The sequence below is a fragment of the Canis lupus genome, chromosome 26 (assembly GCF_003254725.2).
Source record: "Canis lupus dingo isolate Sandy chromosome 26, ASM325472v2, whole genome shotgun sequence".
NCBI lineage: Eukaryota > Metazoa > Chordata > Mammalia > Carnivora > Canidae > Canis > Canis lupus.
The window spans coordinates 23,077,141-23,191,733 of NC_064268.1; the positions used below are offsets into that span (position 1 = coordinate 23,077,141).

The window sequence follows — 114,593 nt, forward strand, 5'->3', positions numbered from 1 at the left end:
GTCCTGAAACTGCGTTTTTCTGAGGAGGAGGGATTTACAGGCAGTATTTAGCACATTATCAAAGGAACAAACCCCTAACAATTGAAGGCAGTTGGACAAGGCTCGGGCCACCAGTCCGTTTTCTCTCCATCTCCTTTTCTATCTTCATCCCATCTCTACCTGGGCATCCCGGGGCCTATGCCCTCTCCCCGGCCCTGCCCAGCTCTTTTGCCTGCCTTCCAAACTAACCCCTTCTCAGTCCACAATCCCCCAGATCACAGACGTCAACAAGAGTGGAGAGCCTGCAGACCCCACCAGGGGTCCAGGGGCCCAACGGGACATGGATCCTTGCATGCACACCCCCAGAATGGCCACCCATTGACTGCTAACTGGTGGCTCCCTCCTGGTATGCTTGGCAAGGCGCAATGAAGGGCAGGCATTAGTTTTGTTAATCCTTCAGCAAATATTCAGTCAGCCTGGCTATTGCTTGTGCTAAATTCTGAAACACTAAAGGCAGACAGGACAACAAGCCCCCAGCCCTCTTGGAACTTGAGGTCTGGTAGGGGAGACAAAATCAGATCAACACTGACTTTGAGCCCCTTTAGGACAGATACCTTAGGCTGCTTTCCCCTCACTTCTCTTGCCTGGTACATTAAATATTTACTGGATAAATGAAAAATATACACAAAAGTATTTTGCCAATTATAGTGCAGACTGTAAAGAAATATAGTGAGCTGTGAGGACTTACAATGGATAGGGAAGAGAAAAAGGGAGATCTATGTATACTTGTGGGTCAGTAATGACTTCTGTATGGAAGTGAGGCTTGTGCTATGATTTTTTTGCCTTGTGTTTTCTAAAGGAGCATGAATTATATGTGTGATTTATTTAAAACGGAAACTATAGGGTGCCTGGGTGGCTCAGTTGGGTTAAGCATCTGCCTTTGGCTCAGGTCATGATCCCAGGGTCCTGGGGTGGAGCCTGCTTCTCCTCTCTCTCTGTCCCCTCTCCCCCTGTTTGTGTTCTGTCTCATTCTGCTCTCTCTCTCTCAAATACATAATTAGAAATCTTTTAAAAAATAAAAAGGAAACAGTATCCTCATGATAAATAGAAAACCTGGATCAACTGTCATAAACAGGCAGAACTATCTAAATAAATGTGCAGTGGACACCACACTACAGCCACTGCCATGTAGGTAAGGCAGAAGGCTATGAGCCTGAGGCCTGCTCTTTGTGTTAAGAAGAGCACAGTGAGGTGTTGGAGACACAGCTGGGCCCAGTTGGCTTATCTGAGGGACCAAAAGGGAATATGCTCCCCCTTCTGGAAGTTGGTGTGATCGAAGGCTACCCAGTCCCAGCCACTCAGGAAAAGCCCAGATGAATAGATGGAGGTGAAACAAATGAAATGTCACTGGTGTCATGTCGTAGAGCTGCCCTTCCCTTAGGCTCTGAGTGTGGTAGACTTGAGGCAGAAATGACAGGCTCCACTGGGCCTCCCAGGAAGCCTGGCTTTGGACCTAATCTTAAAAGGGTAAATAGAGAGTTTGCCAGAAGGGAGCATAGCAAGGGGAACCTTAGGCAGGAAAGCATTTGTGCATAATATGTGAAAAGGCCTCCAGGAAGGAACAGGTTAGAAATGTTTAGCACAATCAAATATAATCAAAGGGTGGAGGTTATGTGGAGGCAGCTTCCCACTCAGTACAAGGAATACCTCTTGAACAATGGAGGAGGCAGCCTTGGTGACCTATGATTGAATTATTCCAACAGAGGCTTCAGAGTTATTCATTGGCCATGTGGTAGAAGGCATTTGGTAACAAAAACACAGGAAGCCAGAACTCGTGGACAGAAAGGGGCTGGCTCTCCAGGTCTAGGCTTCCACCTAGAGACCAAGTGATCCAAGACAGAGTAAATGGAAACTTCAAGGACTCTTGTGCCCTTATAAATCACACTTTGTCATCTCTGCATGTCCCATTGGTGACATATGTCAGCCCTGCTAAATGTGGGAAGAGGCCTTACAAGGGTGTGAATACCACGATGTGAGTCATGGGGGCTACCTGAGAGAATGGCTACCATGATTAGGTTTTGTACTAGGCCCAACTTAATTATTGGGATTGGATTTAGCATTCCAAACCATCTTCTGTGAGCAGGCCTCCCCAGCATCATTTTCTTCTGTCCTAGAATCTCTCCCTCTCCTTCCTCTCTGAGCTCCCTTCCTGCCCACTACTGAGTCTGTGACATCTCTTTCTCCCAGACCTGTCCATCCCTCCCCTCTCTGCAGAGAACTGACCTATCTCTTTTCCTCTCTCCCTTCCCAAAGTTGCTCTCAAAGAATCTACCTTCATAACTCATGGCCAAGGCCTGCTGCCCAATCTGTGAAGTGAAATGAGAGGAGCCAGGGACAAAGACAGATGGGCAGAGCTGGGTGGAGAGGAACAGGTAGGTTCATAAGTGTAAAATATGAACAAACCTGCCATCATCTATTCTCTGGGACAAATACATCATCACTAAATGGGCTGCAGAAGAGAAAAGAGACAAATTACCCAGCTGTGGCAGTGTCACCTGTTCCTTATTGATGGGCTTTTATTCTCAGGCCCAACTGCTCTCTGAAAATTGCATCCCTTAGCTCCTATGGGACCCCAAACAGGAGTAAGAGGGACAAGAATGCTTTTATGTTTCAGCTAGGGCACAAGCCACGCTGCCAAGTTCTAGCCTTTCTGTAGTATGCATTGTATGCAGATATGAATTATGTGACTCTGACACAGTGCCACAAAAGTGTTAACAAAATGCCACTCCATGTGTAAGTTGGAAATCGCACAAATGCCAGAAAAAGAAAACATTTTTACTCCCTAGGTATTGAACAACTTCAAAGCCAAGGGGGGTAGATAGAATGGATGAAAACCTGTTACACTACTGCCACAAGGCGGTGCCTCTTTAGAGGGGGTTGGGGGACAAATGACCACCTGTGTCATTATGGAGCACATCACACTGTTAACATGCTTTGGACTCTAGCAACTGCTGTTTGTGACCATTTAGCTGTTATTTTGCCATTAGCTGTCATTACAAATCATTTTAAAAAGCTTTAACAACATCATTCAAGCATTTACAAAGTACAGATACTAGTGCTGAAAACCACACCCCAAATCAATATCTTTGGAGTAGATACTAGATGTTATAAAACACTATGAAGAAGACTGAATCACCTCCTCCACAGATAGTGCTGTTAATTTAGAAGAGTACCCTCAGGTAGAGATAATGCTGCAAAGATACAAAGCAGCATCATAAACAAAAATATGGTAAGAATGGTTGTAGATTTATGAGCTGTGCGAACTCATTCCATCACCTACTTTATATTCATTTCCTGGGGGAAAACAGGTCTTAGAATACAAAGTTTTGAATCATTCAAAATATACAGAAGGCATCCTTCCTGGAAAATGTAACTTTCCTGGACTTTCCCAGCTATCCTGGTATGAATGCAATTTCTTGAGCCTGCTCCTGGAAGGGGAGTCTTATGGGTTGAATTGTGTCCTGTGAAATTATAGAAAATATATATTTCATCTGTGCTCTCAGTTCCTGGCACAAAGCTCTTAGAACCCTTGTCATTTCCTAAGTGATAAGAGTGCTGCTAGCACTTTTTGTTCAAATATTTGATCTTTGACCCTGGTTCCTGATGCAGAGCTCCTGAATCCCTTGGTATTTCCTGGGTGATAGGAACATCTTTTGTTCTAATAGGCAATGCCTTGTGGGATCCTGGATGAGGGTGGGTCATCAGAAAAATGAAGCCATCATTAGAAACTTGGAACTTTGAGCTCTAAGCCCTTCCTCCTGGAAGGGAAGAGGGACTGGAGGTTGAGTTAATGACCAATCATGCCTACCTACAAGATGAAACTGCCATAAAACTCCCTAAAATAGGGGTTTCAGAGAGCTTCCAGGTTGGTGAATACATTCATATGTTTGGAAAGGGGTGTATCCCCAACTCTATGGAGACAGAAATTCTTGCTCCCTGGATCCTTCCTGACCTTGCCCTATATATTGCTGTTCATCTATATTCTTTTTTAAAAAAAGGTTTTATTTATTTATTCATGAGAGACACAGAGAGAGAGAGAGGCAGAGACATAGGCAGAGGGAGAAGCAGGCTCCATGCAGGGAGCCTGACGTGGGACTCAATCCTGAGACTCCAGGATCAAGCCCTGAGCCAAAGGCAGGAGCTGAACTGCTGAGCCACCCAGGCGTCCCTCATCTGTATTCTTTATTGTATAATAAACCAGTAAGCCCAAGTGTTCCCCTGAATTCTGCAAGCCATTCTAGCAAATTGTCAAGTCCAAGGAGGTTGTGGGAACCCCAATTTGTAGCCAGTCGGTCAGAAGTACAGATGACAACCAGGACTTAGGATGGTGTCTGAAGGAGTAGTCTCATGGAACTGTGTCCTTAACTGGAGGGTCTGCACTGACTCTAGTTAGTGTCAGAATTGAATTGAATTGTAGGACATCCAGCTGGTGTCCCAGAGAATGTTTAGTATGAAAAAGCCACAAATATAGTGTGAGAAGCATAGGGAGTGTTTCAGTAAAGGAGAAACATAGAAGTGTTTGCCCATTCATGTTTCCTAAATAAGAGATGTTGAAGTCCCAATCCCAGTCCCTCAGAATGTGACCTTATTTGGAAATAAGGTCCTTACAGAAGTAACCAGGTTAAAATGAGGTCATTAGGGTGGGTCCCAATCCAACATGACTGGTGTCCTCATGGACCAGGGAAATCTAGACACAGGGCAGGCAGGCATAGAGGGAAGATGATGTGCAGACATGGGGAGATGCTGTGAACAGACTGGAGTGATGTCACCACCAGCCAGTGAACATCTGGGGACACCAGGAGCTAGAAGAGGCAAAGAGGGAGCCTCCCCTCCAAGTTTCTGGGGGAGGGTGGCCCTACTGATTTCTGGATTTGGACTTCTATCCTCCAGAGCTGAGAGATAATATATTTCTACTATTCCAAGCCACCTGGTTCATGTTACTTTGTTACAGCAGCTCTAGGAAGCTAATACATACTGTTAGCTTAAGATTCAAAAGCATCTAGAGACACCTGTGTGGCTCAGCAGTTAAGTGTCTGCCTTCAGCTCAGGTGGTGATCCTGGAGTTTTGGGATCGAGTCCCACATTGGGCTCCCTGCATGGAGCCTGCTTCTCTCTCTTCCTGTGTCTCTGTATCTCTCTCTGTCTCTCATGAATAAATAAATAAAATATATATTTTTTTGTTAAAGGTTTTATTTATTAATTCATGAGAGACACACAGAGAGAGAGGCAGAGACATAAGCAGAGAGAGAAGCAGGCTCCTAACTTCAGGAGCCCCATGTGGGACTCAATCCCAGGACCCCAGGATCACACCCTGAGCCCAAGGCAGATGAGTGACTCAACCACTGAGCCACCCAGGCAAAGATTTTATTTATAAATAAAATCTTCATAAAAAAAATATCTACTGCAGTAAAGAACACAGAAACAGCATCAAAATGCTAATTAGGCAAGATTATAAATTTTAGACAGTCATTTTTCAGTACCTGCTATAGACAAAAGCATGCTTGCTACTGGCAAACCATCATGAGCCCAGAGCCAGACACCTGGGTTTAGGATCCAACCTCTATTTCTGCTAGGCTGTGTGGTCTTTGGCCAGTAGGTTAGCTTTAGACACTTCAGTTGTCTTAACTGTCTCATGGACATAATAATCTATTTAACCATGAGAATTCAATGAGAATGCGTGGATATGAAAATGATCACACAGTAAAAGCAATAAATGTGTGCTTTGAGGTTTTGCTATTTGCAATCCCATTTCAAGTGATGATAAAATGGAGGCCCAGAGATGATATAAAAAATTTTGCAAGGTCACACAGCACATTAGACATAGAGGGTGCTCAATCAATATCAATTATTATTTTTAAAAGGGCTCTTAAACACGTCATATCATTTATTATTTAATGCTTGTTTTTACAGATAAGCTAACTGAAGCTCAGAGAAACTAAGTGGCCCAAGGTCACAGAAAAGTAGAAATTCCAACTTAGGTCTTCCTGCCTCTCTAACACTGCAAGGGACATCTTGGGAAAATCCAAAGATCTTCAACTCCAGGCCCAAAGGGAATGGGATGAATACTAGTGATTTCCTAAGCTGTTCTAGGTTCCTTTCCTGCTTTTATTTCATATAGGCATTGTTCCCTGCAGGCTGCCTGCCTTCAGACTCAGTACCTCAGGATGGCCTCTTGGAACACTGGTTCCTGGCTGTGGCCTCAGAAGTCTTGGATCCTTGACCACCTGGACCAGGTGATCTTAATGAATCAAATCACTTCCCTGAGCCCCAGTCTGCAGACAGGCCAGAGTCTCTTAGTTTGCTCGGTATTTTTTTTAATTTAAATAAATTTTTAATTTTTATTTATCTGAGAGGAAGAAATAGCACAAGTGGTTCGAGGGACAGAGGGAAAAGAAGAATCAGACTTCTGCTGAGCAGGGAGCCCAACGTGGGGCTTGATCCCAGGACTCCAGGATCATGACCTGAGCCACCCAGGCACTCAGTTTTCCTCCTTCCTTTCTTTTCTTTTCTTTTCTTTTCTTTTCTTTTCTTTTCTTTTCTTTTCTTTTCTTTTCTTTTCTTTTCTTTTCTTTTCTTTCCTTTCCTTTCCTTTCCTTTCCTTTCCTTTCCTTTCCTTTCCTTTCCTTTCTTTTCTTTCTTTCTTTCTTTCTTTCTTTCTTTCTTTCTTTCTTTCTTTCTTCTTTCTTTCTTTCTTTCTTTCTTTCTTTCTTTCTTTCTTTCTTTCTTTCTTTCTTCTTTCTTTCTTTCCTTCTTATTAAGATTTCATTTATTTAGGGATCCCTGGGTGGCTCAGTGGTTGAGTGCCTGCCTTTGGCCCAGGGCATGATCCTGGAATCCCAGGATTGAGTTCCACATCGGGCTCCCTGCATGGAGCCTGCTTTTCTCTCTGCTTCTCTCTCTCTCTCTGTCTCTCATGAATAAACAAATAAAATAAAAATATTTTTAAAAAGATTTTATTTGACAGAAAGAGAGAGAAATAGAGTGCATGAGCAGGGAGAGGAATAAGGGCAGGGAGAGGGGGAGAATCTCAAGCAGACTCCTCACTGAGCAAGGCTCAATCTCATGACCCTGAGATCATGACCTGAGCTGAAATCAAGAGTTGGACATGTAACCAACTGAGCCACCCAGGCACTCCAGTTTGTTTGGTTTTCAGTCTCCACCTCGCTCCAAAAATAATGTGGTGCAGCTTACAAAAATACATCTGGAACATTGGTCCAATAATGAGAAAACTTGAGACATACCTGAATTGGGAAACATTTGACAGATATTTGGCCATTACTCTTTAAAAGAGTCAAGGTCATGAAAAACAAGGAAAGGCTGAGGAACTATTCCAGGTTGCAGGAGAATAAGAGAACCAAATGTTACCAGGAATCCTGGCTAGGGTCTTGGAACAGAAAAAAGTCAGTAGCAGGAAAATGGTGAAATTTGAATATAGTCTGTAGTTAATAATGGTATATCAGTGTTAATTTCTTGATTCTGATCATTGTACTATGATTAAGTAACATGTTAACATTAGGGAAACTGAGAGATACATAAATTGCTATTTTTGCAAACTTTTAAGTCCAATATTAGTTTTCAAGAGGTTAAGGAACACTTGGCTGGCTCAGACAGTACAGCATGCGACTCTTGATCTTGAGGTTATAAGTTCGATCCCTAGATTGGGTATAGAGATAAATTTAAAATAAAGTTAAAAATATTTTTAAATAATAAAAGTTTAAAAACTAGATACATCCTGGGATACCTGGTAGGCTTGGTCTGTGGAGCACATGACTCTTGATCTCAGGGTTGTGAGTTCAAGTCCCATGTTGGGCATGGAGCCTACTTTAAAAAATTAGATACATGTGGGACACCTGGGTGGCTCAGTGGTTTAGTGTCTACCTTTGGCTCAGGGCGTGATCCCAGAGTCCTGGGATCGAGACCCATATCAGTCTCCCTGCATGGAGCCTACTTCTCCCTCTGCCTATGTCTCTTCCTCTTTCTCTCTGTGTCTCTCATGAATAAATAATTAAATCTTTAAAAAAATTAAATACATGTAAGCAATACTTTATGTATATAATATATAATATATGTATATATATACATTAACCTAAGAAAAATAACCAAAAAAACCCTTTAGGTCATGGATCTGTAACCGAGTAAAGATACAATAAATAGTGCAACAAATAAACAGTAAGTGGATGAGGAAAAAGTTACTGGAAAGGTAGGAATAAGGGCAGGAAAGATAAGATGAAGCCACAGAATAGGCAAGGCTTAGCACAACCACCAGAGACCTACTGCAAATTTGGCTCTGAGCTTCCTAACAGCAAACTCCAAGAAGGAAACATGATTGGTACATGACTCACAATGTATATAAGAGAGAAAAACAAAATTATATCCATACATAGGATCCTATGCAGCCCCTAATGATTTTATTATAGAATATTTAATAACACGGGTAAATATTCATAACATAAATAAATAACAATGAGCAAATCAGAAAATGATAGAGACCGTATGAAAGCAGTGAGCCAATGGATTACACAAGTTAAAATTTGTTTCTTGGGCTCTTGAGTGGCTCAGTCAGCTAAGCGCCTGCCTTCAGCTCAGGTCATGATCTCAGTGTCCTGGTATTGAGTCCTACAACAGGGTCCCTGCTCAGCAGGGAGTCTGCTTCTCCCTCTCCCTCTGGCCCTCCACCTGCCCTGCTTGTGAGTGTGCTCTCTCTCTCAAATAAATAAGTAAATAAATAAAATATTTTTAAAAATTGTTTCTTTCTGTGTTTGCCTCCTCTCAGTACCAGCCCAGGACCCCAGAGAGTGCTGTGTCAACCACACACAGAGGGCTATGTGGACACTGGCTGTGTTTTATTGTTTTTTCTTTATTATTGGGGGGAAGGGCAGAGGGAAAGGGAGAGAAAGAATCTGGAGCAGGCATCATGCCCAGCATGGAGCTTGACTCAGGGCTAAATCCCACAACCCTGAGATTAGGGCCCTAGCCAAAATCAAAAGTCAAGTGCTTAACTGACTGAGCCACCCCAGGTAATCCAGACTTGGCTGTGTTTTATTTTATTTTTTTTTAAGATTTTATTTATTTATTTATTCATGAGAGACAGAGATAGAGAGAGAGAGAAAGGCAGAGGGAGAAGCAGGCTCCATGCAGGGAGCCCCACGCGGGACTTGATCCGGGGTCTCCAGGATCACACCCTGGGCTGATGGCAGGCACCAAACCACTGAGCCACCAGGGCTGCCCCTTGGCTGTGTTTTAAAAGCAGCTATGTAGCTTATCAAAACATCAGCTTCCTGAGTTGTGGATGTGTACATTTTCTGAAATTATTTTATTTTTAAAAAGATTTTATTTATTTGAGAGAGAGATAGAATGAGCAGGGGGGAGGGGCAGAGGGAGAAGGAGAAGCAGACCCATGGCTGAGCAGGGAGCCTAATCCCAGGACCCTGAGATCGTGACCTGAGCCAAAGGCAGATGCTTAACCAACTGAGCCACCCAGTCAGCTCTGAAATTTTTTTTAATTTTATTTATTTATTTTTAAAGATTTTATTTATTTATTCATCAGAGAGAGAGAGCGCGCGCACACGCGAGAGAGAGATAAGGAGAGAGGCAGAGACACAGGCAGAAGGAGAAGCAGGCTCCATGCAGGGAGCCCGACGCGGGACTCGATCCCGAGTCTCCAGGATCATGCCCTGGACCGGAGGCAGGCGCTAAACTGCTGAGCCACCCAGGAATTCCCCCAGTTATTTTAGTTTTAATCAAGATATTGCAAACAAAATGAATGGGTGGAGTTGTCCCATTCATGCAGTAACAAAGGAGCAACTATCACTCACATGTTAGTTTAGCCAAATATTTTTGGGGTGGTGAGAGGGAGTTTGGGGAAATTAGCCTTTAAGGGATTTAATGGTTTGTACTGGCATATTTTATATAATTAACTGTAACTTAAACCTGCTGTGTGTTGGGATGCCTGGGTGGCTCAGTGGTTGGGGATCTGCCTTCGGCTCAGGGCGTGACCCTTGAGTCCCGGGATCAAGTCCCACATCAGGTTCCCTGCATGGGGCCTGCTTCTCCCTCTACCTGTGTCTCTCTGTCTCTCTCATGAATAAATAAATAAAATTTTTAAAGATTTTGTTTATTTATTCATGAGAATACACAGAGAGGAGAGAGAGAGGCAGAGGGAGAAGCAGGTTCCATGCAGGGAGCCTGATGTGGGACTCGACCCAGGGTCTCTAGGATCACGCCCTGGGCCCAAGGCAGGCACTAAACTGTTGAGCTACAGGGGCTGCCCTAAATAAAATCTTTAAAAACCAAAACAAAACCCTGCTGCGTGTTGCCATGGTTTTCTGATCATTGAAAAGGCCCTTGATCCTGGTTGCAGCTTTGGTTCTAGTTCTAGCTTCCTTGGTTGTGTTGCCACCAAGGAAACTGGGTAGAGGGCATGGGGGGTGGGGAGGGTTCTGATTATTTAAAAATAAAACATCTAATTAAAAATTTTTTTGTTTCTCTCTGCTAGTATCAATTTTCTATTGCTGTGTTTATAAATTACCACACATTTAGTGGTAATTACATTTATTATCTGACTGTGTTCATGGGTCTGGAATCCAGGCGTGGCATGGTATGATCTCTTGCATAGGGTTTCACAAGGCTGCAAATTGTCAGCCATTCCATGGTTCTCCCCTGGAGCTCAGGATCCTCCTCCTAGCTTACTCAGGTTGTTGGCAGAACTTAGCTCCTTGTGGTTGGGGGATGAAGTTCCTGTTTTCTTGCTAGCTATCAGATGGGAACCACTCTCCACAACCAGAGGCCATCCAGATTTCCTCGCTATGAGGCCCTATAAGCAGCTCACAGCATGGATGTTTGCTTTCTTTCAGGTCAGGAGGAGCTCATCTCTCTGACTTCCTTTATTTTTGAACCCTAAATCTCCTTTAAAGAGTTCACCTGAGGGCCCACTGGGTGGCTCAGTTGGTTAAGTGTCTGACTCTTAATTTTGGCTCAAGGTCAATGGGCTGGAGCCTCTCGTCCAGCCTCACATTGGGCTCTATGCTTAGAACACAGTCTGCTTGTGCCTCTCCCTCTACTTCTCTCCCCACTCTGTGCATTCTCTTTCTCAAATAAATAAACAAAATCTTAAAAAGTCTACCTGACACTATATTTTACACCTGAAGCTAATATAACACTGTATTTTTTTTTAAAGATTTATTTATTTATTCATTCAGAGAGAGCAAAGAGAGAGGCAGAGACAGGCAGAGGGAGAAGCAGGCTCCATGCAGGAAGCCTGATGTGGGACTCGATCCTGGGTCTCTAGGATCACACCCCAGGCTGCAGGCAGCGCTAAACCGCTGTGCCACCGGGGCTGCCCACACTGTATGTTAACTATACTGGAATTAAAAAAAAAAAAAGAAGAGGAGTGCCTGGCTGGCTCAGTTCGTTAAGTATCTGCCTTCGGCTCAGGTCATGATCTCTGGGCCTTGGGATCAAGCCCCACATTGGGCTCTTTGCTCAGCAGGGAGCCTGCTTCTCCCAATCCCTCTGCCCTTCCCCTGCTTGGCTGTTTCTCTCTTTCTCTCAAATAAATAAATAAAATCTTTAAAAATAAAAAAAAAAAAGAGCTCACCTTATTAGGTCAGTATCCCTCTGGGATAATTTCCTTTTTTGATGAACACAACTGATTGGGGCATTATATCTGCAAAAATCCCCTTTGCCATATAAAACAACATAATCACAGGAATAATATCCCATCATAACTACTGGTCTTACCTATGGCCAATGGGTAGGATTGCATAAGATCAACGCGGAACATTTTACTTTTTGCCTTTTTTTTTCTTTAGATTTTATTTGAGAGTGATTGAGCACAAGCAGGGGGAGGGGCAGGAGAGGGAGAAGCAGACTCCCCGCTGAGCAGGGAGCCTGATGTGGGACTCAATTCCAGAATCCCAAGATCCATGACCTGAGCTGAAGGCAGACCTTTAACCGACTGAGCCATGTAGGTTCCCCAATGGGGGACATTTTAGAATTATGCTTACCACACTGCTTATCTGGTTTCTATTTCTTTTTTGTAACACATATGGATGACCTATGAGATAAGGAAAACACAATGAACCTTATTAAAAAAATAAAAGTAAAGCAGTCTCCCATGAGAAATATAAGTGCTAGAGTATAAGAAATATTTCTCTTGTGGGTCTTCATATAAAAGATCCCGTGTGTACCTTTGTCAGCAAAATCTCTACTGTAAAGACCGAGTTCCGCAGGGTTCTTATAACATCCTTAGTGCAGGCCACTGGCTTTATGCCAATATACAGTAAAAGTAATTCCAGAAACAACAAAGTCCAGTTTTTGGCAGACAGGTTATAATCTAACATTCACATGAAGCATCTGGTACTAGCTGATTCAATCTTGGTGATGAGTTGATTTAATCAGGGGCTTAAGATATGCTTTGGAAGAGTCTTCCCATGAGCCTTCTAAAACCACATGCAAAATTTTGTGCATGTGTATGTGTGTGTATTTCTTTGTGGAGAAAGTCTACTGGTTAAATCAGAGAGTTGATACAGTGCTTTTGACTTAAAAACAAACAAACAAACAAACAAACAAACACAAAAACAGTTAAAGGATCATTGTTCTAGGGGTGCCTGGGTGGCACTGACTCTTGGTTTTGGCTCAGGTTGTAATCTCAGGGTCATGAGGGTGAGCCCTGAGTGTGGCTCTGCACTGAGCTTGGAGACTGCTTGAGATTCTCTTTCCCTCTTCCTCTGCCCCTCCCGCTTGTGCTTTCTCTTTCAAATAAATAAATAAATCTTAAAAAAAAATTGCTCTAGATCAGGATTTCTTTACCTTGTCACCATTGATACTTTGGACTACATAATTCTTTTTTTTTAAAGATTGTATTTATTTATTTATTCATGAGAAACACAGAAAGAGAGAGAGAGAGACGCAGAGACACAGGCAGAGGGAGAAGCAGGCTCCATGCAAGGAGCCTGATGTGGGACTCGATCCGGGGTCTCCAGGATCACGCCCTGGGCTGCAGGCGGCGCCAAACCGCTGTGCCACCAGGGCTGCCCTGGACTACATAATTCTTTATTGTGGGAGGTTGTCTTGTGCATTGTGAGATGTTTAACATATCCTCAGCCTTTACCAGGGAGTACAGGAACATTCCCTAGTTATCACACACACACACACACACACACACACACACACACATACACGAAATCTTTAGACATTGTCAAATGTCTCCTGGAGGAAATGGACCTACCTTTGAGAACCACTGGTCTTCTGGAAGAATGGAGGAACAAAATGTAACTAAGGTGAAATCCAGATAAAAACAGTCCTGGATACAGATTGCATCTCTCCGGGTATGATCTTGGGTAAACACTACCTCCTTTCATCCTTAGCCAGTTTCTTCATGTGTAAACGGGGGATATAATACCTACTAAATAGGGTTTTGATAAAGATCAAAAGAAATAAAGCATGCAAAGCCTTTTGCAGAGTACCTTATGTAGTAAGCACTTAATGTATTATAGATATTAATATTGTTTCCATAAGTGAAACTACTAAGTATTTCCCTGTGTCCTTTATTTCTTCATTCAATTGGTATTTACTAACTGGTGTCTGTATGTCCAGATCTTTCTTTCTTTCTAAATATTTTATTCTTTTATGTAATCTCTAACCCCAACATAGGGCTTGAACTCATGACTCTGAGATCAAGAGTTACCTGTTCCATGGGCTGAGCCAGCCAGGGGTCCCTTAATTATTTAAAAAAAAATATCTATTTTGGGATGCCTTGGTGGCTCAGTGGTTTAGCATCTGCCTTTGGCTAAGGGCATGACCCTGGAGTTCCCGTTGTCGAGTCCCACATCAGGTTCCCTACAGGGAGCCTGCTTCTCCCTCTGCCTATGTCTCTGCCTCTCTCTCCGTGTCTCCCATGAATAAATAAAATCTTTTAAAAAATATGTATTTTTAAGTACAATCTACCCCCCAATGTGGGGCTCGATTTCATGAACCCAAGATCAAAAGTTTCATGCTCTACTGACTGAGCCTGTCAAGCATCCCCAGATCTTTTTTAATGAACTCTGCTTGAATTATTCTCTTATGCCGTAGGTACTATTATTGTCTCTGTTTTTTTGTGAATGGCACTTTTAATGCCAGCATAATATTCCATTACATCTATTTTTATTCCTGGTCCTGGCCTCCCTTCTGAGATCCAGACCCATGTACCTACTTGGGTGTCTCCCTAAAAATGTTTAAATTTGGCATCTTTGGCCAATTAGCCCAGTACCTAGCACCTAGTAATCCTTCCATAAACAGGAGCTATTACTGGTCATCAATGTTATTTCTACCCCTGCTGTCTGATCTACATCCTCTTTCTACTCCTCAGTAGGATCCCAGAATCACTCATTTTGTCAGCAGTCCTGGCCCTGGGTTAAAGCTCTCATTTGTTTTCCCTGTGGGGGGCCCTTAGGAGAATCCACCCTGGTTCTCCCACCTACAGGGAAGAACTGAAGCAATTAAAATGAAGACACTCTCACTCTAAGCCCACATAGCCCTGAACAATCATTTTAGTGGGGAGAATTTGCTAGCAGTGGATAGGGACATAAAGTTCCCCCACAGCAGCTTTGCTGGGTGGGCCAGCAAATGCTGGTGATTCATGGCACCACAGGGGCCTGTGGGGGAAGAGCTAGATTTATGCTATAGTGCAGTTACAGCAGCAGTGTCTGCTGAGTGCTCCAGAACAGTAGTTCATGATTCTTGGGGCCGCAACAGGGAGCAACTTGGCAGCCACAATTAGGGGAGGGCAGCACAATGGTATGGCCAGCAGGCTCTGGGTGGGATAAATCTGGGTTTTAAGTCCCATCTTAGCTTCTCACTATCTAAATAATAGTTAGCAGGTGGCTCTGTGGGCTGAGCCTCTCACTTTTCCCATCTGTAGAGGAGGTGATGCTAATGGTGGTTAACATTTATGGATTGCTTACTGTTCAGTCAAAACAGAGGAAACTGTCTCTTCTCAACCATTAAGAGTTATTTTTTTAAAAAAGATTTTCTTTATGTATTCACGAGACACACACGCACACACACAGAGGGGGGAGACCTATGCAGAGGGAGAAGCAGGCTCCCTGAGGGGATCCTGATGGAGGACTCAATTCCAGGACCCCAGGATCACAGCCTGAACCAAAGGCAGACGCTCAACCACTGAGCCACCCAGGTGTCCCTTATTAAGAGTTACTTAAAAGTAGGATTTATATTTTTAATACAGAAAGCTATATACACCCCCACCTCACAACACACCCACTATAACTTGATGACATTTAAAAAATAAATAAAACACAGCTATGGTTTGAAAGTGGAAATCAGAATACAAAATGAGAAACGCTTTCATTTTTTGGACTGTTCTGTGTGTATGTATAAAAACAGCAATTAAAAAAAAATTTTTTTATTGGAGTTCAATTTGCCAACATTTAGCATAACACCCAGTGCTCATCCCGCCAAGTGCCCTCCTCGGGGCCCGTCACCCAGTCACCCCAACCCCCCTCCCACCTCCCCTTCCACTACCCCTTGTTCAGTTCCCAGAGTTAGGAGTCTCTCATGAAAAACAGCAATTTCATAGGATTCCACCTAGTATATGCCAGCAGCCACCGTTCTAAAGCTTTCTATGTATTAACGTCCTTAAATTCCTCAACAACCCCACGGGGTAGGTACAATCATCACCCTTCCTTGGTAATAACACACTTTCTCCCGGGGAGAAGCAGAACGATCTGGGGGAGTGCCAGCAAGCTAAGCAGCTTCCACGTGACTTGAAAAGTTTAGAGAAACACAGAGGTCAGCATATGCCATTAAGGGCCGAGGAGGGCTTTCCGCCGGGTGTCCGACACGCGCCCTCTGGGGTACCACACTGCACGCGTACTCAGTCCGAAGGGCAGGCGCCCGCTGACCCACCCGCAGCCGCGTGCCAGCCTCTAGGTGGTTGCCCGTGGAAGGCGCGCCGGGCTCCGCTGCCTCAACCAATCTTGCTAGAGTAGGCGTACTCCCTGCGAACAAAAGCGTTCGGAGTGACTGCCACTCTGGCCACTCAACGCCGAGCCCAGGCCCGCGCCTCCAATCACGGCGGAACTTCCGATTGGTGGAGTCCCTCTGAAGTAGGGTGGACTGGCAGGAAAAGTCCCGCCTCCCTGGGGTTCTCAGCCAATCGCGGTGTCCGGGCGGCAGCCGCCGGGTTCGGTTGCGCTGCGTGTAATGATCTGGGGACCTGAGGGCGGGGCGGGGAGCAGGCCGGGGTCTGTGGGGAGGGGACGCTTCCCGCGGGCGCGCGGAGCGAGGACGGTGACAGCCACGCGCGCACGTGCGCGCCCGGCCGCAGCGCGGCCCCGAGACCTCCGTCGGCCGCTTCGAGGCGCGCGGGGGCTGGGCCGCTGCCGTCTAGGGGCCCAGTCCCGGGGCGTCCCCAGCGTCCCCGGCCCGAGACCCTGAGCGCCGGGCAGAGCCCATCCGCTTGGTCTTGGCTCGTGTTCCGTCCCCGTGGCCGTAAGGGTCCGCCCCCCAACTCCTCTTTACGCTCCCGGGGCAGGGTCCTCACGGCCCATGCTGGCCGCTGGGGGCCCGCGCGGACCAGCCAGCTCCCAGGCGGGCCAGTCGGCTACCATGGTGGCCCTGAGGCCTGTGCGGCTCCTCCAGGGGGGCTAACAGGTCCAGAGCGCAGGCCTCGGGGCGCGAGGGTCCCGGGCCTGAGCCCCGCGCCATGGCCGGGGCCATCGCTTCCCGTATGAGCTTCAGCTCGCTCAAGAGGAAGCAGCCCAAGACGTTCACCGTGCGGATCGTCACCATGGACGCCGAGATGGAGTTCAATTGCGAGGTAACCGACTGGCAACCCCGACGGGCTGTGGCAAGCGGGCGCCGGGCGGAATCCGGCGGGATCCCCGCTCGCCCGGCCCCGCTGTGGGTCGGGCACCAGCTGGGGCGCCCCTGCCGCGGTGACAGTCAAGGTGGAAGCTTGAGGGATCCAGCTCGTATCATCTCTGAGCATAGACGGAGCCAGCCAGAACCAGAAGGAGCCATCTAGGCCCAAATCCTCATGTTAAAGATAATTGCTGCTTTTTTTTTTTTTCTTTTTCTTTTTTTTCTTAGGGCTTTTGGGTTTGGAAGCACTTCATTCAGGTTTTCATTCATTGTTACTGGAAGCGTCCGTGGAAGGCCAAATTCTGGTTTTCAGTGTCAGGCTTAAGTTCCAGCTCTATGGTTTTTTTTTTGTTTGTTTGTTTGTTTGTTTGTTTTACTTCATTAGATATTTTTATGTGCCCCAGGTATTAAAAGTTGCGTCTTGTGTTTTGGAAAATCTATACTTACTTCCTTTTTTCCAAAAGCTTCCATTTTCTGGAAGTGAACTATTTCAGATGAGAGTTGATGTCTAATATTTTTCATGCAGTTTACACCATGATGATACCAGTTATCATTTGTTGAATGTGTTGTAAGAGTCAGACATTAATACATTTAATTCTCACAACAACCCAATGAGGTAGGCACCCCAAACTATGTATCTAGTTTGTGGCAAAGTGGGATTTTAAGTCCAGCTTTTAGCCAAAATAGTACTGCTTCTCATGTAATTTAAGTCCTTGCTAGTCCAAAGTGTAGTCTGTGAAACCAGCAGCACTGACAGAAGTGACCTAAGTCAGGGGTTGACAAACTTTTTCTGTAAAGGGCCACGTAGTAAATATTTTCAGCTTTGCAGGCCATAGGATCTCTGTTACAACTACTTAGTCCTTCAGCTCTACTATTATAGCACAAAAACAGCCTGATGATTCACTTCTAGTATGACAGTGTGAGTAGCTTCATTGACCTCCCTTGGAGGACTAGGAAAAATTACTTCAAAAAACTCAACTATTTAAACCTTCTGGAAATGGTCCTAAGGGCAAACATTCATCAAATGAATAAAGGGCTATTTGAGAAAATCTATGAAAATTTGCTAAGGCGAGAGTCTATGGTATTTGAACCAAGGCTACTACCTCCCTCCCCACTTCCAATTCAGCAGAGTAGAGATTCCACTCCAGACTGCTGTAACCCAGAACACAGGGCTCCCTCTTCCCTAGCTCCCTGTCAGACCACTTTTTTCCCAGGAGGAACAGGATTTCAGTGTTTCTTATTCTGCATAAGCTTACTTGTTGCTGAGACTAAGTACCAGATGTGTATAGTTGAAAGATGGGGCTTACTTCTTCTATCCAGCTCCTATTCACAGAATGGGAGCTGTGCCTTGTGCATGGCATGCTGAGACTACTGGGGCCCCGGTTACTCCTGGCCCAGGCCCAGCTTGTGCAATGGTGGTTCCATGCCAGAGAAGGCAAACTGAGAAAACTTCAGGCTTGTGTGTTCCCCCAATCCTTCCTCTTCCGCCAAGGACTCAGAGATTTTACCTGGAGGGAGAAGGCGGCTTTAAAACCTGTAGTTCCTGCTCTCTTCCCAAAGGCAGTTACTTCATTTGCAACAAAATGTGGAGAAGTGTATCCCTAAAGGAACTCTTAAAACAGTGGAGGATTTGATGAAGGGCAATTGGGAGGAGATTATGGATTTTTTAAAAAAATTTTATTTATATATGATAGTCATCACAGAGAGAGAGAGGCAGAGACATAGGCAGAGGGAGAAGCAGGCTCCATGCAGGGAGCCTGACGTGGAATTCGATCCTGGGTCTCCAGGATCGTGCCCTGAGCCAAAGGCAGGCGCTAAACCGCTGCGCCACCCAGGGATCCCGGAGGTTATGGATTTAATGAAGATCCAGCCTAGAAGGTAGGCCAGCTAGTTTGCAGTAGAGAATCAGAGAACTAAAACAGCTGGGAAGAGCCCTTCATGGGATTGAAAAACTTTACCCCCCAAAGAGCCACCCTTGATTGGATTACTTTGTAGAGCAAGTTATGCTCCAGGGCATGGATGAAAATAATAGAAGACTAAAACACAATTAATGGAGTTTAACAGCTGGGTGTGATTAGGGGGATGAGAAAGAGCCCTATTAAAACCACTGACACCCAAGGATGACTGTGGCCATAACTGAATTTGTGCCTCTCTGAAGAAAACATCATAGGCCTTAACACTATGTGAAGGAGATAGATTTCACTAAAACATTCCAGCTCATCACTAAATGAACAAACCAATAACAAGCCCTGGGGCTGGGATGGGGAGAACCAGTACAGTATCTATATTATTTAGATAATGTATTACCTAAAATGTCCAGTTTCCAGCAAAAATTATGAGGCCTGCAAAGAAACAGGGAACTATGAACCATTTAATGGAAAAACACTAGCAATAGAATTGCCTGTGAGAGTGACCAGATGTCAGATTTTGCAGAAAAGATTTCAAATAGGCATTACAAACATGCTCACAGACCTAAAGGAAAACATAATTAAAGAAGGAAAGTATAATGAACATTTTTGCATCAAGTAGAAAAGATCAGTAAAGAGATAAGAATTTTAAAAAAGAACCAAATGAAAATCCTGGAGTTGAAAAATACCATTACTGAAATAAAAATTCACTAGAGGGACTCAAAGTAGATTCAAACTGGCAGAACAAAGAATTAGCCTGCTTAAGATAGAATAATAGAGGGCAGCCCAGGTGGCTCAGCGGTATAGCGCCCAGGGTGTGACCCTGGATACCCGGGATCGAGTCCCTCATCGGGCTCCCAGCATGGAGCCTGTTCTTCCCTCTGCTTGTCTCTGCCTCTCTGTGTGTGTCTCTCATGAATAAGTAAATAAAATATTTTTTAAAAAGATAGAATAATAGAGACTATGCGACCTGAAGAATAGAAAAAGAATGAAGAAAAATGTACAGAGCCTCCAAAAAAATGTAGTAAATCATTAAGTGCACATGTGTGATGGGAATACCAGGAGAGGAAAGAGAAAAAATATTTTTAAAAAATAATGGGTGAAACTTCTTTGAATTTGTTGAAAAACAATAGCTTGGACATTTAGGAAGCTCAGTAAACTCCGAGGAGGATAAATACAAAGAGATCCATGAGTAAAACAATGCTGAAAGTCAAAGACAAGGAGAAAATCTTGAAAAAACAGCAAGAGAAAAGGACTTACCACATACAAGGAAATTCCTTTTTTTTTAGATTTTTATTTGTTTATTCACAAAAGACACACAGAGAGAGAGGCAGAGGGGGAAGCCGACTCCACTCGATCCCTGGACTCCAGGACCACGCCCTGGGCCAAAGGCAGACACTTAACTGCTGAGCCATCCAGGTGTCCCATACAAGGAAATTCCAATAAGATTAACAGCTGTCTTCTCTGCAGAAATCATAGAGGTCAGAGGCTGTGGGATAACATATTCAAAATGCTCAAAGAAAAAATTTGTCAACTAAGAATCCAACATCCAGCAGAGCTGAATATTTCAAAATGGCTATTTCGATTATTAGGGTGAAATAAAGACTTCACCCAGGTAAATGCAAACTGGAGATGTTGCTCAAAGACCTGACTTACAAGAAATACTAAAGGAAATTTTTTTTTTTTTTAAAGATTTTATTTATTCACGAGAGACACACAGAGAGAGGCAGAGACACAGGCAGAGGCAGAAGCAGGCTCCATGCAGGAATCCTGATGTGGGACTTGATCCGGGACTCCAGGATCATGCCCTGAGCCGAAAGCAGATGCTTAACCTCTGAGCCACCCAGGCAGCGCATTAAAGGAAATTCTTGAGGCTGAAAGCAAGTGGCCTCAGACAATGATTCAAATTGACATTAAAAAAAAAAGAGGACTGGGATGCCTGGGTGGCTCAGTGGTTGAGCGTCTGCCTGTGGCTCAGGGCGTGTCCCAGAGTCCTGGGATTGAGTCCCACATCAGGCTCCCTGCATGGAGCCTGCTTCTCCCTTTGCCTGTGTCTCTGCCCCTCTTTCTATGTCTCTCATGAATAAATAAATAAAATCTTTACAAAAAAATAAAAAAAAAGAGCTTTGGGAAAGGTCATTATATAATTATAAAAAGACAATAGAAATGTATACTTTTCACTTCTTGTAACTGATTTTAAGAGCAATTATATAAAATAATAACTTATATAACATCATTGGGTCTATGACATACAAATGTAATATAAATGTAGTATACTTGCCTAAAACAGCACAAAGGAAGTGGATGGGAGCAAAGCTGTAATGGGCTGAGGAAATGATCACAGATGGTAAAGTAATAACTATAACAATGTATTGTTGGCTTTGTAATTTTAATATGTATATTTTAATAATATAAACATTCATATATAATATTTATATTTATTATAATCAATATATTAAATATATTTATAAGACATATTTATAATATATTATGTATATGTTTATGTTATACATTAAATATATATTAAATATAAATAATATATTTGTTAGGTAGAAAAAAGGTAGAAAGGGAAAAAGGTAGAAAGGGAAAGGAGATATATAGGTGTAATATTTGTATATATCATTGGAATTAAGCTAGTATAAAGCTGAAGCTGATTCTTGATAAGTCAAGATTATTTGGTAAAACCTAGAGCAACCACTGAACACCCCAAAATACTTAAAAAGTATAGTGAAGAAATAATTAAGTAAATGTAAATGCTTCTAGAAAATATTCACTTAATGGAAAAACAAATAGTAAAGGAGGAATGGAGAAATGAAAAAGACATGAAACACATAGAGAACAAAAATGAGAGTTGTACACCAAATAATTATGACTTAAATGAGATGGACAAATTCCTGGAAAGACAGCAACCACCAAAACTGTCTCAAGAAGAAGCAGACAATCTGAATAGACCTATAACCAGTAAAGAGATTAAATTAGTAATAAAAATACTCATGATGAAAGGTCCAGGCTGTCCATAGTAGAGGCCCAAATGGCTTTACTACTGAATTCTACCAAACATTTCAAAAACAATACCAATTCTTTTTTTTTTTTTTAATTTTTATTTATTTATGATAGAGAGAGAGAGGCAGAGACATAGGCAGAGGGAGAAGCAGGCTCCATGCACCGGGAGCCTGACGTGGGACTCGATCCCGGGTCTCCAGGATCGCGCCCTGGGCCAAAGGCAGGTGCTAAACCGCTGCGCCACCCAGGGATCCCCAAACAATACCAATTCTTCACATACTCTTCCAAAAGAATAAGAGAGGCGAGAATGCTCCCTAACATTTTATACGGCTAGCATTACCCTGATACCAAAACTCAACAAAGCTATCACAAGAAAACTAGAGACTAAGAATAAGATCTCTTATGAATATGGAAACAAAGCTGGGTGTCTAGCTAGCTCAATTAATAGGTCATGTGACTCTTGATCTCGGGGTTGTGAATACTAGCTTCATGTTGGGTGTAGTCATATAATTATTTGGTGTACAACTCTCATTTTTGTTCTCTATGTGTTTCATAAAAAACACAGAAGCAAAAATTCTTAACAAAAATATTAGCAAACTGAATCCAGCAACATGTATAAAAAAAAAAAGAATTACACATCATAACCAAGTGAGATTTATCCCAGGAATGCAAGGTTGGTTTAACATTGAAAAATCAAAGAATATAATACATCATATCAGTAGAATAAAAAAACAAAAACCACATGATCATCTCAATAGATGCAGAAAAAGCACGCAGAATCCAACAGCATTTCTTGAAAAACAAACAAACCACTGAACAAATAGGAATAGAAGAGAGCTTCTTCAACCTGATAAAGTGTATCTGTGTAGAACTTATAGCTAACTATCATACTTAATCGTGAAAGACAGGATGCTTACCTGCTAAGATCAGGAACAAGACAAAGGTATCTTGCTACTTCTATTTAACATTGTGCTAGAGGTTCTAACCAGGACAGTTAGGCAAGATAATGATATAAAGGGCATTCATATTGGAAAGGAAGAAATAAAAATTTATTCACAGATAACATGACCTTGTATATAGATTCTAAGAAATCCTCCATAAAAACTATTTGAACTAATAAATGAGTTCAGCATGGTGCAGGATACAAGAGCAATATAGAAAAATCACTTGTGGGATGCCTGGGTGGCTCAGTGGTTGAGCATCTGCCTTTGGCCCAGGGCGTGATCCCAGGATCCAGGATTGAGTCCCACATCAGGCTCCTTGCATGGAGCCTGCTTCTCCCTCAGCCTGTGTCTCTGCCTCTCTGTGTCTCTCATGAATAAATAAAATCTTTAAAAAAAGTCACTTGTAATTCTATATATTTGCAATGAACAAATGAAAGTGAAATTAAGAAAATTCTATTTACAGTAGTATCGAAAAACAAAATACTTAGGAACAAATTTAAAAAGTGAAAACTGCTCTGAAAATTACTAAAACATTGATAGAAATTAAAGATCTAAATAAATGGAAAGACCTCCCTTGTTCATAGAAGATAATATTTAATTTTTTTAAGATTTTATTTATTCATGAGAGACAGAGAGAGAGAGAGAGAGAGAGGCAGAGACATAGGCAGAGGGAGAAGCTGGTCCTGATGGAGGACTCTATTCCAGGACCCCGGGATCACAGCCTGAGCCAAAGGCAGATGCTTAACTGCTGAGCCACCCAGGCATCCCAGATTTAACATTGTTAAGGTGGCAATATTCCCCAAACTGATCTACTCATTCAACACAATCCCTATCAGAATCCCAGTTTATTTCTTTGTAGAAATTGATAAACTGATTCTAAAATTCAATGGGATTGCAAAGGGATCCAAAATAACTAAAACAATCTTGTAAAAGAAGAGGAAGATAGGAAGACTCCTACTTTTTTTATTTTAAAACTTACTACAAAACAAGCATAATCAAGACAGTGTAGAAACAGCATAAAGATAGGCATATAGATGTATGGAATAGAACTGAGAGTCCAGAAATAGATCCATACATCTATGATTAACTGATTTTTGACAAGGGTACAAGACCATTCACTGGAGGAATGAATAGACTTAACAACAGTGCGGAGACAACTGGTGAACTACATGCAGAACAATGAAGTTGAACCTTTATAGCACATACAAAAATTAAAAAGGCATCAAAGACCTAAATGTAAGACCTAAAACTGTAACACTCTTAAATCAGGGATAAATCTTTATGACTTTGGATTAGGATAGTATTCTTAGATATGACAACAAAAGCATGATAGCAAAAGGAAAGGTAGGTAGACTTGATCAAAATTAAAATCTTTTGTGCTTTGAAGGATACCATCAAGAACATGAAAAGAAGGAATATTAGGAAATCATGAATTCATAAGGGTCTTATATCTAAAATAAGAACTCTTATTGCTCAGTAATAAGAAGGCAAATAATTAGAAAATAGGCAAAGTAGAGGTTCCTAATGGGCTCAGTCAGTAGAGCATATTACTCTTTATCTCAGGGTTGTGAGTTCAAGTTCTATGGCCCATGTTGGCCATAGAATTTACTTAAAAAATTGGCAAAGAATCTGAGTAGACATTTCTTCAAGGAAGATATACAAATGGCCAATAAGCCAATAAGCAATAAAAAATGTTTAACATCATTAGTCATCAGGGAAAGGAAAATTAAAAAAAAAAAAAAACACCGTTAACTACCACTGTACCACAATGAGAGCCAACCACTATGATGATTAGAATCAAAAAGGCATAATATAATAATAAATGTTAGCAAGAATATGGGGAAATTAGAACCCTTATACACTGCTGGTGGGAATGTTAAATGGTGCAGCCACCTTGGGAAACAGTTTGGTAGTTCCTCAAATAGTTAAATATAGAGTTACCATATGACCCAGCAATTCTATTACTAGATATGTACTCAGGAGAACTTCATGTATGTCTATAGAGAAACTTGTACACAAATGTCTATAGCAACATTATTCCTAAGATCCAAAAGGTGGAAACAACCCAAACATTCATCAACTGATGAAAGGGTAAACAAAAGTTGGTATATCAATACAATGGAATATTATTTGGCTAGACTAAGAAGGAATGAAACAGTAAGTATATGTTACAACATGGATGAACCTTGAAAACATTATCCTAAGTGTAAGAAGCAGTCACAAAATGACAACCTATTTCATTCATCAGTCAGTGTAGAGTGGGGGATGTGTAGGGAAATACAAAGTAGATTTATGGTTGCTGGGCAGCCCCCGTGGCACAGCGATTTAGCACTGCCTGCAGCCCAGGGCGTGATCCTGGAGACCCTGGATTGAGTCCCACGTCAGGCTCTCTGTATGATGCCTGCTTCTCCCTCTGCCTGTGTCTCTGCCTCTCTCTGTCTCTCTGAATAAATAAATAAAAAATCTTAAAAAAAAAATTATGGTTGCTTAGAGCTCGGAAAAGGGTGCAGAGATGCAGGAGTGATAGCCAAGGGGTACAAGGTTTCTTTTTGAAGTGACGAAAATATTCTAAAATTGACAATGGTGGTGGTTGCATAACTATGAATATGCTAGAAACCATTAAATTGTGCACTTTAAGTGAATTTTAAGGTATGTGAATTATTTCTCAGGCTATATTAAGGAAAATGCAGCCTTTGACAAAATGGGAACAAAAGATATGACTTTGTTCCAGTAGGGCAGCTCCGGTGGCGCAGCGGTTTGGCGCCGCCTGCAGCCTGAGGGTGTGATCCTGGAGACCGGGGATCAAGTCCCATGTCGGGCTCCCTGCATGGGGCCTGCTTTTCCCTCTGCCTGTCTCTGCCTCTCAGTCTCTCTCTATGAATAAAATAAATAAATTAAAAAGAAAAGAAAACTATTTGTGAACATTGAAATCTGAATTTCGGGACGCCTGGGTGGCTCAGCGGTTTGGCCCTGCCTTCGGCCTAGGGTGTGATCCTGGAGTCCCGGGATCGAGTCCCACTTCGGGCTCCCTGCATGGAGCCTGCTTCTCTCTATGTCTCTACCTCTCTCTGTCTCTCTCTCATGAATAAATAAATAAAATCTTAAAAAAAAAACTGAATTTCATGTAATTTTCACAAATGATGAAATATTATTTAAAAATTTACATTTAAAAGTGTAAAAATTACTCTTAGCTCTTAGATTGCACAATAGGTGGCAAATTAGGTTTATATTGTGGGGGATGCCTGGGTGGCTCAGCGGTTAAGTGTCTGCCTTCAGCTCAGGGTGTGATCCTGGAGTCCTGGGATCGAGAGCCACATTGGGCTCCCTGCAGGGAGGCTGCGTCTTCCTCTGCCTGTGTCTCTGCCTCTCTCTCTCTGTGTCTCTCATGAATAAATAAATAAAATCTTAAAAAAAAAAAAAAGGTTTGTGTTGTGGGTCATAGTTTGCTGACCCCTGATCTAAGCTTCTTCCTTCCCCTCCCTCCCTCCCTCCCTCCCTCCCTTCCTTCCTTCCTTCCTTCCTTCCTTCCTTCCTTCCTTCCTTCCTTCCTTCCTTCCGGATTTTATTTATTTGAGAGAGAGAGAGAGAGAACATAAGCAGGGGTAGTGGCAGAGGGAGAGGAAGAGGGAGAAGCAGGGCTCCCTGCTAAGCAGGGAGCCTGATGTGGGACTCTATCCTAGGACCCTGGGGTCATGACCTGAGCCAAAGGCAGACTGTTAACCAACTGAGCCACCCAGGTGCCTCTCTCTATATATTTAAAAGTAATCTCTGCTTCCAATGTGGGGCTTGAACTCATAACTCTGAGATCAAGAGTCACATGCTTTACTGACTAGGTCAGCCAGGTGCCCCCCATCTAAGTTTCTATTTGGTAAAGGTCATGAGACATTGTTAGAGGCTAACTGGTAGGGAAAGGGATTTTGTATGAGATCTCTTCAGCCATAATTTTACCATGAAAATCTCTTTTCTTTAAACAGACCCCAGACACAAAGAGGATGTACAATATTATCGGCTATAGCAGGGTTTCTCAACCTTGGTACTATTGACATTTTGGCTGGATAATTCTTTGTTATGGTGGGGGCTGTCCTGTGCATTGTAGGATGTTTAGAAGCATCACTAGATGCCAGTAGCACCTTCACACCCTCCCAGTTGAGACAACCAAATGTCTTTAGATGTTGTCAAATGTCTCCAGGGGGAAAGCACCCTTCTTTCTCCTCCTCTTCCTGCCACCATATTGAGAACCACTAATCTATATAGAAGATAGAAGTAGTGATATTCAGAGAGGCAGAATGGTATAGAGTCTGTCAAATATACCAGTAAATGACCTACGATCTTGATAAAATGAGAATCCTGGTTTTGTAGTTCTATGGTAGGACTGAGAATTCTGCATTTCTAACACATTCTCAACTCTCAAATGATGCCAATGCTGCTGGTCCAGGGACCACACTTTGGGTAGGAAAGCATTACTAGAAAGTGCCTAGGCATTGAAATAAAATAGACCTGGGCTTGAATTCCAGCGAGACTACTTCAAGCTTGGATAAGATACCTAAGCTCTTTGAACCTCAGTTTTCACGCATCAGTAACATGGAACTAATAATAGTGGCCCTGTAAGGTTTTTTTTTTAAGTTATTTATTTGGCCCTGCAAGGTTTTATAAGGACTCATGGAATACATAGTGTCAGGCAGAAGAACTAGAAGGGACTATAGTTGGCCTAAAGTAGGAGGCTCAGGTCACCATGGTCACTGCCCTGTTGTGATTTGTCAAGCTGTTGCATCTCATTGACTTTCCAGTGTGAATACCTGTATTCTTTTTAAAAAGTAACAATAGTCTGATTTATGATGATAGAGCTCTGAGAAACTATTAGCCTTTCTCTCTTGCCTTATTTTTATGTTGTATATTAACTAAGCAAGATGCCAATATAAGAGATAGCAGATGCATTTTGAAGAAAAAAAGAGATGCTACTTGGGGAATTCTTGACTTTTTTTGGGTCAAAGTTAGGTGGTTTCAGAACCAGTGGTAGTTAACGTATGAATCATGTTCCTTATGCTAATAAGTTCAGAGATTTTTGCTGTAGAGATAGGGAATAAATCTCTCTCTTGCACTACTTGCTGCATTGCACAGTTGGCTTGCTGTTTCAGAGGATTTTTCCACTTGAAAGATTTGATATTTGTCATTTTGAGAAAGTGGGTGCTGAACGTAATTTACCAGGAGGCTAAATGGTTATGTTATTTTTTATCTAGGCTGGAATTTTACTCAATAATTCAATCTATCAATAAGAAGAGCCAAATATGAAAAATTTCTCAAAATTGAGTTGTGAGAGATTCTAATACCATCTTATTGGAAACAAAGCCTCCTTCTCTTCTTGGTTGACATCCCAAATGTTTTCACATACCCAAGTGGGATTATGATTGGATTAAACACCAACATTACAGATCATTTCAACATAGAAGTAGACATAAAGTAGGAACTTTTGCAAAGGGAAAACAGAAAGAACGACCCTGGCATTTTCAGGAAAATGTTACATTCTAGACACCCCAAGATTTAGACAAATGCTTCCCTTTTAGGATGCAAACTCCCGGAGGGCTGTGATTTCAGTAATTTCAGAAGAAAGATAGTTTCTCTCTTATCTTTGGGTTCTCCCATGGGGTGTAAATTGTGCCCATGGATGGCCTGGTACTGCAGATCTGGGACACGGGCAATCAGGTGAATGATGGATGCCCTTGTGCCAGTGAAGATTGAAGGAAGCAGGGCATATACTGGCTAGTGCTGCCATCTGCTGGACCCCATGTCTGCTCTTTTGTAGGAGGAAGGGCTAAGGAGTAGCAGTTACTGTGTGCCAGGTACTGTGCTAAATACTCCAAAAATACTACCTCATTTGATACTTACAATACAGACTCATTCACTTATTCACTCAACAGGTATTTACTGAGTACCTAGCAGTGATCAAGACCTACTTAGGATGGAAGCCCTGTCATTGGCTTCATTTTCAGAAGCTTCAGCAGGGTACATAGTTTGCTTAAAGTCCCCCACAGAGCCACTGTCTATTCTGAAGAGAAAGAAGAGGACAGGAACAGACAGTGGGAGAGTCTCAATAGTGACCAAGGAGGCTAGCAGTTGCTTATTTTAACCTCAAAACAAGGCGTTCAAGTCAGTTGGGGAGGTCTTAGCTCAAGTTCTGGTTTACTGTCTGGGCTCTGAAACAGCACAGCCTAGAGGTTATGGGCATCTCAGGATAGCATCGTCTTAGGAGCCTGATCCCAGGCTCTGCTCTAACCTTAGACAAGTTCCTTAGTCCTCTCAGATGCCTGTTTCCTCGTCTGTAAAATGGGGAGCATAATAATTCTTCCTGCATGGGGTTGTTGCAGGGATTAAAATGGAGTCATTATTGGTAAAGTACTCAGACTAGCACCTGACATGGGTAAGTTCCATATACAGGTTGTTCCATAAGAGAAAGTAAATCTAGGGCCTCTCCTTATTTGGCTCCCTTTCCTAGGCTCTCCTGTACTTCCTCACCCTTTTTGCTCTGGGTCTATTGTCCTGGTTTTTCTGGAAAGTACCAAGTTCTTTTCATATTGTTGTGCCTTTGCATAGAATGCCCTTCTCACTTGTCTGCTGATACAGATGTTCTCATTTTCTGTCTAGGCTCTGCTCAGGTGTTCCCCCCTCTTTGTGCCCAATACTACTACATAGCTACCAAGTGATGGGGCTGAGATTCAAACCCAGGTCATCTGTCTTCTAGGTTGGCTCTCTTTCTGTTAAGCTATGCTACCCACATAAGAAGCTCCAAGTAGAAGAAGGAGAGAAACAAATCTGGAGAAAACTTTGGTATTTGGTAAACTGGCAAAATAAAGTAGAAATAAGAGATCTTACAAAGAACTTCCTAACTCAACCATTTGTCGATGGCATTTGGTGTAAGATACCATTTCAAAACCATTTTGTGAACCTGCCAGTGGGCTTGAATTTTGGCTGGTGGATGATGTGACTGATAACGTCTGTTCCGAATTCACTTCTGAAAGTGAATCCTTTTCACTAGACATGATTCTACTTGGAATTCCTTGCCTTTGGCTTCAAATGAAGCTTATTTTGCAATCGTTTTTTTCTAGTTACATATTTAACATGCTTTGTGGTCCGAATATTCTTCCCTATATTCAGTCTGGTATTCTCTTAATATTTGATATAACCACATAAATAGCAATTGGTTATCCTCTCTATTCCAAGGCCTTTTCATGTACTTTGGAAAATTAATTATCTAACTTCTTCAAAATATACTTCCTTTTCTATCCCTTCTCCCCCCTGCAGTTCAGTTTTAGAATAGCCAATATTTAAAGCATTGGAACTTACAGAAAGATACTTAAGAGGGAAGGTCCCAGATTTCCAGGGTGCTTATAATCTGGTTAGAGAAATAGGATACACATGAAAAGATAATGCGAAGAAGTCTATGTATCTATGTATCTATCTAGCATTGATCTATATCAAATGAGGGTGTGTTCCTGTTAGAGAGAAAGAGGAAAGACCATGCAGTGTGGTGAATGGGGAACATGCCTCCAGGATTTGAAGGCAGGTTTGTGTCCACAGATGAAGGACAAGAGTGTTCCTGTCAGTGGATCAGTGGATGTGGCCTGAGCAAAGGCAGCTGGTGGGAATCCTGTGGTGTGAGGAGGGAGAGGAGAGAGATGTGTTTGAATTTGTAGGTTCAGGACAGATACTAGAGGCCCCTGAAGGTCAAATTAAGGAGTTTGTATTCATCAAATGCAGTGGGGAGCTTTGAGGGTTTTATTAGGAGAGTGATTTAAAGTGGCCTCCATGCAGAATGATTTGAAATGTTTGGGGTAGGGGTGGAAAAGTTTGGAAACAAGGAGCCCAATTAGAAGACAGCTACTCTGGGCCAGATGTCACGCCGAAACCTGAACTAGCTGGGACCTGGGACAAAATGAGACTGAATCCTACGGCCTGGGCACGAGAAGAAGCAGGGAGCCTACTAGACCCAAGATTCAGGAGGTACCAAGGTCTAGAGCTAGTCCTCAGGCTGCAAGGCCAGCCAAGCAGGGGGTAGTTTTTGGGTCAGGCCTGGCCAGCTTTGGGTGTGTAGTCACACCCACTTTCCTGTGTCTGGTCTGGTGTGTAGTCAGGGTGTTACTTGTATAAAGCCATTGAGAGCCCTCACTGATGTTTGAACAACCCCTGGCTTCTAGGCAAAATTCCTCTGTGTGATCTTGGGCTTATCTTTTCTTTCCCCACTCCAGGCCTCAGTTCTTAGTCTGAAAAATGAGAGGAAAGAACTCGATTTCAAAGGCCCTCTGCTTTAACATCCTATTTTAGGTGATCTGGGCAGAAGAAACTCATTGCACAGCTCTCCCTTTCATATTTCCTTCTGAGGTAGGAAACCATCTCAGGATTTGAGCATGTAGGTGTGAGAAAAATCTGCTGGAGGACAGGAAGGATATTGCTTAGGAAACAAGAGCTGGCATTCCAATAAAAGGGGTAAGTTGGTATGGGAGTCCTACCACTGCCACCTGCTGCCTGAGTGATCTTGGACTTAGTTCTGTAAGCTTCAGTTGCCACATCTATAAAATGAGGAGAATAATAGTATTTTTCATATAGGATTGTTTTAAGGTGTGAATGAAGTGGACTTTTATGAGCACTTAGCCCAGGGCCTGACCATAGTAAGCACTTGGTAAGTAAGTATTTAGCTTCTCGTGTTATCATGAGTTGGGAGTGTGGGAGTAAAGCAGAAAGGTTTCATGCTAGAGGCACTATAAATTTTCTCCTTTAATCATCTTCATTTTCTTTGAATCTTCTTTGGGGTCTACGGCCATACCACCCTGAACGCGCCCGATCTCGTCTGAATCTTCTTTGGGTTATCCATGCCTTTGTAATTGTAGGGTCTCTGGACTCTATAATTAGTCTAAATATAATGAGCTGTATCGTACACCAAATTTCTGTTTAAGGATCTTCTTTGTATTTGATCTCTATTTATCTAGATGTCCACTGTGATAGGAGGATTCTCTTCTGATTTTTGCCATTGTTATTCACTATGCTTTTGTCCCCTGTGTGTCATTTTTCTCATTTTTTTTTGTTTTTAATGACTTCTCCAATTATTCATGCTAGTTTTGCATTCTTGTCCAAGAACATTTTTGGTACTTGTTTATTTTTAATTTTAGAAGTTAAAGGCATTTGAGGTCTAAAAAACCCAGAATTGAGTTTTCTCGAGCTGCTAATCTTTTTAGCCAGCTGGTGATGAGGCTTCTCTGGTTTGTTACAGGATGATGTGTTCCATCTTCCTGTCTGTGCTTTGTCTAATTTAGATTCTAAATCCACATGTTTTAGTACATTTTTAGCATGTAAAAATTTATTATCAAACTAGTGCTGACCTCAGGGTGGAAAAAAGATCTTGAATCAAATCTTCAGTCACTAGTGTGAAGGAAGACTCAAAGTGCTTATCCCATTTTAGAAATCATGCCAGCCACCACTAGGTGGGGTCAGAGCATCATTTCTAAAGTCACTTGTCCTTTTCCTCTTCCAGCTCTCACTACCATTGGACTTTTGGCTTCTTTGCCAAATTTGAACTGAGCTTTGGAAAATTCACAAAAGTTCTCTGTTAGTGAGTTATGTTACTTACGATTTCCCCATCCACCTTGCCAGTTTTAATCTCCTAGTTTTAGTTGTTTTGATAATTTGACTTTCAGAAAAACTTAAAACTGAAGCCCAGAGTTGTTACTAAACTTATCTGAACTGATCTAGAGTTTTAAATTCAGCAACAGTGTCTTTATCTAGTGTATTGACTGGGGATTGACTGGAGATTAAGTAGTCTCATAAATATGGTTTTTTTTTTTAAGGTTTTATTTATTTATTCACGAGAGATACACAGAGAGAGGCAGAGACATAGGCAGAGGGAGAAGCAGGCTCCATTCAGGGAGCCCGACTCGATCCCGGGTCTCCAGGATCACACCCTGGGCAGAAGGCGGCACTAAACTGCTGAGCCACTCGGGCTACCTGTAGTCTCATAAATATGTTAAAGAAAACTACAACCCACAGTAGTTCTCATCCATCTGCAGACACTTTTACCAACCCTGTGCACTCATACCTACTCCTTCCAGTGTTGTTAAGCCAGTGTCATCACTGCTGATGACTATGAAACTGAGTTTAAAAGGTCAAGCTAGAAACAGAACCCAAATGTTTAAGATTTCTTTCCAGGCTAGAGTTGGGGTTCTTCATGAGCTAGTTCCCATGAATGGATTATGCTCTAGTTCTGTTTTGCTAGGAACTTTTTTTGAAAGAATGTGCTTTTAAACAAACTAATTTTTTTTAAAAAAAGATTTTATTTATTCATTCATGAGGGACACACAGAGAGAGGCAGAGATATAGGCAGAGGGAGAAGCAGGCTCCGTGCAGGGAGCCCTGTGCAGGACTCAATCCCAGACCCCGGGATTATGACATCAGCCAAAGGCAGATGCTCAACTACTGAGCCACCCAGGCATCCCTAAATACAAACTAATTTTTGTGATGTCCAAGGCAGGAGGAGTTAATCATTGGATGATACTTAGTCATGGGTTGTACTTTGGTCTGCTAGTTTTACCTCATATTTAGACATTTAAAATTTAGCTCTGTGTCTACCTGCACTGAATTTATGATTGTTTCCTATTTGTAGCTCTCTATGGAATTATTATTCTCAGTATTTCAACATTTGTGATTATTGATAATTGCTGAATATCAACAGCATGCCAGGTACTAAAAAAAGTTGTTTTTCAGCAGCATTATAATGACCGTTTTTGTTACATTAGAGTTTATCGTTAATACAGTCAGCTCCTGATTATTAGGAGTAAGGAACACAGCAGCAATAGCAGGGCTTGAGTAAGGAGAAAGCATGTAGAAAGCACACATAAATTAAATATTAGGTGTCATTTACATGCCTGAAAATGATTTTCAGATATAGAATGGAATGTTAAAGGACTAAAAGAAAATTATTATAACAGTGGAAAAAGTGCTACAATATTTATACAAAACCGTCTCAAGCTCATAGACTCAGAGGGTGTTAATCCTCAAAGACCACTTGATGATTGTGGAAGCTGAGACCCAAAGAGGTTAAGTGACTTTCTCAACACAGCAGGTTTGGGTGTTTTATAGCTATTTGACAAGGCTATGATTGCTCTCATGTTGTGAGCTAAATTCCAAAGATAGAGATTGTTTCCTTTGCTTTTGGGGGAGTGTATTGCTTTTATAGCACCATAACTGTATTGTCTCTTTTTGCTCTGTCATCTGTCAGCTGACTTTGAAATGCCTCATTTTTTTCATAGCATCATAAAATTGGGGCCTTGCACAGGGCATAAGAGATTGACAGAGGAAGAAATCAAGGCCCAGTGGAGTTACCAAGGCTCACTCAAGGTTATATATAGGCTTGTGTGTGTGGTAGAGGGAGGGAATTTAGGATCCAGATCCCCTCTCTGGGTTCACTGCTGCTCCCATAACCTCTTTACACTGAGCTGGAAACACGCCAGAAGCTATAAAAATAAGGACTTCTTTCCTCACCCAGAAAACTATAATCCATTTAGTTTTGAAAGACTTAGAGTTTAAAACCTCCATTTTGTGGCTTCCTAAGGTGCTGTGATTTGTTTCTTACTAGTTTCTTTGGTTCTGTGGAAATTTTTCTTGGTTGGTTCTCTGAGATTTGGATTTCCTTGCCAGGGAATTTTTAGAGAGAAGAAATTAGTATGTGTCACCAAAGGGGGAAAATATATACCTTAAGGCCCAATTATGCAATTAGAATTTTAATACAGAGTGTCATAAATTCTAGCTTCATTGCAATCATTACTTAGAAGACTGTTCTACTCAGAAGCCTCATCTGGTCATCATTATCATTACCATAACATTATCAGCCAACCACAAGCACTTATGGAGTGGCCACAGGTTATGCAGCACCTGCTCGTATTCTGGGAGACTTAGTGTGGTGTGTCTGTGTGGTGTTTATGTAGTAATCCTTGCCTTCAAGGAGTTTGTGATCTGCAAGATTGGAGGAAGGACAGGAATCTTGGGTAAAGACAAATACCTCACTTGCCTGTGTATGTAAAATACACAGTGACTCACTTACCTGGTTTTATATGGGGGAAGAGGACAGTGGTGAAGTATAAGAACGGACCTTACAAAGTTCTGGTTCTGGATAAATGGAAATCAGTTTGCTGACTTGGGAGGGAACAGCCTGGGCTGCAACAAACCGGGTAATTGGTTGGATGGAGGAAGTAATTGGTGGAGGGCCTCGGAAGCCATTAATTTAAATAGATTTCACATACTAACAGATGATTGGAGGACTGGGAGAGGAGATTTACTGGCTGTGGTTGATTAAGGCAGAAACTGACAGGCAAGAGATTGGAGGTAGGTTTTTTTTTGCAAAGAGGAGGTTTTTGCCTAGATTTAGATGAGGGATGTAGAGAAATCTACATTGTGATTGGTAGAACAGATAAATTAATCTCTTTTTTATGAGGATCCCCTTTTCCCTCATGTTGGGAAATAATGGCTGATAAGGTTTGGAGTGTCCTATAATTGTGACAGCACACAGCTCAATAGTTTTGCAATTTCAGCTCATGAGATACAAGAACCTGCTTCTGTGGTATGGTGATACCGCACCCTGAGTTGGGTCATGTCGGTTTTACCCCTCCGTTACTCTACATTTTTTATCCTCTTTGATTAACAAGAATATATTTTAATGGAGCTCATTATTTATTCACTTACTGCACAGCAAAATCATTTTTATAACTTATTCCATTGTGTTTATCTTGTAAGTGGAAGTATTTGGCATCTGTTTTTTTTTTTTTTTATAACAGACAAAAGTTGTATTTAGGCTAGCATCTTAAATTTTCTAGACTTTTATAAACTAGTTCTTGTAGGCCAGTCATGATTGCAGAAGTTAATCAGGAGTAGGTACTGAGAGGAGAAATCATAGTCATCCTTGATTTTCCATTTCTGAAATAGTGGTAAACACGTGGTGCATGTCCTGAGCCCAGGGAGGCACAATTCCTTCATTGCTCTCTCTGTAAGGGGGCTAATCTTTTGACAATTTTTATGGCAAATGCTAGGGCAGCTTGTGAGCTAAACCCTAATAAGTGAATGCTGAGTTTGTCAGTTCTCTTTCATCTTCCGTGCAGCTAATCAAATAGCACTGTGTGGCTGAAAATCTAGTCCACCTGACCTCTGTGAAATGGAATGTAGTTTCTTAGGTAGCTTTTTCCTGATTTGAGTCTTCTCTTTAAAAATCTAAGTTTCTCTGTGGTTTAATTCTTGGGCATTTCACATATGGCGGCCAAATTCGATTCTCTTGCTTTAAGAAAATTGTCATTTAATCGTGTCATTCTGGCTATGGCCTTTTCCTATCATGTGGCTGGTTTCCTACTGACCCTCCCTGGTTGTATCAGTAAGGAGGAGGGATTTGATTGTTGATGGATGCATGGCCCAAAGAAAGCAGTGGGAGAAATGCTATGTGAAGGCTTGAAAGTAAAAAATAAATGGTAGTTTTAGGGTTGTGAGTCTAAACCTGGCCAACTGTAAGATCACTGTTGTGGATGTTATTCATAACGTTTCCCTGGTTAATAGTCCCCAATTGGTGCTGTAGTTTATTGGTGTCAGTTGCTTCCTACCCAGAAGAGTGCTGTGTTACTGCTGTGGAGGGTGAGTGCTTAGCACTATTTACTTAAAACATTCTAGGTTGATAAATTACCAGCACTTCACTTTGGGTAAAGCTCATACATAAATCCAGCCCCTACAAAAAATAACAAGCTGACAGCACTTAGTCCTGTTTATAAAGTTCATACGCATCTATCTTTGATACAGGCACAAGTATATATCTATGAAATAGAACTGCAGCCTGTAAAAGTAATGGGAGAGCAGAGTCACAAAGCGAGAAGCATTGTACTTCCAGGCTCACTACTCTTCACTCCCTCCTGCTTGAAGGGCACCTCGAGGACGAGGACGAGGCCTGCAGCGCAGGGGCTTACATACCGTGGAGTCTAGATTTGTGTTCCTTCCTGCTTTTCTCCTCCCTGCAGATCACCTTTCTCACTCCCGCTACCTCTCTTTTCTTGTCTGCGAAATGATCATCTGCCTATTAGCATCCCTCCTCCTCAGTAGGCTGAGATGAGGTGCTGTGGGGCTGTGGTGATGTGTGTGGAGCAGTTTGAACACTTTGGCCAGGTGGAGAGACATGGGCCTCAGTGAACACTTAGGCAGAACCAGGAGCTCTTCTATTTTGGCAGTCTGTTCAGGAAAAATGACAAACCTTAATAAGAAGGCTTTTAAGTAGTGTAGGTGCAAAGCCCGAAAGACTTATGTGTTAACAGGTATCAGAAAAGGAAATACTTTAATAGAAAAATAAACAGGAGACTCATCCCCCTGGCCGTGGCTCCTTAGCGATCTGGCAGGTATTGTTACGGGATGCCTGACCGTTCAGAACCTGGGACCACATGGTTCCCAGTCAACTTGTGGAAAGTCCGAAGTGTCACATGCATCAGGCTGGAGCGGCGCATTCAGTACCGCATTGAACATTCAGTACTGCAGATAGGGTAATTATGCTGCTTGTCAGATACTAGAAAAGTGCAAAGAAACATTCCTTCAGTTTGCAACAGCTTGGACCCAAGCGGCAGACATGCTGTTCCCTCTGGCTGGCATGACCTCGTTTCTTTAGCCCCTTCACCAGAGTACCAACTACTGGCTGGCTCCCAAGACCCAGCCCAAACAGTGTCTCCTCCGTGAAGCCCCTTACCCCAGCTCCTAGCCTGAGCTGTCTTCTCGCAGCACTCTGTTCTGTTAGCATTTACCAGGTCTTGTTTTCATTATCAATTTACCTACCCGTCTTCCCTGTCAGACATGAATGGGGACAGTGTCTTGTCCTGAATTCATTTATCTCTTGTGCTGAGCACAATGACCAGGACGTAGTGGGTGCTCAATAAATGTTTGTCAAATGAGTGATGGCATGGTTAGCTTGATGAGAATTGATGGTGCCCTTTCTGATCTGTCATCCATCATCCATGGAGTGAAACAAGACCGGGAGGCTTTACATGGCACTACTTGAGAATGTAAGGAGAGGAGGCGGAGTTAGAATGAATAATAACCATCCTTTATTGAGTATTTACTGGGCACTATATTTACTAAAGTATCTAGGCTTTTAAAATATATTAATGAATTTATCCTTAGATCAATCTGCCAAGACAGGGTCTGTTTATCATCCCCATTTCGAAGCACAAGGAAGTTCAATAACTTGCCCAAGGTCACACAGTGACAGCGCTGAGATTCATACTGATGTTAGGTAACTATTGCCTGTCTCTGCCTCTTAGACTGGTTCCTGGAAAGAATTAAGCCCTAATGTACAGAGGCATCCATCTTAGGTAATGATTTAACTTCTCTCCTGTATATCTAGAAGAGATATGGTTATGTTTCATCCTTGGGAAGAAAGGAGAAAACAGCTGCCCAGATAACTTTTTGGTGGCTAACCACTTTCTGCGGTTAAAGTGAGAGAGGCGGAGTTTGTTAACCAAGAACTGGTTTTAGGTGGTAGTTTTGGTCCTTCTGGAAGCACAGCAGTATTCTCTAATCAAACTGAACCACAGCGCTTTCATTTTCTACAAGGACCATCTAAGTTTTTTTTTTTTTTTTTAAAGTTTATTTATTTAAGTAATCTCTACACCCAACGTAGGGCTCAGACTCATGACCCCGAGATCAAGAGTCTCATGCCCCACCGACTGAGCCAGTCAGGCACCTCTATCTAAGCTTTTTTTTGCCTCTAGACCTTTACATACGCAGTTCCCTGTGCATGGAACACACTACCCTGCTTGCTCCTTCTTCCCCAAGCCCAGTCGTCACTTGGCTCCTCTCTCCCACGATAAGAGTTGGTTTAGATACCATTTCCCACCCCTCTGGGATAGAGTCCTTTCCTGGGGGGTCTCTACAGCCTCTGAGGGTCCCTGTGTAGCACTCAAAAGTGTTATAGCACTGAAAACCACACCTGGAGTTGATGGTTTTGTGTGTAGGGTGAGGAAGGTGATTATCTGTTTTTTTTTTTTTTTTTAAGATCTTATTTATTTATTCATGAGAGACAGACACAGGCAGAGGGAGAAGCAGGCCCCACACAGGGAGCCCAACATGGGACTCCATCCTGGGTCTCCAGGGTCACGCCCTGGGCCGAAGGTGGCGCTAAACCGCTGAACCACCCAGGCTGCCCTGATTATCTGTTTCTGACTGGTTCATGCCCTAGTCCTATTCTGTAAGAGCAGAGACCGTCTCTTTTGTTCTCTATTTATCTCCTGCACCTTGGGTGGTGCTTAGACACAATGTGTGTTCACCAAGTATTTATTGAAGGAGTGGATGCATGGGGGCTTATTTATTTATTTGAGAGAGAGTTTGCCAGCTGGGAGGGGGAGAGGGGAGGGAAAGAGAAAATCCTAAACAGGTGCATGCCCAGCATGGAGCCCGATGTAGGGCTCGATCTCACAACCCTGAGATCAAGACCTGAGCTGAAATCAAGAGTCGGACGTCTGACTGAGCCACCCAGGTGGCCCTAATGAGGGCTAATTTTGCTTAAGTTTTTGAGCCCTGGGATTTTGGAGCAGGCAGATCTTCTGTTGGATGGCCACTCTTTGTGTCTTGTATGTATCAAGGCAGCCGGGCAGTGTGGGCAACAGAGAGATGACCGATGCCATTCTTGCTCTGAGGCACCTACAATCCTGGGAGACATTCAGACATTCATATCATGTCACAGCATCAGCATAATGCAGTGAATCACTGATAGAACCGTAAAGACAGGCATGGTCACAGTCTAGTAAGTCAGCTGACACCAAAGAAGCCCATTCACAGCCCAAGACCTCCCTTCAGAGTGTTACGGGAACCACCTGGAACAACTGTGACCAGTGGTTCTCATTTGTAAAGAAGTAGAAAATCAAATTAGGAGGACTAAGCAAACCTCATATGCTTGGGGAAGGGCATGTTGAAAAAGTAGAACCTCATGTAGGTACATAATATGTTAGAGGTTAGATTTAACCCCAAAGAAAAACTTCTTAATTACTTAACAATAAAGTTTTTTTTTGTTGTTGTTGTTTTTTTTTAGATTTTATTTATTCATGAGAGAGAGAGAGAGGCAGAGACATAGGCAGAGAGAAGCAGACTCCATGGAGGGAGCCTGATGTGGGACTCGATCCCGGGACTCCAGGATCATGCCCTGGGCTGAAGGCAGGCACTAAACCACTGAGCCACCCAGGTGTCCCTAGAGATTTTTTTTTTTTTAAAGATTTTATTTATTCATGAAAGACACACAGAGAGAGGCAGAGACATAGGCAGAAGCAGTCTCCATGAAGGGAGCCTGACGTGGGACTCAATCCCAGGACCCTGGGGTTACGACCTGAACCAAAGGCAGACGTTCAACCACTGGGCCACCCAGGGGCCCCCGAGCATTTTCTTTTATAAATAGAGCTAATAAGACTTTAAATCAAATGTATTTAGGACATTTCTGCTTGTCCTCTGGCACCTAAACTTATCCTAACACTTAGTTGTTCCTCTGTTCCCTCTAAACTATGCCTCTCCTTCGGTATGCTATTTCTCCTCTAGTAGAACCACCTGGTGCTCAAGCCAGAAATGCAGGTGTCACTCTTCATTCTTGTTCCTGCAGTCCTTGTTCAGGAGTCAGCTCTGCGACCGCCTTTCCCACTTCTCAGGCTGTCTTGTCTCTTTCCCACTGCCTTCATCAAGGTGGGAGTTGGCCTCCTTTCTGCCTTTCTTGATTCTAGGCTCCTTTCCTCCAACCCATTCTCTGCCTCGTTAATGGAAGCACATTCCAGAATGCTGATCCAATCCCCTAGTTTCTCTTCGCAAGAGTCTTTTTGGACTCCATGGCAAGCCACCTGGCCCCACGTGGTGCCACATTCCCACCATGCCCCCTCTTGAGTTCAGGCTGTCTCAGCTCTACGAGATGACTTGCATTTCACTGTAGATATCATGATTTTCTTTTTTAGAATTCTGTCTTTCCCTCCTTCATTTAACTCTCATTTGTTCTCTAAAGCCTTTTCTGACTTAAGTCTTTGCTTGTGTCTTCCACAGGTCCCATGAGTCCACCATTTTGCATTCTCTGTCTGGTGTTGCTGGGCACATAAGATGTGCTCTGTAGTGCTTATTGAAAGAGTGAGAGGTAGCAGAGACTTTAATTCACATTGAGCTGTAAAGAAGCAATATCTGGCTCCTGTAAGAATGGGTTTGGTTTCAGGGCAGGAGAAGAGTATTGAGATACCAGTTTCTTCCAGGAAAAGGTGGTTGGGGAGTGCTGGTGGAGAGCAAGACAAATGAAGCCCTCAGAGCAGGAAAAGAGGCCACTGAGGAACTGAGGGAGTTGCCTACCTTAGATCACCAGGAAAAGACCAATGCCTGATTCAGAAGGCTGCCAAAGAATCTGTGGCTCAGTTTCTTTATTTTTACTTAAAGGGAAGAGTCTACAGTAGGTAATTACTCTGGCTCACATCTGACTTTAGAGTCAAAGTTAAGAATCTAAATAGGGGCATTCTGAATGGGGGTGAGAGTTTTTTTCCCTTTCCTCACTTTATTGCAAGCTTCCTGGGAACAAAGACATTGTCTATTCGCTTTCAGGGATTGTTTTGCATTTAAAAAACAAAGAAGTAGAAAGGAATACAGTAAAACTGCATTAATATGATACTGTGCTTGAGAATTTAAACACCCCCAAAGTCAAGAAATTGACTCATCATCGTCTTCGCAGCTTTGGTTGAGATGCACTGCACGTCCAGCTTGCGGATGGTCCCTCCATGGCAGAGCCCAGTCCCGCTGTGGCTGTGGCCGTGAGTTATGACAGCCTGGGAATCGATGCTGTGATCTTCCAGGCCCCTGGGTGTTCAACTTCTCCAAGTTAATGTCGGTTCTTTAGCGTTACATTATCTTGTAGAAAGGTAGTCATTTATAATTTATATACTATGTACTGGCTTAAAATAGAGATAAGAGGATAATCAGCATCCCAAAGCTTCTAGTTTTCCAGCATAACATTTCTTCAGTGAAATCTGCCTGTAGGAATTAAAACCTGCCATGAATTAAAAAAAACCCTTGTGCTATTGTCAGACTGGAGAAATGGGAGGTGCCATCAAACATTTAGTAAACTTGCAGAAGGGGAAGGAGATTTTTTTAAAAAATAAAACTTGTCATTTTATTTAATCTACTCAAAATCATTTCTAAAGACCTCAACCTTTGCAGTGTCCCAGGGGCCTCTCCTCACAGAGAGGAGATGGGGCAGGGCTGGAAGGGCATACAGGAGAAATGGCCCTCCCCAGTGAAGGACAAAAGCCAATTCATATCTCGGCCACTTGTCTGCTGCAGTTTTGGTGCCCTTCCATATAGGTTGCTACTTTGCTCTTTGACTGTAAACACAGAGAAGGGATGGGCTTTCCTGTTGAGTACCTCGTAGAGAACACACTGTTCATTCATATATATTAAAAATAGAAGCTCTACTTGAAAAATCCTCTGTAAAATTAGGTTTTAACAAAAGCCAGATATCAGAAGTCTCACTTTTTCTTCCTTCTTGCTTTTATAACATGTCTCTAAACCCTAAATTTTCTTCCATTCCTTTTCATTATGCACTTTCTGTGTGCCAGGACATTGGGAGAAGATTTCTAATGAGGGCAGGAGAAGGACAGATGCTTCTGCAGTCGAGTGGTCTTGCCCTTCCAGTATGTCTGGTGACTTTGCATTTGAATCCCCAAATTATTCTTACTGTGACCTCCATCTTTATGATGTGTCTCTTGTGCTCACAACTGCACCCAGTGTATATTTGAATGTCCACCAGATACCTTGGGTTGGGGGCGATGTTGGGGGCTGGGAGGGGGGGCAGCCAAGCTACGGGGCTAGTATGGGAACATCCTGGGTGATTTAACTTGGAAGCCACAAGGTGGCAACATTTACTAAGTGGCTGGGCATTTTCTTCTCTTATTAAGATATTGAATGTACTTTTCCATTTTCTCTGATTGAAAAGCTGAGAAAAAGATTTAGCAATCATTGCTTTAGGTCCTTTTGAAAGTGAAGCTGTAGGATAAGCATGCTGCAGTATATTGGTGTTTGTTCATCCTCTGGGTTTAGATACAGAGTTTGAAATCGCTCTGTGTGACTGTGGGTAAGTCACCTCTCCTTTGGTTTCAGTTATATATCAGGATGGTGGTTGGGCTGACTGGTTGCTAGTGGTTCTTTTTGTGCGTGATTTATGACTTCAGTTACAACTTCCTCCCCTCTCTTGCTTTTTAAATAAAACTTCCAGTAAAACTTGTCTTTAAAACCAAACCAAACCAAACAAAACAAAACCAGTAGCTGTTTATCAAAGGACAGTGTCATGAGTTAAAAAAAAAAAAAATTAATGACAAAGTCTCAAAGAAATTAATATCCCTAGAAGTTAGCCATCTCCCTGGGTTAACTCAAGAGGCTAAACTCTCCTAAATGAGGATGCTTATTTACCAGCTTTCCTAAATTAGCAGCTTTGGGGATATTAAGATCTGTAAGGAACTGTCCAAGGGAGGTATTGTGTATGCTTTGGAGTGATTAAGCCATTAAGCTCTAATTGGTATTTTCCCACTCATGGTTTGTGTAGAAAGCTTTAAAATTATTTAGGAATTCTGTGCTCATCAGCCATCTTAGTGTCATCCCCACATTTTGGAACCTGAGAGTAGGGAGTGCAGAGAAAAGGTTTTTGTTCAAGCAGATTATGACTTTTGCTCACAATACCCTTCCTGTTGGCTTGTTATATTGCAGATGAAGTGGAAGGGGAAGGACCTCTTCGACTTGGTGTGCCGGACTCTGGGGCTTCGGGAAACTTGGTTCTTTGGACTGCAGTACACGATCAAGGACACCGTGGCCTGGCTGAAAATGGACAAGAAGGTTGGGCTGGAACTTGATGAGACCAGTGAGGCTGGTGTGTGCTCTGGTTTTTCCCTGAGCATGTGCCTAGCTTCTTTGCTCATCTTGGGGTACTATGGATACACAGTAGAGAAGGGGGCAAGTCCTGAAGTAAGTCACGTAGAAAACAGGTCCCAAAGATGCCACAGGCTATCTGTTCCTCACATGCTCTCCTACAAGCAGAACCAACCAAGATGAAACTGTTGCCATCTCTGGCTTCTTTATTCCCTATCACCAGGCTAATTGCTTCTGGCTTTATGCTGTTTAATTTATTGAACCACTATTCAGGCTTTATGAATAAAAATTATTATATTATTATCCTTTTTTTTAAATAGTTTATGTCTTTGAAAGATTTGCTTGGGACTCATGTTCTTTAGGGAATGTTTTTAAGTCTTTTTGAGAAACACTGTGGCCCAACTCAGTTTAGACATTAACATGATCTAAGGAATAAAGAGTGCCCTGGTCCCTGTGGCAAAGAAGGAATGTCTGGTTTTTTTTTTTTTCTTTATAATTCTCTGAGGCTTCTGAGGCTTAGAAGACAAGTTGAGACTCCCAGCAGTTCTAATGTGGCTTAGAAATGGATATTGCCTAAGGGAACTGCCTTCTGCCCAGATTCACATATGCACACAAAGGCACACTTACCTACTTACTTGCCTACCTAACCATGAAGACGTTTGGGAACAGGGCCATTTGTTTTTGTTAGTAACTCCTAAAAGTCCTCTAGATCTCAAAGTAAGTCAATGTCTAATTCTTACCCAAATGGTACCCTCTGCAATTGATTTTATCGTCTGCTGTATGGCATGATAAACAATGAATGCCTCCTGTTTTTTTACAAGTTTGACTCTAAACTCAAGTGTTCAATTTGTGTTTCCATATGTACACAGTAATCTGAATCTTCATGTTGGAATCTCCACTGGTTATAAATTTCATATGGTAATTCCCAATGATCATAAGCATCAGAATGCCACCATGCACCAATGTCCATGAGAGTGTCCTAGATCTGGTTTATTTTGGGTCTCCTGGGCATTGCCACTTGGAATTTGGGCAGAAGCATGAAGAATTATCTATCTAAGACAGCAAAACTTTCCGTATCTTTTTGTGAATCTCAGCAAAGTAAATTTTAAATCATACCTGAGTGTTAGCCAAATGGATATTAGATTGGGGGCATCAGGAGCCATGGAACCTTGCTGCTCAAAGGAAATAAATTATGACACATGTTAATGGAGCCTTGTAGCCTGTCACATGGCATGTTTATGTCCTGAAATGAAATTCATTCTGGAGAGCAGATGGTTCAAGCTTTTCAGTGGGTGGATGAAATTGTTGGAAGATTAAAGGCAGCATGGTTTACTGACTGTGCTCAAGTATTTTGTAGGGCATCTCTAGAGGTTCCTTGAAACAAAGGGTTGCCACCATGGACACATATCACTTCTGTTGCTCAGTTAATGTTTAGAGGATTTTACAAAGATAGGGTTCATCATCTCTAAGCTCCATCTCAATATGGAACCTAAATGTTGGGGGTTGGCAGCAAGAAAAAAGAATAAAGGAAGATTCCACTAGTTCAGAAAATTAAAAAACCGTCAGCCCACTGTAAAGGATAGTGCCCAAGACCTCTGAGCTATAAATTTCTAGTTTTTAACTATCTCTGTGGCCTTGAGAACATCTGTGCCTTAATAATCTTAGCTCCACTCCCCTTCGGGGATATTGATTAATTTGGTTCAGAAACGCCATGTGAGGTGAATATTACCTCTTGTTATAGATGGCTTTGTGGATGCTTCATACTGTAAGACCATAACCTTTGGGACATGTGATGAATGTAGAGAGAGAAAAACATTTTTATGCTCTATGTGAAAGGTTCTTTGATGGTGGCCGGGGAGAAACAGGTGCCAACATAGCTTGCTCTTCTTTTACTTTTGTAATTGTTCAGGTGCTGGATCATGATGTTTCAAAGGAAGAACCCGTCACCTTTCACTTCCTGGCCAAATTTTATCCTGAGAATGCTGAGGAGGAGCTGGTTCAGGAGATCACGCAACATTTATTCTTCCTGCAGGTACCCCTGTCCGTGCTAGCCCCGTTTGTTCTGCAAGAGCTTGCCCAGGCGTTGCTAGGGCAGCCTGGATGACCCCCTTGGAGTTGGCCACAGATGTCTTCACATTGGGAAAATGGTCTGCCTTTGGGAAGTCAGTCCCTCTGGTTCCATAATGGGAAAAAAACCAAAACCCTTTGGAATAGAACTGTACTCGAGTGATGTGAATTGGGGTCAGACGAGATTGCAAAACTGGTAGTGTAAGGAAGGGGTCTCTGACTTGAAGTCTCCTTGAAGATGGATCCTGTTTTCTTGTCACTGAGTGAAAAGTACCTAATAGGTACAAAGGAAGTCCAAAGAGAGAGTCTTAGAGTAGTTCTTCCAAAAGTTTGAAATCTGGGATCATTAAGATAGGACTTCAGAACTCCAGCGAGTTGGAGTTTCACTCCACATGGCTAATTCTACACACGTGGAACTTCAGACATTGTGCTTCGTGCTGCCCATTGCCTTGAAGTGTCATATTCCTCTCCCACTTCTTCGTTAGACTATAAGCCCCTTGAAGGCAAGGCTCACCGAGTGCATAGTAGGCATTCCGTAAGTAACTGCCCAACCCAGTTGAACAAGTGAGGAGCTCTGTAACTGTGGGTTCAAAGACCACTAGTTGGCTGTCACTGGGAGACAGTGAGTAGGAGTTAGTGTGAGGATGAAACTCTTGTCAGTTTTGTTTGTGTTCTAACTGCTCAATTAGAGCGCTGCCCCAGTTTCATGATTAGTTGCAGGGACTGGCGCTGGAGCTGCTTGTGTGCCCAAAGGTGCTCACTGTCAGTAAGAGAGCAGATTGCACAGGAGCATTGGTTATGTGATTTCCCAGAAATAGATGTATGTATGTTCTGTCACATAGTCCTCGTATAAATAGTCCTCATATAATTAGTTTGAGTCTCAGATTGTTATGTTCAGTAAATATTAAGTTAAATGTAGTAAAACCCCCAAATAATTTGTTTTACCAAAAAAAAAGTGTGAGTGTGCATATATTTACACACACACACACACACACACTCAGACTCCCCATCCCTAACATTTTCCTTCAGAGGGAAACCTTTTCAGTTTATCTACAGTGTGGATTTTTTTTTTCCTCTTTGAAAAGAAACCAAGGGATTAGAAAGTTGCAGTGCTTTGAATAAAGCCACATAATAGTCTCCTAGGCCCCAGAATGTCCTAGCGTTAACAGAGATGGCTTTCTTATTAGTGTTTAGAAGCAGTACCCATCCTTCATGTGACTTTGACTTAATTTTCCCTCATACTGAAATGGTAGAGTGTTTTCACTTCTGAGCAAGGCAAAATTTACTACTTTTATGAATCTGGTGACTGTTGCCATCTTTGAAAAGAAAGTTGGCTTTCCTGTTATGTTTATTTCAGTGTGCCCCCACTTCGGGAGGCTCTCTTGCCTCTCTGTCTGGAACATCACACGCTTCACCATTCTAAGAAATTAAATGCAATGAGATATGTTAATTCAACATTATGGCTTAAGAATTATATTTCCTGGACCTCACATGTACTTAAGAGTTTAATCGATCAAACTTTATTGCTTCCTTTCTCCTTAGAGCAGGCATTTTGAATGTGATGGTTTTTTTTCCTGCAGTCATAACTCAGTGGCCTTGCTGACTTTTGCCTTGTGTTAAGACTTTAAAGTAGACTCCATTTCCTCTAGTGGTGTGTGTGCTCAGCAGGAGCTGAGGCCACAATCACCACCAGAGCTGGTCCTCACACTTCCGGAATTCACAGCTTCCGTCTGTCACAGTCCAGATATCAGCCGCTATTTTAACCAGAAAAGTGTTTTTCCTCTTCAGCATTTGATCATGAACAGAAAAGATAAGGGTTTCTTTTATGCGTAGTCATCTTACCAATGACTTCTCAGTGACTGAACTCCCAACCTGTCTGCAGCAATAAAAAAATTGTACCCTTTGTAAGAAAATCATTAACAGACTGGTTTGGCAGCCCTCATTAGAACACCCTGCAGCCATCTGCTGTGACCAGCATGCACAGCTCACTTCCTCGCACACAGTGTCATGTCTCCCTTGTTGCCCCTTTTAGGTAAAGAAGCAGATTTTAGATGAAAAGATCTACTGCCCTCCCGAGGCTTCTGTGCTCCTGGCTTCTTACGCCGTCCAGGCTAAGGTAGGCTCAAAGAAGGAAAGTGCCTTCCTCCTTGGCATTAATGTGTGTCACAGGAGCACTCCAGTCTTTTGTTTCTTTGGGTTTTCTAGGCTTCAGAGAGACTTTCCCCAGGAAGGAGACGTTTAAGACTTGTGGGCTGCAGAAACTATTATCACTGTCCCAGATTCTGTATAATCTTGTGAGGATTATGATGAATTATCTGTGTAATCTCATTATGCACATGTGGTTAATTACAGTCGCCGGACTTTTTATTAACCAGGGAAAATGAATTTATGGTCTTCAGTTTCGGCCAAACTATAGCCTTTAGGTCAGAAAGGCCCAGGTCTTTATCCCAAACTTATCTTCTGAGGACCGGCAGCCCTGTGTGTGGGAACCACACTACTGCCTAGAGAATGCCCTCCTTCATCCACCCCTGATGAGCATGGTAGCTGTGCTCATGTCTGGGGATGACAGGCCTTTTGGCTGCCCTGAGCCTAGTTGAGCTGTCAGTGAGTCTTTCATAGAGAAATCACTGTGGATTGGGAATGGCGGTGAAGGAGACCACTGCTCTTGTGTTTTGTCCTGTCTTCATAAGGCCAACTACAGGGTCAGTCAGGGGTGCTTCATGTCTCTCAGATACCCCCTGTACTTGGTCCTACTGCTTCCTACCTCCCACTGCAGCATAAGAAAAGGTCCCCAGAATTGGGGCACCTTCATTACTTTTGTGATTTTGCATAATATGTTCCGTTTTTATTTTCCTTTTTCATTAGAGGTGTTCATAAAGCCATTTCCTTGTGGTGTTATAAAAATTAGTAAGACACTCTGAACTTTTTAGCCCACTTTTTTTGGGTAGCTTAATACAATTTCAGATCAAAGCCAGGAAATGACTGGCCTGTCATTTGGGGGTGGGGGGGGGGGGAGTCTGTTCATGCTGGTTAGACTAACAGAAGCACCAGAATCAATTCAGCCATTTGATGACTCGTCTAATATTTGCTGAGTATTCACCAGGCCTGAGGAGGGATTGTTAACTCTGTCACAGATACAGACACTAAAACAAGTATCTGCTCTTAGCAATTTGCCCAAGGTCATTTGGACAATCTTGGGTAAAGCTATGGGCAGAATTCATGGCTTTGGGATTGTTTTGTGCCTCCCCTATTCCACTGCCCAGAAAAATGAGTAATTGAAAAAAACAGAAAATGGGCCTTGATTCAACTAAAACATATGCTTCCTTTTATGCTTTGATTAAGAATATTAATAACAGGAAAAATGTGTCCTTTCAATCAGTATTGCCCTGACAGTGATGAAGCAGTCATTGTCATTCTCATCAAATCTGAGCACTTCCTGGCCCAGAACCTAGTTCCTTTTTAGCACGCTTTCTCCCCAGCTGAGAGGAGACCCAAGCTCTCAAGGACACTACCTCTCTTTGAAGGGCTTTAATCTCAAAGGCTACATTTCCTTTGCATGGATTTTGGACCACAAATTCAAAGGCCACCTGTGGAAAAAAATAACTTTTCAGGGAACCAGCAGATGTTTGCTTAAACAGATTTCACTGTAGGAAAGCCCTACTAATTTGGATCCTACTAATTTAGAGATGAAAGTGATTCACAGACAGCATATGTGGTTCATATGGAGGAGGATGTTCTAACTGTTTTTTCCAGTGTAAATTTTCAGGATCTTACAAATAAAGGTGATCTATGGCTTCAAGTTTGCATTTGAGAAACTAAAGATTATTATAATGTGCTTCCGGTTGCTAGGACTGTTGGTTAACATTAAAAAGGTATCTCTGATTACAATATTAAAAAGATCTTACATGCCTGTAATGTTTTACAGTTTTACAAAGTGTTGTCACACATGAATATTTCGTGTGATACTCAGTCTAGTCTTTTCCGTGAGCCACAGCTTGAGAGCATTATGCCCATTTTGCAGATGAGTAATTTAATGTTCAGAAAGAATTAGTAATTTGTCTAAAGTCGTAATACTTTATATTAATTCTTTTTTTAATGGGATTTATACCCACTTCTTGATGGATGGGATTTGAAGCAGAATGGAACTAGAGAGTAGAGCTGGGATGAGAACCCTAGTGTAGGGGTGGCCTGACTCTTGCCCTTCCTGTGTAGGGAGGTCTCTGGATAGCACGCACTGTCTTTCTACAAATTCCAGATTCATTTGTAGGGTCACATAAGTCCAAACTTTTCAGGAAACTATACTGGTTTTCTTCCATAATATTCAGTTTGTTTTCTCCCACAATCTTTCTGAAACAGACAAGAACTTTAGAAGTATGGTGTGAAAGGGAATTGGGCTCATTAACACTTGGAATGTAATTATGCACAAATGTATTCATTACAGTATTTCAGCTGTTCGAATGATATAGACACAGCTAATTCCAAAGCATAAAGAAACAATTACCCTCAAAGTATAAATACAAATATTAATCACATGGTTCAGTTGACAAGAACCATATTTCTTGGTTAGAGTTTGAGTTATGTTTGACTGTTTGAATCAAAAATCTGAGCTGGGGGGATCCCTGGGTGGCGCAGCGGTTTGGCGCCTGCCTTTGGCCCAGGGCGCAATCCTGGAGACCCAGGATCGAATCCCACATCAGGCTCCCGGTGCAGGGAGCCTGCTTCTCCCTCTGCCTACGTCTCTGCCTCTCTCTCTCTCTCTGTGACTATCATAAATAAATAAAAATTAAAAAAAAAAATCTGAGCTGGGTTTGGGGTTTTTTTTGTTGCTTGGTTTTTTTGTTGTTTTGTGTGTGTTTTTTTTTTTTTTTTTGGTCCAGTCACATGACATACCAAACCATCTTGCAATGTTTTAAGCCTCCTGTTGGGTTTTGGTGTTTGAAATGTGTTCTAATTAAAAATGACTTTGGGAGGGATCCCTGGGTGGCGCAGTGGTTTGGCGCCTGCCTTTGGCCCAGGGCGCGATCCTGGAGACCCGGGATCGGCTCCCACATCGGGCTCCCGGTGTGTGGAGCCTGCTTCTCCCTCTGCCTGTGTCTCTGCCTCTCTCTCTCTCTCTGTGACTATCATACATAAAAAAAAAAAAAAAAAAAAATGACTTTGGGAGAGAATGGTATGTAATTTACCAGTCTTGCAATGCTTACCTATAGACAGACTCTTAGTGTTCAGAGAAACGAATGGTGGGAGAAGAGGCTTAGTGTTTCTTGGTACTCTTTGATGCCAGGCACTTAAAAAGTTGGGGATGCATAAAGTATAGGTGAAGAGTGGCAAGTATTAAGCCTGGAGAAGTCTATATGGGTCCCGATCATAAAGGGTCTTAACTTTATTGTGTGGGTGGTGCAGAGCCAGTTATTATAGTTTAGAGATGTTGTGCCCAAGATTATGTATCCGAGAAACCACCAAGGAGCCGACACTGATGCAAACACACAAGGGTTTATTTACAAGCTCGAGCTTGGGTCCAAGTATACCCGACACCCAGTGGAGCAGGGACTTGGACTGGTGGCTCTGTGAAGGACAGATTGGAGTGAGGCAGATTTGGAAGCAGGGAGACCTGTTAGAAGGCTGTGCGGTGGTTATCCTGGTGAGAGGCTTTAAGGATCATACCTCTGGCAGTAGTCAGTTGGATGGGAGGAGACCAGCTTGAGAATATCCAGGAGGTAAAAGTTAAATATAAATGGTACTATACTTTGCACATTCCCTCAGCCCTTTTTTGGCTTATATTTTTAGATATTGATATTTTTTCCTACTCAACATCAATTTTGAGATGTATCATGTTGTATGTGTAGATGTAGATGATCGTAATTGCTATATGGTGGCCATTGATGAGTAAGCCTAATTTACTGATCCATCCCCCTTTGAAGGGAAAGGTAAGTTTAGTTGCTCCCTTCTTCCTCATATTATAAACAATGCTTACTGAAAATCCTTTTATATGAGTCCTTGTGTACAGGTGCAAAAGCTTTCTCCGCTTAAGGTAGATTTCTACAAGCAGAATTGTGGATATATTCCAGAATATAAAGGATTCTTGAGTATATGAGAAAAAGTATATGAGTATAAAGGCATGCATAACAGGCACTTTATAGAAGAGAACATGAGAAAAAAAAAAAAGAAGAGAACATGAGAATGGTCAGTAAATACAAAAAGATGTTCAATATCACTGGTAGTCAAGAAAAAGAAAAATTAAAGCAATACTAACATACATTTCAAACTCATGAGATTGACAAGGATTAGTAAATAAGAGACAAACGTTGTTTGAGCCCATGTGCTGATGGAAAGGGACTGTGAACTGGCCTGATCCCTATAAAATGATGGATGCAATAGGAGCCCATCTGGTGAGAGGACACCCCGTCCCCGTGTCCCCAGAATTCCACTTGTAGGTGGCTACTCCAGAGGAACTCCCATACAGTGTGCCTTTTTTACTTAAAACTATTAGAATAGATGATCCACTTCATTTTTATTTATTTATTTTTAAATTTTTATTTTTAAATTTTTAAAAAAGATTTTATTTATTTATGAGAGACACAGAAAGAGAGGCAGAGACATAGGCAGAGGGAGAGGCAGGCTCCCTGTGAGGAGCCTCATGTGGGACTCCATCCCAGGATCCTAGGATCACAATCTGAGCCAAAGGCAGATGTTCAACCACTGAGCCACCCAGGAGTCCCTGTCCACCTCGTTTTTAAACTACCGAACAGTATTTCCTGAAAAAGAGGGACTGTGGATTATTTAAATGTCTCATTATTGGTAGATATGTAGGTTTGTTTTTCTTCTATTGTTTAAACAAATGCAGTGCACATCTTTGAATATGCGTCTTTGGGCACATAGGAACAATCTTTCTCTAGAATAAATACCAAGAAATGGCATAACTGGGCTGAAGGATAAGAACTTTTAAAATTTAAATAATGCTGAGTGAAAGAAACCAGACATAAAAGGCTGCCTATTGTGTGATTCCACTTATATGAAATGTCCAGAACAGGCAAATCCGTAGAGACAGAAAGTAGATTTAGTGGTTGCCAGGGGCTGGAAGGAGGAGGCAATCAGGACTTCACTGCTCCACTGCTAAATGGGTATGGGATTTCTTTTTGGGGTGATGGAAATATTCTGGAATTAGATAGTGGCAGTAGTTGTACAACATTCTGAATATCCTAAAGACTGCTGAATTGTATGTTTACAATGGTGAATTTTGTGTATTTATTGGAATAAAAAACATTAAATATGTATGGCCAAATTGTCCTCCAAAAGTTTTGTCCTAATTTAACTTTTTTTTTTTTTTTTTAAAGATTTTACTTATTTATTCATGAGAGACACGGAGAGAAAGAGAAGCAGAATCATAGGCAGAGGGAGAAGCAGGCTCCCTGTAGGGAGCCTGATGCGGGACTGGATCCCAGGACCCCAGGATCATGACCTGAGCCAAAGGCAGATGCTCAACCACTGAGCCACTCACACATCCTGTTCTAATTTAACTTTTAAGAACAGCATGTGAGAATACCTGTTTTTCTACATCCTCAGCAACAGTGGATGTTAATAGTCTTTCAAAATTTTTGCTAATCTGACAGAAAAGGAATTTTTTTCCTGAAGTTTTCGTTTCCTGATTACCATAGGGGCTGAGAATATTTTCACAGATTTCCTTGTGATTTGTATTTCTTTCCTCTGTGAATCAAGTGTTTAGAGCTTACCCATTTTTCTACTGTATTGTCTTTTTCTAAATGATTTATAGGAGCTCCATATATTATGGGTGTTAACCTTTTATCTCTTTTTACATGTATCAGATTTGTCAATCTTTTTCTTTTTATGTTTTGAGTGATTTTAGAATGGTTTCACCAACCGTTGTACACATATCCTATATTTTGTTCTGGTATTTTTATGGATTTTCATTTATAGGTTTGAGTCTTTAATCCACCTGGAATTTAGTGGACTGGTATGTGGTAAGAATCTATTTGTTCTATGTATGTATTGATCAAATCTTTGTTTTGTGAAATCCTGTTCAAAGCATTTGGTCTAATTTTCCGTGTATATAGAGGTTGGATAGCATTTCACATCCAGAAAAAGTTTCTATTTAACCTAAGAATTGACTTCAAGAGTCCTTTAAATGGTGAGCTCCTTTCTTTCTTGAGTTTAAATTCAATTGGTTTATATTAGAGTGGATCCAGGTTTTGTGGGGCCTAAAGTTGATAGAACTTAGGGGCTTCTTTTTTTTGGGGGGGGCTTCTTTTTTAAATGCAAGAATACCAAATTGTGAATATAAAATTAGATTCAAGCCTACCCAGGTGTGGGGACCTAAAAACCCAAACTTCATTAGCTTTAAAGTAAATTCACTCCAGGCTGTTTTTAGAATGCATGTGTACAGAGAGGGTGAGGGACAGCCATCTCCATCTACGGAGTGGCACGACTTTCTTTTATCTTAACCAACTGCCACCACTTAAAGATTTTCTCCTCCTTTTGTTTTTTAAGGAGACATTTGAGAGCAGACACACACATCAAGGTGGCTTTAATGTTGTAAGTGGAGTTAGTCCAGTGATGAAGTTCCTTAAGCTGCCTCTGCATTGCTCAGATGTGTAACATTTGATCACTGAAGTAGCTGGGAGCTCAGTATGATAATGTGGGTCATTAATCTCATGAGCCTTTGGAACCTGGATTTACAACTTTAACTTTGCATATCTGCTTACTTCTGCATTTAGAGTTTGGTCAGCACCATTAAGAGGTTTGCAAATGCAACTAACAGCTTGCTTTCGCATCCTACTCCTTCAGAAATCAGAGAGGCAAACAGTGACCAATGTCATAAATAATGCAGAGGATAATACTGACATTTGCAATAAGCCAAGCACTATGTAAAAATGCTTCTCTAGATCATCTTCATCCTCATCACCCCCTTACCAGGTAGGCACTATTATGACCCTGGCTTTTCAGATAAGAAAGCTGAAGTTGAGAGGGAGGATGTCCCAGGCCTCAGAGGGATACTCCAGACCAGCCCCCCTTCAAAATCCTCTAAGACCAACACTCATGTGACAAATTAGGAAAGAGACTCAGAGGTAATGCAATCAGAGTTTTTGGCCTTTTTTTGGTAAGATTTTTATTTGTTTGACAGAGCACAAACAGGGGGAGCAACAGGCAGAGGGAGAGGGAGAAGCAGGCTCCCTGCTGAGCGAGGAGCCCAATGTGGGGCTCAATTCCAGGACCCCGGGATTATGACCTGAGCCGAAGGCAGATGCTTAACTGCTTAACTGACTGACCATCCAGGCACCACTGAGTTTTTGTCTTTTGATATCAGGTTGTATTGAGTGCTATGTGTCAAATATAGTTTTACAATTTTTATGGGTATTATTTCATTTAATCCTCCCAAAGTCCTGTAAGACAAATAGTGTCATTATCCCCCATTTAACAGATGAGAAAACTGAGACACAAAAATTTCTAAGATTACAGCTACTAAGTGGAAGAGCTGGGATTGAGCCTTTAGCAGCCTGCTTCCAGAGCTAGGCCGCTGCCTATACTCTGCAGCTCCCTCCCAAGACAATGCCCTTAAAACTCAGTCCAGTTACTGGCTCATCACATCCTCAGGCCTTTGGGACATCAAGAGATACCAGGTTCCTTCAGGTTTTTTTAAATGAAGACATGCCTAGACAGAGGTACAGAAACTGTGGCATATTTTAAATATTTAAATTTGACAAGTTAATTACTTTAACATTCATAAAATAGCGTGGTACAATTCTGCTATTTGAAAGATAATGATGAGATTCATAGAAAACATTAATTAATTCATAGTACTTTTTTAACAGGGTGGCATGGGAATAAGGCACAATTTAAAGTTGCTAATGAACATTGTTCAATCCCAAGAGACAGGCTTTGATTTTTATATTTAATATGTTCATAGTTGCTTCTAAGAAATACCTTTATTTTGGGGGGCGCCTGGGTGGCTAAGTCACTTAAGCTTCTGACTCTTGATTTTGGCTCAGATCATGATCTCGTAGTCAAGAGACTGAGCCCTGTGTTGGGCTCATTACTGAGCGGGGAGTTTGTGTAAGATTCTCTCCTCTCCCTCTGCCCTTCCTCACTGCCCACTTGCTCATGTGCGCTCTCTCTCTCTGAAAAAAAAAAGAAAGAAAGAAAGAAAAATGCCTTCATTTTTTTATTCCTGGTCAGACTTAAGTTTTCTCGGAAAGAGAGATTTTTTCTTTTTTCTTCTTTTAAAGATTTTATTTATTTATTTGACAGAGAGAGAGTGTGCACACAAGCAGGGGAAGTAGCAGAGGGAGAGAGAGAAGCAGGCTCCCCCCTGAGCAAGGAGCCTGATATGGGGCTCAATCCCAAGACCTGGGGATCATGCCCTGAGACAAAGGCGGCAGGCACTTAACCGACTGAGCCACTCAGGCGTCCCAGGGATATTTTTTCTTAAATCAGAATATGAATTTCCAAGTTATTGTCCCTGAATGGGTACATTAAAATACAGGGCCTATTTCTGGCCCCACTAGTCACTTGCTCTGTAGCTTCAGGGAAATTAGTTAACCTTTTTCTCGTTTCTTTGTGCAATGGGAATGACAGCATTGGTATCAGATTTCTCCAAAGCACTTTTCAGAGCCTGAATGAAAGGTATTAAAACTACTGCCTGCGTTATTCCCAGCTCCCAACCTAGCAATTGGCTCCAATTACCATCCACTTAGAAGGATTTGTAGGTAAGACTCTTATCACACGTTGCTAATTACAACTTTCACAGTTGTGTTTTGTTATTTCCTTTCAAAAGCTAATGTTTTGGTAGTGGCTGCTTTCTTTGTGGGTTAGAAAACACAGCTACATTTCCATACAAATGTCACATTCTTATTAGCACATCACCCATCCATCCCTCACGGATTATACAACTCTGTTCATAGATATAATCAGCTTTGTATTTTCATTCAAGGATAACAAACTAGCAAGGTTGAAATCTTGACTTGTCATTGGAACTGAATTGGAACTGAATTGCTCCCCGAGCTGGGAGGGGATAAGATAGAGTCGAGCTCTGTTCAGAAATGGCATTTGTCTCTAGAATCTCAATCACTTGCCCTCCCTTTCTTCTCCTTCCAGTATGGTGACTACGACCCCTCTGTTCACAAACGTGGATTTTTGGCCCAAGAGGAATTGCTTCCAAAAAGGGTAAGAAATCAGTCCCGTTTGGGGAGACGCAGTGGAGATGTGGTCTATGAAAAGGTAACTGGGGGACTTGAAGGAATATTGGAAGTACCTGGCAAAAACATTTAAATAAATATTTTGTAATCAATCGTGAATAAGAAATGTAGAATTTCTGTTAAGAATATTAAAAAGCACTGGTTCATGAAGTTTGTTTACCATTGCCAGAGCTAGCATGGCTTTGAATGTTTGTTTCCTTCAAAGTGGGTGAGCACCGGTGATTCCCAGGAAAGACTGTTGGAGCAGCATGTGTTCAGCTCAGGGAGCTGAGCTGTTTGCAGTGGGGCAGGGAGAACAGAGATGAATTGGGGTGGACATTGTTTTTAATCCTTGGTGGTGTTTTTATTGTCCATTAGCCACAGAAGCAGGCCTTCCCTCCCTTTTGCTGCTCCCCATTTTATAGCTCCACTCATCTGTCATGTGTAATAAAGGCCTGCTTCTCACCTTTCCCTGACTTTCCCTGCTCCTTTGATGGCTTTTGTGCAGAAGGAGGGAGCAGCACATACAGTTTGGCCCAGCCAGCAGACCCAAGATTAGTGAGCACTTCTGACAGAGCTTGTCCGAGCTTCTCCCTCTGGGATGCACAGCCCGAGAAAGAGGGGCTGCAGCTGGGCAAGGGGTGCACTTAGGCCTGAGTAACGGTGCACCCTTCTAAGTTGTGACTCAGATTGAATGGCGCTTGTTTACACACCCACCTCTGCAATGTTACTGGCTCCCTATATGTGGCTTTTTAAAAATAGCTTTGCTGTTCTGTAAAAATGATGCATAATTATAAAAATGGCAAACAATACCCAAATTTTCTTTGTGTGTGGGTTTTTTGTTTCACTCTATTTTTTGGTAGGTAATAAATCTGTATCAAATGACTCCAGAAATGTGGGAGGAGAGAATTACAGCCTGGTACGCAGAGCACCGAGGCCGAGCCAGGTGAGGCTGCTTCATTATGGGTTTACATTTCCATATGGGTTTTTTGTTGTTCTTGTTGTTTTGTTTTGTTTTTGGAATACAAAATTAGGACATGCTTGTTGAACAAAATGCAGTACCAAGGTATATAGAAGGAAAAGGGAGAGCTGGGAGTAGCTGGCCTTCAGTTTTGTGTCCTTCTTCTAATGCATGCACAGTCTGTCCAGATGTACAGACCCATTACATTCATTGGTGATTCAGTTTCATGTTAAGGATTAGAGTGTATGGATATCCCATAGCTTTTTTGTCCATTCTTCTACTGATGACATTTGGAGAAGCTATAGATTTTTGCTTCCTGCAGTGTACAGTCTAATATTGTTATATAATTAAATGAGTAGTTCTGAGGATACATTCTTTGCAAGAGTTGCTGAGTCAAAGGATGTGAGCATTTTGTGTTGACAGGTGCCACTAAATCGCCTTCCAGAAAGATTTATTTATTTACCTACCTACGAACAATGTATGTGCATGTCTTCCCCCCGCATTTCTCTCCCCAATATTCATTTTTATCAATCTAATTTTTGTAATCTAAAAGGTGACTTATTGAATCTTAAGTATTCATTAGCATTTCCCTGATCACTGTAGGAACTGATAATCTTTTCATTAGCCTTTAAAATACCATCCTCTTCGCCAAATCAACTTCCTATAATGTGCTTTTGTTTTAAAAAATTTGTGTACTGGGATCCCTGGGTGGCGCAGCGGTTTGGTGCCTGCCTTTGGCCCAGGGCGCGATCCTGGAGACCCGGGATCGAATCCCACATCGGGCTCCCGGTGCATGGAGCCTGCTTCTCCCTCTGCCTGTGTCTCTGCCTCTCTCTCTCTCTCTCTCTGTGACTATCATAAATAAATTAAAAACATAATAATAATAAAATAAAATAAAAAAATAAAAAATCTGTGTACTGAAAAGTGGACAAGTCATAAATGTACCACTCAATGAATTATCACAAAGTGAAAATACCGTGTAATACCAGGTGACGATAGCACATGACCCCCCTGCCTTAACTCACCATCCTTCCTGCTCAAAGCTAACTACTCTTCTGATCCCTAATTCCATTGAGTAGTGGTGCCTGTTTTAAGTTTTTTATAAATGCAGTGGGACAGCCTTTATTTTTTGTGTCTCACTTCTTTTACTCAGCATCATATTGTGAGATTTGGGTTTGTGGTATGTAACAGCAGTAAAATTTTCATTTTCATTGCTGTGCAGAATTCCACTATATTAATAAAGCGTGAGTTATCCATTGTACTACTGATGGACATTGAGGGTGTTGGGCTGTCTTTCGGTTTTTGCTATTAAAATAGCATCATCAAAAAATAAAATAAAATAACATCAAACAATTTTTCAAGAGTTATTATAGCAATTTACATCAGCAGTGTGTGTGATTTCTAGTTGCTCCACATGCTTGCTAACACTGTATGTTCTCTTAGGCTGAATTTTTAAAATTCATTTGAGAACATTTTGAGATTGGAGAAAGACAAGAGGCAAGGTCATAGCGAGATCAAGTTAAAATATTTCAATATTGTACCTATTTGGAAGTTTTCTGCAAGTCATTGCTGCTTTAAGAGCTTACTTTAAATTTGACTCATAGCTTAGAAATAGGTGACCTGGCTTGGATTTTACAGCCCAGATAGCTCTTGGCCTAACCTCCAACAGCACCCAAAGAAATAAAAGTCAGGAAGGTAGCTCTCAGAGAGAATTGTTTGAATACCAAAACCTAGGTGAAGAAAGTTCACAATCAAATAAAGCCACAACTTAATTCTGCATATCCAAATCCATTTGAGAGGTGAAGATAATATACCACGTGCTTTCTTGAATTCCTTGAGCCGAGTATCATTATTTACCAAGGACAAAGCATGAAATTGAAGCCAAGAGACACTGTAATGAATCTGTTCTCTGGCTTTTATGGGGATGGGAAATTCTGCTTGACCTCGGTGTGTTTCATAGACTTAGGGCTGGGAAGAGCTCTGTTGGTATCTGCTCTGGCTGGCACACAGGTTGGCCCGCCCTCTGTTTTCTCACTTAGCTCCAGTGACAGCGTCTTTCATTCTCCTCACAGGGATGAAGCTGAAATGGAATATTTGAAGATAGCTCAGGACCTGGAGATGTACGGTGTGAACTACTTTGCAATCCGGGTGTGTTGAAGCCTCTTTGAGTTCCCTGTGTATAAACAGAGACTGAATCAGATGCAGACTGCTAAAATGGGTTACTTCCTTCTTCCAGGGTGGCAGACTCTTTAATGGTTCAATGGAGAAGAGAAGAGGAAGGGGAGAGGGTCTTATAGTCTCATTTTCTATTTTTGGACTTCAGTTAGATCCTAGGTAATTAATTGTCAGTTGAGCCCCCAAGGGGACTTGGGCCTGGTCCTATGCTCAGCAGAAACCTGTTTGAATGCTCTGAGTGTAAGGTTTGATTATTTCTGGCTCTTTGGGATCTGGCCCACAGAGAGCACCTGTAAATACTTTCTTCCCCCAGGCCACAAGGAAGAGTAAAGCTGCTTTTATAGCTTACTGATTTGTTTGGGTAGGACTCTCGTTCTCACTAGCAGGCTAATTGGTTTTCTATTTAGACCATTAATAGTCCCACTGTCCTCTGGGAACTCACTGCTTCTGCACCAGAGGCTTCTGTTTTCAGTCCTGGCTCTGTGAGCCTCTTGAGCCTCTTTCTCCAGAGGTTCTGCTGCTAGATGCAGCACATGGGAGCTCCTTCCAGAGGAATTCATGCAGTTGGCTCAGGTACTCTATTGCTGGTTCCAAATTGCAGATAAGTAGATGTTAAACAATCACCCACAGCAGTCTGCCTGCCTGCCTGCCTGCCTTCCTTCCTTACTTCCTTTTGAGAGAGGGGGGTGGTGGGAGGGGCAGAAGGAGAGGGAGAGAGAATCTTAGGCAGACTCCACACCCAGCACAGGGACGCTGGGGACTCAATCCCAGGACCCTGAGATCATGACCTGAGCTAAAATCAGAAGTCAGACACTTAACTGACTGAGCCATCCAGCGCTTCAGTGGCTCACCTTTCATACCATAATTATGGTTTGCTTTCCTTTTTTGGGTTCCTATAAATTTTGTATGCAATTTAAGTAAATTATAATACATTTTAAATAATGTAGGATAGCTTTCTACCTGATTTGTTTTTTAAATACAAATTTTTTAATGGATTGCTTTGTATAAAATTATACTGGCAAGTTCTGTTATTTCATATAGTAAACAAGTGCCTAAAAGACTTTCTATATTAACGCAAAAGGTTACTTTCTTAAGTTTTATTAATTTTTATCTGCTGATTGGTTTGTTTAAGGTGAGACTAATTTAACACATTTCTGTGGTTTTGGCCACTTAATTCCTCTTGGCCCATATGCCCACCATCTAGATACTAGAAAAGTAGTGTTTTACAGTCCTTTAAAAAAGTTTCTTACTAGGAAATATTTCTATAGCAGATTAAAATACACAATTGTGTGTGTGTATGTGTTTTGTATTACACAGTAGACACGGCTAATGGATATTTTAGTGTCTTTTGTGTTCAAGTTCCCCTGATTTCACCATCAACTAAGAAAATTATGTGCTTAAAACAATTTAACAGAGACTGCTTGAATCCTGCCTCTCTTTGTTTATTCTCTCGAAGTGTTGGGAGTCATGATAGGAAGCAGAGGGTAGAATCCTTTTTTATTTTTTTTAATTTAAACTAGTCACAAACATAATGAATTATGTCATTTTCCAAACTGTACCGCAGCACTTAAAAGTACAAAGACTCACTTGTGGGACGCCTGGGTGGCTCAGTGGTTTAGCGCCTGCCTTCAGCCCAGGGCATGTTCCTGGAGACCCGGGATTGAGTCCCACGTCGGGCTCCCTGCATGGAGCCTGCTTCTCCCTTTGCCTGTGTCTCTGCCTCTCTCTCTCTCTGTCTCTCATGAATAAATAAAATCTTTAAAAAAACAAAACAAAAAGCAAAGACTCACTTGTGTTAGTGCGGTAATTTTAAGAGCTTTTCAGGCAAACAGAGGAATCTCTCTCAAGGTTTGGTAATAGCACCGGACCTGGGGGCTTTTGAAGGAGTAAAAAGATTTATCTTGGAGCACTCACTTGTCCACCTGACACCTATTGTTAGATTGGTCCTTCTTATCACAGTCTGAGCACCTTCTCGGTTTGCAGACCTATTTTCCTGCCCTTGAGTCTGGTTCAGTTTCCTAGTTGTCAGCAACAGGTCAGATGCTTTAAGTCCTTGTACAGGGAGCTTCCTTCTATTACCACACAAAGGCCACACCACACAGTGCAGGTGTATGGGCCTTCAGCCTGAGGATGTAGCTTCCAGGTGCATAGCTGGGTCAGTGATCTGGGGGTCCAGGACACTTGCTCTGTGTCTACTCTGACTGCCAACCAACATATGTACAATCAGTTAACATTTCAAACAACTTTATTGAGGTATAATTTCTTTTTTAAAAGATTTAGTTATTTGAGGAAGGGTGGGAGGGGGGAAGAGGGAGAGAATCTTTTTTTTTTTTTTTTTTTTAGAGGGAGAGAATCTTAAGCAGATTCCCCACTGAGCACAGAACTCGACCTGTGGCTTGATCCCAGGATCCTGAGATCATGACCTGAGCCAAAACTAAGATTCAGATACTTAACCGACTGAGCCACCCAGGCACCCTGAGGTATTTATATACAATTCATTCTGGTAAATTTTTTCCAATATTCTATTATAAACAATTTTGAACATATAAGAAAGTTGAAAGAATTTTACAGTGAATATCCATATATACCCACTGTCTAGGTTCTATAATTAACATTTTACTATATTTGCTTTATTACACTTAAGAATACATTTTAACATAAAATAAAACCATTTGGGGGATCCCTGGGTGGCGCAGCGGTTTGGCGCCTGCCTTTGGCCCAGGGCGCGATCCTGGAGACCCGGGATCGAATCCCACATCAGACTCCCTGCATGGAGCCTGCTTCTCCCTCTGCCTATGTCTCTGCCTCTCTCTCTCTCTCTCTCTCTCTCTCTCTCTCTCTCTCTGTGACTATCATAAATACATAAAAATTAAAAAAAAATAAAATAAAACCATTTGGGGACACCTGGGTGGCTCAGAGGTTGGGCATCTGCCTTTAGCTCTGGATATGATCCTGGGCCCCGGGATCGAGTCCCACATCAGGCTCCTTGCAGGGAGCCTGCTTCTCCCTCTGCCCGTGTCTCTGCCTCATTCTCTCTGTGTCTCTCATGAGTAAATAAATAGGATTCTGTTTTTTTTAAAAAAAAGAAAACCCTTTGATCCCAGCACTTAGAGTTTTCTTTCTAGTGGGCCACCTGGGTGGTTCAGTTAAGTGTCAGACTCTTGATCTCAGCTCAGGTCTTAATCTCAGGGTCATGAGTTCAAGCCCTGCGTTGGGCTCTACTCTGGGCATATTGTCTACTTAAAAAAAAAAAAAAAAAGAATTTTCCTTCTGGTAGTACAGCTACGTTTTCTTTTAATGTAAGAGATGTTTAATCCTACGGGTTTTTTTTTTTTTGTTTTTTTAATCCTACAGATTTTTATTCTACATCTATGATAACCTGATTATAATAGTTCCCCCTCATCCACAGAGGTACCTTTCCAAGACCCCCCCATGAATGCCTGCTACCGTGGATAATACCAGACCCTATGTATACTATAATATGTTTTTTTTAAAATATGTATACTTGTGTTAAGTTTAATATATAAATTAGGCACAATGTAAGAGAGTAATAACAATAATAACAAAAAAAGAACGGTTATAACAGTATAGTATAATAAAAGCTATGTGAACATGTTCTTTCTCTCTCAAAACATCTTATTGTACTGTACTCACTCTTTTTATGATGATGTGAGATGATAAAATGTCTACATGAAGAGACGAAGTAAAGTGAATCACATAGGTGTTGTGATGTAGCATTAGGCTACTACTGACCTAATGGTAGTTCAGAAGGAGGATCATCTGCTTCCAGACCTTGGTAACTGAAACTGTAGAAAGCAAAACCACAGATGAAGGGGGGCAGGGGATGACTACAGTATTTAATTGAAGGTAACAATGCTTAGATTGCTGCTATATTAGCCATCGAGCCAGTAACAGAAGGCCCCAGTGACCCGTCTCTGGGACATGAGCCCTGAGAACTGTATTTTGCCTCTGCCTGCCCCAATTTAGGAAGCTGGGGGCCCCCTGGGTTACACAATAGCTGTGACTTCTGTTGAGGCCTGTTGGAACTCGTCAGATATAACCGTGTATGCCAGTTTCTTTAGGAAGTTGAATAAAATTTCAAACTTCCACCGGTGCTGATAGTGACTGATCTTTGTTTACTCTACAGAATAAAAAGGGCACCGAGTTGCTGCTTGGAGTGGATGCTCTGGGGCTTCACATCTATGACCCTGAGAACAGGCTGACCCCCAAGATCTCCTTCCCATGGAATGAAATCCGTAATATCTCATACAGCGACAAGGAGGTAGGACATGCTTCGCATGCAGATGGGCCAGTCACGCAGCTTATGGACTTTCCCCCTCTCTCCTCCTTGCTATAGTGGTCCCGAGCCAGACTTCTCCTTGTTACCAGTAAAATCCTTTAATCCTCAGGCTTTGGGTTTTTGGTTTTTGTTTTCTGTTAACAGAATACTATTGGCATCCTATTTTCAAATGGCATCCCTAAACCCCCCTGCTGACTAACAAGAGGCTGGGGAGCTCAACTTGTCAAGACTTACCTCCAAAGAATAGTAAACAATCCAGAAAGTAACCTCTTCTTATTATACTAGGCTTTCTATTTCTAGAGAGAAATTCTCTTTGTATTTTTAAGTATAGTAGGCATTAAGCCCTCTCTCTCTGTGTCCAGTGCTTGAAGATACATGTGGTGGGGATATCTATTTAGCTCCCCATATGTGTGTGTGTGTGTGTGTGTGTGTGTGTGTGTCTGTCTGTCTCAGTGATAATTAAGTAAGAATATCAGAACTAACTGCTTGTGAGAATTTGAGAATAATTAAATTTGGATAACTTAGCTGAACACTTTAAGTTAGAAGTCAGATATTTCTATATAGGATGGTGACCTTTCCCAAACACTGTAATCTTATGTTTGTTTGTTCACTAGTTCGTTCTTTGTTAGTTTCAAAGGAATTATCAAGGATCTGCTTTGTGTTAGGTTTCATAGGAGAAACAAAGATCTAGAAAATCCAGTCTCAGCCCTCAGGGAAGTTATAGTCAAGCGAGGGCCTGGCTGCTGTAAGACAGACCTGAGGATGATCCAGTGCTTTTTCACTTTTCCACTTATGAGCACTCTCGCCTCAATTCTGATTCCCTCCTCCTGAGAACATACAAGAGTAGGGGTCAGGTTTGAGGTATCTGTGTCACATAAGGAAGCAGAGATGCAGAGGGATCAGGTAAGCTGTGATTGGGAATAGCAGGGGCTGAGCTCTATGTTTCCTGAAGCCATAGCCCTGGCAAGGGTGGGGAGGTGTTTTTCTGGTAGGGGGTGTTGAGGGTGAGTCCTGAGAGCACAGGACATTGGGCAGAAGGCGCTGGCCCAGACAGTGCTCAGTTGCTGGTGCCTGCACAGTTGGGAAGCTGAGTGTGGAGTGAGGAACAGTGATGGCTCATGTTGTTTCCTGCAGAGCCCCCACCCTGAGCAGATTTCCTGTTTTCCCATCCCTAATAGCAACTCAAGAAAAGGAACACCAGGCTTCTGGTTTCCAATAACATGGTTGAGATCTACTCGGCCATGCTCGATGAGACAGATTGAGCTTCTTAATTCAAAACATTCTGGCTTTCAAATTTTCTGTAAGTAGCCCAGAAGAAGAGCACTTAGGTATTTCTTTTTTAAAGACTTAAATTAAAAGCTCCACATGACTTAAAGCAGTAGGTATGCTATGGCATGGTAGTTTTTCATCTCTAATTTCATAAAGTCTGTTTACTGCATATCCACACATTTGTGTGCTAAAGGCTCCCAAAACACTCGTTTTTCACAGAACCCAAGGATTAAAGTCTCCCCTAGTATGGCCTGGTACAATAAACTCTTAATATACCCTCTCCAGGGGCAGGGTGCCATCACATTCCATCATGTCAATAACTCATGCAGTAAGAGGACCTCAAGCTGACTTGACATAATAGGAAGTAGTCTTAGTAGTTATGCATGACAGCCGTGCTGTCAAAACAGAAATGTTGGTTTATTTTAAGTGATCCATTGATTCTCTGTGCGCATCCCAGCACAGTGCAGAGCCTGTGGTTTCCCCACTACTTGTGGTTTCCCACTGACAGTTCCTGGGTTTGACTTCAAAGCCAAAAATAAGCTCACAAAATTCTCAAATAGCAGCCTCCACAAGAACAATAGTGCTTCTAAGTTAGTTTGACCAAAAGCTAACCCAACGATCATTTTCCTCAGTGTGCTAACCGCTCCTTAGACAAAATAACATGAGGAAGAAATACCCTAGAGTTTATCTTCCCAAACGCATTTGTCTGCTTAGCAAGACTTACTGGGGAATAGATACCCATTTTTTAAGTGCATCTGAAATTGCAGATCTGTCTGGTCTGATCAGGAACAGTTGTGAACAGTGATACCATTTGTTCTTTATATGCTTCCCTGCCTAGTGGTCTGGCCTGGCATCTCCTTTCTTGCTACCAAGCCCGTCCTTATCACTCAGCTTTCTCTCCCCTTTGATTTCAGGAACTGTTACCCTCTTCTTCCATGGTCTGTTCTTCACACTTTATTCCTTTTATAAACAGCTTTCAGCTGATAATCCCCACATTCAGAAACCCATAGTGATGATCTGTATGGTGCCACATCAAACCCCACTTCCTCTGACTGTCCACCTGCAGCCCACCCCTGCTTTCCTCCCAGTCTGAGCTCATGGTATCATCTTAGTCATCAGAGAGCTAATAATGTCAGACACACACACACACACACACACACACACACACACACACAATGCTCATTTCCTGATCTCTGCCTCATTCTTTTGCATGTCCTGTCTTGAATGGCCTTATGTCCAGCCTTTTAGCTTCCCTGTCATACTCTTTGTCTATGACCTGCTGAAGTTCCCCTCCTACTTAGGGTGGATCTACTCTGAACCCCCATGACATTTGTGATTTGTGCCACCCAATGAGGCACAATAGATGATATAATTTCTCCAGTAACTGACTGTCACTAGTTTAGTTCCAGCTAGGTAGTGAGCTTCCTGAAGGCAGAACTGAGCACATGGCTCTACAGCCGGCTTCCCAGTATTGGTCTTATGGTGTGGCCCGTCGAGGGCTGGCATTTCAGGTTTCCAAGCCTAAGATGGTGCTGACAACATACCTTCCAGCATCCTGAACTTCCACAGCCAGAGACTTGGCGCCCTCAGCTACTTATAATTCACCATAGTTTAGTGCCTGGGCACCAGGAAGCCAGGACAAGGCATAGCCTTTTGCTGGATCTTTGCCAGTGTAGTTGCTGCTTTTGTGGAATTTCCCAGTTGGTGCTAACACTCTAAGCTGTCAGACTGAAACTGTTTTCTGCTTCCTTTTTTCAGTTTACTATTAAACCATTGGATAAGAAAATTGATGTCTTCAAATTCAATTCCTCAAAGCTTCGTGTTAATAAGCTGGTAAGTTGATCCTGGGTTTTGTTGCTGATGACTGTAGTTTTTCTGAAAAACCGAGTGCCTTTTTTTTTTTTTTTTTTTTTAAGATTTTATTTATTTATTCATAAGACACAGAGAGAGACAGAGACAGAGACTTAGGCAGAGGGAGAAGCAGGCTCCACGCAGGGATCCCAATGTGGGACTCAATCCTGGGACTCCAGGATCATGGCCTGGGCCAAAGGCAGATGCTCAACCGCTGAGCCACCCAGGCATCCCCCGACTGCCTTTTTTTGAGAGATTATTGGAGTGACCTCTTACGATAGCTCACTTGCTATACACTTTGCCAACAGACCTTCAAAGACTCTTCCCTTTAGCATAACCTAACAAGTCAAACCTAAACTTTTTGTGATGTGGGGTTTTTAAAAATTATTTTTATGGAGGTACCTTATACATATAAAAGGATAAGTATAATGTGTATATAAGGTATAAAGAGAGGCAAAAATAAACAGCTACATACCCACTACCTAGCATTAAGAAACAGCACATTTCTAATACTGTTAAACCCCTCATGTTAACATCCTATTGGTTGGTTTCCCCCGCCCTCCTCCCAAAGAGTGATCACCATTCTGAGCTGTGTGTCTATTATTCACTTGCTTTTCCTTGGACCTTGACTTCATATATAGCAAAATGAAAACACTACTAAGTTTTGTGAACTTTTGAAGTTTACCAGGTGCTGTCAACTGTCTATGTTCTGTCACTTTTTTAAATATAACATTATTTTCTGGGATGTATCTGTGTTGATGCTTCAAGATATGAGCCCTTTATTTTCACTGCTATTAATCTTCTTGTGTGTGTGTGTGTGCCATTTACCTATTGATGAATAATTAAATGCTTTCTATTTCTCTGCCATTTTAATAAGGCTGTTGTGAGCATTCTTGTACCTGCCTCCTGCTGTACACAGACAATAGTTTCTCTAGAGAATATCTGCTGAGGAGTACAAGTCGCAGGTCTGTAGTGTATGTCCAAATTCAAGATTACACCATGTTGTTTTCCAAAGAAGGTGAATTAATTGACAGACCCAATGCAGTGGGTACAACTCTTTTTGCTTTATATTTTCCTCACTTTATATTATCCGGTTTTAAAATCTTTTGTCACTATTGTGTGTATGAAATGGTATCTCAATGTCATACTAATGTGTATCTTTATATTTATTAATGAAGTTGAGCATCTTTCTGTATATTTTTTGGCCAAGCTTGTCTTTTTTGTCGAATACTTGTTTTATGTCCTTTGGCTATTATTCTCTGGGTTATTATTATTAAACATCTCTGGGTTGTTTGTATTCTTTATTGGTTCTATCATTTCCCAGCTTGTGGCATACTTTTCCTCCTTTTTTAATGTCTTAACAAAGAATGTTTAAGTTTAATATAGACAAATGTGTATATCTTTTCCTTAATCATTTGTACTACTTGTGTCTTATCTGATATCCTATATCATAAAGATATTTTTCTATATTCTCCTCTAAAAATTGAAAGGATTCAATCTTTGCATTTAAGTCTTTAATCCTCCTGGAGTTGATTTTTGAGTATGATATAAGGGAGGGATCTTGCTTCTTTTTTTCCACGTGAATAACTTTTTGTCACAGCCCAACCTATTGCATGAGCTTTCCTATCCTCCCTAATTTGCAGAGCCACATCTTAGGAGAATGATATGCATCCAGAAGACATGCCCAAGTGTCATCTGTTCCTCTCTTAACTTGTGATATATGCCCCCTGGCATACTTGAGGCACCTCCATTTTGCCTATTTCCAGAGCAGAGAGCACTGGAGGCCATTAGTAGGGAGGGCCATGGTGTTTCAGTCTGTGTTTTACTTTTCAGGTTTCCTGCTGCCCTCAAGAGCCCTAAGACCAAGATTCTGTAGCACTGGTGAGCTGGTAAGCAGTGAAGTAAATTTATGGGTTTAACATTTCTACTGCTTCTGTGAACACAGATTCTCCAGCTCTGTATTGGGAACCATGACCTTTTCATGAGGAGAAGGAAGGCTGATTCTTTGGAAGTTCAGCAGATGAAAGCCCAGGCCAGGGAGGAGAAGGCTAGAAAGCAGGTGAGCAAGAGTGTGTCTGAACCACTGTTGTCACTGCTTTGTGGTATTAGCTGAGAAGGTAAGGAGCAGTCGTGGGCTGACAAATGTCGTTTGGCCACCTTCTCTTATTTTATTTCTGTTGGATCTTTACTGGCTGATGCCCTGCCGGTGGGGTGTCCGCTCTGGAAATGAGGAATAAACTCCAGTAGCATATCTAAAAGAAACATCTCTAGTTATTTCCCCACTTAAGTAAGTGAGGTGTGATTAATGCAGGTTTGGGAAGAGATAGGCAAAGCCTGAGCCCATCTGTCCGTCCACCTACCTGGCTCACTTTCGTTTTGTCTGCTTGTCTCCTTTGCCCAGCCTTGTCCTCTTCTAATTAGATGGTGATAGAATGCATGACAGCATCTTGTGCTGCTGCGGGAATGCTAATTAGACTTCAGCTGCACTTCCCCACCACAGGTCAGCCCAGGCAGCACATTGCCTGTGGCGGGAGGTGCCCAGAGCACTTATCGGCAGACTGGACAGTCTGCATCGTTGTTTTCTACTCATAAACCATTTCGACTCACTGAAATCCATAAAACTAATCTGAGCCTCACTGCTGAGAATACCCACTGTGGTTTTGGACCAACTCCTAGATGGAGTAGCAGTAGCTGCAGTCAGCTGCCCTCAGGACTTGCAGGCTCAGAGGTGTAATCATTAGTCTGTGTGCAGCTCTCTGATGTGGGTGCTCCAGCAAGGCTGGCTCCCTGCCCTGAGATTTAGAATGAAATGCCCAGTTTGATTCAGCATGCTTTCAGTGTTCCGTCTCTTTGCTTTCTGAAACGGCAGACTATAGATGAGCTGTTTGGGACGCTTTCAGGGCCACAGTGGTGGAATGGGTTGTATCGGACAAACAAATGCCCCTGAGCCAGCATGGGTCTTAGGCCTCTTTTCAGCTGGGGAAAGCTTACAAGCGAGAGATCTGAAAACGTCAATGAGTGTGGAGGCCTCAGGGCTGTGGCAGAGAATAACATGCATACACCTTGGACCTGCATGGCCTATAGAATGGCAGAGACATGTCCCTGGCATCTGGCAACCACAGGCCAGGGGCTTTGTGGCCCGGTGGTACAGACACTGACCTTGGAACTAGATGTGAAACTTAGTATGTGATGTTAGTAAATGACTTACCTTCCAGACCTCAATTTTCTCACCTGTCCATTGGAGCTAATGGTATGTCTTCTCTGTCTTAGATCAAAGGACACATTGTACCTAAAAGCCTTTGTGAATTTAAACCACCTTGCAAACAGGTGGTCCCTCATTATTGGGTGGAGGTCTCTGGAAAGTGCAGTGCTGGGAAGAGAAGGTGGTTGCCTGGGCTTTTTTTCAAGTGGAGAATAATGGAGAAACAGTAATCTACCTAATGGAAATTGTAATGCAGTGGAAATTAGAGAACCAATTGGCCAAGGTTTTCACTGACCTGCAAGAGGAAAATTGGAGAAGAATTTACAGTATTTTATTGCTTGTCTTTGCATTATTCTTTCGAGGCCCAGTGCCTTTTTTTTTTTTTTTTTTTTTTTGGCTCAGTATTTAGAAAAAGCAGCAGTCTTAAAAATCTTATGTTTGGGAGAAAATTGAAGCAAGAGATAAATAAATGTGCTCTATTTAAGGAAGAAAATAGTGCAGTGGTCACTTCTGGCTTCGCTTTTTGAACTCAGTTAATACCCTAGGATCACAGAGAATAGCACTTGTCCTGTGCTTGTTCCCCTTATTAGGCTCTGCATGTGGCCCAATTAATACAGTGATCCAGAAGACACAGGAGGTGGCATCGGCTTTGTACTGGCGCCTTAAGGACGGAGGAGTGAGGGCTGCATTCCTTGCTTGGCTCCCTCCCATTGCAAGCTTGGCTGGGAGTTGCCCCTGAATGAGGCTGGGCGCCTGTGCCGTGGCACTGCAGCACCCCCCACCCACCCCCAACTGTGACGCACAATGTGTGAACTACCGATGCCTCACGCGCAGAGTCTTTCCATCTTCTTGGGTCAGAGGCACAAGCAACTGTGGATGAAATTAGAGATGTGGGGGCAGCCCGGGTAGCTCAGCGGTTTAGTGCCGCCTTCACCCCAGGGCGTGATCCTGGAGACCCGGGATCGAGTCCCACGTCTGGCTCCCTGCATGGAGCCTGCTTCTCCCTCTGCCTGTGTCTCTGCCTCTCTCTCTCTTTCTCTCTCTCTGTGTCTCTCATGGGTAAATAAATAAAATCTTTTAAAAAGAAAGAAATTAGAGATGTAGGTGGGGTCTGTGTGGATGACATGGCGGCGGCGGGGGGTGGTGCTCATCCAAACAGAGGAGAGCTGTTGGTTTCTGGCGCTCCGTCTCTGGGAGAAGGAACTTGTATTGTGTCTTGTCCACTGCAGGACAGAGCCATGTGAGGTCTACCAACAAAAAGGGTTATTGGCAGGGTGGCCATTTCAGCACATGATGTGTGCAAATGCCTCCTTCGATCCAGGTAGACTTGGCAGGGCTTGCTTTTCTGTCGTTTTGTTTGTTCCCTCACCTCTAGGTGTTGTTTCAAGGGACACAGCTTTCGATCCTGCAGCTGGTTTCGAAGGAAAGAGGGTGGCGGGTAACAAGAATGACACCGGCGACCTAAAGGAAAGGGGAGGAAAGAGGGTCTCTTTGGGGGGACTCTAGACACTGGGCGTCCTTGGGCCCCCGTGGCACCGTAAGCATGGGCCCCATGACTCAGTGGCCACTTTCATTGGCCCCCAGATGGAGCGGCAGCGCCTTGCTCGAGAGAAGCAGATGAGGGAGGAGGCAGAGCGCACAAGGGATGAATTGGAGAGGAGGCTGCTGCAGATGAAAGAAGAAGCAACAATGGCCAATGAAGCTCTGGTGATTGCTGGGGGGTCTGGGCCCCAGGAGGCTGCATGGGGACTCGAGCAGGTTTTGAGAGTTAGGCCTCCTGACGTTTGCAGATTAGTAACAATCACTTTGACATTTCAGTTTTAAAAAAAATCAGTGTCTTTTCTTTCTACTTATGTCTGTGGAAGCAGACCCAGGTGGAATTCATGTGCCACCAAGCCCCACTTTCACTAGAGCTCACCTTTAAAGCAGGGCTTCTCAGCCAGCCCTGGGGCCAGATCACCCTTTATGGTGGGAGCTATCCTGTGCATCAGAGGATGTTTAGCAGTGCCCTTGACCCCTATCTGGATGCCTACAGCACCACCTCACCCCCAATTTGTGACAATCAAAAATGTCTCCAGACATTGTTACCTGTCTCCCAGGAGGCAAAGTCTCTGCTGGTTTGAACCACTGATTTAAAAGGAAAGAACAAGGTAAAGTTGGTTTTCTCCCTCGTAAAGCATAAGCCTCAGCTCACATGGGTACTCAAAAAGGCTTGCTTTTTGCTCCCCATGGGTAAAACCTGAAGGGCCTTTCCAAAATGTTGAGGGTATGTCTTGTCATTCCTTGCATCAGTGTCATCTGATGGGACATTCTGTGGCAGGACCGCAGGAAGTCCAACACTCTCATTCTCACTGACCTGAGTGTCTGAGTCCAGATCTGGGTGGGATGACAAGCATGTGGTCCCCATTCCAGCTGATAGCGCTTTTCTCTCCAGATGCGGTCTGAGGAGACAGCTGACCTGTTGGCAGAAAAGGCCCAAATCACTGAGGAGGAGGCAAAACTCCTGGCTCAGAAGGCCGCAGAGGCTGAACAGGAAATGCAGCGCATCAAGGCCACAGCCATTCGGACAGAGGAAGAGAAGCGCCTGATGGAGCAGAAGGTGCTAGAGGCCGAGGTGCTGGCGCTGAAGATGGCTGAGGAGTCAGAGAGGAGGTTAGAGGTGGGGAGTCCTGGACACTGGGACCCAGGTGAGGGGCTGTTCAGTTGTAACCTGGGCCCAAGGCAGAGCTTGACTGCACCTGTCCGTAAGCTGCTTCTCCATCTTCTGGGGCAAGGGGGAGGCTCCTCCCTAGACAGGTTAGTGGACTGGTGCTTAAGCCAGTGTGGAGTTTGGGGGCTGGAATTAGCAGAAAGGCTCAGGAGCCCAGTTCTCTTGTTGAGCAGACCTCTGGTCATGCTTGTGTCTGTGATAAACTACTGTCCCTCTGGTAGTCGTGTGTGCAGAAAAGCCGTTAAGCATGGCCACAGACTGCCTTTAGCTGAGGAGCTATCAGGAGGCTCTTCTTATATTTAAAAAATCTGATTCTTTTCCCTTTTCATGTAGGGGACATGTGGGGAAACAGCAACTATTTACCTTTATTTTTTTTTTTTTTTAATTTTTTTTTTAATTTTTATTTATTTATGATAGTCACACAGAGAGAAAGAGAGAGAGGCAGAGACACAGGCAGAGGGAGAAGCAGGCTCCATGCACCGGGAGCCCGATGTGGGATTCGATCCCGGGTCTCCAGGATCGCGCCCTGGGCCAAAGGCAGGCGCCAAACCGCTGCGCCACCCAGGGATCCCAACTATTTACCTTTAAAGAAGGGGCAGGAACCTGCTTCCCTGCAGCCCTTCTTGGTGCTAAGGCTCCTGAGGCAGATAGGAGGGGAGGGCCAGGATCCTGTCTGTGGTCAGGATGTGCCAGCTCATGACCAAGTTGAAGGGTAGAACTGTAGTCTCTACTTTCCAAAGACTATTCTAGGCTCTGGATTGTTCTGGTATTGCAGCCTTCAGATAAATGCTGGCACATTCCCCAGCATTTGGCTCTATTGATTTAGAACACTTGAATTTGGCTTTTTGCTACCAAGGTGCATTCGCTACAGTTTCCTCTCCATTTTCTGCATGTCTTTCTGGGAATATGATTCTTTGTTTCCTGCTCTGTTCCGGGCCCCTTTCTTTCTTTGTGTAGGTCCCTTCCCCCCATTAACTATGCATGTTGGGCCAGGCCCCCTGGGTCCTGTGTCTTGCAGGGTGAGGCCCTCAGTGTTGGTGCTCGTCGTCCTCTTGCCTAAGGTTGGCCCCAGGCCTGCAGTTGTCTTACTTGGGAGCGGTGAAGAAGCACTTCTCTCACATCCTGCCCTCCATTAATCCATTATAAGACTTTTGAGCCACCATACTGTACCTTTTTGCCCAGCCTACTCTCACCCAGAAGTGAAGCAGAGGAAGCTGCTAGCCCCTGCCCCACTTCTACTCCCTCTCTACCAACTGCAAAGGTTTGAACTTGACTCCTTCCCACTGACGTCCCTGTTCTTCTGGTTTAAATTTACCATTGCAATGAACACTACTCAGGAATGTTGTCCTTGCTTTGAAAGTTCTGATTTTCACATAATGTGTCCCCCTCCACCCCAACCCATGGTCTTGTTTGCCTGATCTGGTGCCATCCTTGGGGTTAACCTCCAGAGGGATAGTGGGAAAGGGCTCTCTTTCGTCTATCTGTCTCATTTTTGAGCTGGCTCCCTCCTTTCCTTGCAGGGCCAAGGAGGCAGATCAGCTGAAGCAGGACCTGCAGGAAGCCCGAGAAGCAGAGCGAAGAGCCAAGCAAAAGCTCCTGGAAATCACCACCAAGCCCACATACCCGGTGAGCCTGGCTGGGGGCTGCCAACTTGCAGCTGCTTCAGACCTCATAGCCTTCCTTTCCCTCTCAACCCTTTGGTTCCCCTAGGGGTGCTCCAGCAGAATGAGTGATGCCAAAGGCCTGCAGCTGGAGCCTCGCTCGGTAGAATACCTGGTCTGCCATTTGGCCTTGGACCAGTCACCTCTCTGATTGCATAGATAGCAGGCAGTAGGGCCTTTCCCAGCTCTGCAATGTTTTTCTTATTTTAAGTAATATAGTCCCAAATTATCCTCAAGAGAGGTTAGCCTCTTGATGCCAAGCTGAATGTAATCTTCAGCTGCCTGTGTATGCCATACACCAGCCTTGTCGTTCTGGGCAGGGGTACTCTGCATACTACAGAGTGAACTATTGCCACATAAGAACCAGTTTCCAAACTCATTTTGGGACAAGGAGGCAGACTTCAATTAAATAGGGTCACATGATGAATAGAAATGTCTCTTCCCTTCCCTTCCCTCCCTCTGTGCATCCAGTTCAGCAAACTGTTCTGTTCCACATAATACCAGGCAGCTTTAGAGTCTGTATTCAGACAGGGTGTACAGGAGTCTAGAGGAGAATGTAGCCCAGCCTGTAGGGACACTAGGCACATAGAACAGCACCTGAGCTGGCTCTTAAAGGGTAAGTAGGAACTAGCTGGGTGGGAAAGAGACTGCATGGTGTTCTCAGCCAATGCACAGATGTGCGTAGGGCACAGATGCATGCATTGCACACTCATACATGCAGCAAAGAGGCACACAGGACACAGAGACATGAACAGCCCAGGGTCTGAGGGGGAGGGAAATGTGGGCAGTCTGCTATTGTCATCTATTCTGGTATCTATTACTGTGTGACAGGCCACCCCAAGCCAGCCGTATAGCTCAAAATAACCATTCATTTATTCTCTCTCATGGCTTGGTGGATTGATTGGGCCAATGGTCCTTCCTCAGGCAGTTGCAGAGCAGCCAGGACCGGAGTCATTGGAGGGCTCATCTGGACTGGGTACCTGAGATGCACATGGCTTTTTAATTTTTATTTATTTTTAAAAGACTTTATTTATTTATTCGTGAGAGACACACACAGAGAGAGAGGCAGAGGGAGAAGCAGGCTCCATACAGGGAACTTGATGTAGGACTCGATCCCGGGACTCCAGGATCACGCCCTGGGCCGAAGGCAGGCACTAAACTGCTCAGCCACCCAGGGATCCCCATGCACATGGTTTTAAAACGTATCCTGGAACAGGGCGCCTGGCTGGCTCAGTTGGTAGAGCATGAGACTCTTGATGTCGTGATTGCAGGTTTGAGTTACATGTTGGGTATAGAGATTACTGAAAATTTTTAAAAATATATAAATAAATAAAGCCTACACTGGAGCAAACTTTATACATTCTTCACACAGTAAATAAATAAGTCCTGGAGGAGCACATCCGTATCAGCCTTTGAATCATATTTCGTGGTACGGATGGATTGTAATTCATTTAAGCAGGCCCCTATGGATGGGTATTTAGTCTGTTTTCCTCTGCAGTTGTGAACAAAACTGCGGAAAATATCCCTGAGCACAAATCTTCACGCATATGGTAAATGTACTGGCAGAATAAATTCTCATAAATAGAACGGTGGGGTCAGGTTTCCCATCGCGATCTGCTCCACAAAGGTTGTACCAGTGTCTCTTCTCACCCACAGAGCAGTATTCAGCACCCATCTTTTAGGAAATTTTGATGAGGTATAACATACGTACAGAAAAGTGCCCAAATTATCACTGTACAGCTTGATGAATTCTCACAAACTCAACACACCCATGCACCCAACACCCAAATCAGAAAACAGAACGTTCTAGTACCCCCAGAAGCCCCCTCTCAGCACCACGTTCAACACCCACACAGACAGTCTGCCTCAGGCCTTGTCATCGTCTCAGATGAGTGCTCTGGGCCTCTACTGTTTCCCAGACGCCATCCCAGACTCAGCCAAGGATCCAAGGGTGAAAGAGGCAGATCCTGCCCTTAGGAAACTTGCCAACAGGGACGCCTGGGTGGCTCAGTGGTTGGGTGTCTGCCTTCAGCCCTGGGTGTGATCCTGGAATCCTGGGATCGAGGTCCGCATTAGGCTCCCTGCATGGAGCCTGCTTCTCTCTTTTCCTGTATCTCTGTCTCTCTGTGTCTCTCATGAAAAAATAAATAAAATCTTAAAAAAAAAAAAAAAAGGAAACTTGCCAACAGGAAAAGAAGACACAGCCAAAAAGGATTTTCACAGGGCGGAGTTAGGGTAGTGCCATAACAGAACCAGAAACACAATGTTAATGCATAGCAAAGAAAAGAGTTGCCATCTGGCCAAGAGGGATCTAGAAAGGCTTTGGTTGAGAAATCCTAGTATTTGAGAAGGGCCTTGGAAAAAAGATGATGTATATGGGGAGAGCAAGGTGTATACAAGTTTAAGCAAAGGAACAGAAATGGTACTCTTCACGATCTGATAGGGCAAACAGTAGGAGAAGCTAAAGTAGATTGGCCCCATATTTTAGACGACCCCTTGTTCTGGGATGAGAAAGTCCTCAAATCTGATCTTTTCATCCTCTGCTTCAAGCCTTACTCTGGCTCCACCTTCCAATTCCAAGCCCCCTTAGCATGCAGGGGAGCTCTTTACGGCCTGGTCCCGGCCTCCCACCCTCCCCCTTATGCTGGCACTACAGACCCTCAGCATTCTCACTGAGCATTCTCTGCCCTGCTCAGTACCAGGCCTCTTGCCTGGCAAGCCTTTTCCTCTGGCATATCCTCTGGTGCCAGCAGAAGCAGCATCTTTTCTAGCACACCTTCTCCAGCTCCCTCGGCTACTGTTCACTCCCTGGCTACAGTGTCTGCCTTACTTAATCATGATGATCTGTGAGCACCTCTGTTTACTGAATGATACTTTCAGCTGCTCAGATCTAGGGACTCTTTCTTGCTCTCTGCATCTGCACCTCCTAGCCCAGGGCCTCAACAAAGAAGTGAGTGGGAGTTTGTGTTTAAATTTGGCTGAGCATGAAAAGCTGTTAAAGGTTTAAGGGAAGAGGAATGATTTACCTAGATTAGAGATCTTTGGGGTTGATCACCTGGCAGCAGCCAGTTTGACTAGACTGGGGGAAGAGAGACAGGGGTGATTATTTTGACAAGAGGCCGTGGTAGTGCTGGGGGGCAGGGCCTGAGCTGTGCCCATTGCCTCTGTGGCTGCTGGAGGATAGGTGGTTAACATAGCAGTGCCCTGTGTTCTCATTCTCATAGAACCTGACCGTCCTAACTGGAGATTTCTCATTCATAGCCCATGAACCCAATTCCAGCACCGTTGCCTCCCGACATATCAAGTTTCAATCTCATTGGTGACAGCCTGTCTTTCGACTTCAAGGATACTGACATGAAGCGGCTTTCCATGGAGATAGAGAAAGAAAAGTATGTAGTCCCTTTGACCTCTGTGCCCCCAGCCACTGAGCTAGAGTGGGGCCATCTGGGCCTGGGGAGACAGAGGGTCACTGCAGGAGCCTATCACTAGCTCTGCAGGGCTTGCTCTGTTCCCTCTGGAGGAAGAATTTCCTCATCAGAAGTGAAGGACATCACACCATCACTCTGTCTTCCAGGATAACAGTGATCCTTAATTGGTGACCTGGAGTTTACGGTGGCTTAGAACCTCATCTATAGTCTAGGACTGGTTGTCGAGGGTCTCTGAGTAGCAGAATAAATTCTCTGACGGTTGTTCACTTGGTGATAAAGCCTGTGATAATGTTCTAACATGGTAACATAACAGGTTTCCTAGTTGTGTCCTCTAGCAGTTGAGATCTATGGTACTTCCCATGTCTAGAACAAGGGTAAGGGAAGAGACTGAGGCTCAAGGCCAAGGAAAGCAAATGTCCACGTCAGGCTAGTACTGCTACATGGGGCAGCCCTGAGCTGAGCCCTGCATGTCCTGTTCATAGCAATTTCTGCTATGTGCTCCTCCTTCCTTTCATGGTTGGTGGAGGTAGAACTGAGGCAGAAAGGACTCTCACTGCAGAAGAAACATGACTGAGGCCCCCTCCTGGTTCCCAGCCATAGGTAGTGGCCATTTGTGCCACAGCTGGAGAACCACACTGGAGAACCATACAGTGAATGCCTGGGTGTCAGGGCTTTTTAGCTTTGTCTCATTTCATTCCCACTAACTAACATCAAGCTGACATCAGAGATAGGTTTCAGTGTACCATTTATAAATGAGAACACAGATCTACAGTGTTTAATGAACTCAGCCAGCATCACACAGCTGATGAGGGACAGAACCCAGATTCAGCTCTAAGCCTATCTGAGGCTCTATGCTCCCACTTTGTCCAATATCCTTGGGATAGCTCTCTTGGGACAGTGTCTCCTGGAGCCCAGGGTAAGCAACCATGAGCCTCTCAATCTGTGGTATCTGCTGTCCGAGTTCCCCCTCCAGCCTTTCTCCATTGACCAGGCATTGGGAGCATTTCATGGTTGTGATTGGAGTGAGGCTACATCCTGTTCTGGGTCCTGCTTTTTTGTAGTTTGTGTTTTTTATTATCAGTGCACACAACAGACTCCACATACCAACCGTAGGAATCACTACAGAATGTTCCTGGTGTTTGTGTTGCATGGTTTGCCTGATGCCCTTAAGTTAGACACCTTGAAGATAATTTTCAGATTTTCACCATCACAGATACAGAGTATCTACCATGGTGGGGATCTTTCTCTTCCTGGTGTTGGCTGAGTGAGCTTCCACCCTCTTTAGGAGAGGACATCCCAAAACAAGTAGGGATATGGCCAGTACCTGTCAGAAGAGGTCACTTGAATAGAATCACTTACCCAAGAAAGGTTGAGACAAGGAGATTGTTTTGGATGCCAGGAGTCTTGATTCATGCGTCATTACTTGTGCAGAACTAAAAGCTTTCTATTGTAACGGGCATTTATAGAGCACTTAATGAGGGTTTACCAGAGGGCTTTCCTGTGCTTTATTTTACTTAATTCTGACCACAGCCCTGTGAGCATTATCCCAATATCATGGATGAGGAAACAGACTCAGACCTGTTAAGTGACCGGTCCAGGCTCCCACAGCCGGAGAGTGGCTAGACAGAGGTGTGGGCCCCAGGCTTCAAGACCCTGGATCCCATGTCTCACTGTCACCAAAGCCATGACACAGTGTCCTCTTGTCGGCAGAGTGGAATACATGGAGAAGAGCAAGCATTTGCAGGAGCAGCTCAATGAACTCAAGACTGAGATTGAGGCCTTGAAACTCAAAGAGAGGGAGACAGCCTTGGATATTCTGCACAACGAGAACTCTGACCGGGGTGGCACCAGCAGCAAGCACAATACTATCAAAAAGGTACCAAGTCTCCTGTCTTTTGCTGATCAGGACATTCATTAATGAAATGTGAGGTTGGCATCTGGTTTCCTGAGTAGCCGAGTCATTAGACTGTTATTTTTTATGCATACTTAGTTGAGGAAATTGTTTAACTCACGCCAGAAAGGGAATTTAATCCACCAGTGACAGTGAACCCATTGGCTTGATGGAAGGGGAGCCTGTGTTAAAAGCTCTGATGAAATGAATCATTGTTACGAGACAGGTTTTGATCCATCATTTAGCAGTAAAGCATTTTTGTCTTTTAAGCCAAGGGGAGTTCTGCCCAGGGAGCTGCCTTACTTCATGAGAAAGCAAAATGAAACAGAAGCTATTGAGAATGCACTCTTCCTCTAGTCTTTTTGGGTTTCTAAGTGGCAAAGACTATAAAAAAATTTTGTTCTTGCTTTAAAGGAACCAGATTCTGAATTTTTAACTTTTTTCATACTTAGTGTCTAGAAGAACCTTAATGTTTTAAAAGGTGAGACTTCATTTCCATTGCTAGCAGTTTCAGATTGTTTTCTACTGGTATTTTGAGCTTTCAGCAATTTTAGAGATGGTAACATTGGGTATACATGTCAGCCCAGGAGTGTACCTCTCTCATGTTGGGCAAAGCAGAAATGGCCTCTCCTGCCACTCATCTGCTCCTAACTGATGGCCCAGGTCAGGCTCATACCTGTTAAAAAGGTGTCATTAAGATAAGACTGTTCGGGGATCCCTGGGTGACTCAGCGGTTTAGCCCCTGCCTTCGGCCCAGGGCGTGATCCTGGAGTCCCGGGATCGGGTCCCGCGTCAGGCTCCCTGCATGGAGCCTGCTTCTCCCTCTGCCTGTGTCTCTGCCTGTCTCACACACATCTCTGTGTTTCTCATGAATAAATAAATAAAATCTTAAAAAAAAAAAGATCATACTGTTCATTGAGTTTCCATCATGATAGGTTTAATTTTTTACTCTTTATCTCAGTCTTTCAAGTAGTGTCCCAGGTATCTGTTTTCTTTTCTTTTTTTTTAAAGATATTTATTTATTTATTTATTTATTTATTTATTTGGGGGTGTGTGTGCATGTGCACAAGATGGGGGCGGGGAGAGGGAGAAGCAGGCCCCCTGCTGAATAGGGAGCCCAACATGGGGTTCGATCCCAGGACCCTGGGATCATGACCTGAGCCAAAGGTAGACGCTTAACTGACTGAGCCACCCAGGCACCCTTAGAATTCCTTTTAATAGCATAACCAAAAAAGATAGGCCTTTCCCCATTCCACATTCTTCTTTCCTTTGGCTCCCGTCATTTACTGGGTTTCCCTTCCAAAACAAAATTATTAAACAGTTAGCAAAAGGAGAGCTAAAGTGAGGACTCAGCCAGGGAACTGACAGGTAAAATGACAGCTGGGCTAGTGAGCCAGTCAGTCCTCAAAGGAGCTGCTGCAGGCCCCCCACCCCAGTCCCTGGTTCCTCATCTGGGCACCCGGAACAGTCTCATCTTTGCTACTGCTGCGGTGAGCTGGGCCCTCAGCCACAGGAACCTGGAATGCTGAAAGCCGAAGAGACCTTTTTCCAAGCCATAAAAACAAACAAATGAAGTCACTTGTCACAATTTCAGGCCTGTCTGAGCATTTTGCAAATGGCACATGTGGCATTGTTGATATCACAGGGTATGTTTTTGTTTTTCTTCATTTTATTTTGCTGGTTTAGCCTCAAGCCCAAGGCAGAAGACCTATCTGCATTTGAGCCCTCAAAGTAGGTTATTCCCAGGTACTCTGTATGTGGTGATGGTACTACCCTCTGTGATACTAACCCATGCATGAGCTTGCCTGTCTCTGTCCCTGGGCCATGCCTAGCCCTCCTGAGGGCAGGTGGTGCCTGGGTACTGGCCGCAGCATGCTTTGAGTCTGAGAGCAGGCATCTACCCTGTGGGGCCAGACCAGCCTCCAGGGGTCCAGAAGGCTGTCTCGTTCTGAAGAGCATGTCATGGGGCTGTAGGACCAGCTGTCCTTCTTCACATCTTGTGTCATCGTTGGGCTGGGGATGGTTATGCTTCTTGTCCAGTGAGGTCTGTCTAAAAGTCGTTTGTCCCAGTGGCATACTCCTTAGATAAATAGCCCTAGCATGGAAACGGGATAAATTTGGGTGTCTTTAACTCAAGATCAAGACCTTTCTTGTGGTAACAGCTTCTGAAGACCCATGGTCATACCGGCCACTTCTGGTGGTAGAATGAAGGGGCTGCCTGTACTCCCTCATTTTCCTTTAGAGCTTCCCCTTTCTGTACACATCTGTTTTCTTTCCAAGTAAAGCAAACCACCAGCACAGCAGGCTGATTTCTAATCCATCTAAGGGGACCATCTGCCTGTTGGTGCTCTAAAGGCCATCTCTGCTTCAGCACCCCCCACAGCCTGGGGCAGAGTTGTGGTCAGTGTGAAGTCACATTGCTCATCGCCGGCACCCAGTAGATGAGCAGTCTGGTTGTTGAGTGAATTAATGGAATGATTGCTGCTTTCCTTTTGCAACAGTTCATCATCCTCCCAACATGCCTCGGCAATAGGGAGAATTTATTATGCCCAGTAATAACATCCTACCTCTGCTCCTCACCTGATCCCCAGCAGTATGCAAGCCAGTGAATCCACCGACACCTGACAGTCACGTAGGATGTGTCCTTTGGTGTCCTCGGCACAGTTTCTGCTATTAGGATAAAATAAGCTTATTGGAAGCTTTCTACCAAAAAGTGAGATCTGGCATAAGATAGATCTTATTTGCAGTTGTTATCCAAGCAAGAGAGGTTAGCTATTAAAGTCCCAGATGGGTCTCATTACAAGATGAATTCTATCTGTCAGTGGTTCCAAGAACCATAACATGAACCCCGATTTGTGTGTGATGCTTTTAGTTAGGCTCCTCTTTCTTCAGTTTTTGTAACAAATGTTGGCATCGAACACCCCACCACCAAGCAGTGCATGCCCTGAGGAGGGCAGTATGGCCAACACAGGAATTGGGCAGGCCAGGTAGATCATTAGTTCAGGTAGTGACCCCATGGTGCCCAGAAGACCATGGGGTGGAGCCACTTTGTGGCTAGCACAGGGTCCAGCAGAAAGTCCCTTTTTGTCTCAGCCCGTGCTGTCAGCTATGCCCACATATGACCATACCATTCTGTCTTGATAGGATTTCATCTTTCTTCTTTCTGTAATGATTCAGAACATTTAGATTCTTCAGGGGCCTGATTTTGACTGTCAGTTCTCACTGAGCTCTTATTGTAGACAAATGAGGTTTGATTTGTAGTCAAATTTGTACTGCTCCTAGGACATTCATAGAAACCTTTTTTTTTTTTTTTTTAAACGTCTTAACGTAAACCTGTTTTCAAAGTAGGCTGCCAGGTTCCAGTTAATCAAGAATTCTGATTACTCGAGGGTTAATAAAAGCATGGACTTGGCTTTTGATACAGCTGGATTTATCTCAGGATCACTAGATGAAATAATGGGGTTTTTGCTACACATGAAGTTTGATACCCTTTCCAGTGTCTGGACTTCAGTGGTCTCTGGGGCCAGTGACCATGCCTGACAAGCAGCCCCCTGCCTGTGCCGGGGTAGCTCTGGGGTTGTGCCTGCCACAGTCTGGGCCAAAGAGAACCTAGCTGAAGGGAAACACCACTGTGGGCTTTGGAAGCATGTCCAGCTAGCATGTGAAGGGCAGAGCTCCATCTACAAAGTCTGGGACAAGATATGTGAAGGCTGGCAGTGAACTGGAGAGTTTTCAGTGTGCTGAGAGCTATTAGTCTTGGTTCAAAGCAGCCTGCATTGATTTTTCTTTTGTTTTTCATGTTTTCTGATCATAGATTCTTTCAAGAAAAGAATGGTCCTACCTAGTTGGCTACCCCAGTGCAGACGTATTCCTCCTCCTCACCTTCAGTACCCTTCCGCCTCACCGTGAGGTCTCAGTATCTGACACTGTCTCCAAAGTACCCTCAGGGGCTGAGTAGCACTTAAACTAATTCCAGGGGTTTACCCTTGGGTTCAGGGGTTGCCATGTTCCCTTGGGATTGCCAAGAGGCTGTCTGGTCTGGTTAACTGAGGTTACCACTGTTCTGCCACTTACTTTCTCTGTAATTCTTTCTCTTGAAGCCCAGTGTCCTCACCTGTAAAGAGTGAATAAGACAGTCCCTAACCCTGCAGGATTGTGATAAGGATTAAATTACACAGGAAATAGTTCACCATAAGAGCTCAGCAATTAACTTCCATGTGTTTGGAGGTAAAAACTTTGAAAAAGCCCAAATTAACTTCACTGGTTCTTTTACTATCTGATTTGAGTTTGCAAGGGAATATTTTGCTCCTCCTGCTAATCTCAACTCCCTACATTTCCATTTTGTTCCCCCAGTTGATAATCAGTGCAACTGGTTTGGCATTTGCAACTAACTCATAGTGGCCCCTATTGATCAGAAGCTGCCCCTAAGAACCTAGATGCATTTCATTCTCAGTGAGAGCAACAGTGACACATGTTCCTGGCCTTTGAATCTTTTGAGTGAGGGAGATCTGGCAGTGAGGCTGAGGTGAGGGGGACACAGGTGTTGTGGGCTTCAGAGCCACAGTGCTGATGAGGTGAGCAGTGGCCAGCTGTGCTGCACACTTGGAAGGTGAAAATGCAGTCCTTGAGCTTGCACGTTTCAGGGTCTTGTTTCCATTCCCTCTCAAGGGACAGGTTTCACTCCCCGATCCTGAGCTGGTCTGCTCGTCATTTTTTTGCCCCTGATCTCCAAGGAAGCACAGGATTTCCAAGGAAATCGACAGATGGGAAATCATGGGGGTCACGGAGCTTAGAAAGCTTATTTTATTAGTAAATGGTTTGAGCCATCAGGGTCTAGCTGTGGTTTCTGCTGGTGGAAGAACACAAATGAGGAGCCTTGACAGTTCTGAAGCTGTAGCCGCCTCTTGGTTCAGGAAGACATAAAAGTCCAATGTCATCTTCAATTTGCACGGACTCCCCTTGGAGATGCAGGACTGGCGAAGTGGAGTAGAACACTTAAAACACCCAGGGAGGTGATAAATCACAGGGCGAGATTGAATATGCGTGAAAGGCATCTCCCACAATTAAAACAAACGGCCAGAGCCTCCCTGGTGACCTCTGGTCGCTCGCCTCTGAACGAGCTTTCTGTTGCTTGTGTGTGGTTAATGTGTTCAGCCCTTCCATGACCCCAGTCACTCGATGCCAGTGGCTCTGCTCGTTCTGGAGACTGGGCATTGTCTGGTGCAGCATCCGCTGCCCTGACATAAAAGGCAGCACACTGGCTACATGGCTCCAGAACCTTTCTTTTGTTGTTGTTGAAAGGTAGCAGAGGCCAGGCGAGGGGGGGGGGGGGGGGGGGGGCTGGGAGAAAAATGGGGGATGGATTAGCAAGGAGCAACAGCACAGCACGTGTGGATAGAAAACACATGGAAGAGAGTGCAGTGGCAAACTCTTCCCTGCTCTGTGGAAAGTCCAGGAAAGGCAATGGGAGACGTGGACTGGTCTCAGGGAGTTTGGTCTTCATGGACATGATGCCTGGGCTCAACTCCAAAGGCCACTTCTACTTCACACATGTACCAGCTAGAAGATGTCCAGGGGCCTCTTGACTGGAGAGGGCTCTTGCTTATTTCTGGTAGCTGTCTAGATAGAAGTTTCTGTCAGCCTCTTTTCTGAAAGACCATGACCTAGTTCCTCTTTTTGGTTGGGAGACTTTACCCAGTCAAGCAGTTGCCCTTTGGGGAGGTGTTGAAGAGCCTATGAAACCTGCTTTGCTCTCCTAGGATATTTTACAACCCTTTGAAAGTGCCTGATTACATTGCTGGGCCTTATTTGATGCAGTAAAACATCCCATTTGGTCCCTCAGCACTGAAGATGCGTTTCAGTGCAGCTTTCCTCCGGCACCTGATTTGTTACTGCAACAGTGGGAGGGAAGACGGGATGCAAACTCATTCTGCGGGCTTGAGGTTCTGTTCTTACAATCCTTGCCGTGATTTCCCTTCTGATATTGGCAATTTGGAAATGACATCAGCATATCTGCACCTTTTTGCTAAGGTACTCGGCGTGCAGAGTATGCTGTAGCCATGAGTTAGCCGCTACCTGCCCAGTGGGGTGAATCAGGCTGATTAGTCCATTTTCCAGATGAAGGAACGGAGTAGCAAAGGGCTAGGATCACTCAGGCAGCTCAAGACACAGGCACACATCCATTTCTAGGCATCGTCCTGCTTTAGGTCCCTAAAGGATTAATATACAAAAGAGACCCCTGGCAGATTTTTCTCTAGAACAGATAAAGAAGCTAATAACAAATTGAATGTGTTAATTGGGGTGGACTTGGCCTCTCATCCCACCTCTGCTTAGGGATAAGTGTGCGCACAGCTCTCATCCTGTGTATATCACCAGATGGCATTCGGTGCAAGCCGTCACTAGGCAAGATGGCAGAAATGCTTAATCTGGCCAGTTTACAGCAACTGTGCCCCTTCACTGGCCTTGCCCCCTCAGCTTGAATTTGGAAGGGGGACTGTTGATCACACCCGAAACCAAAGATTATGTTGGAATTTGCTGCTGCTGGATTTGGCTGTCACCTTTCTGCTCCAGAGTTGGCTTTCTCCTGGTGAATCCCAGCGCCAGAGAATCTGCATGTCCTTTTGAATCTGTGCCCTCCCCCGCTCCTTCATTTTCAGTATGTAGTGGAAGAGAGGAAGTATAACATGATTTTAGGGCTTGCATTTCAATTCCACTGCGTTTTTATGGGACATGCAGAGTCTCCAAGCCTAGAGTTATTAGGTTAGTATCTAAAATGGGTTCAGCATTGTGGGTCTTATTGTTTAAAATGGATTAGGCAGTCCCCCTCCCACCTTCCTTTCTCTTCCCTCGGGATGAGTGGATTGAGGCAAGGCCTCCAGAGACTAGTTGGAGGAATCCTGGCGCTCTGATTAGTTTTGTTCTCCCAGCTTAATTGTAGAGCTTCCTTTCTCTCATCATTGATAGCCGAAGTGGCTCTTGTGTCCTGCCCACCCCCACGCCACCCTTTTTTGCTTTAGGAACAAGATTATCACAATGCAGCCTTGTGAATCAATTTTCTCTATGTGCTGATGAAAGTGTAATTCATTCTTAATCAAGCAGCCTTGCTGCTGTAGGCTCCGTGCCGGAATACATTTAGTTACCCTCCCATCACTTTGGGAAATGATTCCCCCAAAAGGACTTTTAGAGGAGAGCTGGAATGGAAGGAGAGTTGGCAGCCAGCTTCTGTTGTGTTTTTCCAGCAGGGGGCACTCTTGGGAATGATGCTGAAAGATCCTTTGGAGCTGGCCAGCCACATTCTGCTGGGGGGTGGGGGGCAGGCTGGGAGGGTTTGGTGAGCCATTTCTCAGAAGTGGACAAGTGCTAAATCATCGCATCTTGATGGGCTGCCTGAAATGCTTACCCAGTGAGTAGGAACCAGTTGAGTCTGCATCTGGCGTGCATGCCTGGGTTAGGGAGAACCAGCTGGGCACCTGATCCTGCTAAGGCTTAAGAGGAGCCAACCTCCTGTCTTTTTAAGGAGACATATATGTCTCCCAAATCTGAACTTGTTGAGATTAGGTGGATACATCCAGTGGTCATACCACACACAGTTGTGATAGCTTGAAGAGGTGTAACTCTCCAAGTGGCTCCCTCTCCTGCCCTTTCACAGCCTGGTGGCTGTCACAAACAACTGGCAGTTTGATAGACAAAGGAGCAGGAGGAGAGGTGACTCCGCCAGGCTCCAGGCTGCTGGCGCTGGGCAAGAAGAAGGGTCCAGGCCCCACAGGTGGATCAGAGCCTCTGTAAGGGGAAAACCAAGTTGTATAGATCGCAGCAGGGCAAGCAAAGGAAGTTTGTCTCCTCAGAATGGAATTGGATTAGTGACAGACGTGAACAGCTGGTTCAGTCAAGAGAGAACTTAATTCCTCCTGTATTATTCACACGGCTGATTTTAATCAGATGTGAAGAGACAGCTAGCTGGAAGAGAGAAGCAGGTCAGCCCAGTGCCTGGTGAGGAAACTTCATGTTCTTTTAGTCATCTTTAGGGAACTGGCAAGAGCACTGCAGGTTGGGGGCTTTGTGCAGGGCCCATGTGATTTACTGCTTCTCGCGGGAGCTGGGCATGACCTCCAGGAGCTCTATGGCTGGTGCTTGTCTAGATTCAGCGTGGCTTTAGAACGATGCATGGCAGACGTGGTCAACTTGTGTTCAGACAGAGCTCTAGCCGCTTATCCTCAGAAGGAATCCAAGAAGGTAGACCGGAGTCCGCAGGTCCCAGAACGATACAGCCGTTGTCCATGAGGCCATGCTTCTCTACCCATGTCCTGACGCTTTTCTGCTTCACCTACTGAAATTGGGAGGAGACTGCTCCGGTCAGGCTTGGAGATAAGCCATGGCGGTGTGGGCATAGACCTCACACCCTGTGTACTTGGGAAATTACCCTCGCTCCTAGAGGCGGTGCCCCCCCACCCCAGCAGGTCAGGCTGGAGGGTTGGAGGGTGAGGGAGGGGTATTGCTGGGCCATCAAAGGGAGTGCTGGGTGGCGGTGGGGAGCTCGTGAGACTGGCTTCAGATCTCACAGTGTGACCCACAGGAGAGAGGTGAGGGCCTTCGTCAGGCCATCTCTGTGGTGCTGTGCGGAGAGAGCTAGGCCTGTCACTGAGCAAGAAGGCAGACCAAACGTTGACACGGACTCGTACACCTTAGGGCATGGGAGGGTAGCAGGGAAACCAGGACGCTGGTTGGCCGGTGTTCATGAGCACACAAAGACCCACAGAGGCAGTTTGTTTTATGAAGGCCTCGCTTTGTGCCATTATCCTCTGAGCCCTCCCCTTCTCTCTTATGAATACCTCCTGCCTGTAGCTGTACAGTAAACGTGACAGTCAGTAGGCCTTCTAGAAACAGCAGGTGGTGACACATCCCACAGGTGAGAGGAACCAGGCAGAGTGCAGCTGGGAGCTGCTGTCGGCAGTGCTGGGGCGGCCCTCCTGACCTCTGCCCCTGGGCTTCTGAGTCCTCACCCAAAGGAAAGAAGCCCAAGGCTTCTCCTTGCAGAGCCTCATCTTCAGTGCTTCCCCACCTGCTTTCCTGCATGAGCATAGGGAGAGCCGGCTGGCTCAGGAGGAGGACATTTTGATGTCTTAAGATAAAAGATGCTGCTGAAGGGGGGACCAGGCAGAGGCTGGGGTGCTGACTGGAAGGGTTCTAGCAGCAGATAGTGCGCTTGTGGAGGTAATTTCCTCAGACAGTAGAGTCCCTAAGGGAACTGGGTCCACCAGGAATCACACAGTTGTCAGGTGTGCTTGTGGGCCGATGCGGGAGGCTCCCAGTGTCCTCAGCACCAGCAGTCTTGTCAGCCACCTTTTCTGGTGGGTCTGTCTGGCCCTGTGGCAGCCCAGTGCCTTATGGAAGATTGTGCTGCTCTCTCCTCCTGCCGAGGCCATGTGTCTGCAGTGCTTGCCTCCTTCTGTGTGGCCGGAGTATTTGACTTTGCTACAAACCTTTCCATGGGCTGGGGTACAACTCCTGCTCTTGCAAGATAAGAGGTCAGGCTGAGCCCCTGCCATGCAGTGTCAGGTGGGGATCCAGGGAAGCATCTTGCCTACCCAAGGAGAGCTTTGCCTCCCAGCAAACACATGCTTGAGTAACTGGAATCTGGTGCTGCAGGAGCTGCCAAAACCTTCCCCTGGCACCTCGAGGGGACAGCCAGCACGCAACTCCAGTAGAGGATCCAGGAATTCTTGGAGTCAACGTTGTACAAACGGGCAGAAGGCTCTCAGAGGCCCCCGCAGCCTGGGCTTCCTGCCTAGGGAAGTGGCCAGGCCTCCTGGGGGCTGTGAAGGCCAGCACAGTGTGTGATCTTGCCTTCTGCACCCTCTCTAACCTGTACTCTGTCCTGCTCCCCCAACGGAAGGAGAGGAGTCAGAACTGGGGTTGGGGGGAAAAACATAGTGCTGTGATTAGTAATAGGAGCTGTTGAACTCTCAGTGCACATCATGCATGGTGCTGAGTGCTTCCCCAGTTATTCTGCATGTCCTCCTATAAGGAAGGGGTGCTACTACCCCTACTTCACGGTGGGCAGCAGAGGCCAAGTGACCTGCCCAGGGCCATCTACCTGCCCCGTGGCTGAGAATCAGGCACTGTGCCGGTGTTGACTCAGTGTGTGGAAGGGCTATATCTCCCTGTCCCCTGCAGGTGCCCTGTCCCCCTGAGGAGCCTACCTGAGGTCTTCTACGGGATTATGGAAGAAACCTGAGTGGAGATAATGGGTTTCACACCTTAAAAAAAGTGGGGGGGTTATTTGTTTATTTGAGAAAGAGAAAGAGAGAGTGCATGCATGAGTGGGAGAGGCAGAGAGAGAGAAAATCTCAAGCAGACTCCATGCTGAGCGCAGGGCCCAACATAGGGCTTGATCCCAGGACCCTGAGACCATGACCTGAGCTGAAACCAAGAGTCAGACTCTTCACCGACTGCACCACACAGGCACCCCTGAGTTTTATACCTTTTGATTTAAACTCTCCCTGAAAAGGATTTTGTCCCAGTGATTCTCAGGTTCTCTTTCTTCTTTCCTGGTTACCATTGAGTACCATTATCACAGAGCACGTAACTCCTGACCGTTCTCCTCTGACTGCATTTAGGGAGAAACCCATCTAAACTTGGCTCCCTCCTAGAGGGAGTTCTGCTTAAGCAAAGAAATGAAAGCTCTCTCCATTCTATTAGAGATGGGTTTTCCAGAGAGCTTCTGAAATTGGTTCCACTGAAGAAGACAGCTCAGACGCCTCTCTACACTTAGCTTGTTAGTCAGGAACTTCAAGGCCACAAGATTTGGCAGGGTTTAAAGAGTCGGCTCTCAAGCTGTCTCATTTGAGCACACTGACGCTGCCTGTGTTTGATGGAGAAGCGATAGGTTTTGAGGCTCCCTCCCCCACCCTTTAGAGAGCTGAGATAGTACCAAGGACTTTTTAGATTTAGAGACTGCCAGAGGTCGAGGGAATGGGCCAGACTATCCAGCCAGCTTCTGTGATTTAACTCTAGAGAAAAGAGGCTCAGAGAGGTCAAAGGTATCCACTGAGGCCATGCAGCAAGCTGGTGACAGAGGAGAGTTAGTGCCTGGGCCGTCTCAGCCCTATGTGGAGTTTTGCCATTCCCATGCATCAGACCATTTCTGTTAAGCCTACGTCTTATTCACTCAACAAACATTGAGCTGCTACTAGGTATGAAGCAGTAAGCTAACTGGGTTTGGGAAATATGAAGATGAACAGTACTCCATGTCTCCCTTCCCTGAAAACCCTGCTTTGTGAGGTCTAGGAACTGGATGTAGAACACACAGTCTCCCCCAAGTAGGTGATTTCTGGAGGGGCCCAGAGCAGGGCACTGGAAGGGGCCTGTGGTGGATGCTTCTGTTGGGGAAGCTACTGGGAAGTGGCCTCCTGTGTCAGGGGATGAGGATTCAGCATGTCAGGGTCACAAATTCTAGTACCTTTTCCACCCTACCAAGAGCTCAAGCCCTGATCGCTTCCCTCCCTTCTGCCCCCACCAGGTGCTCCTCAGGGCAGCATCCTTCCTGGGAAGGCCTTATAGTAAGTTTCCAGACAGAGCGCTACCCCGTGGGCATGGTCCTCCTTGCCCAAACCAGTCCTATCTAGAAAGCTCATCGCCTCCCAGCTTGTAGATGGAAACCCCCTCTGAGCTGCTGGGTCATGGACAAGTCTGCTTTGGGGCCACCTGGGGAACAGCATTGGAAGGGTCTCCCTCCTCCTTGTCTGTCACAGGCCTGCCTTGCCTGAGGCTTGTATGCCAAGCTGGTCCTCTGAGCCCTGGAGAGGATGAGCATCCCCGGCTGACATGACCACAGGCAGGGCCCCACAGAGGCACATTAGAGACTCTTGTAGATGAGAATGTGAGACTAATACAGTGTCCAGGGGATCTGCTGCCCTCTGTGAAAAGACGGTGATGACATTTTCCTGCTGACATGCTTCTGTCCACCAGCCATCTCTCCTGGCATGTCCTCATTTGTCACTTCCTAATGTGAGTTCCTGGGCAAATCTGGAAACTTACTTGGGATTGGGCGCCAGCTTCTTCAACATCTATCTGAGCGTCTTCCCTTTCACTCCAAACCAATCCCGAGATTAGTCCCCAGGGCAGGACAGCACCTGTCATGAAAGTAGAAATCCAGCCCCCTTTCAACTTCTTCTCTGCTTCTTTGCAGCTCACCTTGCAGAGCGCCAAGTCCCGAGTGGCCTTCTTTGAAGAGCTCTAGCAAGTACCCAGCCACCCCAGGATCTGTCACATCTGCTGCTCCTGGCACCAGAGGGATGGGTCAGACACCGTGGGAGTCATCATAGGTGGGCCGGCTGGGAGCTTCTGTGGAAGCTCTGGAACTTTCCCCAGCTGAGTGGAGAGCCCAACCCCCTTCATGTGCAATTGCCTTGAACTGTGACCTGCAGAGAGCTCTCTCGTGGGGTTCTAGTTCTTTTTAAAATGTTTAAATATTTGTCTTTCCTCATCCATCTAATGTGAGGTTCCATACTTCCTTTGTCAAAGGTGCCCTGGGGTGTGTGTCCCACTGTCCAGTGCTGACCTCCACAGCCCAGGGAAGTGGCTGTAGGGAGTGAAGTGCACAGGAGCCCTGGAGACAGGGAGGCGGCTGGTGCCACTGTCCCTACCCCACCCTGGGTTCAAAACATTCATCTCCTCCACTGGTGAGGACCTGGCATGCGAAGAAGTATGGTTCACCCAAGCCCAGGCCCAGAGCGACCTGCCTGCCAGCCTGCCTGCTGCATATCATCGGTGAGCTGACCTGTGGCTCATGACAAGCCACACGATGGGTCCTCAGCCCAGGCACGCCTGAGGCTACACTCTGGCTGCCAGCTGGTGGGGAATGGGAAAGGCAGCTGGGACTGGGGGAAGACTTTAAGCAGGAGCTGTGATGACAGGCTGGCTGCCAGCAGAGGGGCTGGGAGGCCAGCAGAGCTGTGTAGGAATCTGCTCCATACCAAATACTCACTCCCCTCCTTTTGTCACCTCAGACCAGTCTGAGAGGCAGGCAGGAGCTGTGTGTCTTCCTCACCCCCCTTCAGCCTTAACCTTTCCTGCCTGCGGCGGCCAGGGAGCTCCCTGGTCACGTTGTAGTCAGCACTTGGTAGCCCGGCCAGGGTCCATTAGGGCTCTGAGGTCCCACAGGTACTCCTTGCTGAGGCCCCAGTCTTGTGGCTGACCATGTGCCAGCAAGCCCTTCCTAAGCCTTGATTGTAGTGGGCCTCCTTTTGGTGTTGCCCTTGTACACCAGGCGGCCCTTTATTTTATATTCTCCCTTGGGCCGTGTAGGTCCCTTGTGCTCCTCTCAGCACAAGCCAGATGCACAAGCCAAGTATCCACTCACTGTTGGTGCTCTTCACCTGCTGTACACAACTCCCTACCACCGGAGCAGCAGCAGGTCACAGAGCCACCTCCATGGGGCTATTTTCTTGTCCTTTCTTTTCTCTGGTTTGGTGGTGCTGCTGTGATCCACCAGCCATTCAGATCCTTCTAATGGGACTGCTACATAGAGCAGGAGATAAGTCTGAACCAGCAAAAAGAGGCTTATTAAGTGAGGACATGTAAGGGCCTGGAGTTTTCCTGAGAGCAGGGGTATCTCTGGCCGTGCTGTGCGGTTTTGAGAAACTCAGAAGCTCACAAAAGATCCTGCCATCTTTCCACAGTCAGGCTGACCTAATGGTATCCCAGGCTAGCCACTCCCCTACTGGGCCACCTTGCCCTAAGGAAGCCAGCTGTGTGCATCACCCACTCCCCTTAGGACAAGCAGGGTGTAACTCTACATCTGGACACTAAGTGTGGATGGCTGTGGCTGAGTTTCCTTGTGTCTCCTTGTCCCTCAAAATAAGCCTCTTCCCCCAAGATGTCCCAGTGAAGGGAAGCGTTTGTAATGTAGGGCCTGGCTCTTGTATTGAGGCTCTGTCTCCCCAGGCTCACCACCCATCCTTCAGTTTCTATGACGAGTTACTTTCCTCCTGACCTGTAAATTTAATCTGTAGCAGTGGCTGTGGGCACAGGAGCATGGTAGTGGTTTATATAAATGTTGTCAGGCTTTTTTTTTTTTTTTTTTTTTTTTTTATTTAACTGCTGTGTGTGTGTTCCAAGTCCGGGAAATGCCGAGCCATGTGGCCACAAGGGAGCCAGCTGGCATCTGAGCTGTGGCAGGAGCACCCTCGGGCCCGAGAGCAGACTTGGGGAAGGGGGGCCAGGGAGCCTTGCTCATCCAGGAACACTTCAGCTCTCCTTGGAGGCAGAAGCTGGTGTGTACCTCCCAAAGAAGCCTAGGTGGAGAGGATGGTGGCCCTCAGAAAGGTCTTGAGCCACAGTGGAAGGAAAGGGAATGAAAGAGGAGCTTGGTTTTCAGGGACTTGTGCCTATAGCTCAAGTGACTGTGGTCTTTTCAAGTGAACACAGGGCATGGGAGCTTATTAAGTAAGGAAGCCTCTGAATTCCACTGAGAGCAGGGCCCCAGCCGCAAAGATTTCATTAGGAGCTCTTCTGACAGTTCTTGGGCTGCCCAGCTAGTGACACTCCGTGAGGCTGCACTGTTGGCCCTTAGCTGTTCTGCACAGACCACCTCGTTCATCCTGACTGAGGCCCTGCCTCAGCCCCAGCAGGGCTTTGACCTGTGGCATCCACTCAATTATGTACCCGCCAGACCCTGCTAGACGACACCCTGTGGCATTACATAACACTTCTTAAGTGACCATGTTTTGTAATCTTGGGGACCGGCTTCTCTCTCCCTCTCTTTTCTCTTTTAAATCAAAACAGCAAACGCAGGGGCTGACAAGCAGGACAGTGACTGAGTGTTGCTTGCTGACAGGGCTGGGGCATTGCAGCCCCCGGAGGGGCCGCCTCAGTGGGGAGACAACCTCTCCCAGCTGCCCTGGGGCCAGGTAGGCCCCTCGTGGGCTTCCAGGGAAGCTCCATCCGTTTTCAAAGATGTCAAACCACACTTGTTCCAGTGGGGCCTGAATCTTGCTTCCCGTCAGGGCCAGACCATGGAAGGCTATTTTCTATTCCGGGGGATTGTTGTAATTTAAGTGATTGTTTTAATAAAAATTCTAAGCTGTCAAAAGTATCTCGGGATTCCTTGGTTTGCTTGTTTCCCAGCCATTGAGGTGGCAAGATGGGCTGGGTGGTAGGCAGGCTCTGAGGAGATGGGGCTTCCGCCCTCCCTGACCACTCTGGACTTCAACTTCAGCCCATGTTGCAGTAAGAGAAGGATCACCTTTTTCAGGCCAATGACAGCACCGCTTACAATACTTTCACCCGGGAACACCCTTTTCCCCCAGTGGGGCACTCAGGGTCTGGGAGAGAGCTCTGGACAGGGTCCCAGTGCCTGTCCTCAATTCCAGACCTGAAAACTAGTGCCAGACTGGGCAACCCCTTCAGGTGCTTCTGCTTTCAGGCACCCCCATTCTGAGCTCTGGAAGAGGGGGTTGGTAATGGGGGCTTGCAGAGCCAGTGGGGGCCCTGGGCACTGTCTACAGGACAAATGAGGCCTGTATTGTCACAGGACCACATGACATTCACACTTCAAGTTGGGAAGCATTGCTGCAGAGCTTATGTTTTTTTGTTCTGTTTCTATTTTTTCAATCAATACAAATCCTTTAAGACCACAACTACTATAAGACAACTCTATCTCAAATCATGCAGCCTAAAATGAAAGATTCAGGTGGCACAATGTGTTATCAGGACTTCTCAGGGACCACAGTGCTGTCTGCCACGTGTCAGAATACATTTCTGTCTCCATTGTACGGGCCAGTCATGAAAAAAAAACCTATCAGAATACACAAATATTTCCAGGAGTTGGAAGATAAATGTAGATAATTTTAAAAATATATTCTGGAAAGATATGTTTGAAGTTGTAAAATTAGAAAATTGCAAAATTTGTAGACAACATTTTGTTTTAAATTTATAAAATTAGGGGCAGCCCGGGTGGCTCAGCAGTTTGGCACCGCCTTCAGCCCAGAGCCTAATCCTGAAGACCCAGGATCAAATCCCATGTCAGGCTCTCTGCATGGAGCCTGCTTCTCCCTCTGCCTGTGTCTCAGCCTCTCCCTCTCTCTCCCTCTCTCTCTCTCTCAATCTCTCTCTGTCTCTCAGGAATAAATAAATAAAATCTTTTGTTTTAAATTTATAAAATTAGTAACTAATTAGATAAAGGCACTTCACTTATTTAAAATGTAGACTATGTTATTTTTAGTGATTAGAAATAGTTTGATTTCCTATACAGTGCAAGCTAGAGAAAGTACTTCATACATACTGGTCATTTTAAGCTGCCCAGACAATATTTTTGCCTCACTTTTTAAAGCCAATCCCTGACCCCCTCGCCAAAGACAGTAATATGTTCACACAGATGCTGAACACTTAACTCCATTAAGTGGAGTTAGAACTAATAATAATATTACCTGGTATTTTGGTACTGGGGAGACCAGTTGAATTCTCTGCTTTTTTTTTTTTTTTTTTTAACTTCATTTTGACGGTGCTATAAACCCAAGGCTGCTGGCCAGACCTTTGTGCTTAGTAGCGCTTGCAGCCCGGTCCCACGGGGTCCCGGAGAGGCTCCCTCCGACCTCCGTGCCAGCACTTGGTCCGTTGCATTTGGTCCTCACCTGACAGTTGAGTGCCTGGCGGCTGTTCCCAGGGCTGCCCACCCCAAGAAGCCTTTGCGTTGAAGGAATGGATAGGAAGCCACCCACGTACAATGATGAATCCTGGCAGCAGGACTCTGGGTGCAAAGGTATGGGTGCAACCATGTCGAAATCTCATTTCTTGCACATCTGGGGAGGAGAAAGTTGAGCTGCCCCATCTCCCTCTGTCCCCCTCTCAGCCAGCCCAGGCCAGCAAGAGGCCAAGGGCTCCTTTCCCCTCTCGGCGGCGATGGGGCTCCCTGGCAGCCTGTCATTGCTGCATTATGGCAGGTTGCTGCGGCCGCAGTCTCGGCTCTGGTGGGGAGTCAGGAGCTCGCTTACAGGGAGACGGCTCGGTTCATCAGCCCCGAGACCTGCTGAGCTGACTCAGAGCGGAACCCTCGCCTCGTCCTCTCCTGGTGCCCACTTGATGCCCATCTCACTGGGGTGGCAGCCTCAGAATAGCACCTGGCATGCTGCCTCCGAGCCGAAGAAATCAAGACATCTCCTGAAGAGTGCCGCAGTCAGAGCGGCGAGCCTGCCTCGCCCTCCCTCCGAGAAGCCCTTGCTCCTGGCTGCCCCCTTCCTGCTGGGCCAGGGGCTCTGCTTCCCCAAGCCCGTTTCCCCCTCTGAAAAGAAGGTTGGCGATGACATCTCTGGGCACCTCTGGCATGTTGTCAGAATAACGTGGAAGACCAGAAGCAAAAAAATACTCAGATTTCTAAGAAAAAGAGTGAGGATATGTGGCAATTATTATCATTATTTACAAGTAATAGGGGAGCGGCGCTCATGAAGAAACAATTTTTTTTTTTTTCTTTACACCCAGCCATGGAGAGGGCTAAAGAAACCACTAGCTGAAGTTCTCAGCCCCTTCTGACCTGGAACTCAGACCTGGGTTCAAATCCCTCCTCAGCGACTTGCCAGCCCTGTGACCCCAAGCCAAGTTACAGGGTTTTATGGGGATTCATAAGAGAGCTCCAAGCACAGTGCCACTCGGTGAGGGTGGCTCTTTACCTGGATGCTCCTTTGTGGGGGTAGGGGTGGGCATGCAGGGAGAAGCAGAGAAAAGAGCAGTAGTGACCCAGAGGAAGCCCTGGCTCTGAAGGGTCAAGCCCACCAGTGGCCCCCACGTGGGCCTCATCTCTCCACCTGCACGGGGAGCTTAATGAACCTGCATCTGGCCTGTTTGTCCTCGCTGTGTTTGCCCAGTGCCAGCTGCAAAGCCCCGGAGATGATAGATAACCCGGCTGGGGCTGCACGGAAAGGATGTTCTGGTTTTGTCACATTAATACCCGCTGCTCCGGTCAATAATTTACCGGAGGCTCAGGAGGAGAGAGGGGCTGGGTGGGCAGTGCTGGCTCTGCACCTGGAGCCCTTCCTGAGCCTGTGGGTGCCCGGGCTGTAGAAAACCCAACCACAGACACCAGGGAGGCACGCCAGTGACCTAATTTTCTCTTATCAGGCATAAGGAAGAAGTCCCCATGGAGTCTTGCCCATTTCTAATATAAATAATGTAATTCCCCCGCCTGCCTGCTAGGGGAGGAAGGGGCAGTCTTTGATCTGAAGGAATTAATTCCGTAAACAAAAGGGAAGAGGCTTCGGAGGTGTCTCCTTATGGGCACCTGCGGTGCCATTTGCCCTGAGAGAAAGGAGTTAAACGCAGGCAAGTGAAGTGGATGGGGGCGGGGCAGCCTCCCGCCACTACCCCCACCCCTGGATCTCCCTCTGTCCCCCGCTGAGCCTAGAGACACCTTTCCTCGGTTCCAGCTGCAGGCCAGCCCATGTATGGTGTCCCCCTCCCCCTCCCTAGACTGGCCCAGCTGGGACCCCTGGCAATTTTCAATGGAGGATAATTCTGGGAGAAATATGTGTGCCAAATCTGCTTGGTCTGGGATATGCAGCTTAGCCCCGGGACCCCAGGCCCAAGGAGGACACCCTCCCTGTCCCTCTCTCTGCCACAGGATAAAGGGGCCTGTGGCTGGCAGAACCATCCAGACTGTGTCCCACAGAGGGCAACTCAGCCTTCCAGCCTGCACTTCAGGAGAGCAGGCCTTGGGGCATGGTCCTTTAGAGGCTCTCTGCTTGCCGCTATATGGCCTTGAATAAGTCCCTTTTCTCTCTGGGCTTCCAGTCCTTGGCTATAAGGTCAGGTTTGAACCAGAGGAACTCACACTCGCTTTCTTATTCCAATAGTCTTCGAATATCGAATATCGTATTTCTAAAGGAATTCCTCAGCTGATCTCCCCGGGCCTTTCCATGCAGCCCCAAGCCAGTTTCACTCTCCCAGGGAGCCCAATAGGAAGTGAGTGACCCCCCTGGTATCCCACAGGATCAATCACAGCCAAGAGCTGGACAAGAATGGGGTGCCCTGCACAGATAGCCAGGCTCGCCCCGGTCCCTTCGGGCTCCACGCTCCTCTGGCACAAATGAGGGACTGGCGATTGTGGAGTCGGCCCCCAAGTTAACATGCAGGGCAGTGGGCACCGGGCCAGGGGGCTGCCACCGCCACCCTGGGCTTTCCCACCGCCTCCTCCTGAGCAGCGCCCCGGCTCCTGGCAACCTCTGGAAGAGGATGAGGTGGCGGTAGCCGCGCCGCTGCACCGTGGCAGTTGCTGTGCCCTGAAGCCCATGGGGACTTCCCTTCTTTGCCCACACCTACATCCCTCCCCCAGCCTTCTGCTCCCAGCCTGAAGTTCCTGAAGCTGAATCTATTAAGTCCTTCATATTAGCCAGCAAAGGGGGAAACAACCCTCTTTCATCTTAACTGGAGTGAATTTGCATTAACACCTGGGGAGTTCTGTTTGCCTTGAGAAAGCACATTGCTATTCTGGGCTGCACACGCTGCGGAGTTAGTCGCAGTATCCTATTCTTTTATTAATACGGCTTTTCTCTCCTCTGTCCTCTTTCCCATGGAAGAGAGAGAGCGGCTGGGGATGCCAGGGCTCCCCGCCCCACGTAGAACCATCCAGGGAAACTCGGGAAAGGGGGGCAGGGAGCAGGTGCCAGGTGGAGGGGCACTGTTTCCAGACAAGGCAGGCCTGTGAGCTGGTCCCCTGCTCTCTGAGAGGACATTCGGCTCCAGGGACAGCCCCCGCCCCAGGCCAACCCAGGACCCCCATCCGCCCAACCTGTGCTGGGGCCAGTCCGTGCTGTGCTGGGCGTAGGGTAGAGAGGCCCGAGGTCTGGTAAGGCAGTGACTGAGTAGACACCACCTTGGAGCACCTTGGGCAGTGAGGGAAGCCAGGAGATGCTGATAACTCGGGGATGGCTCCCATGGGGCTGAAGGGCCCCAGCAGGCACCATGTGGAAGTCATAGCATTATAGGCAGGCCTGACTCAGGAGCTCCTGCGTGTCTGCCCCAGGGGTGCTGGCCCCAGACCCTCCAGCAGCAGGCCTGATGTCAGCCACCCTCACATGCTGTCAGCCAGTAACTCCTTCGTGTGACTTAGGAGGGTTGCACCTGGGAAATGTTGAGTCTAGGTTGGGTGTGGGTTGGACAGATCTTGGTTTTCAAAGGAAGTTCTAGAAGGAGAGAAAGGGGGTACGGGATAGGGAGGAACCGTAAGCAGCAACACACCTGCCCTCAGTCCTTCTTGCTTTCTAGTCTTGCAGGATGCCCAGCTCCTCCCCAGGTCCAAACCTGGAGGGGACTTGCACCCCGTCTCCCTCCACACAGCACTCATTGGCCAGAGCCAGGATTTGAAGGCTGAGGGCTGCTGAGAGTCCAAGATGAGCAGTAGAATAGCCACACACCCCCAGCCTACCCCCCACATCCTACCTCCTGCTTCCTGGCAGTCCCAGGAGACAAGGAAGGGGAGGAAGATACAAGGAAGACAGGTGGGCCACCCATCTCCTTTGGGGTCTGGAGATGAGCAGAGGCAGGGTCCCTTGAGGACTCTAGGTGGCATAGCAGAGCGGGGCAGAGGGGGGCGGGGTTCCTGCTTCCAGTGCTGCTCTGTGGAGAGGGCTTGGCCTCTCAACCCTCACACTCCTTCCCCGCGCGATGGAATCGGTTCCCAGTGACCACAAGGTCACAGATACCAGGTTCTGAGCCAGTGCCTGTTGCAGTGAGAGTTTATTAAACAAGATCGGCCACTGTGTGGTTATAGCTATTTACTCTTAGCTTGTTCTGGACTCAGTTATCAAAGGAGACAGCTCAGGGCAGCAGGAGCTTTCGTGGGCCAGGAGGGGATCTCCCAGAGGTCAGCCGCCTGCTTGTGTGCCTGGGGCAGCTGTGCCTCTCTCCAGACCTCCCTGAGCTTACCCCCAATGAAGGGAGGAGGGGACTGTGGCCGATGGTGGGGTGGGGTTAGGGGAGCCCTCCCAGCACTGGGGCTCAGACTCTTTGTAGATTGACAGCAGGACAGAGGCTGGTAGTGGCAAATGTCCCTGAGTGGGTCAACAGCTGCAGCTGGTTGGCACAGTCTCTTGGGACCTGAAGGGGTGTCTGGAGGGTCTGGAAACCCTGCGCCAGCATCAGCATTCCATGGGCATCCCCGGCCCCTCTGGCAGCCTTCCCACCCCTACTCTTGTCAACTGGGCCCATGCCAGGTGCCATGACCGTTCTCTCTAGTGACATTTACCAGCTGGGAAGTAGCCACTGAGATGTGAAATCAGTGCCAGCCTGGGGCTAGCCCACTTCATTACAGCCGGCTCTGCTCCACTGGGTAGGTCAGTACAGGCCAAGCATAAGCCCCCTCCCAGAGCCCCAGAGCCCCCCAGCATCTTCTGGCCAGTCCAACACCAGGCCTGGCTCAGGAGAGCAGGCTCTAAAACCCACTCTAGTGGGGCAACCCTGTCTGTCTGGGGTCAGGGCCACTGGGTCCCCTTAGTACCTGCTCCAGCCAGGCACCAAGGAGTGTGAAAACAATAGCATGGATCTGTGTTGGCCTCGGCATACTTGGTCTCTCTCTTCATTCCTTAGTGGCGCCAGGAGGGCCACATTCACCACTGTACACACCAGGGCTCAGTTCATGGCAGCAGCTCCCAGGTAGGTCCCTACCTGGTGGCATCATGAGGCCTCATGAGAGACCTGTGCAGTTCCACTGCTCCCGTGGAAGATGGGAGGAGACTGAAGCTCAGGGTGCCCATCCTACCTCCGCCTCCAGCCTGGGATCCTTCTGCTTCTCAGCTTCAGAGGAGAGTTCCTCCCTCCGGCCCAGCTCAGCATGGATGGAACACAGTATCCTATCCCTTCTATCTGCGAGTGGCCATGCACTTTCTGAAGGGGCTCAGCAGAGGGGCCAAGCCCAAGGCAGGACAGGTATGGGATGGGCTGTCTGGGGGTGGGATCAGATTCTGGGAAGAGAGGCTCTAGCCCTGGCCTCGTCCCCACAGTACAGGTGGAATTGAGGATTCCGGGTTGGGCTTAGCCTTGCTGGAGTACATACACTTGTTCATTCCTGAGTCTCCCACTTGGCAGCTCGTCATTGAGCCATACCTGGCTGGGACATGTGGCCCCGAGAGGGTGGAGAGAACACGAGTCCTGGGTGCACACCTGGGCTCCGCCTCACCCCAGCTGGGGATCTCCAAGCAGGTCACATCAGCACTTTGAGCTCCAGTTCTTAAAGCTGGAAAATAGGGTCACTGATGTCCGCCTTGGATGAGGAAATGAGACAATTTACCTTAAGTGCTCAGCACTGCACCTGGCCCCAAGCGTGCCCTGTGGCTGCCGGGGAGTACACGCTACCCGGAGGATGCTGTCTGTGCTGCCACAGCCTCACTTATGTAGCACGTGGGATGCAAAACTCAATCCTGATCCGCCTGTAACCTCCAGAACACCTGGGGTAAGCAGGTGGCCAAAACCTTGTGCGCTTTTCCCCTTGCCCCTGTCCAGAGCCTGGCACTGAGTAGGTGCTCAGTACATATTTGCTGAGTGAAGGAAGGGGTCTCAGTTTCCCCATCTGTGGAATGAGGATCCTGATCCCCACTCCCTAGGCCGTTGTGCAATTCAGGTGAGATGCTAGCTCAGAAAGCGTTGGCTTTTATAATTAAAATGCTGAGGAGGAGGGAGCCCGTGACTTCCCAGCAAACCAGCTGGGGGGCTGGGAGAGAGTCTGGGGCACGATGCCCCCTGGCCAGCTGGTTGGGTCAGCTGAGCTGTAACCACCAGGGACCTGGTCATCACTCAGCCACCCCCTCCCCCAACCCTTCTGGCCCAGAGGAGCATCCATCAATGTCTCCTTCTCCCTGATGCCCAATGAGCCAGTCCCGCCTGAATCTGCGGGCCCCGCCACTTGCAGCCGCCCTGCCTCCTCCTCTGCCGTCTGCTGGAGGAGATGGGACCAGGTAAGGGGCAAGAGGCAGGCAGGCACGGGCCTCACCTCCATGAATTCTCTCTTCCTCTAGGTGAGGAAGCACTGCTGTGTCCCCATCTTAAGGATGAAGACATTGGCTCTGAGAGGCCAGAGACTTACCCAGGATCCCAGGAGTGAGTCCCAGAGCTGTCATTCAAACACTGCTCGGTCTGGCCCCAGACTCCCCACTTTTAATTGCAGCCAGCTTCCTACAGACCTCAATTTCCCCTGTGCACAAGAGAGCTACTGACTTCCCGAAGGTTCAGGCCCCACAGAACCTGCCAGAGGGGGTGCCGACTGCTCATCCCATCCCAGCATCCCAGGGACAGCATGATGAATGGGGATCTCGTAGGGGGCAGGTGGGACACACCCACACACCCGCAGACCAACCGGCTGGGTGATGGATCTTTTCTTCCTCTCCTCTCCCCAGGGGCTCCCTCCATCTGGTCAGGCGAAGAGCCAGGCTGATGGATAGGCCACCCACTGGGCCAAGCTCACTGCAGCCGCCACCCGTACCCTCGTACCCTCGCTGCTGCACCCCAGGGGCAGGAGGGCAGCCCTGCGGCCCCTCCAGCAGTTCAACAAAAACACGTTTATCTAGTGCCTACTATGCGCTAGAACACAGAGCAAGCAAGACAGACTGGGAAACCAGCTGTCACCCTCCAATGTGACAGACGTGGCCAAGGGGCAAATAGACGGTCACTGTGAGAGCCAGAGGAGGCCGCTGACCACATCTGACGGACCAGCGTGATGGCAGAGGCAGCAGCTTATACAAAGGCTGGAAACGAGGAAGGGTGAGGCATGCTCAGGCTGCTGGAACAAGTTTGGGATGCCTGCGGCCTGGAGCTGGGATGTGGGTAGGGGGCCAGGGGGAGATGGAGCCGAGCCAGGTCAGTTTTTCCAAAAGACCTTTTGGCCTCGGGGGAGGGGTCCTACTGAAGGTCTGTAGAAATTCAGGAGCAGCAGAGAAGGTCCTGGTGGTGGGACCAGAAGAGACAGCAAAGGGGAGGTTGTGAAAGCTGCCAGAGCGAGCGGTGGTCGGTGCCAGAAGCCGGGGTGCTGGTACTAGCCCCATTTCATAGATGAGGAAACTGAGACTTGGAAATGGGGAAGGACTCGCCCAAGGTCACCCAGGGAGGGAGAAGCAGAGCTGGACTGGAGATGCAGTTGTGTGATGGCCAATGGTCCCCAAATCCCCCCAGCACCCAGGCCTCGCCCCCAGACTCAGCCTGGTGGAGCACCGGAGCCCGAGGACACCCTCCACCAGTACAGGCATCACCTCATTCGAGGAGGCAGCTGTCCCCTTCCTGCTGCCATGGACCAGAGCCAGGCAAGAAATATCACATCATTAAAATGACAAATCCCTTCACTAACTGAACTGGAAGGCCTGCCTCCCTGCCTAAGATCCCTTCAGTTTCCTTCTCCCCCACCCCCCTCCTGGTCACCCCCTAGCTCTGGGCTCATCTCCCCTCCCAGACTGGCAGGAGAGCAGGCTGGGACCACCCCCTGTCCCTGAGCTGACCTTGGGTCTCAGTCCTCTGGCAGTACCCTCCCCTCCCCCAGAGGAGTGGGGGTGGGGCTCCATTCTACAGGTTAGGAAGCAGTCTCCAAGGAGGACGGGGATGAGGCCCTCCACCTGGGGCTCCCTCCTCAGCAAGGGTCCTGGCCATGAGCCCCCACATCAGCAGCAGAGGGTTGCCCCAAATGACCCCAAAGACCCAGCCAACCCTGGGATTCCATGCCCCCTGTCCTCCCTGCCCTCTCCCTGCTCAGAACAAGTCCAAAGGAAGCCTCACTCACATTCCAGAATAGGGCCTGTGATCTGGGCAGAGCTTTTCTTTGGAGCCAAGCCCATGTCCCACCTGGGTGGGATATTTCTTGTCTGTCCAGGGGTTTTCTCCTGAATTCGCAGGCAAGAACCCTGGTGGCCTTAGGCAGGCCACTGTCCCTGGTTTTCCCAGTGATGATGGGGGGGCCTCACTGCTCCTTTTCACTGAAGCTGAAGCTGAGCTTGAACAGGACCTGGTGGTGTTGACTGAGCACATGTCTTTCCTCATACCCACTGATATATGTCATCACCTCATCCACACCTGAGTGTACGGGGAGGCTGCATGTGCACAGTGCAATGCCCACATAGATGCGTGCGGTGCCCACACAGCTCTGCCCCAGCCCTGGGTTCTTGGGGCCCAGGCATTAAGCCCCCTGCACATGCATACCAACCCCCATACATGTGCACAAACCCAGCCACAGATGCACACGCGCCCATGCTCGCCCACACCCCCTCACACGTCCACCAGACCTGCCGGTGTACATCTGTGTCACATGCCCGCAACCGTCGGGAGACCCACGTGAGGTCCGGGCTCCTCTGGGGAGCAGGGCAGGTGAACAGATGCCGGGAGACGCCGCCTGGCCCTGCAGGCAGCCCCAGTTCCCAGAATGACCCCCCCACTCCCCATCCCTCCTCCAGGACCAGCCAGCAAGGACAAGCCGTCCGCCCGCCCAATGTCCTGGTCTCCTTGGACGCAGACAGAGCCCATGGCGGCGTCTGGCGCATCCTGACTTGGCCGAAGCAACTGCACTGCGCTCCTGCCCCCAGCCCCCTTCCCTGTGCCCAGCACTGTCCTGCCTGCCCTTTCCCAACTGCTGGGCAGCTGCCGGTGCCCCCCCACTCCCACCTTCCTGGGTCCATGACGGGGAAGGCACTTCTTTCAGAATCGCACAGGGCGTCTTACAAAGCCTTCCTAATTGACCTTGAGCAGGTTTTTCTTCTCTCAACACCTCAGTTTTCCCCTCTGGAAAATGGGAGGGAAGTCAAACTAGAAATTTCCAAGATCCTGTCCGCCTCTGGCTGTGTGATTCTCCCAAAGGCCAGGAGAGAGAAGATGGGGTCGGGGGTCGGGTGGGGAGACACAGGGAGAAGGAAGCAGAGTGGTAGGGGCAATCCCTCCCCGGCCCAGCACCAAGCCTAACAAGGTTGGTGGTTAGTGATTGGAGAGCCCCTGAGTCCCGGGACCGGACCGTGCTTGGTGTGCATTCTCTGGGTTGATCCTTCCTGCCACCTCCCGGTGGGTGCTTCATTGCATTATACAGATGAGGAAACTGAGGCCTGTGGAGATGCCCTGAGGAGCCAAGAGCCCCCCCAGCTCCCTGCACTTCCCACACTTCCTCCGTGTGGGAGCCATGCCTGAGACAACTCCCGTACTCCTCGTCCTGCCCTCGGTCAGGGAGGGTGGCATTCCCGGAATGGCTTTCTCTGGAGCCAGGCACCTCCCCCTCCCTGCTCCCTGCTCCTGGCTCTGAGCCCACCCTTCGGCACTGCCCGTCCATCTGCTGTCACTTCCTGGCAGGGCCAGTGGGCCATACATCACCTGACAAAGCCTGAGGCAGTCGGGCCAGGCGGGTGGGCAGGGCATTGCTGAGAGTCCTGGACCCCGGTGCTCGGCCCCAGGGCGAGCCACCTCGGTGCTGGTGGTGGCACTTCAGACACTGTCTCCTGCCTGGGAACAGGGAGCTGGGGCCAGTAGAGGAGGGGTCTCCTTGGGGTCCCTAAGTCCGCCCCAGAGGTAGCCACCTCTTGTGGGGGGAGCAGGACAGAGGTGGTCAGAGGCCACGGGATGGCCTGGCAAAAGGGGGGCAGAGGTTGGGCTGATGGCCGTCAGGTGGAGGGCACCAAGGTGGAGCATCTGGCAGGAGGACAGAGATTTTTATCTCCTCCCGCCCCCACCTGCCTAACTGGCTGATGTGCTGGGGCACTTTCCTAGCTGAGCTGCAGAGGCGGTGGGAGCCAGGTCAGCCAGGGCCAAGGACTCACGGCTTTGGCCCCTCAGCCACCGGCCCTGCCTGGCATCAGCCTCCTGCCCCCTCAACATGCACAATTCCACAGCCTGCCCTCACCTTCCAGGGCCACCTCAGTATAGGGAGCCTCCCATTCTTTATCCATTCATTCACTCAGCAACTATGTATGAGCACCCACCAAATGTCACAACACTACAGATGCAGCAGGGAAAAGAATCCAGTATCAGGCAGGAAAGAGGAGTCCACGGTGTGTGACATTGTGGTGTGTGCAAGCCCGGATCAGCAGGCAGTGGGAGGACAGGCACTGTTTTTTCTCTTTGTGTGTTTAAGAAAAAATTTTAAGCTAGGGTGGTCAGGGTAGGTCCACTGGGAAGGTGATTTTTGAGTAAAGCGATTAAGGAGTGAGCGATGAAGATGTCTAGGGGGAGTGCATTCCTGGCAAACAAGAGTTGGGGGGGGGGGGAGTGTGACTGGCACGCTGTCAGGAGCTGCCAGGTAAGGCAGTTGGAGCCCCTGGAGCGGGAGGGGGGGCAGGTGGTGGTGGGGAGGTGAGGCGGGAGGATTAGGGGCCCCTTGTGACTTTGACTCTCCCTTGGAATAAGGTGGATGCCGTTCGTTCCAGGGCTGTGAAGGGATCATGCCTGAGTTTAGGAGAACAACCAGTGGTTGGTTAGGGACCCATGAGAAGGGCATGTGACAAAGGCCCCTGGCCCATAATCTCCCTGTCCTCCCTCCATCTCTCCCTCTCTTTTCTTTTCTTTTCTTTTCTTTTCTTTTCTTTTCTTTTCTTTTTTTCTTTTTCTTTTCTTTTCTTATTAATTAACACAGCAAATATTTGTTGAGTGCCAGGCATGGTCCTAGCCTTTTGTGAATTCAATCCAAAGGACGCTCTACCCTGCCTCCCTTCACACTTCACAGTGTCTGTGCCCATGTGCCTGGGGTGGCAGCTGGGCCCGCGGGTCAGCCCTTGTGTCCCCTCGCCAGGGTGTGAAGTAGCAGCTGCATGTGTGCAGAAAACCTACCAAATATTGGAGTTCGGGGCCGGTCAGCCTCACATGCACATATGAGACCCGCATGGAACACACAAAGGATGTTCTCTCCCCTTCTCCATATGAGAAACGAGCAGGGCGACAGAACCTAAGACCATTTCCTATTTTAAATGAGGACACTTTGTGGTTATCCAGAGTCCCAGGGGCCAGACTACGAGGAGGACACAGGGCTGTGGCTCTTCTTGTGCGGACAGGAAGGACTGGGATTACGGGAAGCCCTCCACCTTGTTCTATAGGGAGCTGGCATATGAGCTTTGGGGTCTTTTGTGTAGTGGTCCCCAAGGCCTCCCCCCCCTGACATGATGGGACTCGAGGTCTGGGAGGGGCACGTGTAGATCCCTCACTCAGTTACCCCAGGCACCTGGCTTGGAAGGAGCAGTAGGTGAGCAGTAGGTCCCAGTGGCAACCCAGTCCCAGCCTGGGAAGGGGCCCTGCCTGCTGCTCCCTGCCCCTGGCCCCACATGGCCCCCTTGTTCAACCCCGGCCCCCCACAGCTCCTCTAATTACACAGCCATAAAGCACAAATCTCTAACGATCCAATTAGTAACGCCATTACTGTTCTGTCCAGGATTAAAATTACCAATTAAACTGCTGTCGATTTTATCATCACTTAGGCTCAACACGACCAGGGCACCGTGGGCCTCAGAGGCCCGTTAATGTGGGCCTTTGGGTGGGAGGCTGGCTGGGGCTGGGGCAGTAGCTTAGTTCAGCCTTGGAGGACAGAGACTCAGAAGGAAGTCTTCCATTCACCACCCCTGGCATCCTGGTACCCTGCCCCAACCCTGTCTCTCAACGTCAGGGACTCCAAAGGATCATAGAGAACTGGTGGTGGTCAGGGCAGGAGGGGCTCTCAGAAGACCAGCCCCTCCCTGGGCAGCACCCCCAGTCTGGGCCTCTCCCACAGTCCCCTTGTCAAAACGTACCCATTTCATGTCCTGGTCTCTCTGTAATGAGCTAATCTGCACAGCCCTGGGACAAGGAGCCATAAATGTCACCCGAAAGCCTGGCTCCCACTTCCCTTGCCCCCTCTCTGCCATCATAGGGCTCTCTTCGGCCCACAGGCTTGAGGAGCTGTTCTTACTTCACGTCCCCACTATAGGGGTGGAGCACCACTCTGATGAGCCGCTTATAAGTCACTACTGTCTGTCTCCCAGATGACATGCAGGGGCCCCTTTTGGAGGTCCTCAGTGCCTTGTCTCAGAACAGGGGAGATCTTAAAGGACAAAGAGCCCAGGGAACAGGCGAGTGTTGGCTTTGCCTGGGGGGGGTGAGCTTCCCGTCCCTGGAGGTATGCAAACACAGGCTACCACTTAGCACGTGGCAGCAGGTAGAGGTAGCAGCTCACACATGGGGAAGGATGAGCATTGGGCTAGATCACTGAAACCAGGTAAATAATTTGGTCCTCCTGAGAAAGAATTGGAGATGTAAGGGTCTGAGAATCCCCAGAAGCTCTCTACATCTTGCCCTAGAAGCGCCTCTACAGAATGAGAGGGCCAGGGGAGGGGGCTTCGGGAGGGGTCCAGGCAGCCAGAGAGAGAGGCAAGCAGAAACCTGAAAACTCAGCCCAAGGGGGTGTGCCAAAAGGCTGCCAGTCTGCAGTATTTCGAGGAACCCCCGCAATACCTATGGAACTGTGGTGCTGAGCCCTGGGCCCTGGGCTCAACACCCTCCATGCCTTCCTCTGTTCATGCTCGCCCTCAGAAGCAAAGGCACCAAGATCAAGACTCCAAGTTCCAATGACTTGCCTGGGGTCACACAGTTCTTCTCTTAGGTCTGACGCCAGAGGACGTGCTCAAGCCCCCTGGAGGGGACAGGGTGTGCCAGGTGAGGCCGCAGAGCACGCCCACAGGGTCGACACATCTCAGCACCTGTGTAGCTGCTTGTTCAAAGGGCAGTTTACACACAGCTCTTTACGTCATGCAGCGAGATGCAGAGAGGAGGGGGCAGGCCTGTGGGGGATTCCAGGGTCCTGGCCTCACCCTGCTCTGGAGGCGGCAAGACCTTGCAAGGAGAGGCGTCTTCCCCCTGCTCCCCATGATGCCAGGGCTAGCCGGAGATGGGGCCTCTTCTGGGGAAAGCAGCCGCCCTGGGCAGGTCAGTCGAGTGTCTCATCAGAGGCAACAGACTGAGGCAGGGATCTGGGAGCCCAGAGCAATTAGGAGCTGGCTCGCGCCTTGTCTCCTGCCAGCTGCCACAGCTGTCACTCAGGAAGTAGGGCTGGAGCAGGGGCTGGGCCAGAGGTACGCAGGATCCCGCTCCCAGCCAGCAGCCTGGTCAAACCCTAGGCATAGGCTCCCACTTCCCAGGAGGAGAGACAAAGGTCCAAAGGGGATGAGAGGTGGGGATCTTGGTCATTTCCTGGGTGGGACATCTGCAAGTCCTCTTACCCCTGCTTGGACTGTTTCCCCCTCCAAGCCTTCTTCCCCTAGACCAGTGGTTCTAACTCCAGCTATACCTTAGAAGCTCCTGGAGAGCATTTTAAAAATACCCTTGCCCAGGCCCAAGCCCAGCCAAGAAGGAGCTCACTCTGGGGTAGAGGGGGCCTGGGTGAGTGCCTCTCCCAGGCCAAGTTTTTGCACTTACTAACAGCAAACTCTGCCTTGAGGACTAGAAACTTCTCTACTTCTGTGGCCATGCCTCTCTCTGCCTTCTAGACACTCCTGGGCTCAGGAGAGTCTGGGGGCCAGAGAAAGTCTCTAAAGGTCCAGCCTTTCAGCAACATGTCTCAGCACCATGTATGTCAGGGACAGAGGCACCAGGTACTGTCACTTGATCTCAACAACCCTACTTGTGTGGTGGCTGTATCAACCCCATTTCACAGGAGAGAAAACTGAGGCAGAACTGACATACTCAGGACATAGAACTGGTAAGAGCAATCAGATTCATCCCAGCCACGTCGGACTCGGAGTCCAGTGCTCATTTTCCATCACCAAGTTTCTTCTCAAGGAGCAACAAACTCAAGGACCTGTCCCCTTTGCTCTATGTCCCTCTGATGGACTCTGTCTCCTGCTCTGTCCTGTCTACAGGAGCTTAGAGGGGGTGCCCAAGGCAAGATGGGATCAGAACAGATAGGGGCCTCTAGTTTCCACCCATACACCCTCCCAGCTGGGTCAGCCTCTGCAAGTCTATAAATTCCATTATTCATCAAGTGACTGTGTGAGTTTGCCTAGACGATGAATATTTTATTCACCTCCAGACACTGTCCCCAGAGGGTTCTTGGAACAATATGGTTCCCTAGCCAAGGAGCAGAGGCCAGAGCCTCTGCCCTTCCTGGACACCCCCTTCCCTTTGGCAGCCCCCTTCCTCCCCCAGCAGGCCCCCCAGCTTGGACAGGGCTACGGTTAGCAGTCCTAGATTGACCTTGAGCTTGGCACTTGTCCTCCCTCTACTTTGATAGCCTCTTCTGGACAGTGGGTTCATTTACTGCCTTGTCAGGCTCCCCATCCCTCCAGACAGCGCCCCACGGGGCTGGGCCCGGGGCTTTGCCAGGAGCTCTCCCTGGTGCTGAATGTGGGTGGCAGGAGAATGCTGGCCTCGGAAGAGCGGTTTCCAGCCAGCGAGGGCGGCAAGCCTGTGAGTTTTGACAGGAGAGGGCTCCAGGCTCTGGGAGGGAGGCACCCAGCCTCTGGACAGGGTGGTATCCACTTCTCTCCCCTTGCTTTCTGCCACTTGGTGGATTCTTCTGGAATCACAGGTGGCTCACCTCTCCCAGTGACTCTAGCACCCCGAGCCAAGGACTAGTGGGCAGTCTGTGGAGACCCCTCTGGAGTTGAGTCTCCCGATGACACCCCAGGGAGTGTAGTGTGATGGCGTCAGCACCTCCCCAGATGGGGGAGCGACAGACATAATTCACACCCTGCAATCACGCCATCTGCTCCCCTGTGACGTGCAGAGGAGAGGACGGGGCTGTAATGCCGAAGGGCTGGTGGGTTGGTGGGTGATCATTCATTCATTCATTCTCTCATCCATTCATCCAGGAGATATTCATCCAGCCCCTGCCAACTTCCCAAGCCCGACCCAGCCCTGTGCCAGGCACCAAATCTGGGGGTACAGATTCAGAGCCTGCCCTCCAGAGGTAGGGGTGGTCCTCTCACATTTTTGAGCTTTTGCTTACCCTGGCTTTTCCTCCTGGAGTTCCCTTGACTCATAGTAAGAGCTGTCATGTCCTGTGCACTGCAGGATCTAAGCCTTCGTTCTGGGAGCAAGATCTATGCCCATTTGACAGGTGAGTAAGCTGAGGCTCAGAGAGGTGAGTGTAGCCACCCAAAGGCATATGCCTGGCTCTGGGTTCTCCATGCAGAGTTTGTGGCGCCGCCTCACCCACCCCATGTCCGAGACTTGTCTTTCAAGCTGGTTTCATGTCCTTCCTCTACAGAAGCTTCCCCCACACTGCCCTTCACCAGACGGTGAGCTGTCACCTCAACCATGCTGCTCAGCTCTCTGGTACTTGTTCTGTGAGGCCCAGGTACAAGCAGCAACCTCTCATCCTCTGACTCCTGGCCTGACCTGCTCGTAGGACCTCACATCCAGGGGCCGCCCAGTGGCCTGAGGTGCACAGAGGGCTGAGGAGGCCTAGGATGGTTCTCAGAGGAGGCCGCATTCCTCTGAGCCTGGAAAGATAAGATCAGAATGGCCCAGAGCCTGGCTCCTAAAGCCCTCACCCTGACCCCAACCCAGCTCCTGCCTTGGGCTCCAACCCCAGCCCTGCCTCACGATGGTGCATAACCCAACCTGGTCCCTAGGCAGGGGTCCCCTCAGTCACGAATGGAGGCAAGGACAAACTGCTTTCAGAGGTTTGGGGGATGCTGTTCTGGTTACATGCACAGCCCAGGGACAGGCAGACAGAGAAGCGAGAACACGTGCAGCCGGTGGCACGTGGGAGTCCCCTAGGCCCACAGTCAGCTCTACGGGCCATGGCTTTGCATCAGGGGAGAGACTCGGACCGGCCTGAGTCACCAGAGACGGGGTGGCAGGGATGGCCCAAGCAGTGGGGTGTACTGTGACCTTGAGGCTGTAAACCTCATCAGGTCTTGTCCCTTTGGCCTGGTGGGAGCCTGTCTCAGGGAGCAGCCTGGTCACAATATGTAGAACCTGACCCCTTGGCCACAGACTGGAGGGAGGCCTGTGTCTCCACAGATACTCATGCCCTCCCTCAGCGCAGACCCTCAGGGCCTGGCTGTGTTGGGTAGGCCCATTCACTCGATTTTTGTTGAATTTACTCACAGACCATTTCTGCCTTGTGCTTTGAAAATTCTCCACTGCCCTGGCTGGGAGCTACAGGGGATGCAGCCGAAGCTGCCCCTCTATCAGGCGAGCGCCAACATACTCTGCAGCAGTCTTTCTAGACACCACTAGGAGCTGGGTTCCCATCAGCCCCTTAGCAAGCTCCAGCCCAGCTTCCCTTGGCTTGGGGGTCCTGATTTAGGACTGGATGGCATGGGCTGGTGCAGCCTGGCCACTCAGTAAACAGAAGAGAGAGCTGCTATAGCTCAAGCTCTCAATCAATACATAGCAGCTATAATTATTATTAATTCATATTCCTTGGGGGAATTTCCATGCTAATAGGAAACTCCCAAGAGGTACAGGGATGCACTGCCAGGCACCTCTCCCATGTTACATCATTCCATCCTCACCGCTGCCTAGGAGGTGGCATTGCTACCCTCACTTCATGAGGGGGAAACCACGGGCCCATGAGGTTAAGGAAGGTGACTAAGGTCCCATGGCAAGGAGGTGGTAGATGCAGGAGCCCCACGTCTGCCTGGCTCTGAGTTCTGGGTTCTTTTCTTCCCCACTCCTCTGCTGCACCAGAAGATCCGAGGCAGCTCAAAACACTCTGCTCTGAAGGTGAATCGTCAGACCGGGACAGGTGGATGAGGAGGGCTTTGGGGTAGGGCTTTCGGAGGCCTTTCCCACCCCGGCCCTCAGTTCTAACAGGCACTCAGCTGATCCATAGAGGCTGAGGAGACAAATAGCTAGGGTCTTTCCTCCTCTGCGGGTTGTGGATGCTGTTGGGATCCCCGTCCAGACCCATGCCTGAGAAGTGCTGGAGCCCAGGCCTGGCCAGGCCCAGCTCAGCCAGGGCTGGCATCTCTTCCTGAGCCCCCTCTCCTCAGGCCCCAAGATAGGGCTGTGATTAATCAACGACAAAAGCAGAAACAAACAGAAAAATGTAATCAGCTCAGGAAGGGCAGGGCTGGGCAGGGCAGTGGCAATCAGCTTTCCTGCTGGGGCTGTTGACTGATTGAAGGTGGTTCCCACAGGGCCTCTAGGGGCAGGTCCTGAAGCTGGGGCCATGGAGAGGCCAGGGGGTCAACCCCTCCCCCATATATATGTATGCACATCTGTGCACACATGCCCATGCCGCTCCTTGCCCATGGGCCCGTACACCGCCCCCTGCCCACCCATGGGCTCCTGCCCAGAAGCTCCTG

General features: G+C 46.2%; 1 protein-coding gene across 15 annotated transcripts; it reads left to right on the plus strand.

Annotated features, from left to right (window-relative positions):
* The first annotated feature begins 16,241 nt into the window (after positions 1-16,241).
* On the plus strand, positions 16,242-95,470 carry NF2 (NF2, moesin-ezrin-radixin like (MERLIN) tumor suppressor). 15 transcript variants are annotated; one of them, XM_025474482.3, is made up of 17 exons: positions 16,312-16,858; positions 43,517-43,642; positions 45,585-45,707; positions 47,775-47,858; positions 56,849-56,917; positions 57,792-57,874; positions 59,962-60,037; positions 64,212-64,346; positions 67,392-67,466; positions 69,430-69,543; positions 72,271-72,393; positions 73,121-73,338; positions 74,917-75,022; positions 78,319-78,446; positions 80,196-80,361; positions 82,063-82,107; positions 92,564-95,470. In XM_025474482.3, exons 1-16 carry the CDS (start codon positions 16,745-16,747, stop codon positions 82,096-82,098), a joined length of 1,776 nt encoding a protein of 591 aa, XP_025330267.1. In that variant the 5' UTR covers positions 16,312-16,744; the 3' UTR covers positions 82,099-82,107; positions 92,564-95,470. The 15 variants fall into 15 exon arrangements, 10 of the variants coding, with proteins under 10 accessions (XP_025330266.1, XP_025330272.1, XP_048957485.1 ...); XM_025474481.3 differs by lacking the exon at positions 82,063-82,107 and having other exon boundaries at positions 16,242-16,858; XM_025474490.2 differs by lacking the exon at positions 92,564-95,470 and having other exon boundaries at positions 16,308-16,858; positions 80,196-80,368; positions 82,063-82,190.
* The last annotated feature ends 19,123 nt before the right edge of the window (positions 95,471-114,593 follow it).

What these genes read in the sequence shown, in the direction of transcription:
- NF2 (XM_025474490.2), top strand. Translation starts at nt 16,745, where the DNA reads ATGGCCGGGGCCATCGCTTCCCGTATGAGCTTCAGCTCGCTCAAGAGG. An exon ending in AGATGGAGTTCAATTGCGAG is followed by an intron (nt 16,859 to 43,516) that starts GTAACCGACTGG and finishes GTTATATTGCAG; the next exon opens with ATGAAGTGGAAGGGGAAGGA. An exon ending in CCACCAAGCCCACATACCCG is followed by an intron (nt 75,023 to 78,318) that starts GTGAGCCTGGCT and finishes TCTCATTCATAG; the next exon opens with CCCATGAACCCAATTCCAGC.